The sequence below is a fragment of the Hevea brasiliensis genome, chromosome 4, assembly GCF_030052815.1.
Source record: "Hevea brasiliensis isolate MT/VB/25A 57/8 chromosome 4, ASM3005281v1, whole genome shotgun sequence".
Lineage (NCBI taxonomy): Eukaryota > Viridiplantae > Streptophyta > Magnoliopsida > Malpighiales > Euphorbiaceae > Hevea > Hevea brasiliensis.
Window position 1 is genome coordinate 382,578 of NC_079496.1, and position 135,789 is coordinate 518,366.

Genomic DNA, 135,789 nt, shown 5'->3' on the forward strand with positions numbered 1-135,789 from the left:
CTGCCTTTTACAGGTTTTCAATCTAGCATTTTTTTCTTTTCTTTTCTTTTCTTTTCTTTTTCTTTTTTTTTTCTTTTGTTCTTTTTTCTTTGACCCTTACTTTTGCCTAGACCGCCTTTTGCAGGTTTTCAGCCTAGCGGACCTGTCTCATACAAAGTACCATTTAAGCCTGTTTAAATTGACTGATTCTTGAAATTCATTCCCATCTAGGTCTGATATTCTTACAACACCTCCTGGCAAAATCTTTTTGACTATATATGGACCATCCCAGTTTGGCTTAAACTTTCCTCTTGGATCAAAAGAGATGGGCCGAGCTTATTTCAAAACCATGTCTCCCTCTTTAATCTTTCTTGGCTTCACCTCCTTATTAAAGGCCTTAGCTATCTCCTCTGATAAGCCTACATATGATGCAAGATTCGCATCCTCTTCTCATCAATCAAAACTAGTTCTTCATATATTTTCTGGGCCCATTCATTTTCCTGGATCTTAGCTTCTAGTATCACCCTCAAGGATTTAACCTCTTACTAATGGATAGCATTGCTTTAGTCCCATCTACTAAAGAGAATGGGTTGCCCTTGTAGATGTCCTTGCAGTACTATGATAACCTTAAAGAACATAAGGAATTTTTCAGGCCAATCCTTATATGTTTTGAACATTTTTTTTTTAACTAGAACCTTTCCATTCATATGGGAACCACACATTTTTGCATGTACTTCTTTCATTATTTGCTCAGCCTATTTTTTTATCACACATAAGAGTTTGTAGAATTGCCCCCCAGCTAAAGTAAATTGAGTGGCTAATCTATGAATTATTTCTCTATCCCTTTTGTAGGCTTATTGCGAGTATTCTCTCACTTCCAGTGACCTCCTTATGTCTTCATATCATTTTCCTTCTCCCTCTAGGTCCACATGTGCTACTATTAATCCTTCATAGCATGAAATTTTACTCCTCATTAGGATAACTAGCTAAGTCAATTTTTGATCACTTTTTTCCTATGGGGACACCAGCGTGGCTTGGGAATCAGCCATCTGATTTTAAGCTCGAGGCATGTGCTTCTTGGTACTTTGTTAACAAGGCTATAAATTTATCTCTTTCTTCTTGGGTTAAATCTTCAGCTAACTTAATGTCTTTAGGATTATTTGGTGTACCCAAATTAATAGAGATTTATTTTGATGCATTAATAGAAATAAATTCTAAATGATTATGAATGCCATGCATACAACTATTAGAATAAACATCAAACAAGTAAGTAAAAGGACTGGTTATGTTATTGATCTTTGCCTCAAAATCTTTATCAAGTACATCAGAATTGGAAACATTAGTATCACTACTGTGAGCATTACAAAAGACAAACTCAAACTTAGGAGTGTAACTTTAGGTTCTTGGCTTCCATGCAGTCTTTAGATCAATGGTGCTGATTTTCTGCTCTAATACTTTCACATGTGATAACTCCTAATCATATGTCAAGGTAATTGCCCCCTCTTTCAAGGACTTAGAAGGCTTTGGCTTTTCTTTCTCTTCAGTTGGCTCATAGCCTAAACCATAACTCTTGATCTGCCCCTTCATCTCAAGAAAAGTCACTAGGCCATCTATTCTTTTTCCTAGGCCCATGCTGGAAAAAAACTTCACCCCTTTCTTCACAGTACCTACTTTTGGATCTATCAAGTTTTCATAGATCCTAGCAACTTGAAAATCAGACACTAGTGGAACTGAACCATCTAGTTGTAATGCAATTATCTCCTCATCAAAATCAGTCCAGACATCCAAAGGACCCTCATCATAGCTAGAATTATCACAAATGTCAACAACCATTATAGACTGAGGTTCATTGGGCTTTTGGATGGGTTGGATAGGTTCACTGGGCTTTTAGATGGGTTGGATAAGTTCATTGGGCTTTTGGATGGGTTGGATAAAGTCAATAATTCTGTTAAGGTTATTTGGAGTGATGGAGATCATGTAGAGATCTGATGTAGGTGGAAATTTTGGCTAGGCATGGGGCTTTTGGGTTGATTTTCTGGGTCAATTATCCTTTTGGCATCAATTAGGTCTTAGATATCATGCTTAAGTTGAAAGCATCAGTCGGTGTCATAACTGTGGGCTTGGTAGAACTGGCAACATTGGTTGATATCATAGCTAGGTGGGAGTGGATTTGGTAGTGGTCTGGTGCTAAGAGCTCCAGGAGGTCTTAAACTTTGAGACGCTCCAAAACTTCAGATGAGGGTTGGCTGAATTGGAAAAAAATCTCCTTGGGGTGTGAGACACAATTTGAACCCAATAGCTTTAATGCCACTTAATTGGCCTACCTTGGGGCCTCTTTCTAAAGTTGACTTCAATTGTCTCTTCTAGCTCAAACATCTTAGCGTTCAATATTTCATCAAGCACGGCCATAGTTTCTTCCATCTTAAGTAGTGCAGGTGAAATCCTTACTAGTCTCTTCCCTTCCCTAACCTAAGTGACCTGATTGGAAGTCCTTTGGTGTGTTTTGAGGCTATGTTTGCTCAAAAAAATAGGATTTAAGGGTTAACCTAAGCATGCTATGTACATGAATGCAATGCATGAATGGACCATTTTTTCTTTTTTTCTTTTTTTTCTTTTTTTTTTTTTTGCCTTTACTTTTACAAAATCAAAACCAAACCATACCAATAGAACCAAAATTGAACCAAAACCAGACCATATAAACTGAACTAAAATCGGACCAAAGACTGAATCAAAACCGAAAAAAAAAAAAATCTCCAAAACTGAATCTTCGCCCCCTTATACCTTCAACTCTCATGCGCAGGGTAAGAAAAAAAATTCTATCATAGGCTATGGTACACTGGACATACCAACAGGGGGTGGTCCAGGACGATCCTTCCCTCACAAACAAAGGATTTATATCCTTAAAGTTTAACCATAAGTAAGCATCCTCTTGCTTAACACAGGTTTTGAAATAAACTTAGGCCTATACACACATTGGGTTTATGCATAGGCCTAGGTTCATCTCAACTACCACTAGAACTTATGGTTTAAACAGTAAGGTTATAAATCCAACAAAACAAAAATCTATGGGGTACTTAGGGTTGAAATCTATTGCTCATGGGCTTCATTGGATAGGAAAAGGGTCACCCATGCGAGAGCTTGTCCATTAAGCACAACGGCCGGAGCTGTGGCTCTTTTATATACTCGAAGGTACGGGCATGGGGTGCTAGCATTCACCAATTCGTCATAGCTCGAGTAGAACTATGGTCTCCTTGGCTAGTACTAACGGGGCTAAAAAGGGTAAGGGTGATCCGTGTGATAGTGTAGTGCAATGCAAAAAGTTTAATAGAGGAATAATATTAGACTAATAGAAACATGTTGGAGTAACTATCCATTTAGTCCCCAGCGGAGTCGCCAAACTGTAGGGAGAGGGGGGCGTGAGGCGAAATATCATCCATTGGAATTATATAAAATGTACCAGGTAATGCCCAGGAAAGATGGTGGAGTCACAATGGTCTCACTTAAATACCACCTCCTTAGACAGCATTTCCTAGACATGCACTTCATACAATCCTAATAGAATCAAACCACTGGTAAGTACCGTCTTCCCATAACACTACCACGGTACTAAGGATTTATGCCACGAAGGCATAGATAGACAGGAGTCGCTACCCAGGTAATAACCGGGACATATTCAGTGTTTCTTCCGAGGGTCATGGATGGCAACTTACTCCTTGCAGAGTTTCCACAACCGTCATTACCATAGTCCAATGTCTAGGTTCGGGATAGTGGGTACGTAAGGGGAAGGTGTTAGGCACCCCTTACGCCTGGTCTAACCTCGTTGATTCGAGTGCCAATCCTCTACTAATGTTTCTAGAAGTCTTGTTTATTATTCTTTTATTAAACTTTATCCTAAAAAATGCAATTCTAATCCTACACATGCAAGTAATTCACAAAAGGGTTGTTATTTACACACAATTTTTATGCACAAGTAATTCCTATCTATGGGGTTGCTAATTATTTAAATGATATTTACCAGATGACTAAAATTAATTTATTATTGAGAATTTAATTTACAAACAAATTCAATTTCAAATAACCATATGTTTCTATTTAATCTAATTAATTAATTTTCACCAAGTTACCCTAAGGATAATTGAACTAAGTTAATTATGTACATGTGTAATTTATTCTAATATCACATAAGGCCCAAACAATCACAACATAATAAAGATTTCTAACATGTAAATTTATTTTACAATTACCAAATATTAAATTAAATTTATTTACATGCCAATGTTAGTTTAATTTACAAATAAGATTAATTTTAATTTATAAAGTATTTATTTAAATTAATTACATGCAAAAGTCAGTTAAATTAAAAACAAGGTTAATTTTAATTTACCAAATAAAAGTTCTATTATTACTACAATTTTATGCCAATGGTTATTCGATAAGTTTAGAGTTACTTACTTTTTGGTAAATGCAGTTGCCATTGGGGCAAGCTACCATTAAAAAAGGGTCTTCTCTTCTAGTATGGCAATGATATCCCTAGCTTACTCCCGTTTAGCTCCATATAAGCTCCGCGCAAATGCCCTCTTTGGTACTTACTTTAGGGCTACTTACCAATTTTGTTTGTAATAAAAAATAAAGAAAATAAAGAAAAATAATAAAAGTACGAGAGACAGAAACTAAACATGTGCAGAGTTGTGTATCCCCTCAAATTAAACATGATTACATGATCTATATGAACATATAAAATAAATTGAAGACAAAGAGCATAGAATTAAAATATTGTGTGGCATAGATCTTGAAAAGAAAACAATAAAAACTGACCTTCCAGAAATCTTGTATGAAAATCTTCTTGAAGAAAAAAAAAAAAAGAAAGAACTCAAAGAGTCTTAAATATCTCTAAATTTCTTATAGCTCTGAATTTTCTCTACCTCTTTCCTCCCATCATCTCTTTCTTCCCTTCTCTAGTAGGGTATTTATAGGGTTTTGGGAGAGAAGTGTGATAGGGTTTGGAGTCTTAGGGTGATAAAGTTTAGATGACTTAAATAACTACGATTGCAGAATTCGAATAAGACTGGGATATGGGTGAGGTGTTTCAATCAATAGGAAGACAGGAAAAAATGGAAGGCACCAATAGGGAGTGAGAAAGAGGTGTGGTAGGGTTTGGAGTCCTAGTGTGATAAAGTTCAGATAACTTAAATGACTAGGATTGATGAATTTGGATGAGACTGGAATACGGGTGAGGTGTTCCAACCAATAGCAAGAGAGGGAAAAGGGGTGACACCAATAGGGAGTGAGGAAGAGAGTGGGGCCAAGGAGGAGAGAGATATTTTGTTATTTTAATTTTTAGAAAATAACTAAATGGGTCCCATTTAAAATTCCTAACTAGGCTTTCTTAGGCCCATGGAGCCCAATTAAACTTAATTAGATCCATTTAAGAACTACCCATATTAAATTTAAATAAAATAAAATTTTATTTAAATTTAATTAAATTGATTTCCCCAAAACTTTATTATTATTTTTATTTTTTCAAGATCATGCCACGGAATTAATAATTCAGCTCCATGCCTTCAATTACATCTTATAGTCATATAATTTTTCATCATCGGGTTTCCCACGGCCTCAATGCACATACTCATCACAAAATAAGGGTCTACAGGTATATTCTCAAACCAAAGAAGAACATGCTTGGCATTTAAGGATGGTGTTACAAACCTTAAAGGAGCATCAGCTGTATGCTAAGTTCTCGAAGTGTGAGTTCTGGCTAGAGAGTATTTCATTCTTAGGACATGTGGTCTTTGATGAAGGTATTTAAGTGGATCCTAAGAAAATTAAAGCAGTAACTGACTGGCTTAGGCCTACTACAGTCACCATGGTGCAAAGTTTTCTAGGCCTAGCAGGTTATTACATGCACTTTGTACACTTCCTAGGATAGCAGCTCCTCTGACATAGTTGACTCGAAAAAATGTCCCATTTTTCTAGTCAGATGAGTGTGAGGAAAACTTTCAGAAGCTTAAGAGCTGTTTAACTACAACTCTTGTGTTGACTTTGCCTGTGAATGGATAAGGATATATAGTGTACTGCGATGCTTCTAGAGTTAGGTTGGAGTGAGTTTTGATGTAGTATGGTAAAGTGGTGGCTTATACTTCTAGACAATTAAAGAAGCACAAGTAGAATTATTCCACTCATGATCTAGAAATGGTGGCTGTTGTCTTTACACTGAAAATTTAGAGGCACTACTTGTGTGGTAAAATGTGTGAGATATACATCGACTATAAAAAGCTTAAAGTATATCTTTCAGTAGAAGGATTTAAATTTGAGGTAGATAAGATGGATGGAGCTTCTGAAGGACTATGACTATACTATTCAGTATCACCTTGGTAAAGCAAATGTGGTGGCAGATGCTTTGAGCAGGAAGTCTTTTAGTAGCTTGACTTATATAACAATAGAGAGGAGACCATTGATACAAGAGTTGCATGAGCTGTTGGATCAAGGTTTGATATTGGATATAACTGCTTCGGGTGCATTTTTGGCACATTTCAGAGTACAGCTAAACTTGAGGGACAGAATTAGAGTTTCCCAGCATAAGGACCCATGGTTAATGCAGATTGTGAAAAGGTTGCAATAGGGAGAAGATTGTGAATTTGGGTTCGATGGAGGTGGTACTCTTATGCAAAGCTCTAGGGTATGTGTGCTTAATGTGGACAACCTAAGGAATGAGATTATGTAGGAGGCACACTATACACCATAAAGTATTCACCTAGGATCTACAAAAATGTACCATGATGTGAAGGATAGGTACACCACTATGTGAAGGATAGGTACTAGCGGAATGGTATGAAGAGGGACATAGCAAACTTTGTGTATAAGTGTCTGACTTATCAGAAAGTAAAGTTTGAGTATCAAAGGCCATCAAGGAAGTTGCAAGAGATTCCCATTCCAGAGTGAAAGTAGGAAATGATCACTATAGACTTTGTAACTGGGTTGTCTCGTACCACCTGAGAGTATGATCCATATGGTGATTATGGACTGTTTTACCAAGTTGGCTCTCTTTTTGCCTATATGGACCACCTTCTCTATTGCTCAGTATGCAAGGTTGTATATCCGTGAGATAGTCAGATTGCATGGGGTTCCTGCTTTCATAATATTTGATAGAGGGCCCCAGTTCACTTCTTGGTTCTAGAGGAAGCTACAGAAAGCACTTGGCACACAGCTGAATTTTAGCACAGCTTTCCACTTACAGATAGATGAGCAGTCTGAGAGGACAATGTAGACATTGGAAAATATGCTTCGTATGTGTGTCATGGATTTTGAAGGTCAGTGGGATGATCATCTACCATTGGTAAAATTTGCTTATAATAACAACTATCATTTTAATATTGGAATGGCACCCTATGAGGCCTTGTATGGCAGGAAGTATAGATCTTCTCTGTGTTAGACAGAAGTTAGAGAGGCGAGAGTGCATGAAGTAGATTTAGTGCAGTACACTTCAGAGATGGTTCCTTCTATTAGAAAATGTTTAAAAACAACTTTTAACAGATAGAAAAGTTATGCAGACCCGAGGCAGAAGGATGTAAAATTTGCAGTGAGTGATTATGTATTCTTAAAGATTTCTCCTATGAAGGGGGTTATGAGATTTAGAAAGAAAAGCAAGTTGGCACCCCATTATATAGGACCTTTTGAGATTACAAACAAAGTGGGAGTAGTTGCCTATCTGCTGGAGTTGCCACCAAACATTTCTCATGTCCACTTAGTGTTTTATATTTCCATGCTTAGGAAATATGTTCTTGACCCTTCTTATGTGCTGTAACTAAACATAGTGGAGTTAAATGAGAACTTAAACTTTGAGAAACAACCAATGGCCATAGTGGATTATCAGATGAGACAGCTTTGGTTAAAATAAATCCCTATAGTTAAAGTTCTTTGGAGAAGTCAATCTGTAGAGGAATACACCTGGGAGTCAGAGCAAGATATGTGCAACAAGTATCCATACTTGTTTAGTATGTAAAGCGCATCTCTTGAAGTTATGTAACTCAGTGAATTTATTCTGCCTTGTATAAAAAATTCGATGATGAATTTTCTATAAGGAGAGAAGAATGTAACGTTCTAAATTTTTAAATAATTATTTTATGTGGATTTTGACTGGTTTGACAGGCCCAAGAGGGGCATTGTATTGTTTATGTGTTGTGAGCCTGAGGCCTTTTTGGATTGAGGAGTGTTTATTGAGTTATTTTGTAGGTTGGGTAAATCCTAGGTATAAGAAAAACTCTATCAGATTTCTGACATAAACCTAGGGTGTCTTAGACTCTTTAGTTCTTTGATTGGAGTTAATATTGATAAATTTCTTGAATATGATTATTTAGGTGATCCGAGTCAACCTTCCTCATCCTCTCAGCCACTCCAGTGACATTTGAATAATCCGTGAGTAGATATTGATTTTATTTATAATTTTAATATTATTATATATTTAAGGCATGCCCATGCATTCACTTATAAATATGTGTATGTAGTTAAATAATAGGCACACCTTGTATTGCATTCTTATTTGATGATATTATTGTGAATGTCGCCTTAAGGTAATTTAGAGTCGTGTGCGTGTATTGATATGTGTGTGATGTGATTATGGATATGGATAGGATGGGCAGTCACGGCTAGAGCTTGACTCTCTGGGACCCGATCCTTATATGGGAATAAGTCGAGGTGAATACAACTTTGAGTTGATCTCGCTGACCCCGCATTTGGATTATTAAGAGAAAGTCTGGCTCGAGTTGATCTTGCTGGTAGGTGTTAGAATTAAGAGAGCTGTATAGGGAATCAACTCCTATATGTATATACACTTTGCTGTGACACACGGGTACGTGAGTGCTCCAAATTATCTTTTGTACGAATATTATTTGAATTATTTAGAAATATGTGTGCATATTTTATTTCATACATAGAAATGCATTAGGCTTAGATAGTTATAAAAATTATATTTAAAATTAATATTTTACTCTATGAGTCGAATGCTCACCCATGTTCAACTATTTTTCCTCAAATGATAGATAAATTTTTGTGAATAACCTGCTTTCTTTCTTGTAGGTTTACAACAGTAGCTTATTTGTATTTTATTTTTCTTGATTTATTTTCTAGAATTTCGCATATACTCAACTCAACTAAGCTATTATCCAAAAAATTTATTGGGGTCGGCTATATGAATTCTTTTTCTCTACTCTAAATGATTTTGGATTAAATCTTTGAAAATGTGTAATGTTCTTAGATCATATTGTATTACTCTCCTCCAAGTCAGTTTAGGTCTACCCCTTCTTTTCTTTCTATCCTCTAATCCAATGTGCTCTACTTATCTAACTAGAGCCTTCGTATGTCTACGCTTTACCTGACCAAATCACTTCAATCTCCTTTCTCTCAACTTATCCTCAATTGGCACTATAAGAGGGGGTGGGGGGGGGGGGGGGGGTGGTGGTCGTAGTAAAGCGTGAGGTGAAATATCATTCACTAGAATTATATAAAATACATAAGGTAATGCCCAAAAAAGATAGTGGAGTCATAATGGTCTCATTTAAGTACCACCTCCTTAGACAGCATTTCCTAGACATACACTTCATACAATCCTAATAAAATCAAACCACTGGTAAGTACCGTCTTCCATAACACTACCACGGTACTAAGAATTTATGCCACGAAGGCATAGATAGACAGGAGCCGCCACCCGGGTAATAACCGGGATATATTTAGTATTTCTTTCAAGGGTCATGGATGGTAACTTAATCCTTGCAGAGTTTGCATAACCGTCATTACCATAGCCCAATGTCTAGGTTCAGGATAGTGGGTACGTAAGGGGAAGGTGTTAGGCACCCCTTACGCCTGGTCTAAGCTCGTTAATTCGAGTGCCAGTCCTCTACTAATATTTCTAGAATCCCTATTTATTATTCTTCTATTAAACTTTATTCTAAAAATACAATTATAATCTTACACACGCAAATAATTCATAAAAGAGTTATTGTTTACAATCAATTCTCATGCATAAGTAATTCCTATCTATGGGGTTGCTAATTATTTAAATAATATTTACCATATGACTAAAATTAATTTATTATTGAGAATTTAATTTACAAACAAATTCAATTTCAAATAACCCTAAGTTTCTATTTAACTTAATTAATTAATTTTTCATCAAGTTACCCTAAGAATAATTAAACTAAATTAATTATGTACATATGTAATTTATTCTAATATCACATAAGGCTCAAACAATCACAACCTAATAAAGATTTTTAATATGCAAATTTATTTTATAATTACAAAGTATTAAATTAAATTTATTTTACATGTCAAGATTAGTTTAATTTACAAATAAGATTAATTTTAATTTACTAAGTATTTATTTAAATTATTTACATGCAAAAGTCAGTTAAATTAAAAGCAAAGTTAATTTTAATTTACTAAATAAAAATCCTATTATTACTACATTTTTATGCCAACAATTATTTTAGAAATTTAGGACTCCTTACTTATTAATAATTACAGTTGCCATTGGGGTAAGCTACCCTTAAAAAAAGGCATTCTCCTCTAATATGACAATGATATCTCTGGTTTACTCCCATTTAGTTCCATGTAAATGTCCTCTTTGATACTTACCTTAGGACTATTTACCAATTTTATTTGTAATAAAAAAATAAAGAAAACTTAAAGAAAATAAAAGGAAGTAAAGAAAATAAGAAAATACTAATAACAATTCACATAGGATTCTAACTCTAGTCTCCTAAAGGGTTATGATTCTTAATTAGTTACAACTACCTAAGGGTCCAGGTCTTCTAACATATTTCAAACACTTCATAATACTTCTTGAATTAAAAAAAAAAGGCAGAAAAATATATCAAATATTAATTGAAACCCAAGAAAATATAAGAACATGCATAAACATACAATTTCCAAATTCTGGCAGATTGATAGTAGCAAGAAATTTGATTTTTGAAAAATAGTTAGATATGCCTAAAAATTATGAGAAAATTAAAAAAGACAGTCAAAACACCATATAAGATCATAAAATTTATAGATTAAATAAAACCCTAACCGAATGGTCTACACAAATCGTAACTTTTCTAAGTGAAAGAATCGCACTACCTTTTTGTAAAATTTATAACTCATCAATCTCAATAGATATGAATGTGAAACCAATTGAAAAAGATTCATAAAATTCTGAAATTAATTTTAGATACCAGATTCATACAAAAATATTAATAACCAAAGGAGATATATGCTTCAAAAATCGGGTATACTGCAAATCAGATTTTGCAGGAACCCTAACTTCAAATAGCCATAACTTATAAAATATAAAAGATTTTTTAGTGATTGTTGAGCCTAAAATTAATAGAATTTCGTGAAAAATATGAATATAATTTTATTAAAATTTTTACAGATTCAGAAAATAATAAAAAATAATAAAAACGTGAGAAATAGAAAACTAAATATTTGCAGAGTTGAGCATCCCCTCAAATTAAACATGATTAAATGATCCACATGAATATGCAAGATAAATTAAAAGACAAATAACATAGAATTAAATATTACATGGTATAGATCTTGAAAAGAAGACAACAAAAATTAACCTTCAATAAATCTTGCATAAAAATCTTCTTGAAGAAAAGAAAGAAAAACAAGAAAGAACTAAAAGAGTTTTGAATATCTCTAAACTTCCTATAACTCTAAAATATCTCTAAATAGCTCTGAATTGTCTGAATATTTTTCCCTTTTTTTCCCTTTTTTTTTTCCTTTCTTTTCTTCTCCCCCTCCTTCTGAATTTTTTGAATTTTTCTTTGCACAATAAAAATCTACGTGGTACCTAGGGCTGAAATCTATGGCTCATGGGCTTCATCGGGTAGAAAAAGGGTCACCCATATGAAAGCTTATCCATTAAGCACAACAGCCAGAGATGTGGCTCTTTTATATACTCGAAGGTACGGGCATGGGGTGCTAGCATTCACCAATTCATCATAGCTCCAGTATAACTATAGTCTTCTTAGCTAGTACTAGCGGGGCTAAAAGGGTAAGAGTGATCAGTGTGATAGTGTAGTGCAATGCAAAAAGTTTAACATACGAATAATATTATACTAATAGAAACATGTTGGAGTAACTATTCATTTAATCCCCAGTGGAGTCGCCAAACTGTGAGAGTGGGGGCAAATGGGAGAGAGAGTTTGTATAGGAGAGAGATAGAGAAAAAGATATTTTTTTATTTTAATTTTTAGAAAATAAATTCAATTGATCCTATTTAAAATTCATAACTAGGCTTTTTTAGGCCCATGAGGCCCAATTAAACTTAATTAGGTCCATTTAAGAACTACCCATATTAAATTTAAATAAAACAAAATTTTATTTAAATTTAATTAAATTAATTTCCCAAAAAAAACATATTATTTTTTTTTTCAAGATCATGCTACGGAATTAATAATTTAGCTCTATGCCTCCAATTACATCTTACAGTCATATAATTTTTCATCATCGGGTTTTTCACAGCCTCAATGCACATACTCATCATAAAATAAGGATCTACAGGCACCACTCTTACTTTTTATTTAATACTCTTATTACGGACTTTATCTAGTCTAGTATGGCCGGCCATTCATCTACCTTAACATTCTCTGCATATAATAGTAGTATATTAATCTTGTATTGGATTGTAATAACTTAATCTTTTAAGTGTTACAAACTTATTATGCAGATGTACTTGGATGCATGAGATGAGTTTTTTCTTTGGATTAGAGAGCTGATTTCCCATTTGATTATTTATCTGCTTAAAGATTATGAGAGTGAATTGAGCTTCCCAAATTGAGTTATTTTATGTTTACAAGTGAGATGAGTTAAAACTCTCCGTTAGATAATTCAATTTATGGCCGAATTATATCCATTTGTTTTCTTGAAATTAAATTATAATTATGGGGCCTTATGGTTGAGTTAGGAATAGTTGGACTTACTATCAGCTTTGAAAGCCTTATACTAACCTAAATTTTAGTGCCGATCTAGCCTAGAATTCAGGTCGTGACTGCATTGTTTAACGAAATAAATTGCATGTTCAAAAAAATACATATTCTCTATCATGATAGCAAACTATTTGCATAATTCAAAATGCTATTGATGGTAATGCCAAAACTTCACTTGTATGTATTTTTTTTTTTTTTTTGCCACCCACTTATATGCACTATAGCCCCCAGAAGAGATAGTCCTAGCATAATTCAAGAAGTTACGTCCAAGTTTATATTTTTGGTTGAGAAAGATAAGTTATAGATGAAATAAATAAATAAAAAGAAGAGCTAAATCTAATGTAAATTTTAATGAGTATAATTTTGAAATAAACAATATATAATTTATCAAAATCTTCCCAATATCCCAATTTAATGTATTGAGAAATTAAAGTTTTTAAATGTTTTTAAAACTTTAAAAAAATTCTAAAACTTTTACTTTTTCTAAAAAATTTTCTCTAAATAAGTTTATATGTAATCATTGTTAAAAAAAAAAAATTCCTACTTTACTTTAAAAACTTACTTCCAAACATAATATAATTATTTTCGACTTTCGACTTTCAAACACAAACAAAATAATTAAAAACAACTTGTCAGTTGGGTAGTTCCTTGTGATGCAGAAAACACACCCCAAATGCAAAAGAGCTCGCTTTGCCTTCGCTAGTCCTATTCAAAAGGAATTATTGAGTTCACCCAATATTTATACATCCTCTTCAATAAGAATAAAGAAAGTTTTTTTTGGCAAGGCATTGACACCAAAAGACAAAAGCAACTTTTTCTGCGCTCTTCATCCGGTAACGAGGAGCTTCTTCTGTTTCTCTGAACTGAAATGTACTACATTTGAACAAACAAACAAACAACCTCCTATAAACGATCTTTAACTTCAGGTACAAAACTAATATACTATTTACTATCATCATCGTCATCAAACAAGCACTTTGTCTTACAAAAGTATTAGTCATACCCCCATTTCGAACAAAAATAATACTGCCAAATCCTATGCCACTATGCAAGTATACAAGAACAAAAGAGAACTACCGAGAAAACGAGAGAGAACCTAATTGTTCATGCCCAAGACTACTACTTCAACCAAGTATGACAAACATAATAATGTGTGTTCCCAAAATTATCCTTCATTGAATCTATACAACACTTTACCAATGGTGGATGTCTTGTAAAATTTGTATCATCGGCCAAATTTTCATGTTCTGGCACTCCAAGTAATTTCTTCATTTTGACATCCAGCAAATCAGGAGGAAAACCATTGAAAAATTCCACCTGAGATCATTGCACAAATCAAGTCAACTATACATTTTGATTTAATAACAAACTATTTTATATTATTCGCATGGCCTGTGAGTTTCAAGCAGATGCATAATATATAGTAAATACCAACTCTTTCCCTAATAAATAGGCATGAATTCTTGCTGTTGGGTCCTCTAGCGTCAATCTCATCTCATGTTCACCCCTCTCAGCAGATGAATGCAAGTCTTCAGCTTGAAAGGGATGGATTGCCATCACACGAACAACACAACAAAATATACTGTCATCCTGTAACAGTTAAAATTAGAAACTCGTATTAAAGCAATTTCAACAATCAAGGAAATAGTATATGTTTCAAATCATATAACTGCACTAATAGGAAAATGATTTCAAAATGCCCCTCTTATTTAAACTTAAAATAATATAGTTTTAATTAAAATTTGGAAAGAAATTGACAAGAAAACTCAACAATAGAAATTGCTTAAGAACCTTTTCATATGAAAGAATATCCATCAACGAGCCAAATTGAATGTTGTCCATCTCATTATAATCTGTCACTGAGCCAAATTTTTTTTAAAAAAAAAAAAAAAGTCACAAAAGAATAAACAAGAAATGAAAGTCTACGCATTCCCTTCAAGAATTAGAGAATGATTAAAATAATAACAAAAACATCAACCCAAAGCAAAAGACAAGAAAACTATCCTATTAAGCTACCAGTTAAGTCATCATCAATGCTCCATAAGGGTAACCGTCCAAGTTCCAATCTTCTCTCTTGAAATTTCCTGATGTAACAAATGCACAATCAAGATCCATTATTGTGCCACCAAAATATGCAACTCAAAATATTTATTGCAGCTAAAAATGTGTAAATTACCTTTTACACTCCACAACAATAATGTCATCATCAGCAAGAAGTCTAACTCTGGAAAAAGAATTCAAAGCACCATACCACATCCCTGACAACACTTTAGCACCCACATTGCGGATTCTCACCCATTTGCCAACTCCATGAAACTGTAGACCAAGATTTTCATGAGATTTATCAGCCATCACTCTTAAAATAGTTCCAACACGATAAAACTTGGAAAGGGTGTCTTGATCTAATGCAAATGATTCCACTTGCAATGGAAGCGGATTCTTCTCCTCATCCTTGAGTCTGTGACCCAAAAATAAAATTAAATAAGAAAAAAAAAATAAGATAATAAATGCGTGTGCATGCCAAAATATGTCTGTAAATTGAAGATGGAGGTAAAACTATAATAAGTATATTCCATTTAAAAAAATGATTAAAGAAAAAAGAATGAAATCAAATCATTTATTTAATCCAAAGAATGATCTTGTACAGAAATGCTACATAACAATGAGATAAAAAAAATAAAACCTTCCACAGGAGAGTTGGGAACAAGCTAGGGATAATAAACAAGAGTTAGTCATAAAATGAAAGTAAAAAAAATCTTTCAGAAAAGAAACCCTCCAATAATCCCAACCACAACAACTCAACTAAGCACCAACACCTATCTGGCTCCAATTAGTTACACAAGACATTTCCCCATTATTTCACTAAGTCTCTTTCATATGATGCTCAAGAAGTACATTTTTTTAAGCACCAATGCCCACAGAGTGTTATTTTTTCTTAAATGCACAGAAAAATGATTGCAGCACATAGATCTCTCAAGTTTTCCACCAGGTCTTAATCTAAGCTAATGTGCTTTACAATTATAACTGAAAATTATAAAACATAAAAACATATACTTACTTTCCATCAAGGCTTAATAAAGGGGCATCACTCCCATCCCACACAAAGAGAATCCATAGGCCTCTAGAAACATCAAAGGAGGCATGCAAAACCTTATATCCATTTGAGGGAGTGAGTGAGAGATATTAATTATTGAATGCCTCTTACATAAAAGCTAAAGTATTTATTCAAACTGAATCAACAAAGGGCACCTTTAGTTGTTAAATGTCACAATATACAAATTACCTTGCATACAAGGTCAAAATAGGTATCACTTGAAATGTCTTTCACTGATACCAGGTACTCACTTTTGCCTACAGTACATGGATAATGATAAATTAGTATTAGAGATCGCTTGACCATCAACTCATGTCCGAATAAATGGAATGAACATCAACCCAAGTCCCTCAGCTGAGAAGGGTTCTGATCTCTCATATTACCCACTCATATGTCAACAGATTTGCAAATAATAGGTTTTGGGCCATGTCTGGAAGATGGTTGGATAAAAAGGAAAGAAAGATTAACAAATTTTATGCAGGCTGGTAAATAAGAAAGATGGATAGTAAGCAGGAAAGAAAGACTAAAAACTGAATGCATTTCTTTCCTGGGTGCTGAATGTGAAAAGCCACATCTATTTTAAAAAATCTGCACTAATAAAATGAAGTACTGCTTTCAAGTTCAGGAAGAAAGTGAACAGGAAAAAAGAGTAGAAAATGCCTATCAGAAAAGTAAGGAAAACCATATGACCCATAATTTAGCAAGCCATACAGCTGCGGATTGAACTAGAATTGAGAATGAAATGAAGGAACTCAAACAGCTGTCCCAAGCAGTTAGCATAAGAGTAAACCAAAATAGGAAAAAAAAAAAAAGTGATGCATTAATAAGTTGATAACTCCGCCTAAGTAGTTTGCGCTTAGCCGGTCCCAAGCCCGGATAAAGGAGGAGGGTTGCGGTAGGTGACAACCAACGTAAAAATTTCGTCACACCCTATGATATGGATTCAAATGATATAAACGTTGGGGCGTCCTCTACTAACGACGCGCTACATCGGAGCCCGGGTGTAGTGATAAATATGCAAGGGTGTAGGGCGTTCACCGAAAGCGACGCGCCATGCCGGCGCCCGGGTGTGGTGTTAAGTGAGCAAGGGTTCCCACATCATGGACAGGTGTGGGTAAAGAAGTTAGTCCATAGGACAGATAATAGAACAAATAGTGGAACAGAACACAAGATAGACATAGAAAATAATAGAAGATATCATAGAAGGAGACCAATTAGGAAGGAGCAGGATAGGAGGAGGATCAGGGTTGGTACTTGGAATGTTGGATCACTTACAGGAAAATTAATGGAACTTGTGGATACCTTGGAAAGGAGAAGGGTGAATATTGCTTGCATTCAGGAGACTAAATGGGTAGGAGAGAAAAGTAAGGAAGTGGGTAATTTAGGGTACAAATTGTGGTTTACCGAAAAGGAGAGAAACAAGAACGGAGTGGGTATAATCATAGACAGGACATTGAAAGACGCAGTAGTAGCTGTGAAAAGAGTAGGAGATAGAATTATACTAGTAAAGCTAGTACTAGACAGAGAAACAATAAATATAGTTAGTGCTTATGCCCCACAAATAGGACTAGACAGTGAGAGTAAACAAAGGTTTTGGGAAGATATGGATGATTTAATGCAAAGCATACCGAATGAAGAGAATGTTTTCATTGGTGGAGATTTGAATGGACATGTAGGAAGTAATAGACAAGGTTATGAGAATGTTCCTGGAGGTTTTGGTTTTGGCAGTCGAAATGAGGAGGGAAAAAGCATCCTGGATTTTGCTATGGCATACGACCTAATACTAGCAAATACCTACTTTATAAAAAGAGAGTCACATTTAGTGACTTTCAAAAGTGGGCAACATAGAAGCCAAATCGACTTCCTCTTAACCAGGAAGACAAATAGAGCTCTATGCAAGGATTGCAAGGTCATTCCAGGAGAGGCTTTAACAAGTCAACATAGGTTGGTGGTCTTGGATGTCAAGTTTAGGAACAATTCAAGTAAGATCAGAAGAAATAGTGTAGCTCGAACAAAGTGGTGGGAGTTCAAAGGAGTAAAGCAAGTGAAGTTCAAAAATGAGCTTCTTGAGTCTGAAGTATGGAAGCTAGATGTGGAGGCCAATGATATGTGGATACAGATGGCATCAAAGATTAGAGAAGTAGCTAGAAAAGTACTTGGGGAATCTAAAGGACATGGACCACCCTCAAAAGAGAGATGGTGGTGGAATGAGGAAGTACAAAAGGCAGTGAAGAGAAAAAGGGAATGGTATAAGAAATTACCTAAATGTGATAATAATGAGGCATATGAACAGTACAAGATAGCAAAGAAAGAGGCAAAAGGCGATTAGCCAAGCAAGAGCACAGGCCTTTGAAAAGTTATATGAGAAACTTGGAACTAAAGAAGGGGAGAAAGATATTTATAGATTAGCAAGGAGTAGAGAAAGGAAATGTCAAGATCTCAATCAAGTTAGGTGCATTAAGGATAAAGAAGGAAAAGTGTTGGTGAAAGATGAGGACATTAAAGAAAGATGGAGAAATTATTTTAATGATCTCTTTAATAATAGTCAAAATGGAAATAGCGTGAATATAGATTATAGAACAATAGAAAAGAATGTAAATTATACTAGAAGGATTAGATCTTTAGAAGTAAAGGAAGCACTTAAGAGAATGAAAGTAGGTAAAGCTGGCGGACCCGATGAAATACCAATTGAAGTGTGGAAGTATTTGGGAGATATGGGAGTGGCATGGTTAACTAAATTATTTAATAAGATTCTAAACTCAAAGAAAATGCCTTATGAATGGAGGAAGAGTATTTTAGTACCTATTTTTAAAAATAAGGGAGACATACAGAGTTGCTCAAACTATAGGGGAATTAAACTCATGAGCCATACTATGAAGTTGTGGGAGAGAGTTGTGGAGCATCGACTACGTCATGATACTTCTATCTTTCTCAATCAATTTGGTTTCATGCCTGGTCGTTCAACTATGGAAGCGATCTTTCTCATTAGAAGCTTGATGGAGAAATATAGAGATGGGAAGAAAGATCTACACATGATTTTTATTGATTTGGAGAAGGCTTATGATAGTGTTCCAAGAGAGGTCTTATGGAATGCGTTAGAACAAAAGAGGGTATCTATTAGGTACATACAAGTATTGAAAGATATGTATGAAGGAGCAACTACTATTGTGCGCACAGTGGGAGGGGACACAAGAGATTTTCCGATCTCAATTGGATTACACCAAGGATCAACCATAAGCCCTTACCTTTTTACATTAGTTTTAGATGAACTGACGAAACATATACAAGAGAGTATTCCTTGGTGCATGATGTTTGCGGATGATATTGTTCTGATAGATGAGACACGAGAAGGAGTCAATAGGAAGCTAGAACTTTGGAGAAGTACTCTAGAGTCAAAGGGTTTTAAGTTAAGTAGAACGAAGACAGAATACATGCATTGCAAGTTCAGTGAAGGCCAAACTGGTGATAGGGAAGGAGTTAGTTTGAATGGAGTGGCACTGTCCCAAAGTAATCGCTTTAAATATCTAGGCTCAGTCCTTCAAGTAGATGGGGGATGTGAGGAGGATGTTAGTCATAGGATTAAAGCCGGATGGTTGAAGTGGAGACGTGCTACGGGAGTTTTATGTGATCGTAAGATTCCCAATAAATTAAAAGGAAAATTTTACTGTACAACCATACGACCGGCTATGCTATATGGTAGTGAGTGTTGGGCACTGAAAGAGTCGTATGCATCTAAGATAAGAGTTGCAGAGATGAGAATGTTAAGGTGGATGAGTGGTCATACTAGACTAGATAAAGTCCGTAATGAAAGTATTAGAGAAAAGGTAGGAGTGGTGCCAATTGAAGATAAGTTGAGAGAAGGGAGATTGAGGTGGTTTGGTCATGTGAAGCGTAGACATACGAAGGCTCCAGTTAGACAAGTAGAGCACATTAGACTAGAGGATAGAAAGAAAAAAAGGGGTAGACCTAAATTGACTTGGAGGAGAGTAGTACAGCATGACTTAGAAGCATTACACATTTCTGAGGATTTAACCCAAAATCGTTCAGAGTGGAAAAAGCGAATCCATATAGCCGACCCCAAATTTTTGGGATAAAGGCTTAGTTGAGTTTGAGTTTGAGTTTATTAATAAGTTGATGGATGTGCAAGAAATAAGTTCCATTATACAATACATAATAAAGTATAGAAGAGCCAAATACAATAACATAAACATGGAAATCATATTAAAACAACAATATTTAGCTCAGCAGATTCTTGAGAATCACCTGAATCGATGTGAGCACTAGGCCACCAATTCCTTAGATTTTTTATGCAATTCATTTCGCGCCATGATAGAGAGAAACTTCTCAAAGCTTGATAACAAGATAAGTCATTGCTATTTTTTCCATCAAACAAAGCAAATGATGAGAAGTTTTTGCTGAAAACAGCATTCACCTCCCCATCATGCTTTTTAATCTGCATGATTCACATTGTCATCACCAACTAGCATGATATAAATTTAAGAAAACGATCATACAGCCATCTAGCAATCATATTGTGAAAAGAAGCTGAAGTTCAAACAAAATAGAAGAAACACCTAATATGTGATAGTGACAAATAATTTTACAACAGTTAGAACCAAAGGAGTCCAAATCAGCCCGTCTAAATTTGTTATAAGAAGGCACAAACTTTGCACCAAATATAAATAATTAAGATAAAAAATTCAAAATATAGTAATAATGGAAATTAAAACTAAAAATAATAAAACCCTGCAGAAAGAAAATGATGATTATGAGGAAGTAGTGATTTGAAAAAGTAAGTACCATGACATTATGAAGGACAACCAAGTCGCTGTGAGATTTTACAACCGGAAGATGCTGCACTTTCTCGGTGAAAATATTTACAGAGAATTCAGGGCTCTGTTGTGACTCATCCACAATCTTCAATGTGGACACATAATCTACAGAAGCAACAACAAAACAATCAATCAATTTGAGGGGGAAAGGCAAAACAAAATGGAAAGGGAAAAAAAAAAACACTTTTTTTTTGGAAAAATTACCTGTTCCACAGCTCTTTCTAGGGAGAGAGAACTCTACAACAACGCCTATCATGTTTACCTTCTTGTCCACATGGTGAACTACCTCAATTATAGGAATGATACCTCTGCAGCTTCTGCTTCTACTACTACCACTACCACTCCCACTCCCACTCCCACTCCCGTTCATTTTTTTGAGTACCAAAAGAATGATAAGAAAATGGAAGCCAAAAAGGTCTTTACAGCTCCGAGTAACAAATACGGCTAGAAACCGTCATGGCGAAAATCCCAGTTGACAATACCAATCCCCGTTCAAAAGCAGCCAAATCCCCCTCAATAGGCATCGAACTCCACCACAAACTTCCGTAAACCCCTACAAAGTTATAGTTCTTAGCTGTGTTTGACAAGCAGGTGAAAGTGAAGGAAAGAGAGGGGTGAGAGAAAATCAAGGGAAGGGAATTTTCAAGAGAGAGAAAGAAGCATGTGGAAAAGGAAAATAAGGGACTGAACGACTAGCCGTAGTGATTGCCCAGCCACCTAAAATCCTCAGTCTGATTTGACGACCCGTAGGCCCATGCTCATGTGGACCAAACTTACGATTAGAAAATCAATACGATTCGTTTCGAACTCTTCCTTGCCCGAGTTTCTGGGCTGGGCATCCTCCCATGCCCAGTTCCCCCCAAGACTTTAATACAACAATTCTCGTCTCTCTGGCTCTTTCTCTCTTTCTCTTCCTCCTTTGGCGCTGGTTGGGGACTCAAAAACAAGTCCTTACCTTTGGCTCTACCAGAAGGCTCGCAGCAGGTAAATAAAATTCCTAACTTTGCAATCTTGTTTCTAGCCTCTAGGGTTTTATCTCTTAATCATGCCAATTCAAGTCACACTTATCAATTCTGGGTTAGGTTTCCCCCCAATTTCTACACCTACAGAAATCGGAAATACCTTTTTATTATTATTTTCCTTTGATTGCTTTCCGTTACCTAAGTTTCGACATTCTGTTTGTTCATTCTTATAGTTCTCTCTCTGGGTTGGGATGCTATTTTTGATGAATTCGGGATTCTGGCGAAGTGGCAATTCGTTGAAAATGGGTTGTCTTTCGACAATTATCTCTTTAATGACCGCGTATTGTCTCTTATGTGTTTTCTTGACATGGGATTTATGTTTTTTGGTCGTTATTGCACTATTCGATTATATGAAAGCTTTAGACTTTATGATATTGGAAATTCTCTAGCGCATATTGCATGGATATGTTTTGAGTTCATCTGTCGATGTTGAGTTGCATCCTGGTGCTTTCCTTGTATGTGATGCGTACTTTCTTTCTGATTAATTGGATTCACCAATCTGCTGCTCTCTCTCGTTTACCATTTGGTGTAGGCCATGGCTGCAAAGAAAATAATAGCTATATGCCAGTCGGGCGGTGAGTTTGTGACAAACAAGGATGGAACATTGTCATACAATGGTGGGGACGCTTATGCAATTGACATTGATCAGCAAACACAGTTGAGTGATTTCAAGTCTGAAGTAGCTGAAATGTTCAATTGTGCTGTTGATACCATGTCCATTAAGTACTTCCTTCCAGGAAACAAAAAGACCCTTATCACTATCTCTAAAGATAAGGATTTACAGCGCATGGTTAATTTTCTTGGGGATACGATGACTGTTGATGTATTTATCATGTCAGAGGAAGCTGCTGCTAGGAATGTGTCCAACATGCCTGCTAGTAGGTCAAGCAGGACGACTGTGTCAGAAGCTGTGGTTCCTCTGGTCAATGTTACTCCTGTTGATGTTCACATTGATATTGATCGAGTTGACCTGGATGTCCCTGATGAAAATCCTATATCCTGCATTCCTATTGGAATAGCTGATGAGAAGCATCGTAAAGCTGCTCTACAGTGGGAAAACACCATTACTGGTGTTGATCAAAGGTTTAGTAGTTTTGCTGAATTCAGAGAAGCTTTGCATAAGTATTCAATTGCACATGGATTTGCTTACAGATATAAGAAGAATGACAGTCATCGTGTTACTGTCAAATGCAAATCCCAAGGTTGTCCTTGGCGGATATATGCATCCAGGTTGTCAACCACTCAATTAATTTGTATCAAGAAAATGAATGTAGAACATACATGTGAAGGAGCTGCTGTGAAAGCTGGGTATCGAGCAACAAGGGGTTGGGTGGGAAGTATCATAAAGGAGAAACTGAAAGTTGCCCCGAACTACAGGCCAAAAGACATTGCGGATGATATCAAACGGGAGTATGGGATTCAACTGAATTATTCTCAGGCATGGCGTGCAAAAGAGATTGCAAGAGAGCAGCTTCAAGGCTCATATAAAGAGGCATATAATCAGTTGCCATTTTTTTGTGAAAGAATAAAGGAAACCAATCCAGGCAGTATTGCTACATTCTCCACAAAAGATGACTCGAGTTTCCATCGTTTCTTTGTCTCATTTCATGCATCAATAACTGGCTTTGAACAAGGTTGTCGTCCTCTCATTTTCCTTGACAGTGCTTCTTTAAACTCAAAATATCAAGGAATGTTGTTGGCTGCTATTTCAGTCGATGGGGATGATGGTATTTTTCCTGTAGCTTTTGCTGTAGTGGATATTGATTCAGAGGACAACTGGCATTGGTTTTTATTGGAACTGAAGTCTGCTGTCTCTACATCTCGTCAGATTACATTTGTTGCTGATTTTCAGAATGGTTTAAAGAAATCACTGGCTGCAGTTTTTGATAAATGCTACCACAGCTATTGTTTGCGTCATCTCGCTGAGAAACTAAATAGAGACTTAAAGGGGCAGTTTTCTCATGAAGCAAGACGCTTCATGATAAATGATTTTTATGCTGCAGCATATGCACCCAGACTTGAGGGATTCCAGCGATCTGTAGAGAACATAAAAGGCATCTCCCCCGAAGCTTATAACTGGGTGATACAGAGTGAGCCAGAACACTGGGCAAATGCCTTCTTTGGAGGAGCAAGGTATAACCACATGACATCAAACTTTGGGCAACAGTTCTACAGTTGGGTATCAGAGGCACACGAATTGCCAATAACTCAAATGATTGATGCATTAAGAGGCAAAATTATGGAATCAATTTATACTCGTCGGGTGGAATCCAATCAGTGGATGACAAAGTTAACACCATCAAAAGAGGAAAAATTGCAAAAGGAGACTTCAATAGCAAGGTCACTTCAAGTTTTACTTTCTCATGGTAGCACATTTGAGGTTCGCGGAGAATCTGTTGATATTGTTGATACTGATCATTGGGATTGTAGCTGCAAAGGATGGCAACTAAATGGGTTGCCCTGCTGCCATGCAATTGCTGTCTTTGAATGCATTGGTAGGAATCCATATGATTATTGCTCCAGATACTTCACCATCGAGAGTTACCGCTCAACCTATGCCGAGTCGATTCACCCTGTACCAAATGTTGACAGGCCAATTCAGGGTGAATCAAGTGACGCGGGAGTTATTGTTACTCCTCCACCAACTAAGCGCCCACCTGGCAGGCCGAAGATGAAGCAGGCCGAATCTATCGACATAATTAAGCGTCAACTTCAGTGTAGTAAGTGCAAGGGCCTTGGCCATAATAAGAAGACATGCAAAGGTTCATAGCTTAGATGATTAGGCTTTGTAGGTAGGTATCTAGTCGTCACTGATATCCTGCTTTGTAACTTTAAACAATTTTGATTGGCGGTGTAGGCTTGTGTTTCTGTGCAGGGATGATTTTTAGCAAGCATCACACTCTGCATACCTTGGTTATGTATTTTAGGTGCTAGGCTAAGCATCCAATTAGTTGTTAGTGAAACTAATTGTTCAGCTATGACATTGCAATTTTTATTCGTGCGTTTTTTTTTAATCTGAAGATAGATTTCATATAATTCATTGACGGCCCAGGATGGGCATAACTCAGGCCCCTTACAAAGAAAAACTAACCCAACCCAAAAAATAAATAAATAAAAACAAAGGCTAAGCAAATACAAGCCCAAGCCCCAACACCAGCAAGTCCAAGATCCGCCCAGGAAACTTAGGGTTAGGCAACAGCAGTACTGAACCGCTTGAGCAGGGTGTATGCAAGCTTGCACACCTAAATGTTTTTAAACAAGCGTGTGATGTTTAAAGGTTGTTCTCTTCCATGCGTTGATGTTTCAGCTGGATGTTTGTTTGTTTTTCTCCTTGGAAACGTGTGCCTGGTCCAAATCAAGACTGATTGTTGAATGATTGTTTTTGTCAACATTTTTTTATTTTTCTATGGAGTTCTGAGGACAAATAGTACAGTAACTTGGGGTCGAGGTGTATTTAAGATTGTTTTATGACTTCATTTTATAGAAGTCAAGCTAGTAGAAATGGTTAACTACTTTAAGATTCTAACTTTCCAAGTGAAACCTACGACCGAATTACTTTTATTTGCACCGAATTCCGATGATTTCTCTTAGAAAGAGAGATGATGATTATTCTTTTTACCTTTAGGCCTTGGAAACTTACTCTATCCAATCCTCCTAACGTTAATGGGCTCGCCAACGTTTGCCTACCTGCGTTGATTATTATCATTGTCTAAGATAAAGTTCATTGCATGGAAGAAAAAATCTGAGGCCTATTACACCGTAAGAGTGTCCAGCTAGAAAAGGGCAGACCCAAACATACCCTAACATGCTAAAAAATCATAGAACAAAACCACAACTAAGGACCAAGGCCTGCACATATATAAAGAGCCCTAAGAGATTGCCTCAGCCAGAACGAAAGTAGGCTAAGGCCCAAAAAGCACCCTAGTCTCTGGCTTGACCCAAGAAGAAGGTCTGAATGCCAGGGAGACCAATGCCGCTATCCTCAGCACCGGCAATCCAGCTAAGCCATCCCGGAGCAGTGAAAGACAATCAACGCAACACAAGGGAATCATCCAATGCCAAACTCAGTGATTCCAGACTCATGAACACCCTCAGTAAAGAGCAACCCAAAAGACCCACACACATCACTGAAAAGAACACAAAGCCAAGGTTAAAGTCTGAATCTGAAGCTAATGGACCACATGGGCGCAAGGCAGAGCTCCTTTAAGCATCTTCGGGTTCTGAGGGATTGGATGCCGATGAGAGTGACACCGGTAATGTCTCCAAGAGTACCACGCAACTAAAGGATGACCCATGGATCCACAGCATCTCCTAGCTTTAAATCAGAAAGCAACCGTCGCTGATCAACCCCTACCCATCAACAATGAACACAGCCATAGAAGAAGACAGAAGTACCACTGTGACGAGGAAAAGTAAAGTAAGATTTCTTTAGGTATGATTTCTAGAGTAGAGTTCTTCAAGCTTTTTAAAATTTTATTATTTCTCATTTTTTGGGAAAAAGTTAAAGTAAAGTTAGATTTAATAATTTATTATGTTTGGCTAGAAAATAAAGTAAATGAAGGTTTTTAAATGCTAATGAGAAAATATTTTTATTATTAAATTTAAAATTAATAATGAACAAATTAATTAAATAAATTAATATCTAATAGATAGATTTAATTAATATTTTTGTACCATGGGGTGTGCTAATTTTTATAGACTTTTTTAATAAAAATAAGAACATATTTTACACCTGATTTTGTGAAATTAAACTTTTAAAAAGTCAAAATAAATCAATGGACTTGTACATTTTTATTTTCATAACTATAAGTAAATTATAAGTGTTTAAGTCACCTGAATATAATGATTTAAATAGCTTTTTTGGTCAAAAAATTTTGAAATATAACATAAAATATTTTATGATGTAAAATTTCATAAATAATAATATCATATAAAATTTATTAACTAAAGTAAATGACATTCATAAATAAAAATATTAATATAATGTAAACATATTATCCTAATTATAAAATGTCCACAAAACCCAAAAAAAAAAAAAAAAAAAAAAAAAAAAAAAAACCTAATTCCATTTCATTGCATTTATTCAACTCTCAACTTAACTAATTTTAGGGTGCATTACGACCAATCATGTCCAACAACAAGTCTTCGCGATTTTCCCATGGACATCCAAGCAAAGCTCTCAATATTTCAGACTTCTGAATAAGAAAAAGATAATAAGTAAAAATGCGATTTTGTTCAACTCCCAAATCTACTAAAAGACTCCACACATCACTTTTTAGTATTGGAAGTTGACTAGATTTTATCAATTTAGAAGCTGAATTCATAATAGCTTCTGATATTTTATCAAGTCCGTCATTGATTAACATTGTTGCATCATCAACAGGTTTATTGTTAGCCTTCTTATGTATATGGGAACTTCTAACCTCAAAATGAGCTCGAGATCTCATAGTTGCTTTAAAAGATGTCAAAATTTCAACATCATCATTACAATTTTCTACATTTTCTAAATTTATCTGTTGTTGAGATACCATGAAATCAATGCTATCTATAGTATCCATTGATTGAAATGCACCAGATTGTTCTCCTCTATTGCTTGTTTTTCTTTGCTTTATTTCTGATGCAGTTTTCAGCATGTTCTCTTGTAGTTCTATATTGACCATATAATTGTACTGACTTTTCATAATTTCGAATAGACTTGTAATTCCATTCAACAGCATCAGGTTTAACCTTAAAATAATTGAGATAAATTTTCAACGTGGAACTGCATAAATAAAAATATCACAAAAACAAAATCATTAAGGAAACATAGCTCAATTAACTTTTCCCATACTTCAGGTTCACCATTCTACTTTTCATTAATTGGATTCCAAGCAAAGCCGCTCAACCCATTCTTAAAAATATCATAACATCTTTGTAATGACCTTTTTTATATTTTTCAAGCGATTTTGGATTTTTTCTTTATCTAATGGTTTGTCAGGAAATTTATCTTTCATTTATTTCACGGTATTGTTCAATACATGTGTAGTAAAGGTTCCATTGACTTTATTTCTCAAAATATGTTGATGTAAGTATGCATCAACAACAGTATCATCCATCCGCAATGTCCAATTACATTGACCATCTCCATTATTTTCACCTATAGTCTTTTTACCTTTTGGCATCCTTATAACTACATAAAAATAACTAAAATATCATTAATTAATTTAATAAGCAATTAATTATTAAAATATGTTAACATTGCATAAGAAAAAGACAAAATATTTAAAGAGGCAAAATATCAATTGACATATGTTAATATTGCATAGAAAAAGACAACAAAACCAATAAGCAAACTAATTAAAGTATTAAAAAATGGTCATGTCTAAACATTAAACCATACCAATAGAAATCATAACTAAAATATTTCTCAACATCAAATGCATTTTGCCCACATATTATTTGCTATGGAATCTCTTAGCAATTCTCCTCTAATTGCATTTTCATTATCATCTCTATCGGTGTGACTACAATGCTCTCGTGGGCTATTACTGTTATTAAATTCATCATTAACCTCAGCAAATATATCCATATCTAGATCTACACCAATCAAATAATTATGCAAAATACAATAAGCCAAAACAATTTCTTTTTGTGTATCAACACCATAATATGGCTTTGTTGAACTTGCTATGATGAGGAATCGCTTTTTCAATACACCAAATGCCCATTCTATTGCATTCCTTAAAGATGCATGTCGAAGATTAAATAATTCACGTGCATTGTGGTGGATTTCTTGAATACTCTTTCAAGTGATAATGCTCTCCTCTATAAGGTGTAATAAGTCTACTCCTCAATATGAACCTAGCATCAACAAGATAGTATTTTCCTAATAAAAAACCCATTATCATTAAAATTGACATAGTATATGAAACCTATATTAAATTTGTAACAAATACTACCTTGTGTTATTTTTAAGGGGTACTCTCTAGTTAGTGCTTTTTTCATAATTCTCGAATCAGATGTTGTTCCTTCCCAACTGGGCAACACATAGGTGAATTTCAAATCAAATGGTACATGCTGCTAACACATTTTGTGTTGGATAATCTTTTCTCCCACAATACTTAGGAGCTTCTTTACGAGTAACTTTTACTCAGATATGTGTTCCATCAATTGCTCCTACACAATCCTACATCCAATTTTCTATCAGTATCATGTTAGTAAATTGATAGCTAAATATGATTAATAAATTGTATTCACCTTGAAGAATGGGAAGAACCTATTGCTGTTGAATATTTCTGGTGAAATTTGTGATCCATCAGGTTGTTTGAGAAAATTCTCCTCTAACTCTAATATAGCTTTTATGACATTGTGAAAATGACGGCTAACAATCTCTCCAGATTAACAAAAAAAGAAACCAAGTACACGATATGAAACATTATGTCCCAATAAGTACAATATTTTTGCAACTGGTTCTTCAATAGAAACACGTAATGTTGGCCTAACACCACCATCTCTAACTAAGATGTCACACAAATCCATAAAAGCTTTAGGACCCATTCTTATTATACTATGAGTTTGATCATCTAGGCTAATTTGTGTTATTAGATGTAATCTTCTTTTTTCTCCTTCAAATGTTATAGTATGAGTAAGTTGACTTGCATTTTGTCACCTTTGTATCTCGTACCAGTACACAATGAGCCCAATAGCATGCGCAACTGATTTAGGGTGCAATCGAATCAATTTAATATAAGCATTATCTTCAATGTTTTGACTCCCCATCTATAATAAAAATTTATATAAATTATAAATAATTGAAAATATTAATGCATAAAAAAAATAAAAGTTCATCTACAAAGGATGCAAATTCTAAAAGCAAAAGTAATTATAAAATGTTTGGTATCATTGTTGGTTTTTCGTTTTTTATTTTTTAAAAACTGAAAAATATTTTTAGTTTTTTATTACTTTTTTTAAAAAACTGTTTTATTTTTTTTTCTTTTTGTACATGCAAAAATGTTTTAGTTTGTACAATGTATATCTATTTAAAAAAAATAAATAATACATATATTTTGAAAAACTTAAACTCTAATATTTTAAAATAAAATAAATATTTATTAAAATCTTAAACTCTAAAAACTATATACTGTAATATTAATGTAAAAATATTAAATTGCAGAAGAAAAAAGGAAATATTTGAGAAAAAAATTAAATTATGAATTATGTCCATAATATTCAATAAAATTCTAACTAGAATCCATGTAATATGTGTATTTGGTTTGATTACAAGTGACAAACATGAAGTAGCAGTGTTTTGTTTATTTTGATTTTGTAATGTCCTTTTTAGCGCACCATCGTAAAAAAAAATTATTAACCTTTCTGAGTCGGGTTTTGTGTATGCTTCGAATCATGCATGAGGAGCTTATAGTGCAGCATATTAGTGCAGAAATTGCTATGAATCCTACTGTTCTCATTTGTACCCTCTAGGTTAGTTTGTGTCATCTCTCCCATGGCTATAAACTTTAGGTCTGTTTGCTTTCTAAGATGTGGAAGCCCAACGAGGAAAGTGCCTATATTGAAAGGCTGATTACATGGATTCAATTAAATGTTGTTAAATATTTGGTATATAATATGTCCATAATAGTCAAGACTAATTTGATATATGTATATAAATGTTGCCTAATAATACAAAAGAATGGGATCTTCCTATTGAAAGAGCAGAAGTATGAAAAATATAAGTTTAGATCATTGAATTTAAAATTTTTCTTCTAGGGTCACATGCATCATGCAAGATTCATTTTTATCTATTTGATTTCAATGTTAAACAACATATTAAAACTCTTTTAATATGTTTTTGGATCTACATTTGCCATTTAAGATTTTAGAATTAACAGATTAATTCATTAGAACCCTAGATTAGATCAAGAACAAGTGGACTAACTTTTTGATGCACTGCAATTATGTTTGGCACCTTTGGGATGCGCCTAGGATACCAGATGTTGTCCCTCTAGCTTGGCCACACCAAGATCATCAATGACAGCCGCTTGAACAGCTTCTCAAGCCTTTCCAATTAATTAGAAAATCAAGTTTTGCCTTTAGAGATGTTATAGATGCATACAGGACACTAGAAACGATCTCTAGTAATTTTAATTTAAGAGAATGTTGGCTATTCTCTTTGAATTGATGAGAGATGAAGAAGAAGAGAGGGGAGAGGCTCTTTGGGTGGTGGCACAAAAGAAAAACAGCAGCTGATAATTTTTCTTTTCATCATTTCCCTTATATAGCTAGGTCACCACTTAAAACCCTTGCCACATGTCATCTTCTGATTGGCTCTTAGTTTAATTGACCCAATCACATTGTGCCAAGTGTCAAACCTAGATTTAATCTTGATTTTGATCATCTTACATGATTAAAAGACAAATGGCAAGCTTATGTATAGTGCCATGTGTCACCATCTCATGGTGCCACATGTCACCATGTGAAATGACTAAAATACCCTTGTGTCTTAATTTTGAGTTCTCAACCCAAAATAATTATTTCTCTTTTTCTAATCAATTTATATCAAATCTCTATTAATTAATTTCTCATAGTTAAATTCATATTTAAAAAATTTAAATATAAATTTAACTTATACTATACATCCAATAACCTGAATTTGGTTTCAAACCATGCTAGGGACTTTGCAATCTAATTGCAAACCAAACCTATTTAATTAATCAATTAAACTCTTTAATTAATTAATAAAATCACATTTAACTTGGTGATTACTTGTGTATGTGTGTGACTCACTAAGCTCATCACTATTTGGCAATGAGATATGATATCAACTCTTAATATCATCAGAACTCTTTCTTACCATAAATGATTTCTCTAAATCATTTTATGCACCTCATAAACCATGGTTAACACCTAGCATAGCATGCCATGACCACCCAATCAGTAATAAGGTTTACCTTAAATGAACCTATAATCATATGTTACCATGCACTAGAATCTCTCTGTTACAAAATCCCAATTCTAGCTGGAGTCATGATTTATGTCAAACCCCATTTGCTATGAATATTATGTTCTCTTTTAATTTCAGTTCTTGATTAAAAAGATTTTCTCATCAGAAACTCTTTTCTGATTAAATCTATCTGTCCTGGCCAGGAACTTGAAACATCAAGAACAATTAAATGAATATAGGATTTTATCCCTATTTACTTAATGTAACAGATTCCATCTTGATCAACACCTACCTCCATATATAACTAGTAGGAGCCAACACATGCTCATATACCCATACACAGTACAAGTATGAAAGCAGTATCAAACTCAAACCACTTATATACAAGATAATTGTGCTATCTCAAGTCTAAAGATTATATGCACTGATATGATTTATGACAATACATTGATAAGAGTAAACTCCATGTGCTTGTCATAAATGTCACTGGTTCGACCTACTTATCATGTATAAGTGCCTATCATGTTTGTTATATGGCATGAGACTCACCGTTCAATCTTATTTACATCTCATATAAAAACATTATTACAATCTTTCTGGATAAGTCATGTCCTTATTGTGAAGTATCCTCGATTGTGAACCAATTTATGATACTTTGTGCCAAAAATACTGTCACTTATATTCTTAACAATTTAAGAATAGAATTTCTAACAAAATATCAATGGACCTTTTCTATTACACATAAATATATTATGTAAACGAAAAAGTGAAAATATCTTTTATTAATAAAATATGTACAAGATACATACTAAATGATATGCTCTAGGGCATACTACTAATAATCTCCCACTAGTACTAGAGCCATTCATTACAATATCTTAGACCCATATTCTCAAGATGTCGGTCTAGCTGAGTTTATGACATAGGCTTAGTGAATGGATCAGCTGGATTTTCAGCTGATGCTATTTTCTGCATGGCTACATCGCCTCGCCCAACTATCTCTCTGATAATGTGGTAGCTCCTTTCTATGTGTTTGGATTTCTGGTGAGACCGGGGTTCCTTAGCCTGTATGACTGCTCCATTGTTGTCACAGTGAAGTGGAACTGCTGACTCAATGGAAGAAACTACTGCAAGTTCTATCACGAACTTTTTTATCCAAACAACTTTCTTTGTAGCATCTGATGTAGCAATATACTCAGCCTCGGTAGTGGAGTCTACAGTCGTACTTTGTTTGAAACTCTTCCAACTGACTGCACCTCCATTACAAATGAACACATACCCAGAGGTAGATTTTCTATAATCGATATCTGATTGGAAATCAGAATCAGTATAACCATCCAATTGCAAGTTACCACCTCCATATATCAAGAATAAATCCTTAGTTCTTCTCAAGTACTTAAGGATATTCTTGACAGCTATCCAGTATTCCAAACCTGGATTGGATTGATACCTGCTAGTCAAACTAACAGCATATACGATATCCGGCCTAGTATACAACATTGCATATATCAAACTTCTAATAGCCAAAGCATATGAAATCCTGGCCATTTTATCTCTTTCTTCAGGTGTCTTTGGAGACATCTCTTTAGAAAAGTGGATACCATGTCTCACTGATAACAATCCTCTCTTGGAATCAAGCATGTTAAACCTCTTAAACACCTTTTCCAAGTATAGACTTTGGGATAAACCAATTATTCTTTTCACTCTATCTCTATAGATGCGAATCTTAAGAATATAAGTTGCCTCCCCTAAGTCTTTCATTGAGAATGTATTTGACAACCATACCTTTACAGTTGTCAACATACCTGTGTCATTACCCATCAACAAAATGTCATCCACATATAAGACAAGGAAAGTGACAGCACTATCACTAACCTTCTTATATACACATCGCTCATCCTCATTTTTTATAAAACCAAATGACTTAATGGCTTCATCAAAATGGATGTTCCAACTCCTTGAAGCTTGTTTCAACCCATAAATGGATCGCTTTAGCTTGCATACCTTGGAACCATCTTGGGATTCAAAACCCCTAGGTTGTTCTATGAAAATGTTTTCTTTAATGTATCAATTGAGAAAAGCTGTTTTGACATCCATCTGCCAAATCTTATAATCATAGTATGCAGCTATTGCTAATAGAATCCTAATTGATTTAAGCATGGCAACAGGCTAAAAAGTCTCCTCATAGTCGATTCCTTACCTTTGGGGAAACCCTTTGGCTACTAGATTTGCTTTTTAGGTCTCTACCTTTCCATCAGAACCAATTTTCTTCTTGAAAACCCATTGTTCCCTATAGGTACAATACCTTTAGGTGGGTCAACAAGATCCCAAACTTGATTCTTATACATGGAATCAATCTCGAATTTCATAGCATCAATCCATTTTGAAGAGTCTATATCTGATATAGCTTCTTCATAGGTAAGTAGATCATCTCCATGATCTACTTCTTCATGAGTAGACAACTCTTGTTCTTCTTCATGAAGGAAATCATATCTCACTAGTGGGTGAGATACCCTGGTTGTTCTACGAGGAATAGCTGTAGATGTTTTATCAATAGATGTAGATTGACTAGATAGATCCATATCCATCTGATCTGTTGGTTGGTCAGAATTCTCAAATTCTAACTCTATTTCCCTTCCTTTGCCTCCTTCTTGAACAAACTGTTGTTCAAGAAATGTGCATCTCTACTTACCACAACCTTTTGTGATGTAGGCAAATAAAAATAATATCCAAAACTATCTTTTGGATATCCAACAAATCAACCATTTTCTGATCTGGTTTCCATTTTATCAGTGTTCAGCTTTTTGATATAAGCTGGACAACCCCAAATCTTAACATGCTTAAGACTTGGTTTTCTTCCATGCCATATCTCATAAGGTGTGAAAGATACTGATTTTGATGGAATCCTATTCAGAACATACAAAGCTGATTCTAATGCAAATCCCCAAAATGAGATTGGCATATCAGTATAGCTTATCATACTACGTATCATATCCAATAGGGTATGATTTCTCTTTTCAGATACACCATTCAACTGTGGTGTTCCTGGAGGAGTCAACTGAGAAACAATGCCATGCTCTTTCAAGTATTCATCAAATTCAGTACTTAAGTATTCACCTCCATGATCTGATCGAAGAGCTTTAATACTTTTTTCTGTTTGATTTTCTACTGCAGATTTAAATTCTTTGAACTTTTCAAAAGATTCATGTTTGTATTTCATCAAATACAAATATCGAAACCTTGATTTATCATCAGTAAAGGTAAGAAAATAATGAAAATCGCCTCTAGCCATTTCTTTAAATGGACCATATACGTCACTATGTATTAGCTCCAAAATATTTTCAGCTCTTAGCCATTGTCCAACAAATGGTGATCTAGTCATTTTGCCCTGACGGCAGGATTCACAGGTTGGAGTAGGTTCAGAACCTAATGAGGATAAAATCTCTATTTTCTCCAGTTTTGCAATCCTATCTTCTGCAACATGACCTAATCTTTAGTGCCAAATATATTTTGAACTTGAGTTGATTTTCACCATAGCATTGCATTCATTTAGATCACTATATTCTGTGCAGTTTTTTTTCCAGTGCCCATCCTTCTGGCAGTGGAAACACTTTCCTTTGCCTTTGTCAGCTTTGATCTTCCCTTTCTGTTTAGCTATTTTCTTGGAAGGACCAGGAATCTGAGGTTTCTTTTTCTTATTGTCCTTCTTTTTGTTGGACTTTCCAGCAGAAGAAGATGCAATCAAAGCTACCTATTTTCCTTTATTGCCCGGCATATTCTTTTGGACAATAACCAGCATGTTGAGTAAACCAGCCAAGGTGCATTCCTGCTTAGTCATATGGAAATTTGTCACAAAATTCCCAAATGACTCAGGAAGGGACTGAAAGATCAAATCCGTCTGTAGTTGGAAATCCATGTTAAAGTCAAGATGTTCCAACTGCTCAATCAGCTGAATCATCTTGTGGACATGATCTCCAACATTCTGTCCCTTAGACATCCTCATACGGAACAACTGTCTAGATATCTCATATCTAGCATTCCTGCTGTGCTCACCATACAACTCTTGTAGGTGAAGGAGGATCTCACTCGCACTCTACATGTTCTCATGCTGCTTCTATAACTCATTACTCATAGAAGCAAGCATGTAACACTTGGCTCTCATATCATGCTCCTTCCACTTGTCTAAAGTTTCATGTTCCTCTTAAGTGGCCTCTGGAGGTAAGGGACCAGGAACATTTGAGTCTATAACATATCCTATATGTTCAAGGTTCAGGACAAGTTTCAAATTTCTTAGCCAATCAGATAGATTAGGTCCTGTCAACTTATTACGATCAAGTATGCTTGCAAGGATATTGGATGGTGGTGGTTGTGGTGTGCTCATTATTATTAGAAAATTAACTGCAGAAAATAACCAGATTAATTAGTAAATATATCATGTAATTAACCAAAATGATTATGGTATTTTAATCAAATTGGTCCTCCCTCTAACTTAGCGAATTCTACACTTCTAAAGTAGAAAACGAAAATCTCAGTTGGATGGATTTCTAGTAGGTGATTGAATTCTTATAATCCTATTGATCATCCTCAGGTACATCCATTATTGGAATTACAATAAACTATAAGTGAGCAACTTCTTGCCCATCACATCTCATGTGAGGTTCAATCCTTTACCTAGCCCTTAATGCTCAAAATCTCAGGTACATCCATTATTGACTTATCTTGCATTAGTTAAGTTGATCTCATTGAGCCAATAAACATGTAAATAATTTTAATGTCCTCAGGTACACCAATATTAGCCACCAAACCATTTACATATTTACAATATCTCATGCTTAATAATTATTCTTAAGAAAATCTCTTAAATTAATTGCATCATATGCAAGTATTTAAAATTTCTTAAAATAATTGCCTCAATGGAGGGCCCATGTTATCATTACTTTAATTATACCATTTCCAACTTAATCATTTGTTTGGAAGATTTTGTGGTCGTCCTAATTACTATTAAGGTCTCACTTTGCACATTATCCAATTAGCATGCATATATCATATACTTGCATACATTCCCATACATCTCATGCATTCATAGATAATAAATATGGTATGATCATGGACTTTCTAAGAGATTCAATTTTGAGCCACCAAGAATTGAATCAGGGCATTCCTATGTGCATTTCACTTATTCATATTACAAGAGTTGCTGAAGGAGTATATAATCAGCACTTGATCTTGAATTCCTCCCACTGGTCCCACCAATGCTCTTGACCTTCTTGATCTTCTTGCAATCCAATTACATAGTAATCCTTGGCATACCAAGGCAAATTTACAAGAACTAAATAAATGAAATTACAACCCAAAAAATATTACAACCTTTATAATACATGCCCAAAATAAATTAAAATAAATAAATTAATTTACAACCCAAAGAAACATAAAAGAAATAAATCCAATCACATTGGTCTTTTATTGTCCATGATCATCCATCATGCATATCACTATTTAATAATTAAATAAAATATACATACTTAAATTAAATTGAATATCTCATATTCAACTTAAAAATCCAGATTTGAATATGATTCAAACAAATTTAAAAATTCAGATTTGAATCACATTCAAATAAATTTAAAAAATTCAGATTTGAATCAAAATTTAATTGTGTGATTAAAACTTCTAATTAAAAACTTTAATTAGTCATGGGCCTAATTATGGGCCTTGAAACCAAGCCTACAAACAAGCCCAAACAGCCATGCGCATGGATGAATGCATCAAACCATGTGCACCATGGTGTTCTTCATCAAGTCGCCACCTTTGCTTTGCAACCAGCAATGAATCAATCATCTCATGATCAAATCACACAATTAAATCATATAATCAACAATCTAAATGGCAAATATAGTGGCTTTGATACCAATTGAAGGAGCGGAAGCATGAAAAACATAAGTTTAGATCATTGAATTCAAAATTTTTCTTCTAGAGTCACATGCATCATGCAAGATTCATTTTTATCTATTTGATTTCAATGTTAAACAGTATATTAAAACTCTTTTAATATGTTTTTGGATCTACATTTACCATTTAAGATTTTAGAATTAATAGATTAATTCATTATAACCCTAGATTAGATCAAGAACAAGTGCACTAACCTTTTAAAGCACTGCAGTTGTGTTTGGCACCTTTGGGATGCGCCTAGGACACCAGATGTTGTCCCTCTAGCTTGTCCACACCAAGATCACCAATGGCAGCCCCTTGAACAGCTTCTCAAGCCTTTCCAATTAATTAGAAAATCAGGTTTTGCCTTTAGAGATGTTATAGATGCATACAGGACACTAGAAACGATTTCTAGTAATTTTAATTCAAGAGAATGTTGGCTATTCTCTTTGAATTGGTAAGAGATGAAGAAGAAGAGAGGGGAGAGGCTTTTTGGGTGGCGGCACAAAAGAAAAACAATAGCTGATAATTTTTCTTTTCATCCTTTCCCTTATATAGCTAGGTTACCACTTAAAACCCTTGCCACATGTCACATTCTAATTGGCTCTTAGTTTAATTGACCCAATCACATTGTGTCAAGTGTCAAACCTAGATTTAATCTTGACTTTGATCATCTTACATGATTAAAAGACAAATGGCAAGCTTATGTGTAGTGCCATGTGTCACCATCTCATGGTGCCACATGTCACCCTGTGAAATGACCAAAATACCCCTATGCCTTAATTTTGAGTTCTCAACCCAAAATAATTATTTCTTTTTTTCTAATCAATTTATATCAAATCTCTATTAATTAATTTCTCATAGTTAAATTCATATTTAAACACTTTAAATATAAATTTAACTTATACTATACATCAAATAACCTAAATTTGGTTTCAAGTCATACTAGGGACTTTGCAATCTAATTGCAAACTAAACCTATTTAATTAATCAATTAAACTCTTTAATTAATTAATTAAATCACATTTAACTTGATGATTACTTGTGTATGTGTGTGACTCACTAGGCTCATCACTAATTAGCAATGAGATATGATATCAACTCTTAATATCATCAGAATTCTTTCTTACCATAAATGATTTCTCTAAATTATTTTATGCACCTCATAGAACATGGTTAACACCTAGCATAGCATGCCATGACCACCCAATCAGTAATAATGTTTACCTTAAATGAACATATAATCATATGTTACCATGCACTAGAATCTCTCTGTTACAAAATCCCAATTCTAACTGGAGTCATGGTTTATGTCAAACCCCATTTGCTATGAATATTATGTTCTCTTTTAATTCCAGTTCTTGATTAAAAAGATTTTCTCATCAGAAACTTTTTTCTGATTAAATCTATCTGTCCTGGCCAGAAACTTGAAACATCAAGAACAATTAAATGAATATAGGATTTTATCCCTATTTACTTAGGGTAACAGATTCTATCTTGATCAACACCTACCTCCATATATAACTAGTAGGAGCCAACACATGCCCATATACTCATACACATTACAAGAATGAAAGCAGTATCAAACTCAAACCACCTATATACAAGTTAACTATGCTATCTCAGGTCTAAAGATTATATGCATTGATATGATTTATGACAATACATTGACAAGAGTAAACTCCATGTGCTTGTCATAAATGTCACTGGTTCGGCCTACTTATCATGTATAAGTGCTTATCATGTTTGTTATATGGCATGAGACTCACCATTCCATCTTATTTACATCTCATATAAATAACTTGAAAACAAACATGATTACAATCTTTCTGGATAAGTCATGTCCTTGTTGTGAAGTATCCTCGATTGTGAATCAATTTATGATACTTTGTGCTAGAAATATTGTCATTCATATTCTTAACAACTTAAGAATAGAATTTCTAACAAAATATCAATAGACCTTTTCTATTACACATAAATATATTATGTAAACAGAAAAGTGAAAATGCTTTTTATTAATAAAACATATACAAGATACATACTAAATGATATACTCTAGGGCATACTACTAACACCTATTGGTTCACCTGAAAGTCAAGTTTCCATGAATAAACACAAAGAATCCAATCATATTATGAATTAATAATTGGAAAAAAAAAGCTATTTGCAATCACTTTATGAAAGAAGACAAAAAAAAAAGGGTGGATAAAAAATAGCTATTTGTAAAACCATAATTTATGCTGTAACTTTATCCAAGAAGACAAAGAAAATAATAAGTTAGAGAGAAAGTTAAAAAAAAAAAAAAAAAGGTGAAAAGGAGAGTTATTGTACCTAGTAGAAGAAGATGTCTGTGATGGTGGAAGATTGCGTGACTCAGGAAGAAAAAGACGGCTATGGAAATTATTATTAGGTTACACACTTTTAGATATTTTTGGAATTATAATAAATAAGTAAGAATAAAATAGGAGGGAAAATTAAAATAAAAAAAAAACATCAAATAACTTTACCTTATTAACCTACCAAATTGGTGAGTCAAATAATTGAGGTTTTTAGAGGTTTTTAAAAACCTTCAAAAAATGTACCTTATAAAACCTTCACTCCTCCCAAAAATGAGTAAAGAGCTTTTAAACCTTGTTAAACTTCTTTTAACCTTAAAAAACTCCCTCCCAAACAAAAGGTAAGTTTAAGAAACCCAGCTTGTGCAGGTTACAAACAACCCCTCTCCTTCAACCTCAGACCTATGAGTCTACAAAAATAAACCCAAAAATTTTTACAATCCCATCCGAGAGGGAGAGGGGAAACCCACGTCAGGGAGGGGGGAGAGGGAAAACCAATGTTTTTCTGCAAGGGTGAGACCTAATGTTTTGAGAAACTAGAACTAAAGGAGAGAAAACAATAAAAGTGGAAGTCTTCGTTCTAGTAATTCGTTCTAGTAATTAATACACATTGATTCATTAGATCCGCTAATAAATGGTTTAAAATCAACTAAAACTCGAATCTTATTATCTTTCTTCCCTTGAATAGAGAGAAACTGAGCTGATTAAATCGGTATTTAAATTGATTCGAATTCATACCTTACCCTAATTTGGAAAATCTAATTTTTAATTAAGTTTGCATAATTTCTTTTAATCTTCTCCTCCTCTTCTCCTCTTTTCTTTCTCTTTTTTCTTTTCTCTTTCAAATCTCTTTTTTTGGACAATTATCAGTGAGTTTTTTTACCTATGACTATACCTAGATCAATTTCTTTTTTCTTTTATTTTTTTTGTTGTTTTTTTCTAATAATTTCTTAGATTTATATCCGTTTTAGAATATATCTGAGTTTATCTTCTTAAATTTGTATCCTTTATAAATAGATCTGAGATTTTTCTCTCTAATATTAGGGTTTTGTTTCTTCCCGTTTTGGGATTTTGTGTTTTCCATTTAGTGAGATTTTTTTTCCATATTTGAATGAGTTATTTGACAATTTGAAATACAACGTGGATCATTGATTTCTTTTGGTTGGAGAATTACTCAAGTATGGGCAATGCTATTTTATCGATGGAGCCTGGTAATGCGGCCTATTTTTTCATTGATGATTAGTGGTTTCATATGTTTTGTGGGCCATAAAGGTAACAAATTCCCGAAAGGGCAATATTGTAGAAATTTTCTTTCGTCGCCCAAAATAAAAAAAGGATCAGTTACTATTCAGAAAACTATTCTAACTTTATCCAGATCATTTCTGAATAAAATATTTTAATTATCTTTTTTTTTTTCGTTATGTTATACTTATCTTATTAATGAAATGCTAAAATTTCTCCTCTGAAAAAAAAAGAAAATTGAATTTTTAATTATATTTTTTTATCAATATAAAAAATGTAATTTTAAATTAAAAAAAATAAAAACTATTGTATCAAAATTTAATTATTTTTTTTAATAATTTATCTTAAAAGAAGCTTTAGTAAAAAACTAAAATTACCAATTTTAATATGAAATTTTGTTTATTAGACTTATTATGATTTTAATTAATATATCATTTATTGATGGGTGAGTGTCTTATTCGGCCTAATCCGATGGTCATCCCCACATTAGCGTTTCCAAAATGCAAAACAAACCTAACCAAGCAAAATCTGTAGGCAGAATGAGAGTCGGTGACTTAAGCTGTAAAGCCAGGCACATCACTTAGCCAAATACCTCACCAGCGGCTGGAGGCTATCATGGATATCGTATGTATATGCATCGTTTAATGCGAGAAACGGTTATTGTGCAGCAGCTATTTTTGGTATATTTGGATAATGATGCCTAGAAAGAGCGGAAAAATAGCTTTCCAAAATCGGTGAAAAGTCCCAGAAGTTGACACCTAAATGACACTTGTCTATCTACCAACAATTATGCCTTCTAGGTTCTACACGTTGCGTGGCAGCTGTCATTTGCCAAGCTCCGCAACTTCGGATCTTAAAACTTGACAAAAACTAACATTTTCACCCTCAATCATATCCTGCTCCAATTTAAGTGGGCTTATTAGCAACCCTGTAATCACTTCTACTTCCTACTCCACAATACTTAAATTCGGTTATTCCCAGTGCGATACGTATATCAACTGTGTCATATACGTGATAATGGCTTCAAGGCTTTTGGTTTGGTTGGCGCTTGTGATGCTGTTAACGCTTGTTATCGGTTGTAATAGCTCCAGCGTCGACCATCTGCCGTCGACAAGCGAGGAAAGTGAGGACTTTAAGGCGAAGGGAGAGGCACAAGAAGCAACAGAAGAGGCGGCAGAGAAAGCTGAAGAGGCGAAAGAAACAACGGAGTCCTGGACTGAATGGGCTAAGGAGAAAATCTCTGAGACAATTGGACGAAAGCAAGATGAAGCTAAGAAAGTCTCTGATGCAGTCACCGACTCTGCTAAGAGGGCCAAAGACGAGGCATCTGGTCAGTAACCCATGCCATTTATCATATACATTTGTCTCTCTTCCCCTGCAGTTTTCCAAAATCTCTATGGTGTTAACTTTTTAACTTTTATCGTCGATTATCTGAAGAAAAAAAATTTGAAGTGTTAATGTAACATGCTCGATGCAGAAAGAGCTGGAGATGTGAAGGATGCCGCAACACACAAGGCAGAAGAAATGGCGGATAGGGCAAAAGAGAAGACGAATGCAGCCAAGGAAAAGCTTGGTGCTACAGTTGGTGCAGCTAAAGAGAAGGCTAGTGAAACTGCAGAAGAAGTAAAAGAAAAGGCTTACGAGGCAAAGAAGGGAGCGGCAGAGAAAGCAGAGGCGGCATATGAGGAAGCAAAGGACAAGGCCAGAGTAACTAGTGGTGCGGCCAAGGAAAAAGCATCCCAGAAGGCGGAAGAGGCGAGGGAGCGGTTAGCAAAGAAAGCTGAAGACGCAAAAGAGGCGGCTAAGGAAATGGGGAACAAGGCAAGGGAAAAGCAAGCGGAAACAGAAGACGAGGCTAAAGAGGGTCTTGATATAGCCAAACAAAAAGCTGGGGAGACCTTAGAATCTGCAAAGAAGAAATCACAGGAGCTTAAGGATAATGTAGGTGGTAGGGTGGCAGACGAAGAGCTTTGAGCTCTTCAAAATGACTAGTTTATTTTATTTTATTTTAGTTGATTTTTTTTTTTCAAAGAGTTTAGTTGAATTAGGGGTGTGTTGTTTTTGGGTTTTGATTTGGTGTTGGTATTGGTCTAGTGAGTGGTCGAGTATTTTATTGGATAACACTATCTAAAAGAATCCTGGGCTTAGCAAAAACAAAACTGCTGGCCCATTTCATGCGAGGGGAATTCAAGATTATATAAAAGCCTTAAAGCCTTGATGTGTCTGTTTTTCTCATATTCAACTTCAATTAAAAAATTTTCTTAAAAAAAATAAAAATGGAGCATGACTCATGTGATGTGATGTTGCCTTCCAGCTCTTATTCCTATTTTCTCATATATTGACACCTGTAATTTATGTGGCGCACGATAATTAAAAACTCATATTCGGTGTCGATCTCACGGTCCTACTTAATTACTAATATAGTGTACTTAATTACTAATATAGTGATTTAGGTAAAGGGACATGAATATCCAGGAACCAGGATGAACTTAGTTTGGCCATGTATTCATTAATATATGCGTGTTAAATCTTCAGCCATTGCATTGTCTGGCGGTGGATCGTGAGTTCATCCGTCGGCTCTGTGGTGGATTTTGCGAGTCCTCCCGCATCCAACCAACTCTTCCATTTATTTAATAAACCCAATAAATAAATAAGTTCATCTTAAACAATATTATAATATTATTTTTTATGTACTTTTTTTTGGTATAGAGTAAGTCGATGAAAATAAATTAAAATTTTACTTTAAAGCTTTTGTTTTAAAAAAAAAAAAAACCCCTCAATTTCTATCATCTTATAACCACTTCAAAATATTTCATTAAGCAAATAAAATAGAGTCAATAAAAATCCGAAATTAAAATTTTTATTTCCAAATTAAAAGAAAATGAGAAACCTTCTTGGCCAACAGCATCCCAGATTTTGGCCCCTTTGATGGTGAGTGTTGACAGTAGTGTTGGGCTTGGAATGGAAGCAGAACTCGCTTAGCGAGCCTATATAGCAACTGGGTCTTAACCGCAATCGAGTCACCGAACACCACCACTTTAAACAGAATCTTTTTCCTCTTCTTGATTGTTCAGCTCACAATCGAGTCATTTAGTTTGGATGGCATTGATTATGTTATGAAAGGCATGGCTGGTCCAAATCAGAAGGTTTCGTGTGTGTGTGTGTGTATGTAAGATCATACGAATATTCTTTTTGAGGGAAATGGTAGGATGGTCATCGCACGCAAATGAAAGCTTCTACTCTTCTTCTTAATTAGTTTTTGACTGTTCCCTTGATAAATTCAAACATATGTTTGTCATTTTTCATCTGTTATTGGAACCCTACAGTGCAGGTTTGAGCAGGTAGCTAGAAAAATAAAAAATGGAATCAATCAGGGACTGGTTGGCACAACAGCTGTGATGACATAATTAATATATCATGTGCTTCTCTTCTTCAAGTTTAATGATCTCTTCAACGCTTCCCCAATAATTATCCATAAGCAAGAATTAAACGCAAGCATTAAAATTAACCAAACAGAAAAATTAATGATTGCTTGCGCATAAATGACGTGTCTACCGGTGTTTATCCGAAATAAAGAAATTGCTCCGACCAAGACTAAGGCTTGTTTACAATTAAGAAGAAAAACTTCACCTACCAATTGAAACTGATAATTCAGAATGAAAATGAAAATAATCAATAATATTAGTACGATTTTTAGTCATTTCAATCCATTTTAATTTTATAACTGAATTTAATGATAATCAGGTTCAATTGGATTTAAAATATTAACCGAGAGCTTGTGACGACCAATTTATAAGGATTAATAATAAGTTCCATGTGAGATGGTCGGGCCGTTTTCTTTTTTTAATTTAATTTATATATATATATTTCTTTGCGTTGGCTTAAATTAAACATTATTTTTATATTGCCATTGTGAAATAATATTAGTTATATGTTACAAAAAGAGGTCATGATTTCAACATGACAAAATTACTTCTCTTCTATAGAGCAGAATCTTAGAAAGAGGGGAAGAAAAGAAATATTAAATTGAATTTCAAAATTACATGTGTTTTAATAATGTAAATATTTATCATGTCACCGTCCATTTATTATATACATATATATTTTTTTTTAAGGAAAACCGTCCATTTAGCTTTTAATTTTAAGTTTAATTATATAATCCATTAGGAAGCTTCAACGCGACAGATTGAACATAATAATGAACTTGTAACCACACATATGAAATCAAATAGGCACCCTGCTTGATATCGATATAAAATATGATCCCTCCTTAATAACATATATTTTTATTCAGAAATTGAAATAAAACTAATAAAAAGAAAAGAAAGATGACGTAGAAATGGAGGAGTGCATGGAAATTAAGAGATGATTTATGATAATTGAAGGGTGGCAAAAGGTTAAAGATGCTGGTCAGAAATGGTATAATGTGATCGCCTTACGTGCAGGCAACACCAACTCCTAATTACACTTTTATTTATTTTTTTATTTATAATTTATTATAAACTTAGGGCGAATTAATCTATTTACAGTTTCAACAGTTATACATTCGGAACGCCACGTTTATATCCCGATCCTTCATCCTCCCTACTCGATCTCTACCCATTTTCCAGTTCCGTAAATACATTCATCTTTCTCTCTCTCTCTCTCTCTCTCTCTCTCTCTCTCTCTCCTCTCCTCTCCTGGTGAGAAAGAAAGATACAACCCTCTTCTCTCTTTGCTTTGCTCTGAATCCACTCAAACTCAAAGGGAATGCGACTTGGTAAATACGAGCTCGGCAGGACTCTTGGGGAAGGCAATTTTGGAAAAGTCAAATTAGCGAAGAACATTGAATCCGGCCAACCTTTTGCTGTTAAAATTCTTGAGAAGAACAGAATCATCCATCTCAACATCACTGATCAGGTTTCTTAAATCTTTCCCTTTTTTCTGCTTCCCTTCCTCTGCAATTTCATCTTTTTTTTTTTTTAATTTCATTCTACATTATTTCTCATAAATTAAACGGAATTTGATTACAGATAAAGAGGGAGATCGCCACCTTGAAGCTTCTTAAACATCCGAACGTTGTCAGATTATATGAGGTATTTTCAGCTCCCTCATCTTAATTAAGTAATTTCCTCCATGGACTCCTTCCCCTTTACTTTTCTGCGAGCTTATTTCTTTAATAATCTGCCTTATTTCCATACTCAAAACTATTAGGAACGGAATAATGTCAATTAATGATGCTTCGCTTGAAGCACAAATCACATAATAATGCCGCAATCATTGGATAATATTGTGCCTATTTTTGTGGTTATTTACTTCGTCTACTTTACTTGGAAACTTGCGGATTTTTTTATTAATTTTCTTTTCATTTATTTTTAGGAAAATTCTTCAAATCGTACAAAAAAAAATAAAAATAATTCTTTTAATTTTCCGGTCAAAATTTGCCGCGTGGATTGGAAAGGTTTGTGTCAGGTGCGTGTTAGTTAGGCCCTCTCTCGCGCATCGCATGGCAAGTTGGGGACGGAAATGTCCTCGTCACGCGAACTGGAGCCATCCGGTATTCAATTGGCTACAGAAACCTGAAAACGCCACGGATAATTGAGAGTCCATCAGAAATTGGTGGCAGTAAGCTTCAGAGTGGGTCCCACATTGGCTGGATGCATCGACTATTAAATTTGTCAGAGCATGGACCTCTTGCGGAAGCCATTTGCCATTTTTAAAAAAATAATTGCGTGGTCTGTCCTTAAACATCCTTATGTGTTACGAAAGGGAGCAAAATGTTGCATCTTTTTGTAAAGGAAACAGAACTGGATCTGTATGCATGATGGATCGGGAAAAGCTTAATAAAGGATGGTTCTAATAAGGCCAATTGGTTTGGACGGAAGGGATTTCTTCATGGATTAGTAATTGGTCTAATCACATGAATTATATTTCAGCATCAGTAGTGATATATTTTGGTGCAGTAACTATTATTCACCACAGCTAATAAATGCTTTCTTGCATTAGACTCTTAATTAAATATAATGTTGAAGCTTATACGATAACTGAAGTCAAATGAAAAAAAAAAATTCGATAAATATTGCAAGATTTTTCAGACTAAACCGTGTTTATTTTCCAGTTATGGCGTTATCATGTTTCCTTGGGCTGTATCCCCTAACATTTCATCACAGTCCTCATCACACTCTGGACAAACACTGATGACATAAAGTCTTTTTTTTTTTTAATTTCTCTCTTCGTTTTTTTTCAAATTTCTGTTTAGAATTTCTATTTTGGAGCTATACATTTCAGTTAGGTTCACATATGACTGATGAATCTGTGTAATTTTGTGCTACATTTTTTTATGGCAAATATGCAGGTCTTGGCAAGCAAATCAAAGATTTACATGGTCCTAGAATATGTAAATGGAGGGGAATTGTTTGACAGAATAGTGAGCATCTTTATTCACAAATATGTTCTTAAGATTTTTATGCAATTAAATTTTTTTTGTTCAAACTGATCATTTTCAAGCCTTAGTCATTCTTTACCTGCTTTATTCTCACAGGCATCCAAGGGCAAGCTTTCAGAAGCTCAGGGCAGGAAGCTCTTTCAGCAGTTGATTGATGGTGTCAGTTACTGTCACAGCAAAGGTGTTTTCCATAGGGATCTCAAGGTTGTTTTTGGCACTTCTTGACATTCAATTATATGTAAATGACAGTTTCTTTAAACATTCTTGCTTGTCTTTCTAATAGAAATATTATGTGTTCAATTTGCAGCTAGAGAATGTTCTTGTTGATGCAAAAGGAAACATAAAGATATCTGATTTTGGACTCAGCGCTTTACCACAGCATTTCAGGGTATGCTTCCTTCTAAACCAAACAATGAAAACATTTTCTTTTCAGGTAGCTGATTCCTTTGTTGAATTGTCTGAAATATTAGGATGATGGGTTACTGCATACAACCTGCGGAAGTCCTAACTATGTTGCACCTGAGATTCTCTCAAACAGAGGTTATGATGGTGCCACATCAGATATTTGGTCATGTGGTGTTATTTTATATGTAATTCTCACAGGATATCTCCCTTTTGATGATAGAAACATTGCAGTTCTATATCAAAAGGTATTGAGAACTCCTTGACCTCTTCAACTTTTACATGGTCCTACCACTTTTATTTTGAGAAGTTCTCATTTTCCTTGCTTTCACATATTGCAGATATTCAAGGGTGACGCTCAGATACCTAAATGGCTATCACCAGGTGCTCAAAACATGATAAGGAGGATCCTTGATCCAAATCCAGTTACCAGAATAACAGTGGCAGGTATCAAAGCTGATGAATGGTTCAAGCAGGACTATACTCCTGCTGATCCTGCAGAAGAAGAAGATGATATATATATTGACAATGAAGCTTTCTCGATGCATGAAATGGTATGAGTCGGAAATGTTTATCTTGATAAACCACCCTTTTGGTGTAATTTTTAGTGCTCTGTTGCTGTAACTAGAAGGATTGTTCTTTTTGTATAGCCATTGGAAGGGGAGAGGAGTCCAGGATCGCCTGCACTCATCAATGCCTTTCAGTTGATTGGAATGTCCTCATGTCTAGACCTCTCTGGGTTCTTTGAGAAAGAGGTGACTAAAAAGTAGCCAGAGGCTATTTTTTCTATTGCTGGTTCACAAAATGACTAGAATATCTGATTGCATAGTGTATGTACATTTGGTTTGTATCAATTTAGGATGTTTCAGAGAGGAAGATTAGATTTACATCTAGTCACTCTTTGAAGGATTTGCTTGAGAAAATAGAGGATATTGTGACGGGGATGGGATTTCGAATCCAAAAGAAAAATGGGAAGGTTAGTATTTTTGTAAATTTGAGACATACACAATTTTTCTTGCTTGCTAGAACTATAAAATGTTGATATATCTTGATGATGAGAATTGTGTCCTTTATCAGTTGAAAGTGGTGCAAGAGAACAAGGAGCAGAGAAGTATGGGTAGTCTTGCAGTTGCTGCAGAGGTATCTGAAATTTGTTGAAGTAATTGCAAGTTATAGAAATTTGCACACAGATGTTGAGTTGCTGAAATTTATGTAATTGTATCAGGTATTTGAAATAAGTCCATCGCTGCATGTAGTTGAATTACATAAATCATATGGAGATCCTTCAGTTTATAGACAGGTATATTCTTAATTTCCTTCCTAATAATTGTTGATATTTAATTTGGAGATATGAATGTTTTTAATATAATTATTATTTGAACGCAGTTATGTAAAAAGCTATCAAATGATTTAAGCGTCCCATCGGGTCAAGGACTGTTGACCACACAAGTGTGAATATATAATGAATTGCTAGGTGAGGGAGGCCTTGGAGAGGAGAAACCAGTGTACATCCCTGTTTACCATGTGCAAAAACCTACTCTTTGTAGTTATTATAGTTATTCAGCATGTGAAAGAAAGTAAATTATGCCCTTTGGGCCTTGAAATGAAAGAGTAAATTATGCCCTAACTTCCTTATTTCCTCTGCAAATAGCTTTATATATAATCTATCAATAATATCTATAAAAATAAGTACGCATAGAAGAAATGTAAAATTACTGTATAATCATATATAGGTTCCTTAATTTTTGTATTAATAATTAAATTTTATTATTTTAATATGACAGAGGTAAATGGATTCCTGCAATTAAAAAAGGGCTTTCAACTTTTTTTGAGAGTCACTCCGTGAATAGGTTAAAGATCTGTTGTAGTAATCTATATTCATAATATAAGAGTTATAATTTTATTGGAAAATGAAATTGATTCATGTTGATGATAATCCAAGTCTTCCTTGATAACTCAATTTTCGTGCGTGTATATGCATAGTTTTCAAGTTTTTTAGGGTAAATTATATGATCGGTCCCTCAATCTCGGGGCAGTTTCAAGTTTTTTTTTTGTTTTTTCTTAAAAACTCAATGTTAATACACGATAAGTTTATGTTGATTAGACATTTGTATAAAAATTACAGCTCGAAAAATAACAAATAATCGGGAATTCCAAGTAATACATATATTAATAAATTTCAATATTTCTCAAGAAAAATAATTTTTAGGAATCAAAGATTCTATTTCAGACTTTAATTAAAATTTTATAGTTTTAAATATAATTTTAATATATTTCGAAAAATATATATAATTTTAATACTGTTAAATTAAAATTAATAAATATTATAAATATATTTATTTATTAATGGGATGGATCTGCCAAGATTACGCGAGATCTTTTATTAAATTGCCCTTTTTTTTTCTTGTTTTTGAGAAGGATTTAAATTGCCATATTTGGAATCATAGTAATTTATGAATAGAGAGATATTCCATAATATCTATCTATATATTTTTATGTACATAAGAAGAAGAAAAAAAACCACTAAAGCAAAAGGCCATGGCAAATGAAGGACGACGCCGGAAGATTTAGATGAAGAAAATAACCAAAAAACAATCCCCAGATGTAACCTTTGCAAAGCGGCGCCAAGGTCTTCTCAATAAGGCTGGTGAGCTTTGTGTACTTTGCGGAGCTGAGGTGGCAGTCGTCGGCTTCTCCCCAGCCGGCAAACCATTTGCCTTTGATCACCCCTCCGTTGACAACGTAATAGATCGCTGTCTCTCTGACTCTAACAACAATGGGAACGTAAACGCAGACCAAGTGGAGAAGAGCAGGAAGCAATACATGGAGGCACTTGTCAAGTTGGAGCATCAGAGGAAACTGTTAGACAGGATAAGGAAGGATCGTGAGAAAGAAGCCGCCTCCGGAAGAGACACGTTCTGGTGGGATGATCCTGTAGAGAGGATGGACTCGGAGGAGCTGGAGCAGTATGTGGCCTCCTTGGAAGAACTTAAGAAGAATGTGCTTGTTAGGGTTGATGAGATGGAGAAGGCAAACAATTCTCCATCCAGATTCTTGCTTTTAGAGGATGATCAGTAGCAAGGAAAGGAACTTCTATTAGCTCCATTCCATGCATCTCTCGTTTGTCTGCTTGGATTCCCAACTCTAATAAATAATTACTTGCATTCTTTCAGTTTCCTTGAGAATTCATTTCAAGTTATGCTTACCTCCATCATGAACACAAACACCGTGAATTTCGAATTTCATTTATTTTACAAGTAAATTTCCCCACACGTCTGTTTTAAGTCCATGATGGACGACTCTATACAAGAATTTCCCATTTGGGAATAAACTCTTCTAATTTCCTTGGAAATTTATTTCATGTTATGGCTCTTTAGCCTATTTGGGAATACAGTTGCAACCTATACCCTTTTTTAAAGAAAAATTACTTTTTCAGTGAGAGGGCATTACGTACTGCATTTAACAGCTCCTAGTTTGCAAGCCTGTTGCCAAGCTCTTCGCCATATACCTTAATCAAGCCACTATCTTCTGCCATTTTAAGTTTCTTATTCAGCATGGTCTTGCATTCATCATCTCTGTCCTCTAAAACCCGCATGAATTCAACCTGTACAAACATTATTATACACATACAAGCATTAGAAACAAATACAAATAATATCAAATGGAATATCAGTGGTGGCTAACTACATAATCTGCAACAAGCAACTTCCCATGGTCGTTGGGGATCACTGACATCTAACACATCAACAAATAGAGTATTTTCAAATTCAATAGTCAGATATCAGATTTCTACTCAAATTTCCAACAGAATCACACATAGTCACTGCACTTGGCACAGGACCATATTTTGCAAGCTAAAGAAATTAACTGAAAGGCAATATTCGATAGAATGGTAGAACCAGCCCACAACAGAAGTACAGAACAACTGTATTCTAAACCGAAAATGGTTATAACGGTGCAAGCAAGCATGCCCGTCATCATGACTGTTGTGATGGTAATGCTATTATCACGCAATTTTGATCCTACACAACAATGCCACTTCACCCTTAAACCAAAAGATCTGCCATGGGCCCATGGGAATATGGAATTAAATTTATGAAGGAATTTGTTGATACAAGCACAGAGAAACAATAAGGCCCATTTCAACATGGAACCACTACCTTGTAATGGAAAACGAAACATGGGATATTTTCATTTCATGTTTAATTATCTGCAACACAAATCAATATTTTACCTGTTTCTGAAATGTATCAAATTCGTCAGAGCTCAGAGAACCATCACTATTTGCATCAAGGAGCTGCATCATCTCCCTTGCATCTTCCCCTGGGGCACCAAGCTCTTCCATCACTTCCATAAGTTCCTCAATGCTGATCTGGCCATCACCATTCTTGTCAAAAAGACGAAATACTCTATCTCTCCGGTCAATCTCAATACCTTTAGCGGATGGAAGATCCCTAAGACGCAATGCTGCAAGTTCAGCAGCTGCCATCATTATAGCCTTGAGCCGCTTTGCCTGACATGACCAACAACTCAATCAGCTTCTAAGAAAGATGGTTAATTTAATGTTTAACCATGTCATGTCAAATGATAAGGCTTGTGCACTTTAAATATTTAAAGAAGGTGTGCAATTAAGTCTTTCTGTATCCTTCTATTGAGTCAAAACAATCCTGCGCCTCTCCTGGTGCTTCCTCATTTCCATTCCAACTTGGTGACTAGACTTTGAACTGATGGAGGAAATTTTACATGGATAAATGAGCCCTCATTCTGTGATTATACAACAAAATTAAGGAAAAAAAAAAAAGAAATACTAAAATCTAGGATGCGTTCAAGGCTTATTCACATAATTTTTAGGAGGTTTCAAATTTTAATCATTCACATTCAGATAGTCCATTTGCTTTTTAGATCTCCCACTCTGCTTCTGTGACTAATCTTATGGTGTTGGCCCAAGATTATGGTTTATTGAAACTCATCATAAACAATGAATCTCAACTATACAATCAGAGGACTGACCTCTTCTGGATCAGTAAGTCCACCCTTGTATAATGAATGTGATGCTGTTCCATCAACTGCCAGCAGGTCCATCTCCATAGTCCTTATTTGAATTTCCATCAGTGGTCTAGACTTGCCATTGTCACTCACATCAACTGCCATATGCAGGCTCCTATATCCATTGGCTTTGGGCCTGGCAATATAGTCTTTTGTTCTGTGTGGCATTTCTTTCCACAAAGATCGGATAATTTCACGTGTCCTGTAGCATGCCTTTTCACCTAATTCTGACACATTTTCTGTAGACCTGGGATTGAGTATGACTCGTAAACCTAGAACATCATTTACTTCCTCTGGCTTGCGACCATCTTTCAAGAGCTTCTTCATTGTGCTGAACCGACTTTTATAGCGACCTTTAATGGAGATGTCCTCCACCATGTCTGCTAAGATAGGATCAGCTTTTAGGGATTGATGCAGCTCTTCAATGTATATATCAATTAGAGGCTTACTTTCTGTCTGATGGCTGCGTAACCATGTATCCACATAGAGGTATGAATATGGGAAAAGGTAGCGAAATGAGAGATCCTCCAGCTCCAATGACAAGTAGTTAGTTCCAACAACATGAGCCAAGGGGGCATGTATCTTCATAACTTGAAGAGACAGCATTTGTTGCTGATATCTAGGCAGATAATCTAAATGCCTCATCATATCAAGCTTGAGAGCTAAGTCCAGAATCACAGCCCGAATATCATAGTAGGTAAGGCAAAACTTCCTTAAAGCAGCAGCGCCATCATCATCCAAAACTTCAATTCTTGAGGGAATGTTCTTCACACGCAAACTTTCGTGCAGTAGATGAGCAGTACCAGTACCTATGCGATATCTGACTTCATGTATGGTTATTGCACCGGCCTCAAAAACTTGTGTCAATATACTGGCCGAAATAACTTCTGCGTCCATCTGCAATTTACTATAAAAGCTTTAAATAGCAAAAAAAAAAAAAAAAAAAAAAAAAAAAGAAATAAAGAAAGTAGAAGCTAAAGCTACAAAGAAGTGAACTAGATCAACCCAAAGGAATGAGAACCAAGGAAAGGGCAATTATTAGGAAAACCCACATATCATTTGCCAAGCATGCACTAAACAAGTCCAATTTGACAGTTGGAATCAACTCCTGTTATTTGGGCTGTTATTAGCGTATCCAGCGCCCGGAAACCCGCAAGATAGTGTTAACCCAATTATTTAATTTGCCTAAAAGCAAATATAAGTACAAGTATTTCATCCAGTTTTAGGAGAAAAATCTCAATTTCGAAAAGTTTACAACCTCGAGCAGAAAAGCAACTCTATACCCTCTTACAATACTTTGAATATGAGCAATTTTCAGACGCCAAAAGCCGTACTTTATTGGAAATTTTGCTTGGCGTTATCCCAGCTGATATTGTATAAATTGAGGCTAAATCCTAATAGGTTGCGGACGAGTGACAAACCAAGGCAGAATGTTTATGAATCCTAAAAGTCACTGCATTTCAGACCAACAGAACACGTTCTATGGAGGCGGTACTTCAATTAAGAAGTAGAAGGAGGAGAGCGAGGTACCTGAAGATCGGCTAGAACAAGAGCCACAGACAAAGCCTTGGAGAGAGGAGGCCGGCCATCAGGGGCGAGAGGTAAGTTCTGCAGTATTGGAATGCACAGCTTCAGAGCCTTGAAGAGTATCCGCGAAGAACTCGTTGACAACACATTCATCCTCTCCGTCAGCTCGTTGAACACTCCCACCAGCTCCACCACCATCTTCCCCCCGGCATGTTCCAGTGCACTCGTTGCTCTTGGAACTTCCATCCATCTCTGTCTCCGCCTCCGCCTCCACCTCCTTGGACTCTGATTCAGATTCAGATCCCACAATCTTACTACGTGTTGTGGACTTCTAATCCTAGGAATTAAGAGATTTGGTGGAGGAGAGAGCTCCATCAGCGAGCTACAGCCTACACAACCGAGAGGAGAGAGCAACTTCTTCGGCGATAATAAAGTCCCCTATAACGTGTCATGTTTTGAGTGGTCATTTCCTACTCCATTAATACGATGTCGTTTCAACAGAAACCTAGACGGTGACGTTTAGCAATTCAGTCGTTCTCCTTTCTTACACCACGCCCTAAAACCCTACCACACCTAAATCCCAAACTTCTCTTGGAGTTGCCTCTCTGCTCCTCTTCCTTTGCTTCAAAAAAATGTCATCTTCAACGTCTCCTTCCTTTTCCCATTAACAATCTTTTCATACTGCGCTGTGCAATCTCCACAAAATAAATACAGACTTCATTATCTATCTTTAGCTTAAGCCATGTCCGCCCTATCGAGAGGCCTCATTTCTGGCTTCCACCAGCTTCTTTCACTCAGTACTAAAACGACATCGCCAACAGCAACACCAGCACCATTCTACTTGCTTAGGAGGTTTAGCACCGACTCTTTAATCGATGGATTCGAGATCCAAAACCAAGGGGCTCGGATCATTGAAGCAAAGCCCGGCATCATGACCCCTAATTCTAAGCGAACTGGAGTTATTGCTCTCAAGTGTGGAATGACTGCTCTTTGGGATAAATGGGGCCAGAGGGTTCCCATCACTGTGCTTCGGGTAGACGATAACATCGTTACTCAGGTCAAGACTGTTGAGAAGGAAGGCCATTTTGCCTTACAGGTATCACAAACTACTATACATATCATATCCATTCTATTCTATATGGAACAGACTGTTCTGAATTTCCCACCAGTAATAATTTCTTTTTTTGAGTTAAATATGGGGGTGTGTTTAATGTTGTATTCGTTGCTCTCCTCTGATGGTAGTCAGATTGGTTATGGGTCGAAGAAGGCAAAACATTTGACAAAGCCTGAAGTGGGTCATTTCAGAGCTCATGGTGTTCCATTGAAGAGGAAATTGAGGGAGTTCCCTGTGACAGAAGATGCACTTCTCCCTCTTGGTACTTCCATTGGCGTTCGCCATTTTGTTCCTGGTCAATTCGTTGATGTCACGGGAATTACCAGAGGAAAAGGATTTCAGGTAAGTTTTTTGGTCTTGTAGTTATCATCCACAATGATCGCCTACACAACCCCCCACACCCCCCCAATACCCCCCCGCCCTAAGGGCCAGAAAGTAGTTAAGCCAGTATGCTATCGAGTTTGAAAATCCTTCTGTCGACTAGCAAAGGTTGTCGATCGAAGAAAGCCCCACTTTCTTATTCGGATTTAAATTTCCTTTTAAATGCACGTAGAGCTCTTGGCTGTGCATGTTCAATGTATTAATTTACTCAATTTAGCTTGTGGTTTATAGGGTTCTTCCTATGATAGTATAATTGCATCTGAATCATATATATCAAATCTGACACTATAATGCTTACATGCTTCTATTTATAATAACCATTACTCATCACAAAACAAAAAAAGCAAACAGAGGTTAGCCTTTTATGAAAATTAGCTGATAACTGGCTGTGTGAAGGAGGAATCTGGTGTAATCCATCAGATGGAATTCATTAAGTATCACATTGTAGCAAACACAAATGCAGTTTCCATATTTGGCATCCAATTGAGTGCCAAATGAGGTTCAAAGGAGTCATATCAATTCAGAGTATCTAATCAATACAATTGTAGTTTCCATACTTTTTGCTTGATATCCTTCAAAGGAGACAAATTGAATTCCATTGAACTTTGAATTTTTGAGCTTCTGAGCAGCTGAATTGATGTGCTATTTCATGATGTTTGTTTAATTTTTTCTTATGAAGAGTTGTGGACTTTAGTATGAGAAAATGGAATTCCTTGGATCAAAATCCTTGTTAATCCTATGAGATAAGAGAAAAAGGCTAAGATTTATTTGTCTTATTGCCTTTTATATGTCTTATTCTTTTATTTTTTCTGTCCAGGGTGGAATGAAAAGACATGGTTTTAAAGGAATGCCAGCAAGTCATGGTGCATCATTGTCACATCGAAGTATTGGTTCTACTGGTCAAAGGGATGCTCCTGGTAAGGTGTGTATCTCTTTGATAAATTGTTGAACCTGTAAATTTTCTGTGCTACTTTGTTGTCATGTTGGACTTATGCTATCTGATTTCAATCTGGTTCCAATATATTGCCTGATTACAAGATGTGCAAAGTGATTCTTTTAACATGATGATTAACATCTCAGAATCTTTCTTTTGCCTGCCTTGGCGAGATAAATGGGATGCACTGATTAGTTTTTGCAATTAAGAGATCAAATTTTTCAAGAGTGGATTGAGTATAATATGCTATGTGTATTATCTTTCGTTTCAGTTTCTATTCTCATAAAGCTTCTGTATTTTTGGCGCCCTCTGTGTAATCATGAACATTTTTGCATGTTATGTACAGACTGCAGACCAGTGGTCATTCTGTGGGTGCATAGGTGTCATGATTCACAACTCTTTTGATCTTGTTTTTAGTATTCACAGGCTTGTCTTTCAAATACTGAAATTTCTTGTGGACCATTGGTTTAACAATTGTGATCGAACTATTTGACATTTTCTCAGGCTTAAAGAGGGCATAATAGTTCCTTTAGGAAGCTGTTAGAACTTGAACACTTCCTTTTGAAATTTCAGATGGATGTTTTTCTTTTTGTTCTGCATGTAGCTTTTCTTTTTGCTGCTATTGCTAAATCACAGAATGCTATAGTTTAGGAGTTAGGTACGAACCTTCTTGGTTATTGGCATTATATATTGGATCTTTGGACTATTCCGCCATTTCAATATCACGTTATTTTCTTTTTTTCCTAGAAGGATATGGAGTATGGTTCTATCCGTGTTTACTGAATTAAGTATTAAGCCTGAACTAGTTGTCAGTTGCATCAACTCTCCATGCTTTCCATCCTGCCCAAAGCCATATTCTTGGGATGGATTGGTCAATGCATATCACCAATCATTTGTTGTAAACCATTCTTTTTTGATTTGTTGAAGACATCCTCTGATTATGGTTTCTTTGAGTGCATTTGGCAGAATTTTTGTGTGTCAAACTGCCCTTGGGTTGTAATGGTGAAAATTGATTTTATTTTTTGGCAGGTATTTAAAGGCAAAAAGATGCCTGGGCGCATGGGTGGGAATCAGGTAACAGTTAAAAATGTATGGATCTACAAAATACATCCGGCAAGGAACTTGATGTGGGTGAGAGGCCAGGTGTGGTTTCTGTTCCTGTATACATGCTTAAAATTTGAATGGATCTGAGGAGGCAATCTCTGTAAAATATTGTACCCGTCAATCTTTACAGGTTCCTGGTGCTGAAGGAAACTTTGTGTTTATAAAAGATGCTGTTTACAAGAAGCCTGATATTTCATCACTTCCATTCCCTACCTGCCTTGCAGCAGAAGATAAGGATATATCAGAACCTATAATTGCTGAACTTGGAGATATAGATCCATTTATGGCTGCGGATTAATTGATTAGGCTTAATTGCATTGCAATCGTTACTTTTTACATTGAATACAGGTGGCATGACAGGGGTGTCTTCTGAGCAATATGTTGAGGCTTTCAATCCAGTTAATTTTGTTGGAGGGGCATGTAATTTTTTTTATTTGCATTTAAAAAGGGGAGGTTAAAATGGCCAACCATGATTTGATGTGGGAACAGAGTTTCAAATAAATATGGATCTTGGGTATCTGGGCCATTGGTTAGCTTCTCTTAAAAAATTGTTATCAATTTACTGTCTGGGGCTCTTGCATATGAAGGTGTCAATGCATTGAATTTGCTTCCTGGTGTTGTCATGCATCCAGTGTAATCGTTTCTAGGTTTGATGTTGTTCATTGAAGTAACTTGGCAGTGACCATCCATCCTAACATAGAAGCTCAGTGCATCCCAGTGTCTGATAAACTTGTTTTGGCTTGTGTTCACAGCTCCAGAGGTACGCGAACAAAATGAAAAAAATTTGTATTAATTTTCTTCAGAAAACATTTTTCTTTTTGTCATTCTCATTAAAGTTCAGTTCAACACGTGCAGAACCTGATTTTCGTTGAGAGCGGATAATAAATAAATGACTAAAGAATGAATAATAATTGAGTTGTTGTATTTTAGAAATTATATTAATTAGTTTCTAAAATTTCATTTACTTAAGATTTGTAATTGTCAATTATTGTATTTTACATTAGTTAATCATTGACTAGATAATAATTTTCCTCTCCATACCCATTTTTAGTTTCACCTTTCATTTCGCTCTCCCTCTTTCCTTCTTATTTTAATTTATTTTCATTTTTATTTCTTGTCATATCTTAAGTTCCTCAATTCATCATTTTTCAAAAAAAAAAAATTCCTCAATTCATCCTCACTTCAAAAAAAAAAACAAAAAAGTTATTATTAATTCACTCAGACTAAAATGTTTGGATTTAACACTTTTATTTTTAATATGTAAATTTTCATTATATCTCATCATTAAATCTCGAAATGGATTTCGAGATGCTCTGATAATTTTTTAAATTATAAAAAATTGACTAATAAAAAATAAAATAAAGAAATTCTCCGCGCTTGGCTTCTGCTTCGTTCCTGGGCTTCGCCATTCCAAATTTCGAAATCGATCATTCCTATTTGGCAGAAGCAAGTCCTCTGCACCACAATCCATTTCCAAATACTCGTAACCCTAATCTCTCTCTACTCCTTAGGGTTCCTTCTTACAGATCAATCTCCTCATGCTACTCCCATTCATATTCTCATAGTAATTAATCACAATTTACAAATGAACAGAGATCACCAGTCCCAATGCGGGGGTTGCGGTGGAGACAGGCGCTGGGTCCTCCACAACGTCCGCCACAGAGCCGCCTACCGTCGCCTGTGCACCAATTGCATCTTGAAGACCCACCAGGGTCTCTTCTGCCCCTTCTGCTTCCAAGTGTTCGAGGAGTCTCTTCCCCCCAAGGAGCGCCTCATGTGCCTCAAATGCCCTTCCATCTCCCACCTCTCCTGCGTTCCTTGCTCTCACCCTCATTCCCCTCCTTCCTTTCTCTGCCCCCCTTGCTCCACCCCTAATTTCTCCTTTTTTAACCTCGACTCCTCCTCCACCAATGATAACACAAACAGTGGGAGGCCCATTGATAAGGACTCTGCCAGAGCACTCGTCGCTGCTGCCAAAATTGCCGCTGTCTCCATGACGAAAGCCGCAGCTGTCGCCAGGGTTGAAGCGGAGAGGAGGGTCAAGGAGGCTGCTTTGGCTAAGAAGAGAGCAAGAGAAGCTTTGGAAAGACTCGCCTTCTTAGCCGCCAAAGAGAAAGAAACCAAAGGAGCCGTTAAAGAGTCTGCTCAGCAGCAGCATAAATTTAGTAATAACAACAACAAGCGGATTCTGGTTGATGGAATGATCCGTAAGGAGCAATCCAGAAATGGTGCTGTGCAAACCGAAAAGGGTAGTGATGGGATCTATTCTGTTTCTTCCGTTGTAAATGCTAGTGCTACTGCAGGACAGTTGAAACGCTAATAAGGCAGCTTGGCTATGGACGAGATGTATTGGTAATCCACTAGGGGCTCCCCTCTGTTTTTGTTGTTGTTAAAGCGGATTTTTTTTTTTTTTTGATAGTCTTGTAAAAATGATTCACTTTAGCATAGGACGTTGTAGGTGATGTTCCTTGTTATTGCCTAGTCAGTCTTTATTTTCTCAAGCCCATCTCTTTCTCTGTACTTGTTGTTCTAGATTTCTGTTATCTGAATTTCCCTTGAATCATTAGCTGCTGTGTTGCATTTTATTTTCTCAAGTCTCTTACCTGCTTTATCTGGGTAAACTAGACAATAGGATTCTATGTTAAATTGTAGTTCTTATTCATTTGGATGCAGCAATGTTATTTTATTGTGTCTTCATGTATTTGCCAAAGTTACCTGATGTTGTTGAATTAATTGGAAATTCAATGGGGGTGATTTGTAGCAATTAGTCATATAGTGGTGATCAAATTTAGATAAGCAACCTTTCTATGCACCGATGAGAAATTCACAAATTGTACCGAAAATGATTCCTGGATAACTTGTTTAACCATGCGTCTCCAAAATGAGCTGAAATTCTATTTGTAAAATTCTTCTCGGGCTATCTGTCAACAAGGTGAAGAAAGAAGAAGATCTGCTAGTAGTCACATGTTATCAGGATACTTTTCAAATGTATTGTGATCTAATGTCAAGTAGTTGAGTTCTGATGATGGCACTTTACGAGTATCTCAAGGAGATTTCAGGTACTGATTTTACAGTAAATTAAGTTAATTGATAAGCAAAATCTATGTGGAATTGAAGTTGCTTTTTCTCTGGTTCAGGAAAATAAAAAGGGTAAGATGCGAATAGTAATCATAGCTTCTCATGTTTGCTTCACTGGGGTCCGGATCACACCCAATAGCCCCAAGGCTCAAGCGTACGTTATATTCATGACAGAAATGGAATGAACATTAGTAGTTATCTGTAACCGTGTAATTTGCCTTTTTTGTTTTATTATTATTATTATTCCTGAATGAAATTTATCCATTTTTATTTTCACAACCTGTTTTATTCCTTGGAAAAAAAACTTGTTTTTTTCCAATTTTTTGGGTATTTTAGATTGGTCCAAACAATTTGGTGGTTGTCATGGTTAGACTTAAATAAATTCTGAGTACTTCAGTTGTCACAATGAAGAATAAGGATTCCTTAAAACTTCAGTGGTGCTTACATCAAAATATGGTATTTTTGGGTATTAATTTGTGTTATCTATTTATTTATCTTATTGTTATGTAACATCTCCTATTCCTTATGACAAGGTTATTTGAATTTTGATGCTTTCTTTTTTATGCATTACCATGTAACCTTAGCGTGTATCATAATAATGCATCCATAAGGCAAATGTTAATACCTTTTTGATGCCAAACATGAACGCTGAGCAATCGAAGCATTGGGAGGATTGAAAGAGAAAACACACGTTGCCACAGTTCCTCTCATGAGGCAAATTTGATGAATACCCGTGAAATGGATGGCTAGTTATATCAACGAAACGTTAAAACAACAAAAATAAAATAAATGAACACATGGATGGATGCAAAGATTGTTTTGGGGATGGATAATGGATACCTACATTAAAAAGTTTTTATGTGTAAATGAGTTACTGAGTCAATTCCATCAAATTTTGGGCGCAAACTCAGTGTGCCCTTTTGAGGGACAGGAGTAAGAAAAATCATTTTAATGGATTGATGAAAAAAAAAAATTTAATAAGAAAAGGCACTGCTGAGCCCTGAAGGGGCGTGGTGGTACTCGTAATCGAGGGCATATCCGGACACTTGTTTTAAAAAAAATTAGTTAAAGAAAAAAAATAAGGTTAGGCTAGCGTTGAACAGAAAAATTGGTGGTCGAGTTGAGGCATAACCACTCGCGACTCGCGATTCTAACACAGCCGATCCCTCGTCTCGTTCTTCCCACACTCGTCAATTTCTTTCCTTTCTCCATTTTCCCTCCAATCTTTGCCCTAAGAAAAGCTCCACAATTTCTTTTCTAAATTTTCGATTTTCAAAATCAAATGCCAATCATTTTGTGGCAAATTTATCTATTGGGTCTTCGATTCGATTCTCTGATTCTAAGTTCTTCCCCACGCCTCATCAGGTATGCAAAGAAACTGTATTTCTTTCGCTTTCTCTTAATTATATCAAAATCCAGTCTCTATTGTTCTGCTATTGCAATTGATTGTTAACCATTTTCCCACGATAAAAGTTACCAACTTTTTCTCTTCCTTTTAATGTTAGAAGCTAACTGGTTAGGATACAATCTGCTGCTTTCAATAATTCAATTTTACCTGAGAATCAGAATTCTAAACTAATTGTATTTGCACCAAATGTCTATAAATTTGTGTTGGCCATCAATTTCTTCATGTTTGACGCACATTATGTAACATAACATTTGCCTACCAACTTCAACACAAGGAACTACTTCTCAACAACTTTTGCTGGCCTTTCTCTTGAGTGGTGATGATTATGCTCAAATACTTAATGCAGCAAACTCTCCTGAATGGTTGAACTGATGGCCCCACTCCGCTCCTCTGGAATTGTTGATCCGGGATGGGAGCATGGTGTTGCTCAAGATGAGAGGAAGAAGAAGGTCAAATGCAACTATTGTGGAAAGGTAGTTAGTGGTGGGATATTTAGGTTAAAGCAACATTTAGCTCGAGTGTCTGGAGAAGTCACTTATTGTGATAAAGCTCCAGAGGAAGTGTACCTTAGAATGAAAGAAAATTTGGAAGGAAGCCGTTCCAATAATAAGAAGGGAAAACAATCTCAAGATGATGGACAGGCTTATTTGAATTTCCAATACGATGATGAAGAAGACCATGAACATCATGTTGGCTTTAAAGGCAAAGGGAAACACTTGATTGGTGATACAAACTTGATGTTAAATTTGACCCCCATACGGTCGCTAGGATATGTTGACCCTGGGTGGGATCATGGTGTTGCTCAGGATGAGAGGAAGAAAAAGGTCAAGTGTAATTATTGTGATAAAGTTGTTAGTGGAGGTATCAACCGATTTAAACAGCACCTAGCCAGAATTCCTGGCGAAGTAGCACCTTGTAAAAATGCTCCTGAGGAAGTGTACCTTAAAATAAAAGAAAATATGAAATGGCACCGTACTGGCAGGAGACAAAGACAGATGGATACCAAAGCAATATCTGCTTTCTGTAAGCAATCTGATAATGAAGATGAAGAAGATGAGCAAGAACAAGATGCCCTACTTCGTAAGAGCAAGGAAAGGCTGGTAATTGGTGATAGAATATTGGGGAATGATTTGAGAGTGACTTACAAGGGAATGACTTCTAGTAATGGCTCTGAACCTTTATTTAAAAAATCAAGATTGGACTCTGTTTTTCTGAATACACCAAATAGTATAATGCCACCATCTTGCAAACAGTTAAAGATGAAAACTAGGTCCTGCAGAAAATCTCGCAAAGAAGTTATTTCTGCAATTTGCAAATTTTTTTACCATGCAGGAATTCCAATACAAGCAGCAAATTCCCTGTACTTCCATAAGATGCTTGAGTTGGTTGGTCAATATGGACCGGGTTTGGTTGGCCCTCAGAGCCAGGTGATATCTGGTCGCTTCCTACAGGAGGAAATTGCAACTATTAAAAACTACCTATTTGAGTACAAGGCATCCTGGGCAATCACTGGTTGTTCAATAATGGCTGATAGTTGGATGGATATTGAGGGTAGGACATTGATCAATATTTTAGTTTCTTGCCCCCATGGCGTGTACTTTGTTGCTTCAGTTGATGCCAGTGATATGCTAGAAGATGCTTTAAGTCTGTTTAAGCTATTGGACAAAGTAGTGGAAGACATGGGTGAGGAAAATGTAGTGCAGGTAGCTGCCAACTCTGCTCATTAAAATTCTCAAGTAGCTTGCCATACATAAATATGATACAGTCATCGCTAACTTGCATTTCACCTCCTTTCTTTGCTCTTCTTGTAGGTAATCACTGAGAATACTCCCAGTTTTAAGGCTGCTGGAAAGATGCTTCAAGAGAAGAGAAACAATTTATTCTGGACACCATGTGCCACCTACTGTATTGATCGATTGCTTGAAGATTTTCTGAAGATCAAATGCGTAGGAGAGTGCATGGTGAAAGGCCAAAAGATTACAAAACTCATTTACAACTCCATCTGGTTACTAAATCTTATGAAAGAATTTACCCAGGGGCAGGAACTTCTGAGGCCAGCCACTACTCGATTTGCCTCTAGCTTTTCAACTTTACAAAGCTTGCTGGACAATAGGACTAGTCTAAAAAGAATGTTTCAGTCGAGCAAATGGACTTCCTCTAGATTCTCCAAATCAGATGAAGGGAAAGAGGTAGAAAAGATTGTAGCAACTGCTACATTTTGGAAGAAGGTGCTGTATGTTAGCAAATCGGTAGATCCAGTAATGCAAGTGCTTCAAAAGGTTGATAGTGGTGAAAATCCTTCAATGCCATATATATATAGTGACATGTGCAGGGCTAAGTTTACAATCAAATCCATTCATGGAGATGATGCACGTAAATATGGACCTTTCTGGAGTGTGCTGGAGAATCACTGGAACTCGTGGTTGCACCACCCTTTATACATGGCTGCTTACTTCTTGAATCCATCATACAGATATCGATCTGATTTTCTGGCGGTAGGAGACATAACAAGGTTCATTAATTTTAAATTTACTTCTTCTTATTCTTTGCTAATTAGTCATATGTGACTGTAGCAGTCAGAGGTGATACGTGGACTAAATGAATGCATCCATCGGCTGGAGCCAGATAACATGAGAAAGATTTCTGCATCCAAGCAAGTAAGAGCTTTGAGATTAGATTTGATGTGCTAAATCCCTAGATGTTTTCCCTTTCAATAATGTTGTTGCATAATCTCTCAGATTTCTGATTATAATTCTGCAAAAGGCGATTTTGGAACTGAATTGGCAATTAGCACAAGAACAGAGCTTGACCCAGGTGATTCATTAAATTGACATGATGGAATTTCAGTCTTTGAGGAACTTATACTCATGGACATGTAATACAATTGTCATATGAAAGTGTAAGTTTTGGACTGGTTACTAATTTTATCATATCAGCTGCATGGTGGCAACAACATGGGATAAGCTGCTTAGAGCTGCAACGAATAGCTGTGCGCGTACTAAGTCAGACTTGCTCCTCTTTTGGGTGTGAACATTCCTGGAGCATATATGATCAGATCCATAGCCAGAGGCAAAATCGTTTTGCTCAGAAAAGATTTGAAGACCTTGTGTTTGTTCACTACAACTTGCGACTTAGGGAATGCCAATTAAAGAAAAGGTCCAGCAGTTCGATTTCCCTGGATGGTGTGTTACTAGAACGCTTACTAAATGACTGGATTGTAGAAGCAGAGAAGCAACCCTTTCAAGAAGATGAGGTATTGTCCCTTTTTCTTTATATCCATCATGGGTGTACTGTAATTTCTTTTTCAGAAAAAAGGCTCGCATGATGTGTGCAAACGATAAAAAGAACTCAAATTACTCATTGTTTTTACTTGAAGCTTGAATTCATGTCAATCGAATTATCTTAGTAAACGTTATTGTTTGAATTATTAATATATGAATTTATTTGTTGGCAGACAACCCGAATATACTAAGGTTCATGGGTTTTCAGAGTAATTGGAAACTGTTATTCTCCAAGTGAAAAAATGCTTTTTATTACATGCTAAGCGAAAGTGGTTGATTTTGACGAATTGTGACATGAAGCCCTGTTTGCTCTTTGTCCAGGAAATACTTTGCAATGAAAATGGAGCAACATATGAAGACAGATGTGATGATTTGATTGATTATCATGATGGAATTGTGGAACCTCACAAGGGAACTCTTGAGCTTGTGACTATGGCTGATGTTGAACCCTTGGATGTTAATCCCGCAAATGCTGGTGGCACCAGTGACGACGACAACGATGACGATGAAGATGATGATAACTTTTTTGATGATAATTTGAGTGATTAAGTTTAGGTATGACTCAGCTGACTTGGGAGAACAGAAGTAAAGAATTTAGACAGTTCTTTACTGTAGTCGATGTAAAATTGTAGTTCATCTGTTCTTTTTCCCCCCTACATTGTCAATTTGTTTTGGGGAAATCCTTGGGAGACACATTGAGCCTGAATTATCACTATTTTGAGTGCAACGCATATTTCACTTGAAGCCTCGTGATGTTTGCTATTTTAGTTCATTCTGGATGATATTACAATGTCAACATGAATGCAGCTTGTCAGAGACTTGGAGTTTGTTCCAAGAGATTGTTGCAATTAGCCACAATAAGTCAATAACTGGAGCAAGTTTTTTTTTTTTTTTTTAATATTTAGATTGTGTATAATTAAAATAATAAATCAGAATATATAAATCCCACTGCAAATATCTATAAGTACGAATAAGGGAAACTTATAAAGGGATAAAATTTTGTTATGTATTTAATATAATTTTTATTATAATTTATTTATATTTAATTAATAATATTATTAAAAATAAATTTAATTCCTAATCTTATTATAATTCTTATTTATTTAAAACTAATTTTAATTTTTCTAAAAAAAAAAACTTACTTTAATCTTATCCCACATTTTAAATTACATTTATAAATATTATCTATAATAGAATTGTTATTAGGTATAAGTTTCTAACCCGCGTCAAGAGAGAAACTATGCAATATAAAATAAAATAAAATAAATAAAATTAAACCTAATAATAATTATAGAGAATATATGAAGACATTTTTGTCCATCGGCAAGTTCGCCCTGTTCAACGTGTATCGACTTGTTGCGGCAACAATCTCTTGGAGCAATCATTACTCACCAGACAAGCTGCATCCTTTCAAATAAACCGAAACCCTTCTCCCTTTTTCTCTTATCTCTCAATCTTTTCCTTCAGCCGCCGCCCTGCATTCACGTTCCGCCCACCCCACAAAGCCTTTCATCGCTGCCCAACCCACAGGCTCTCTGTCATCGCCGCTGCTCCTCATTCTCACCGCTGCTCTCTTTGTTATCAGTAAGTCCCTCTTTCATCGCGGAATTTGGGTAGTGATGTACTATGATTTGTGATATATAATCTCTTTCTTTGGGTGAAGTTCAAAATTCTTTATTTTTATCTTCTTGTCGATTAATAACTGATCGATTAAGCTGCCCATAAACACTAATTGAGGTTTTGAAAAGAATTGATTTTTCTCTTCTTTCTTCGTCAATTTGGATTATTGCAATTGTAATGGTGCAGGTCTCATCTTTCCCTTGTAGTTCTTCCTAGATTGTAACGTACTCGGTAGTTTATTTGGTTTATTTGCGTATCTCTTCTTCTTCTTTACTGTTATATAAAATTTCCCTTGTAGTTCTTCCCATATTATACCATAACCTGTAGTAACACGTATCAAAAATGGTTTCTTCCTTCCTTTAAAACATCCAGTGTTTCGTCCTTGGCTTGTGTGCGACTGCAAGAATAACGTTTGTTAGAATGGTTAAAAGAGATTTTGCTTCCTGGACTTCAATGATTTGTGGGTATTATCTTATAGAATAGTTAAAACTATTTTCTATTTCCAATAAGTGAACATGTTTTCTACTTTTCCAAAATGGATTTTTTTTTTTTCTATTTTCACTAAGTAAAAACGTTGTCATTAGAAAATAAATACTCTAATTTTATGGAAAACAGAAAATAGTTTTCCACATGTAAACAAATTTAGTTTTCAACATCTTAATTTTGTTTAGGTTGATTTTAGAATCAGTATGGGAGAAAAGAAGTCGTTGATTGGGCTCTCATGGGAGCCGAAGTTGCCGCCTTTGTCATCTTCGACTAAAATTAGTAATACCAAGTCCCAAGACCAACCTGAGAGGAGTGCACTTTGGAAACCCAATACAGAGCTTATTGACGGGCTATTTGTGCCACCCAACGATCCTAGAAAGGTTAACAGGTTGCTCAGAAGTCAAGCTAAAGATACACTTGGGAAAGATTGGTATGCTTGGCATCTCCATTTCTTTGTTAATTTTTTTTGTTTCAAGTTCCCTTGGCTGAATTTTGTATTTTCTGAATGGTGTGTGTAGGTTTGATATGCCTGCCCCTACTATGACGCCTGAATTGAAAAAAGATCTCCAGTTACTTAAGGTGCCATATCCCCCTCAATTTTTTTTCTTTGTATTTTTCTGTGCGGCTTTGTTCTTGAGTGACACTGCATGATACGAGTCTGTGAGACATTCTTGGTGTCTTCTGCAAAATGTGCATTAGAACCTATAGTTTTGGTAGTTCGGTTCCTTATGTTTTGAGGAGTCACACAGTATTGATTTCAGTTGTTTGCTTGATGATACAGCTGAGGGGTGCTCTTGATCCAAAGAGACACTATAAAAAGGGTGAATCAAAATCAAAAACACTGCCCAAGTATTTCCAGGTATGTCTATGGTGTCCATCAAAAACTGATAGTGTAACAAATAAGAGCTGTGACTGTGATGATAAGTGTATGGAATTTTATTCTATTTGGTGTCCTCTGCAGTCTAACATAATTTTGCTGGGCTAATTAGCAAAGCTTTTGGTTCTTTTGACAATTGATCAGGTTGGTACAGTTGTAGAGTCAGCAATAGATTTCTTCTCCGGTAGGCTAACTAAGAAGGAGAGGAAGGCAACCATTGCAGATGAGGTGCTTTCTGATCTTACTCTCGCAGCTTACAGGTGAGATAGGCAGTCCTCCCCTGCCTTATAGAGAAGAGAACATAATTTCATTTACGCATGTTACTGATATCAAAAATATCAATTAATAACAAGGTAGAAGTAATGCTTAATTATAGGCTTTTTGAAAAAGATTTATCATCTAGAAATAATGATAATCTGAGATACACCAACAAGAAGATCATCATACTAGCAAATAAGGGTAACCAACAACTGTTAGCTTTGTTATTTTTTAGGGAACAGATGAGCATGGCTACTTTATAGATTGTCAACTTGTAAGTTTGCATGTCCAAATTTTTTTAGAATATGTGCTCATTGTGCAAAATACATGAGCTTGATATCCAGTCCATGTGATAAGCAAGCTTAGTAAGTGCTTTTATTTTGCCAATGTTTGATACAGCATTGTTGATCTTGCTTGGATGTTTACTTTTAACATGTTACAGGAAGCGCAAGGTCCAAGAGATAGAAGAACAAAATCGTCCTGCTGGAAATGAGAAGTGGAAGATAAAGGGTCGACAGTCCAGGAAGCGGGCCAAGGAAAGAAGGCACTAGTAGCTCAACGTTTTTCCTCCTTTAGAGTAAAACAGGATGTGTTGGAGATGTTGTAGCAACCAGAGGTTGGGGAGAGGAAGAAATTTGTTGTTTAATTGCTTCAAATTTATTTTATATATACATTCATAGTCGTGGTGTCCACATTAAAATTTTTAGCATTTATTACTATGTTAGTCCTCTTTGGTAGCCATCATGTGAGACTATTGTGATGTCATAACAGATTCATTTGCTACGAGGTTATTCATAACAGTAGTGCTTGTTCTGGAATTTGACGGTGGAAATTGATTTATCTTGGTGAAAGAAATCTGCACTCTTGATTCAAATCGCAGGGGGTGCGGTGCACAGCGCCTCGCCGCCCCGCCCTACCCTTAACACCCGCCCCCCCCCCCCAAAAAAAAAAAAAAAAAAAAAAAACCTGAATTGATTTATCTTTTTGGCATTCAAGAAAGAGGACCATAGCCTATATATATCCTTCTGTGTGCAGGTATAAAAAAGGGAAAAAAATGAATAACGGGAGGTAAATGGATAATATTGCATCTCAAGTATGTACATGAACGACTGCTATTTTGTTAGACTGAACAATTAACAATCCAGTTCATAGAAAAAAAAGCAATTGACGGTCGTTTTTAACACCATTCAATGTTTCCAAGAGTCACTTAAGACAATTTCAGTTTCAGATCAACTTCTAAGTTGAACGCTCAAGGCAGGGGCTCTTGTGAATCTCCCAGCCGTAACAAATGAAGATATGCATCAGTACCTGCATTCACAAGACACAAATTACAAGGGAATTTCTGGTGCGCTATGCAAAATAAAAGACTGAAAACAAAGAATAGAGATGCACAAGAGAGTAAAACTCATAGAAGATGTAAACCATCATGAATAAATAAAACATAATTACTAGCTATTACAGGCTGAAGCTTATATACATATTCTCAACAATCAACCACAAAACACCGCAAATTCTTTAAGCAGCTCCATAAGTTCAACAATCAATATCTTTGCACACAAGGTCCAACTTTAAGTTAATATAATAATTTATAAAATTTTTAGAAATTATTCATGTTTTTCATTTTCAATTTTTTGGATAATAATATAAATATAAAAATAAATATCTGCTTTACAAAGTAACGTAAATATTTGATTACTGTAACAAACACCAGATAGTAAAAGAGCTCATAAGTTTTTTGCTAAATCCTGAAATAATGTGCTTCAATATCAGCTGGCATACAAGTGCCCAACACATTCCAAATGCAATATCTTATAGATTAATCAACTCACCATATCCCTCCATGGAGATAACTTGCAGATCACCTCCAAAATACCTGGCATACAAACGGCTAATTGGAAGCCCACATCCATATCCAGCCATTGTTACTGCATCAGCTGTTCCAAGATTAGCATCCTCATCCAGTGGGTTTCTGGCAGTGCTGTAAAGATAGGTGAATATTTTGGGAAGACCACTTCTTGGTATACCACCCCCCTCATCTGAAACCTATGAAAGCAGCAAGACCAAGTTGTTAGAATTTAATCCATCATAGACTAATAGTTCAGCACTGGTCCTTCATTGTAGCATTTCAAACTGTCAAACAAAGGGAAAAATCGGCAGCACACAGAAACAATGAAATGACGTGTGAAAGCTTTCACTAATGGCAAATTGTAGAAGGAGGTAATAATTTATGGAAAAGTCCAAGGTGACAAAGTAGATCATACATTGTAAACCACAGCCCTTGAATGAATTGATAAAAGCTCATCTAATGGTTAAAAAATAAACTATAAAACGTTTATTAAAGAATAAATTACCCAGGCACCATACCTTTATAGTGACATCCTCAATTCCTTCAGCAACTATTATCCGAACAGGAGGTGCAACTTTGTCCGAGTCCATGTAACGCTCTTGAACAGCTCGCAAGGAATTCTTGACCAACTCAAACACCATATGATGCAAATGCGCTGGAACATACCTGTTTTTACAAACAAAGGAATTTCTATAAAATAAAAAGATTCCATAATAAGTATATATCTCTAATTATGATAAATGAAATAGTTTAGGGAGAAGCATACCCAAATTATAAGAACAAGCATTATGATGAAAACAAAAATTGAGACAAACAGAGAGAGAGAGAGAGAGAGAGAGAGAGAGAGAGAGAGGGAGAGAATAATTGGGTAAATCCATACAGCATTACAATTCACCCCTCCCACCATGTGGGACCCACAAATTGTGTGACACAGAAATTTTGACTAAATCAAAATCAATAACTTACAAAATAAATTTAAAAAAAAGTATACAGACATAATTGAAAAAAGGTGTGAAGTTAAGGAATTTTAAACTATGAGATCAATTAACGAAGTAGCAAGTGATGTTAAGAAAGAACAAACTTAAACCAAGTGAGAAAAATAAACTTACGGGAATGTAAAATTGGGATCCCCATAAATATTGATATCAGGTGAACTGCCATACTCCCTTAAACAAATGGCACGGGCATCCTCACTGGCATTTCGTGCAACCTCAACAGGAGACATTTTTGTATGAATATAACCAATGCAATAAGGTGGGGGATTGGGATTGTGCAACTCGACATGCTGCCCTGAACATAAAAAATGGAAGCAACATACAGAAAGTTTAGACACAGCACTGAACAAAAATAAGAAATCTGACGGGAATAAATGTTGACACTTCACACTTCACAAGACATAGAAGGTCAGAACAAACCAATAAGCATTCTGATTCCAATTCTGGACATGTAAAAACGATCCAAAAACTGATGAATCTCATCAAGATCTTCGTAAACAATTTTTTGATCCATGCCTTTCTTCAATTGTTGAACACCTAAAGCCATCATAGGGACAACATTGTTGTGTCTGACCTTAATTGCCTTAATCATTTGCGTAAATTCCCTCTCTTCATTGGAATCCTTGATCTCGGGAAAGGATCTCAGATCACGGAAAGAATCCAGGTACCAATCCCGCACCTTAGAATGAAAAGTTAAGGTTTAATGAGTGTCCACCCAGAAAAAACTGGAGTTAAATCCAATAATCAATACATTCACAAATTATTCCTAAAGTCACAATTTCATGCCCGAATTATAACAAAAAAAGATCATTGAAAAATGTTAGCTTTACCATTAAACTTTTTATTTCTAAAGCAGCCAAGGTAGGAGTTTCAAAAGGCTAAACAATTAACAAACACCGCCTTGTGAATTGCAAGTGAAATTCTAGGGTCTTACTGGATGATAGTGATACGCCATATGGTTCTATTCCAGAAGTCTTTGCTATAGCAGTTGCAAAAAGCATGTATTTGATTTTGGTCTTTAAAATGGGGAGTCTAAAGAGGAGGGAGTAATTAATTAATCAAACATGGAGAATCTTTTACTATTCTTTTCTACAGACATGCAGAACCACATGATAAAAGAATTATAATATTAATTAAAAAAAAAAAGAAAGATAAGATTGGTACCCTCTCCAAATCCCTTTTTGCTGAGGTCTAACAGAAGCACAAATAAAATAATAATTTTCCTGTGCCGTAGAAAACCCCCAAAGTGCGATCAATTCCCAATCCCATAAAACCCACGTAAAATACATAAAAAAATAATAAGAATAAGAAAGAAAAGAGAGTACCTTCAGGACAGCGGGTTTTTCAGATAAGCCATGAGGGAGAGACTCGAGCTCAATAGCTCTCCTAGCAATCCTAATGGGCAACTCCTTATGAAGGAAGTGAGCAGAAATCAACAAATTCCTATCGGTAGGCCTGGAGCCAAACTCCATCATGTAGCGCAAGCTAACACCAGTCTGCTTCATGCAACCCCATCTGTGGACCTCGTCTATGAGGGTCTTGGAAAAGGAGTGGCAGACCTTCTTAGCCGCCATCGGTAATTAGTATTAAAAGCTGAAAGGCGCCGTTTTCCTCCTGAAATAGAAGTACAGAAACTCCTCCAACGCCACGCCACCCACATGCAATGCTCTGCCCAAATGCCAAACTGACATATACCGAGATCAAAATTAAAATTGAAGATGGAAAAGGGGAAAATAAATGAAATTGGCGAGAGAGGTCTCCTCTAAACCTAGGTTAGAATTTTAACCAAAGGTCTAGAGCAAGGCCGGCGCAGCCGCAATTACTAGCAATCAGCAGATAAGCATGGCACTGAAGAGGAGAGAAGACGCGTGTTTGTAAAAATTATTTAATTAAGAAGAAATTAGAGGCGACGCTTGTGGGGGACGATGTCCTGCTTGCCGATACGTGTAAAACGGAACAAGAATAGGGTTTGGGCTGGGCCGTTTTGCGTAGGAAATTGTGTGATCATAAATGAATCCTGCTGCCGTTGGGCTTTGGACTTTTTCTTTCCAATAAAAGTTGTGGCTATTATCTTTTCTATATTTAATATATATATATATATATATATATATATTTTTTAATAAAAGTCTTAATGTGTACTTTAAGGTAAAGTATGTTATCATCTTATGCTTTCTATTTGGGCCTGTGGCTTCAAAAAATTCAAAACTTTTATTAATTTTTCAAATTTTAAACAATAAGATCAGAAATTTTTAATTTAAAAAAAATTATTTAATTATTAAAATCAGGATTTTAATTTTTAACTTTAACTTATATTTTCTGCCAACACTACATGATAAATATTTTGTATTTTATATTTTTATATTTATAAAATTACTTTTAGGCCTCATTCACACATTTGAATAATATAATTTTTATTTTAAATAAATTGTTACGGATTGAAATTATATAATTAATTTTAATCATACACTTTTTACAATAGCATTTCAAGTGGTAAAAATCAAAATCTCAAATTCTAATCTCAGAGTTGGATAAAATTAATTTAAAATTTTTTATTTAATTATTCAAAATTTAAACAACGATATAAAATAAACAATTCATACAAAGTTTTAGGTTTAGGAATTTTTTTTATTATTATTATCACCTTAATGATAACGTTATTAAAAACATTGACTTACAGCACATTATTTTTTCTTTCCCAATTGGTAAAAAGAACTTTACATAAAAAAAAAATAATAATAATAATAATAAAGAGTGTGTCACGGTTTTAGCTAAAATTATATATATTTTTTTAATTATAAATAATTGTCACAATTATAGTCATAGGGATTAAATTAAAATTGAGAGAGTAATAATAAATTACATTATAGTTTTTAAAGTTTTATTTGATTAATAAAATATTTTATTATTTAAATATTTATTATATAAAATATATTTATTACATAAATTATATTTTATATTTATTTTTAATTGAAATTTTATATTAACAAATTAATTTTACTAATTGAAATATATTTTAATATAATAAATAATTTAAAATTATATAATAATAAAGTAACTACAAAATAATTACACTATAATTTTTTTTCTCAGTTATTAATTATACAAAGAAATCACATTATAATAAAATAACCATTGAAATTAGATGTTGTGCATCGACTATATAATTAATAATTAAAATTATTAATTTTATAAATAAAAATAATAATTAATTAATTTTTTCAAAATTATATAGTTGCCAATCAAATTTAAAAATATTAATATACTCGACAATAAACTATAAGTTGGTAAAAAATTATTTTTTTTTAAATGAAAAGAAATTATTAATAATTAAAAAAATTATAATTTAAATCAATAGACCTTAATACTATGTAAAAAGTTATTATTTTATTATAATGTAATTAGTTTATTAATTTTATAGATTAAATCAATGGATATTAAAGCTCTGAGCGTTGACTCGTTCTGAATCGCCAACGAGTATAGTGCACTGTCATGTTCACTGTTTCATGACGAGTTGAACGATATAAACCACTGTTAACGGCAGCTTTAGTGACGGAGTAGCAAAAAGTTTGCCGTGAAAAGTTTGGTTATAATTAAAATCAATCTCTATTAAAATTCATGAAATTTGAATAAATTATACAATTAAAATACTCTTATCAAAATACTTTCAACCAATTAAAATCCATTAGATGAAAACTATAAACTACTTTTTTTTATTTTTTGATTTATTATTAATATATTTAGACAAATGTATAAAATATTTTATATATTTCATAATATTTTAGTGTGCAAATTTTTTATGTACTTAGTAATGATACTATTTATGTTATTATATAAATCTCTTATATCAATTATTATATATTTATTAGGTATAAAATTTTTTTAAATTTTGTAAAAAAATTATAATTTTTTAATTTTATTATTGACGATAATTTATAAAATGAGAATAAATATATTTTAATTTTAGAATCATATTAAATATAAATTATATAAAATTAAATTAAATTCTATATTTTAAATTATATCATATCAAATAATAAAATTTATTTAAAATAATTTCAAACCTTGTCTTAAAATTTAGCTAAAAATTATGTAATTATACCATCCTTGATCATAGGAAGAAAAAGACGATTTTTTTGGGGAATTTCAAAAAGTCATTGGCCAAGCATGCCTGTTTCTGGGGAAAAATTTAAAATTTTTAACCAACTATGGGAAAGTGGGTGGAAAAGGTTGAAGGTGGGTGGGAAGTACGAGCAAGAATGAGCATGAGAATGAGATGCGAGAAAGCGAGGAATTGGCGACAAACAAAGGCAAGGAACGACCCCGTTCTGTTACTCTTATTTAACTTTTAATATCTATTTAATTATTATTATTATTATTAAATTAAAAATTAAATATAATCAGATGGAAACTGCCTTTTAATTGAAAATTATAATGATTAATAATGTTAATGTTAAGTATTCGTCACCACTTACCAGACAAGACAGCGATAGCTTCCCTTTCTCTCTCTTCTTCATTCCTTCTCAGCTTGTAGCAAAATCTAAAATTTCTCCCTCTCTATTCCCCTGTGCCTAATTGTACCTCTATCTTTATTCAATTTAGATTAGGATTTCTTCTCCAATTTCTCCTCAACTCAAACGCATGACCCTTTGATCATAAACAGACATCCATTTCACTCTTAGAATTCGTCTAGCTGGGGATTTTTAAGATTTCCGGTCACTATCATCCACAAAATGGCTACCGAATTGCAGATGAGCCCCCAGTTGGAGCAGATCCATGGAGAAATTAAGGACAATTTTCGAGCTCTCTCGTAATTTCTCCTCTCTCCAGCTTCTTCTTTTCCAATTTCTGTAATTTATTTTGACAAGTTTTTTACTTGGAGAGATCTGGTACCAAACTGGTTTACTGCATATTATGCTTTCTTTTCGTTGTTTTGACATGTAAGTAAGCTCTGCTCTTTTGAACTTTTTAGTTGGAGCATGTTGCATCTAAGCAAACATGAATCTTAATTGGCATCTAATTGCTGCCAAATGTTCATTCTTTTTATTTTCTTTATTTTATTTTACTTTGCAACTTTTTTACAATTGCTCGCCTGCTTGTAACCAATATTCTGCTTTCTTACCCTGTGGTTTTTAATTGAATATATATCACAGTTTTTTTATCACTTCGTGTGGTTATTAGGGCATTTAGTCGCCGCTTCAGCTAAGCAATATAAAATGGTTAAGGCTTTTCTTGGTTTTAGTGTATGCTAGTGGTGGATGCTAACCGAAGGAAGCTCCAATATTGCAGCATGGAACTTTTTTGAAGTCTTCAAGTGGGTTTTGATGGATTCTATATAAGGTGAATGGCGTGAGCCATGGGGGCATTGTCAGAAATAAGTATTGTCTTATACAGAAGGGTGCATTAATTGCTTAGGAAGTCGTGGTGGACCTACTGGATGCCTTTGTAGATGTTACAGATCACTTGAAGTAGAGCCCCTTAAGAATCTAGTTGAAACTTGAAATAATAGAAGTTTTCAACCTTGCGTATTTCATTTTTATTGTTGAAATGGTGTTACAAAATGCTAAGATTAGGTCATCAGTCTTTCCATACTAGAATGGATTGGCGATGATGACATCTCTTATGTCGAAATATATTCATTTGTTATACTATTTTCTTCCTGACTTTCTTTACATGCAGAACATTCTCAGAGCTTTATTAGTTCCACAATCAAAACATCGACTTGGTTTCTTTAAATAAATAAATCCATCTTTTAGTCTTGAAGTGCTAGGACCTTAAAAGAGATTTGTGATTATTCCCTCTGCCATCTGAAGCAATTGCTTGGGTTTCTCCATAATCAATATGAAGTTCACTTTTCTACTGTTTCCCACTTCTTTGTGCCTTAATTTGTGATTGAGCATTTTAAATACACATTGTGATTAAGTTCTTTCCTCTGATTCTGTGTGCAACTGTCATTTTGATTACTAGAAGTGTTGAATTACCAGTGTCTGATTGGACATATGCATAGATGGGAAATACCTGTGCCATTACTATCCTCATATACTTCTAAAGAAGAAATAGCATTTATGGTATTTTTTACATTTGTATACAGAAATGGGTTCCAGAGGCTGGATAACATCAAAGATTCCAACAGACAAAGTAAACAGCTGGAGGAACTTACTGGGAAGATGAGGGAGTGTAAAAGGTATTGGGTTTCTGCTTTTCAATTTTCACATCCCATTGCAGTTGTATTGTTTAGTACTCCTGAATCTTACTCTTTGCTGATTTTATACTTCGGTTGGAAGCCAAATAAATCATAATCTAAGGAGAGAATATGCATGTGAGTTGTGGCGCTTAATGCCCTTCTATCTTCAAAGCTCCTAATAAGTTTTGCCTGTGGAAAATTTTGATCTATCTCCTTGGTTTCTTGAAAGTTCATTGTAGAAATGAAGATGAACTTGGCTTAAGCACTTGAGAGCTTCAATGTTTTAGTAATCAAGCATAGCAGTTCTTAGTACTTAATGAATAATGTCACTTGGATTTTTAAATACATCATCTTGTTTAATCACTAATTATTGTGGATATAAGGAAAAGTTAGTTATGGACTACATGCTATGCTCCATTTTTTTTTATAAAAAAAAAAAAAAAGAAAATCAGAATAGATAGATTTGTATTATATGTATTGAGCTCTCTTTTTTTTTTTTTTTTTTAATTTATGAATGACAAGGTTTTCATTTGAATGAATTGTGTCAGATTGATTAAAGAATTTGATCGTGAAATTAAAGATGAGGAGAACAAAAATCCTCCTGAACTGAATAAGCAATTCAATGATGAGAAGCAATCCATGGTCAGTTCTTTAAAACCTTTTTTCCCCTGATGGCATGAACATGCGCATCAGATTGTATGTATTTGCACATTCAATTGTAATTCTCTTATTGTGCAGATAAAAGAGCTAAATTCCTATGTGGCACTGAGGAAAACGTAAGTTACCTGTTTTTGTTATTATTAGATTAGAGGTGAGAGTATGGAGTTTGGACTGTAGAATTCAATTGTATTCTATAATGGTGGTGATTTGCTTGAAAGGCAACTCTTGTCTTCAATAAGAACTTGTCCTTTGTATGTAGAGGATGAGCAAATTTAGTTACTGTGATGTGCCAAATTTCTAGCTGTAGAATTCAATCCATAAAATTGAATGAGTGTACCTTTTAGAAAAATAAAACAAATTTTGAATGGGTTTCTTCTTCATTTCATCTTATGGTTACTTTTAAACTTCATACTCCTGACTCTATATGGTGGGGCTGCAGTTTTTTGAATAGCCTTGGTAACAAAAGAGTTGAACTTTTTGACATGGGAGCTGGGGGCAGTGAACCTATAGCTGAAGAAAATGTTCAAATGGCATCAGGTGATATTCCATTTTGCTTCATATCAGCCACTGTATTTATTTTCTGGAATATATTTTAGTTTATATGGATAGGATCCTAAGCTGGTTTCATTTTCCCTTCAATTCTATGTGCAATTACACATGGTCAGTTTATTGTGTTCATATACTAACCCTATCTTTGGCCAAATTTTGCATTCATCACAAATTTATAGCTTAGATTGTTGCTGAAGGGTGTAATCAATGTCAAGCATGATGGCAGCTTGGAGATCATATTTGAAAGTGTTCACTATAAAAAAGGGAAAAAAAATTATCTTAGTTGCGCTTGGTTTATTTTTAAATAAAATTCAATTCAACAGTTGATATACAATAAATCAGTGATGAGTTGCCAAAACTTCTCTTGGATAAATGAGAATCAAACATCGTGAAGAATATATCATTTTTATATTCATTTATATGTGCTTATTTTGTGCTCAATGTCTTTAACAAAAAAAGAAAGTTTGTATTAGCTTCATTGTGTAATATATATTCCTGCTTTATAGCAATGTCAAATCAAGAACTCATTGGTGCGGGTGTGAAGACAATGGATGAAACTGATCAAGTCATTGAACGCTCTAAAAAGGTAAATAGCTTCATGGACATTTTTTCTTTAAATCTTTTCTTTTTCTATTTTATTAACTCAAGGTTTGGCCTTGTAGGTTGTTGAACAAACAATTGAAGTGGGAACTCAAACTGCTGTTACCTTAAAGGGCCAAGTGAGTGTGATCTATCAGTCATCCTAGTTATTTACCTTTTTCATCTTCTCTTCCTCATGAGTGTCATGTTTTGCTTGTTAATCCTAATTGGCCAGACTGAACAAATGGGTCGAATCATGAATGAACTGGATACAATTCAGTTCTCAATTAAGAAGGCTTCGCAGCTGGTGAAGGAGATTGGGAGGCAGGTTAGTTGATTTTTGTTGTTCTCTCAAAACTACTGCCCCTTTTTATTGTTTCATTTTTTTTTTTTATTCTTCACTAACTTTTTTATTTTAAACTTTTTTCCCCAGGTGGCGACAGATAAATGTATAATGCTATTTCTTTTTCTCATTGTCTGCGGTGTGATAGCCATCATTGTTGTGAAGGTATCCTCTTCAGTTCATCTATTAATTGCCCTGGGCTTTATATAATCCTGGAATTGTCATTTTTTGACCTAATTGTAGTGGTTCTTGCTAAGGTACACTTCAGGAACCTTTTTATGGAAAATTTTATGGAAATTATAGAAATATTTGTGCAAACTTGTGCATCCTGGGTGGTGGGGAGTGAACAACTCCTATGCATCAAAAATGAAAGAGAGGGAAGTATAAAGAAATAATAGTTGTATATGGAAGGCAGTATCATTTGTAGAAATTTTATATGCATGGAGTTTTCAAAAAATTGTGAAAGCTTCACAAACAAACTAAGATTATGGAGTTTGAGCTTCATGGTGTTTTTTGAAAAACGTTGATGGAGCTCAAGGGTGGTGGATCACTTTTTATGAGTACCTTAAAGCTTTCAAACAAGTTAAAGGTTTCAAAAGTTTTTGAGTTCAATGGTGTTTTGCTGAAAAGACCTTTGACAAGGGTTGAAAGTGACTTCTGTTCTTTTAGATTTAGATGTCTGACCATTCAATATATGCTATGCGTTTACACCACATTAATATTTGCTTACAAGTCATGCTGAAGTGCTTCATGCATATGTCTTTGCTGAGACTGAACTGGAGAAGTTGCACTATTTTAAATTTTCTGATTGCATTATGTGAATGTAATATCTGCACAAATTCCATTATCTAATTGCAATTTATAAATATTCAGATTGTCAACCCCAACAACAAAGATATCAGGGACATTCCTGGATTGGCACCTCCAGCCCCCTCAAGGAGGCTGTTGTACCTAAGGGATCCAGAACATTTTGCTTAGATTCATCATCACAGACAAGTACTTTTTCCCACTCAATTTTTATGATCCGTTGGAGTAGTGGGATTAAAGCTATTTGCGGACTCGTACCATTGTTTTTCCCTTCTCCCCAATTCATTTCTCATCTGAGTTGTGCATATCACATTTGTGATTATATGTGTAAATCATATTTGAGGGCTTTTTGCATTGTTTTGAATGTTATGCTATGGTTTTTTGTTCAAACCTTTTGTGAGACTAGCTGACTTGCTGTGCTAGGAAGAAAAAGTTACAGAAGTAATAATTTCTCGGCTGTGAAAATGTGTAACCAAAACGTTCTTGAACTATTCGGTGATGTACATTTTTTTAGTATATGCATTCACAGGACTTTTTTCTCTCTACTTTGAGTTGCACATGTTGTGCTAATGGGTTTCGAGTCTTTTGACTTTGAGGTAATACAGAATGCTTGTTAATTTCTGAATGGCAACCTCGTCACATTCTCCACACTATCAAGTATCAGTTGTGCAAAACGGGTCAAAATTTGGGATAAAACGCAACACTAACTGAAATCACGATCTGTACAAATGGAGGTTTATTGTTAGAAACGGAAGGTTACATAAGCAAGCTAAGCACTGGCTTTCTGGTTAATTTTGGGCATCACAGGGCCATCCAAAAAGGGTCGTCAATGAGCAAATTCAATGTAAATTATCACGGAAGCAGATTGTTGAACGCCGTAAAAATTGTCAACTTCATTAAAAATAGTCAACTAGAATGGCCGAAATGCCTATGGACTACCCAAAAAGACGGTGATCATGCTACGGGGAGCTTGTTCACCCAGCGGTGGGTCCTAAGCTACCATCTGCTTTACTATAACCGGAAATTGATGTGTGCAAATGCTACAAGTTTAGATACAATTGCTTGCCCCTTCACCTTGCTGTGTGAGGATGTACCCGATGTCAATGTGGGGAAAAAAAAAAAAGAAAGAAACATATATGTTCTCTTGAAATTAAAGGATGCACGCTCGCAGTTTTGCTTCTTCAGTCTCTTTCAGAATATAGAATCTATGGTTGGGCTTTCAAAAATCACGCAGCATGGTTGCTAAACTGTGTGCGTCCGATGTGTGACAACCTTGATGATGGAATTAAAGGTGCTTCCTCATCAACATTTAGATCAGAAGAATTACTACCTCCACCTCCTCCTCCATTGTTATCACTGTTGTTACTAGGTACGTATATATCAGATGACTTCTTCTCCAACTTCCAATCCTGTGATAACCAATAAGGAAACCAAATCACAACACAGAAAAATAAAAAATGGTCAATGGGCAGCACACAAGCTACTAGTTCTGCATACAAGTAACTGAACTACAGTAATAGCGCAATATTTGATAACCTAGGCTCTACTTGTTTTCGCAAAAAATAACTAGTATGTGAAAAAAGTTTTTCATGCAAAATGTTTTCTTGCGATGTTAAACTAATGGTATGTGTTTATGTTATATATGTATAAATATTTTCACATTTTAATAAGATTATCAAAATCTAAAATATAAAAAATGACTTCCTCTTTTGAAAATAGACAGTCATTTTCATTATATTTAGTTTTACTTTGATCAGAAAAATATTTTTCCTTGAACCATTTTCTTGAGTATCCCAAACATCAGAAAAAAAAAATTTTGAGGAAAATATTTTCCATGGAACAAACAGAGCTTTAAGAGCAAATGTTGGTGTTCATCCATTTGGACCATTGTCAGGTCTATCGAACAACCAACCAGAATTCCTAATGCATTTCTTTTTTTGTAATGAATTATTAAGGACTAAGAAGCAGTTAACAAACAGTTCCCTTCACCTGAGATTCAGTGTTTCGACCAAAAAAAAAAAACTCAGATTCAGTGCTTTCCAACTTATTAATCCAGTGAACAATAATTAATCAAGAAAGTACAGCATCACAATGATTTATGATAATAATAGCTGATGCTGAACTCAAAAAACACTCAAAAGGGGAAAAAGAAATAACCTCTTGAATTCTATTAATTCTCAGTGGTCAATATCAATAATAATAAACTCTACATAAATAATTAGATGACATAGGTATTTATATTAATAACTAGTCCTACTAGTACTAGGATTAGGAATTCCAAAATAGAAAAATACTAAACCAATCTAAATATGAAAATATTAAGCCTAATAGATTTATATATTCCTAAATAATAGAAATCTAAACTTCTTAATTGAACAAAAAATCTGGACTACAGATCTTAATTTTACAATTAAGAATTAAATCAAAATAATTTCTAAATCTAGTGATTTGAAGTTGACAGAGATTTGAAGTATTCAATGCCCACTAAGATTTCATACAAAGTCGCCTAGCAAATTACAATTTCAAAATTCTACTATCCAAACATAAAATCTATCTATGCACATTGTTAAACCCCTAAAGATTGGATTCTACTGGAGCACATGAATAAACGAGACAAGACGAGTTAACGAAATGTATGCAATTCTGCCATGCTTAACTTTGTACCATACAGCCTGTGCCTCCATATACAAAGCAAGACATTTCTCCTATGTTAAACTATCAATTTCCCATGTAGTACTTCAATTTTCCAATGATATCAGCATAGTCATCTAATTACTAAAGTGAAGAATTGTGAGAAGTGTTGACAAAACTCAACTCAACTCAACTCAACTCAACTAAGCCTTTATCCCAAAAATTTATTGGGGTCGGCTATATGGATTCTCTTTCTCCACTCTAAATGATTTTGGGTTAAATCCTAAAAAATGTGTAATGCTTCTGGGTCATGTTGTACTACTCTCCTCCAAGTCAGTTTAGATATACCCCTTCTTTTCTTTCTATCCTCTAGCCTAATGTGCACTACTTGTCTAACTAAAGCCTCAGTATGTCTACGTTTCACATGACGAAACCACCTCAAGGACTAATAGAATAGAACTATGATGACTAGCTTTAAGACATCAAAGATTAATAAGAAGACCAACCTTTGTGATTCTTTCTGGAATAGTTTCAGGGAGCTGAGAAGCACGGACATCCTTAACCTTTAGGTAGTTGTACATGACAACACCACAAAGTGCTGCACAAGAGGGAGGGAAGAACAAAGAAAAAATTAAACCAAATTCCAGAATCTGAAGGAAACCATCCACATTTCAAATGAGGAGAGAAATACCAATTGCATAACCAAGTATATTCAGTCCTGTTATTGTAGACTCAGGAAATATGATAGTCGAAAGGGCTATCAGTATCCAGTCTTTTAAAACGCCAGCAACCCTTATGGTGACTGCTCCAGTTCTACCAATTACTAGGAATATGGAGAAGTTCAAGGCTAATGCAGAAAGTGCATTGGAGAAGAAAATCCAAAAATTGAACTGAATCTGTGAAACTTGCATCCCAGGCTTCTCCAGTAAAAGCCAAGGCACAAACAAAAAGACAAAACTGCAATAAAAACTAAGACAATGTAAGAAGCTCTTATTAACATGCCAGTCAATTCAAATTCCTCCACTGTAAAAGAAAGAGTTATGGAAAGGGTATGTCACTATTAGGGACATTAGGATGGCGAATGGCTGGGGAAAAATATGATGTTAAATAAACACAGCTCAATATCAGAATTTTTAATCACCATGTAAATCAGATTCAAAAGAAAACTAGTGCCAATTGTAAACTAAAGATCTGTCTGAGAGGAAAATAAAATAGAGGGTTTTTGAGGGGAAGAAAAGAAACTATCAATTTTTGCAGACAAGTATCTAACTTGAATAAAAACAAAACTTAAGTCAGCAAAATGCGGTACCTGCATGGAGCTATGTAATACAAGCTGGTGATGGGATTTAAAGTCAAGCCCTTTTTCTGAAGGAGGACCTGAGTTAATACCAGCCTGAGTGCTTCTGCAAAGATGCCTGTGACCTGGTAAACTGTGCCAACTACATTAAAATGAATTTCCCCATATGAAGAGATGACAACTCCAACACTGACCAGCACCATGTTTAAGAACACGTCACACCTTGCTTTGTCAGTGCCACACATAACAGCCATGAGAAATGTTGCCACAGGCACTGTAACATCCAAATCCATTAATTTTAAGGACCTATATAGCAGGTTTAAAGAACTTATCATGTAAATGAAAATTATAGATGTACTTTGTATTCACATACTTAAAGCTTTCAGCATCTGGATGAAGGCCACCGAAATGTACAAATAAGCAGTGTTACCAAACCTGTGAATGCAAGTAATCTAAAATTGTAAAAAGACCTAATGTGATTTAATAATACAGTTTTGACACACACATATATATATATATACATGTGCTTTGTTTGATTCAAGGAATAGTATTAAAAAAAATGATATTCTCAACTTTTGGTTAAAATTTTTAAATGTGATATAAGTGTTCCATACAAAGCTACATTAAAAATTAGAGGAATCTCAATTCCACGTATAAGTGAATATTAATAGCCATTCCGTCATTCCATGGCTCGTGTAAAAGCTGTTGCATTCTTAGTTTATTCCATTCTACAATCCAAATATAGTGATAAGTTACTTAAATTTAAAATAGAAACATGTAAAAAGTTTATCACACAAAATTTTAACTAAAAAAAGAGAGCGGTGGGAGGTGACAGGTGGGGGAGGTTGTCAGCCACACACACACGCACACGCACACGCACACACACACACACACACACACACACACACACACATTCCTAACAGAAGAACATATTTTATAATTTATACACCACTTAATGCCAGCTATAGAAGTATAACAAAACATCATATGATTAACAAGAAAAGTCCAGTTCTACCACATTTAAGTTCTTACCAGAGACTTGCGGCAAAGAAGGCACTTATCGGTATTACACATGTTGCATATCTGTAACATCAAGAAAAAACTTTCAGGAAAAGAAAGAATAAGTAGGCCACATGAAAGTGATAACAAACTAAAACAATTACAAGATTTGTCAAGGAAAAAAAATCCCTTACATTTCAAAAGTCATTTTGACTGGAGATACAACCTGCTCATTAAAAAGAAAGGCAGAAGATCACTTTTAATACATAGAGAAATTAAGAGGAAACAACGAAAAAAATATACAGCATGTACAAAGCTTTCAATACCCTTCTTTGTTTAGGCAAAAAGAAACTCTTTTGCGTTACCATTACTTGTGTGTGCACGTTGGTTTTTTACTTGTTTTGAGGGAGGGAGGAAATATGACTATGCATTTGCAGCACATATTGCAGAACAAGTCAAATGCAACATGTAAATCTCCAAGCACATACTGAATGTGTAATGATGTATAGCCTAATTGGAACAAGCTTACAGCAACAAAAGTACATTGGAAAAGAAAATAAAATATAAGGATAAGGAATTTAACAGGTTTTTTTAGTTTGTGTTTCAACTTTCAAAAGAATTACTAAAGAATAAAAGGGCTGGTAAATGATCTAATAAATGAAGAAATGGACATGAGTAGTTTTCAACAGTTTATTTGGTTAGATTTGAAATAAATAGGTAGTTAGTTAAAAAGAATCAGTTTTACCCATCATATGGTCAGTTTCAGAATTAAAAAAAATATATGCAGTCATTGTATCGAGTAATACCAACAATATTCTCCATATTTTGCAAGAGAAATTCAGCTTATTGCATTTAAGATTTTACAGCATTTAAAAGCAAAAAATCATATCCTTTACAGTGCAAATGAGAAAACCATACATCAATGATCTTCTGTTCAGTCCCAAAAAATGAGGTTCAACAAATTACTACCGTAATTAATAGGTTCGCTTGATTACAAATGAATCTAGTTGATAAATATATCTTAGCCAAAAACTAATCATGGAATAAAAACAAAAAATATGCATGAATAAAAGGAATCAAAATTATGTAGAAAGTCAAACCTTGAATACACGAACAAGGAAAAAGGCTACCATCCCTGAAAACGCCATATGGATCATTGTAAGAGTGATGGGAAATGGAAAGTTGAAGTACTTTGGTGAGAGAACCCACTGCAACAAAATTCATAAGGTCATATATATGTCCACAAATAGTTCAATCCAAAATGTAGCAGAGAACCATAATAACCATCATAGCACATAGAAAGTACATAACTACATAAAAGAGCAAATATACAGCAAATCAAGATGAACTAATATCTTATATAAGCAACGGTCAAATGCAGGTCTGCACATTATTCCAAACATAACCTAGAGTCATAGAGCCACTACATGTCCTTGATTAATACCAGGCACACATAGGTTTTTGCACTAACATGGAAATCACCAGGCATGAGACTTGGTATGATTTCAGAAGAGTTTTACTCCGGCAGTGTATTGAAGACTTGAAATAGTTAATTAATTGGTTTGAGTGCTTTAGTAAATATATGGTCCAGACATGCCCAACTTAATTGGACCCAATAAAAACAGAAATTAAGTAGTAGCTTTAGTCCTAGTACCCAACTACATAACTAGCTTCTAAGACATACTATGATACTATACAGGGAAGAATGCCGTCCCACGAGAAAAAGTACAAGAACCATTAGGTAAAAGAGGATATAAGTTCCACAGACCACAATATCATTCAACCAATATAACAATGAAATAGCTAGTTTCTTAGGTACGACAATTAGACCCTGCCGTTGCCCAACATTCATACAGACCAAACAATAAAATAAGCATATGAGTAGCTGAAATTCATGTCAAGAAGCAGCATCTGGCTAATTATCGAAGTAACTTGTCTAGAAGGTAATATTTACATTAAAGGCTCGATGACGAAGCAGACAGAATTCATACTCATTGGAGTGAAGGTAAATACAATTTCCCAGGAAAAAAAAAAATCACTAGCATTACCTCTTGTGGTTAATAATGCATGAATGCACTAGGATTACAAGCTAGTCATTCTTGAGAGGTGTCATGATATAAGCAAGAGGGCAGCATAAAATCCAAGAAAGAGAAAAAAAAATATACACCAAATGTAAAAGGAGCAAAAGCAATCACCTTGTTATACAAGATTACAGCCGATGAAAGCAAAATGTAGATCAAAAGGTACAAGTAAGTCAAAACTAGCGGCTTGTTGATGATCATTTTTCCTGCTCTAACTCTTTGCATCAACCAAAAGGAAAAAAGAAAAGAAAAAACGCGATACTGTATCAGTGTTTGGTCTCTACAACATCTTGATACAAAATAAACGGAACCACATTCATATGCTTGTCTACTACGGATTCCTCCACGAAATTAGAGAAATGTAATACCTGAAACGAAATCAAAATATCATAAAGACCTAAGTAATTGCAATTAACATGAAAAATAAAAGAAAAAAAAAAGTAGAAAATCAACATTGAAAGCGAAAGTTGAACTGGAAATTGACAAATAGGGTAAATCACCAAGGCAATTAATTAGAGCACCGACAATGCGAGGCAGCAAATCCAATGAAATTTTCCAGTTACTAATCGAGATTTTTCAAGAAAATGGAGTCTCTGATCCAATCTGGATGATTTAGAAGATCACAAATCACAAGTAGAAAAGAACAAATCTGGATGCGAATGCTCCAAATCTTGATAAAAGATCATTTAAAGAAAAATTTAAAAAAAAAAAAAAATAGGAGATTGAAAGAAAACGCACGCCGAGTATTGGAGAGTCCACAAGCGCAAATGCAAATGCAAATGCAAATGCTCACTAATAAGATTTTTGATGAACAAAGGCCCAGAAAATACGGAAATTAATGCTAGGACTAGTATAAAATAAAATACAGAGCACACCGTATGATAAACGACTTGTCGTGGACGGAATGCTTTGAAGGCAATTGGCCCAATAAGACAAAAAGCAATGACATGGGTCTGCTTGTAGCCCAAGGTATATTAAAAGGCCCTTGACCTTGGAGGCTTCTTCGGATGATCATCCTTTTCCTAATTTTTGAAAGGCCCTTGGGCTAATGATCAAACATTGTTTTTCCAGTTAAATCCTTTCTAATTTTATGCATCCATTAACAAATTCAATGAGTTTGCAAATTACAATTTAGCAAATTACAATTTTATGCATCCATTAACAAACTAAAAATAATCTTAATAATAGATGAGGTATTATATGAAAATCACTTAAAAGGGATTTTCAATTTTATTATCAAAGTTGATTTGAGAGAATATGTCAACTATAAATATTAAAAAAATAATAATAAAATTGGGTTAAAATTATGGATATTAGCTGAGACCAAAATCATTGAAAGATTGGATGGATTATAATTATAATAAAAGTGACTAAGTTGATGCAACCTACCTACCAACTGCATATTGACATTTTTGTTACAAAATTAGACATTTTTGTTACAAGAACATTCCTCCTCCATCCCTAGCTAACTACCACAACGCAAAATTTAAAGCATTAGTAGAATACACCAACGACTTCTTGGCCGGAAGGAAGCTACCCTTAACCTAATTTCAATTTTAAATCATATTATTGATAATTATTTGGAACCAAAATCTATCACTATTAGCATACCGTGTCTCTTGTATAAAAAATTAGAATCCCTTGAGCTTAATTTAATCAGGAGAATTTGGTCCAATTATACAGATGAGTAGGACCTTGGAGAGCCCCTTGCAGTGGGTGAGGACACAGATTATATTTAAGTCACGTATGTACAGCGTGCTTCCAAAACTATGCGTGTATTCCTAAATTTGACTGATATATATATATATATTCAGATTTTGCTAATTCTATTAAAATTTGTTCTAACCATCAAATAGGCTGGCTGCCGGTGTCTCTTTCTGGTGGCGGAGATGGCGTGGCCCATTGAACGTGTTGTGTAGTTCTTTAGGGTCGAGTATTCTATTTATATCAAAATTGAGCTAGTTTTGATTCAGAGTTTGGATAGAAACCAGACCTTATAATTCGAACTATCGTTTTCATTGAACAGCTAGAATAGGTAGCTTATGATGACGGTGATAATGATGTGTTGGACAGTGTGCAGGTAGAACAGCTCATAGGATTGGACTTTGGAATAAGAATAATAATAATATTGGCATGTTTTTATAATTTTTGTTGCGAAATTCATGAATTGCAAAAAATACAGCTTGCTTTCCTTCTTTCTTTCCTTTATATGTGTTGTGTTGATCTCCTGACAATAAATTTGTTTTTTTTTTTCGTAATTTCAAAAAGTATAGACCGAGCAGAGCAGGTATCTTATCTTTCCTTGTGAAATTTTGTTTGCATAAAAAGCCCAGTTGGGAGAGAATACACAAGTCAAAACAAATTGCGTGCCGACAACTGAATGCATATTCTGCTTCTTCTTCTTTTTTTTGCCAAGCTTATCCATACACAAAAACTGTGTTTCTTCTATTTTATCAAATTAACTTTTACTCTCAGTTGGAGAGGACTGAATATTTAAAAATGTAAAATTTGCAAAATTGAATATTTGTGAGGACTGAATAAGAGTTGAATTTCATATCATATTTTTATAAAATTAATTGAATCAAAGACAAATTCAATGGGACAATCACTAATACTGTTGCTCGTAGAAATGGATTATGGGACCCTCGTAAGGTTTTGCAATTGCGTGTTGTGGGCGTAACCGAGTCATGTCTTTAGAAAATAAAATGGAGAAAAAAATTTTTTGTTGAGGGAAAAGTGGAAGCGCTTGTGCTTTTCATGATTGAGCAAATAAATCATTTTACAAAATTATTATTATTATTATTATTTATAAGACCACCTCCCAGCTGTCTTATTTTCATTTTTAATGTCTTTATCTACTTTCCTTTCTTTTTTTTTTTCCCCAAATCATAACAAGTAATTATTCTCCTTTGATCTTTAATATTTACTGCGTAACACATTGCTTAATTACGCAATGTATTTTGATTATTACATTTAATTATTCCAAAAATCATCATCGGATTCTACTCCACTTTAAACCCACTTTCTTTAACTTTTAAAAAAAGCATAGGTTAAGACGAAATCAACCGTGACTCTCTCTCAACTCTCGAAATTTAATATCCTACCATAAATACACGACCTCTGATGTCTGCATGTATTTGAAATGTGAAGCAATCTGACAAGGAAGACTTTAGGATCTGGCATGTATGTGGTTGAGGCTGCATCAATGGACCCATCTCAAAAGCTAAACGTTGAAAAATATTGCAGCTTCAATTATTCACTTCATTCATTCTTACTACTCTTTTTGAATTTGTTATTTTAACACGTAATTTAATTACCTCATGTTAAAAACTTTAAATAACTCAAATATTCACATTCCTTGCTTTCCAGTTTCATTTATCTATGATCTACCTTCTTCCAAGTGTCCATTACTGATATGATTATTTCTTTGTTTTTTACGCATATCATGAATTTCATTTCAACCATTGCAGCTTCTCAGATGGGGATTCTTCATTTTCCCACCAAAATAAAACAATGGGAATCTCAACACATGTTTTTGATTTTTTCTAGAGAAACATGGTTTATGGTGTCCAGTCCATTTCTTTGACAGTTTGACTACCTCTATCTAAACCCATTAACATGTAAAAGCTCTCACAACACTAGAAGAAATTTGTATGAATAATACAATAATATTCTTTGGATGTGAAATCTTCATTTGATCTTTTTAAACTTTTCACTGATTTACGCTTATCAAAATCTTCAATCACGCTAATTACTTTTCTCTTTGCAATCATAATCTCAATATTTTCTTTTTTTTTTTTTTTTTTCCTATATTCATATTTAATGTTTGACTGGAAAAAGTTAAATTAGTTTTCAAAACACACCCAAATCAGGTTTTCATTTTTAAAATGGCATTCTGTTCAATTGTCACCTTCCCATTAAAAAATTCCCCCAAAAAATAAAAAATAAAAAAGGAAAACTGAAGAAGCAACAAGGAAGATGATGCTTCTCTTTCACAGGATATATAACTATAAAGTAATAATAAGGAAATATGTTTATGTAATGTAAAGCATGTCCTTCCTCATCACCTACTACTGACAACTCCACATCCTCTTACCAATTCAACCCAATTTTCAAAACCCAGAATGGAAACCCTACATGAATCTCTTCATTTTAGGGAGTTTTTGACAATGTAGCTGTTTTTGCTGGCTGCCACCAAGATTATTTCCATCTGGGTTGTTGATAAGTATCAAACTTTAGGGTTTTTATTTTCTGCATGTGAGAGTGTTGATAAGGAACAAGCTTCACAATCAGGTTCGTGATTTCATAAGCTTCTGGGCATGTTTTCATCTTAGGTGTATTTTTTTTTCCCCTTTATTCAAAAGCCCTTTCTTTTCCTAGGTTTCATTTGAATTATTCATACAAATGATTTAGATGAATTGTTTTGGTTAGTGTGTAGTTATCAAAGTTTCAAAATTTTTCCGCTTTCCAATTATATGATATTTATGCAGATCCTTCAATGGAAAATGGAATATTGCAATGTCCATAGGGTTCTGTTTACTTCCTTTCTATATCCCTGCCAATGAGCCATTTCTTGTGTTTCTGAAGTGGGTTTGTCTGAAATTTGTTGGGCATTGATATTCTATGTGAAAGGAAGGCTTCTATTGTTAAACTGTTGATGTGGAAGTTGGACCGTAACTTGTGCGATATAATTAACTAATATTTAACAACGAAATGGAGAAAAGTGTGAATTTTTTTTTTTAATTAGCGAATTTACTGAGTTTTTATTTTTCAATCTGTCTTCTACCGTGCAGGTTTATCAGCATCAACAGAAAATGGCTACCAATCTTAATGATAGCCTGACCAAGAAGTACATTGGTTTAGAGTTGTGGGTAATAGTTGCCATCTGTTTGGGAGTGGTTTGTATAGTGATCCTGGTAGTTTCACTATGGTTCACTTTTAGAAAGAAAAAAAGGACAAACAGCACGCTTCCTGTAAGTCAAAGATCCAAGGTTTCAGAGGAAATTAAAGAGATTGGTGTTGATCAAAACTCAGCAAATAATGGTGGTTTCCTGAGCCTTAATGATAAGTTCAGTGACAAAGATTCAGAGAAAGTATTGATCCAATTAGAAAATGGAGATGATAGCAGCCAGTCAGGCTCCTTCACTCATGTTGACAAAGATGGTGTTGGATCTCAATTAGGAGAAGAGGGAGCCACAGGAACAGCTTCTGCCTACAGACCTTCTTCACATCCCTTGACTGCCCCTTCGCCTCTTTCTGGTCTACCTGAATTTTCACACTTGGGCTGGGGTCATTGGTTTACCCTCAGAGATCTGCAAGTTGCAACAAACCGGTTTTCCAAGGATAATATAATTGGTGATGGTGGATATGGAGTTGTTTATCAGGGACATCTGACGAATGGTACTCCTGTGGCTGTCAAGAAGCTCCTGAACAATCCGTAAGTTGCATACAAGTTTATCTCCAAGCTATATAACATCACACTCTCATCTCATCACCCTGTATTTAGATTGCAAGTTTATTTGACAGTCTTCTATTGCTTTTCTTGCAGAGGACAAGCTGATAAGGATTTTAGAGTTGAAGTAGAGGCTATTGGTCACGTGAGGCATAAAAACCTAGTTCGACTTCTTGGATATTGCATTGAAGGAACCCAGAGGTATCATGTTCTTTCTTTGATTTGGGAACAAAAGTGGAAATTTTTTGAATTAGGTTTCCTTGTGTAAGAGTTCAAGTCAAGTGCTTGAATGTCGCAGAATCGCCAGTTCACCTTTGACCTTTCACTCACACATGCACACACAAATGCACACATACCATATATTGATTTCCTAAGTGTACAATTTAAAAATAAAAATCTTTATCATATTGTTGAATGCTTATCAACTTATTTAATTTGTGAATTGTGAAAGAGTATTTTCTGATAGAACTGTAGAGAAAATGTAATTACTTCCTCAGCTGCACATCTACTGCATTGAGTGCTTGCAACATCTAACCATTACAACTCCAAAAACTGTTCTTTGTCATTTATAGCTTAAAAAGAACCAACTCAGAATTTTCTGTGAGGGCCTGGTTTTAATGTTCTGCATACACTCATTTGTCAGTCTTATGCTGTAAATTTCAGGTTGCTGGTATATGAGTATGTGAATAATGGCAATTTAGAGCAATGGCTCCATGGGGCCATGCGCCAGCATGGTTATCTTACTTGGGAGGCTCGCATGAAAATTCTACTTGGCACTGCTAAGGCGTAAGTTCATCCACCTTATTCTGAGTTGTTTATGGGTACAGTAGCTTTGAGTCCATTTGCACTCATGAATGTGTGTTTCAGGCTGGCTTATTTGCACGAGGCCATTGAGCCAAAGGTGGTGCACCGTGACATAAAATCAAGCAACATATTAATTGATGACAACTTTGAAGCTAAAATATCTGATTTTGGTCTGGCCAAATTGCTGGGTGCTGGAAAAAGTCATATCACGACTAGAGTAATGGGTACATTTGGGTGAGTACTTTTCTTCCAATCAGTAGATTGCAATTTACTGGTACACTTCTTCTTTCTGCTTTTACATTTACATTTGTATCTAAGGTTGGTTGCGCTATTGAATCAACTTTGCCTTTGTTGGGAATAATGTTTCTTCTTTCGTTTCATTTGTATTTAATTTAGTATTTATATTTATGCTAACTTGTCCTGTATTTAATGATTATTTAGTTACGTGGCTCCAGAATATGCAAATTCTGGTCTTCTGAATGAGAAGAGTGACGTTTATAGCTTTGGAGTTGTGCTCTTGGAAGCAATTACTGGAAGAGATCCAGTGGATTACAGTCGTCCTGAGAATGAGGTATGCATTAAACATTTCCTTTAACCATAAATGATGAGATTCCAATTTCTGGATGCATACTGCATCTTTCTGCTGAGGACGATTCACAAGTTTCCATCACTTGAATTTTGGACTTTTTTGGGCTTTGCTTGATTGAATGTTTTTAAATTTTTTATTGCACTTCCAATGCATTTGTAGACCATAGGATCTTTTGCAGTATCTGGAAACTCCATTTGTTTCATCATGCGTAGTGTGTCCTGCAGCTTATTTCTGTATATGAAACATATAATGAGAGCACAATTAAATGACTATCTTGAGATTATCCTATTGGGTGGATCGTTCAGGTAAATCTGGTGGAGTGGTTGAAGATGATGGTTGCAAGAAGGCGTTCAGAAGAGGTTGTAGACCCAATGATTGAGACAAGGCCTTCAACAAGTGCTCTTAAACGAGCTCTTCTAACTGCTTTAAGATGCGTTGATCCAGATTCTGAAAAAAGACCAAAGATGAGTCAAGTAGTTCGCATGCTTGAATCAGAGGAATATCCTATACCTAGAGAGGTTTGATTCTGAAATCATCTTGAAGTTCAAAACAAGTTCCAACTTGGTTTAATTTTGTTATTTGAATTCTCTTAAAAGAAAAACTTTGTTATTTGCATCCCAGAGAAGCATATAAATCCAGCATTAATTTATTAATTTGTTTTGAGGTCTTGTGAAACATGGATAATTGTTGCATCTGAGGAACAATATGTAAATTGAAAGTTGAATTTTTTTTTTTCTTAGGTGTTAATGCAGTGATCCTTAAAAGGTTTTGTGAATGGAAATTTCAGGATCGAAGACACAGAAGGAGCCAGGCTGGGGTCACTGAGACCGAGTCTCTAAAGGAGAATTCAGATACTGACAGGAAAGACAATCCAGATTCGAAGACAGATGGTCAACAGAGCCATCGAGCATAGGCATGGGAATTGTTTGTAAATCTGAATATATGCACAATGGTAAAGCACACATTCTTTAGACCTTCCAAAATCTTGGCATGCCTTGTCTGACAATTGTGGTTGAGGAGAGGGAGCTAAGCCAAAGCACTGGAGGGTTTGGATATTCTGGATGGTTTCTCTTTTAAAAATTTTAGTATTTACTTACAGACGGTGTAGAGAAGATTAGTTTGTCTGAAAGTTGCATTGTCAAAGGACACCCTTGCCAGGAGTGGTGTGTACAGATCTTGGTGATTTTGGTTTCAATTTTGGTTTTTAAAATATATATATATTTCCCTCTTTTTGTTTTGGGTTATATTGATATAAATGTAGTCCAAAAAAATAATGAATTTGCCTTGGTAGAGAGAGGGATAAGAAAAAAAGAAAAAGCAATCAATTTTTATTTTCTTTTCTTGCAAATGTCATTAAATTAGATGAATAATTATAAGCATCTCTCCTTATATGTGGAAAAAAGATGTGTTGTGCAAGTAGACTCAACCATGGGCAACTTGGCTGTGTACTTTTGGTGGGAATCTTCCACGCTAAGGGGTAACATGTGAAAGCGGGGAAGGGAAACAGAGAGGGCCAAGATAGTGAAGTAAAATAGGCTTCCATTGCACGCCCTTTTTCGTTTTTTTTTTTTTTTTTTTTTTTTTCTGTCAAATGTTTGCATTGCACGAGAAGGCATCTCACTCAATAAATATGGTATTGAGAGGTCCTTTTTCGTTTGTTCATATTTACAAACATGGTGTGACCTTGAGATCGCTTTGTGCCTTGCCCAATACCCTCATCTCTACACATATCATAGCTTATCCCTTTTTCCATACGAAACATTTTGCCAAAAGTTTCTATTCAATATTCCTTCATGTATGTATAGATGAAGCATGATTGTAGTTGGTGAATAGGATTAGATAGTAGTTGGTGAATTATTAATAATAATAATAATTAATAATGATGAAAAAAAAGTCTACGCCACAGATTAAAAACCTTCACACGATTCTCTAATTAAGTGAAATTCATTAAAATAAAGCTTATTAAAGTGACAGAATCATGGGCTTTTTCAAGTACGCAATTCATGCATTGAATAAATGAAATCAAGACAAAATTATGAAAGGAAATGCTCTTAACAACATTGAATAGCAACAAATAAGAAATGGTTTCAACTTGAAAAGGACATAATTAAAAAATATATATATATATATATATATGCGTTTATTTTAATTTATTTTTTGTCGAATATTCACATCACGGATGACGTAGAAACAGTTTAGTTAAGAGTTCACATGGAGATTTTGGAAAAGGAAGGGAAGACAAATTTGGGGTTAGATTAGAGGGATACTTGCAGGCTTCCCATAACGGAACGTGATGACCACCTCTTCCTCTTCATAAGATCTTTCTTTTTGTCTTTTCTTTGGATTATTAGTTTAATAATTAGCAAAACTCCAAATAAACTCTTAAATTGTGGTTTAAATGGTTAATTTGATTTCTCAACTTCACTCTCAATTCTTAAGTAAGAGCGCAACGATTGTAAAATTTGTTAAATGGCCTTCTATCACTCCAACTAAGTTAGATAAAAAAAAATAAAATAAAATATGATTTTAAAATTATATATATATATATATATATATATATATATATATATATATATATATAAATCTCAATGAAATGAAAAAACAAATTCAAGAAAATCTAAACATTGAAGATGATCGGTTGCTGGAAATGACCGTCGCCACATTCTCTAGATTTCCAAGCGCATTGGTTATTGACGCAAAGAGCCTGCGGCTCCATCACTATTGCCATTGCATTCCTATTCTCATCAAACGCCTGCACTACATGCACCATCCCCGGGTCAGGTTGTCTCAGCCTCACCAAACGCCATGCATTAGCCCGAATCACATCCAAAAAAACATGTCCTAGGACATGAGCCTCCTCCGACAACATCCTTTTGTTCAGAAACAAAACACACACAGTGGAATACCGAATACTATTGTGGACTATGTGCAGCCTTAGCAGAGTATAATTTTCCAAGCAAGGCCATGTCTAGCGAAACTGATTTGGTCGGGGAACTCATAGTCCTAGAAGTTGTAATTCAAATCGAGTCATAGTTTAGTCTAGTAAAGTTCTAATACTTAATACTAGAATCAGCCATAGTTTATTCTAAATTCAAATCGAGTAATTTTAATTTAATTTAAAATTAAAAATTAAATTAAAATTGATTAAGTTTGGATTGATTAAAATCAATTTTAAATTGGATTGAAACTTATCTAACTTACAATCTTTTCTTTTTTCATTTAAAACAGATTTTTTTTTTAAATCAACTATTTGATTTAATCAAAATTATAAGTGAAATTGGATCAAATTATGGCTAAGTCTATTTAATACCATACATGTTTCAATAAATATATGGGTTTTGTAACAACCGATTTTTCTTAAATTCTATTTTCTTAAATTAAAAATACTATTTTAATAAGATATTTTAATTGGATGTTATTTTTACATGTATTATGGTTACTATTATTTTTAATTTTATTATTTGTAATATTGCCTTTATCAAAAAAAAAATTAAAGTCAATTTATTAAATTAAAGTAATAACAATAAAATTTCTTTTTCAATTTACTAAATTAAAGTAATAACAATAAAATTTCTTTGGAGTATATTTATTTCTATTATTACTAAAGTTTATTTCTTTGCATTACATATTTTCGAAGACTTAACTCAAAATTGTTTCGAATGAAGAAAGAAAATTCATATAGTCGACCCCAATAAATTTTTGATATAAAAACTTAGTTGAATTGAGTTGAGTTGATTACTAAAGTTTAAATAAATTTAAATATAATAAAAAAAGAGAAATTTCAAAAACTGCACAGCACCTTCCCCTCCCCCCCCTCTCTCCCTTTCTCTCTCCCTGCGTCACTTTCTCCCCCTCGCTTTTTCCCTCTTGTTCTTCCTCAAGCGGGCCAACACCAACGCCGCCGAGCTCCTCCACTTGCAAACAACCCCCAAGCATCGGCCAACAATAGCGACGGACGGCAGGGGCAGTGGAAACGAGGAGAGAGAGAGAGAGAAGTGGATGCATGACAACCAGCTCCCATCAGCAGCCCCTGGAGCCGACGCCGGAGGAGAGAGATTCGACAAGAGAGAGAGAGAGAGGAGAGACAAAATGGGTGGCAACACTTTTTCAGCCACTTTTTTCGGTGATCCGACCATTAGATTGGAAATCCAAGACCACCGATGGACTCAGGGTGATGAAACCTTTAAGATGGGACCGGCTCTGTTCCGATCAGATACCGTTTAAAAAATGCGATCATCGGACGGCCCATACACTTGGTGAGATTTTCGAGCCTTTTTAATTCTCAAAAATTAAAAATGATTTTATGATAATTATAGATAATTTTTTGACTTAATTTAGGTGCGATTGAATAGGTGATAGCTCACCGGCCTCGAGACTGAGTTTTTGACTCAATCTGGTGTCTGGTGGACTGTCTCGAAAAGGAGTTGATCCTAGCATTTTTAGACGTTTCAGACACGTTTTAGGTGTCAGATTTGGCATAGGTAAACTTGAACTCCAAGTTATTCATTTTTGCCTAATACCTGATTTAAAATATTCATAAAATATTCATAGGTGATTAGAAATTTATGATTCTTATTGCAATATATTTATAACCTTGTTAAGGACAGCGGGACAAAATCTTAGAATTTTTAGAGAGAATGTTAGTTTTAGGGATTAAAATGTAATTTTTATTTTATGTTATGAGAATTGCCTGGTTTGAATGGCCCAGGAGGGGTCATGTGATGTTGATAGGATATGGATGTGAGAATTATAATTTAGAAGTGTTATTTGAACTCTTTTGTAAGTTGAATAGGTCTTAGGTATAGGGAAAGTTCTACCAGATTTTTAGCATAAATTATGATGTTTTTTGTCTCTTTGAAATCTTGTTTTGATCTAGTACCAATGAAAATATGATATAATTGTTTAGGTGATTAGGATCAACCATCTTCCTCCACTCAACCATCACAGTAGTAACCAGTTAACCAGTTAGTAAATATTGATTTTATTTATAATTTCAATGTTATTATATATTCAATGCGTGCTTATGCATCACTTATAAATATATATACATAATTAATTATTAGGCATGCCCTGTGTTGCATATGTAATTGATGACTTGCTTTATATGTTGCTTTATGGCAATTTGGTGCTGTGTGCATGAGTTTGATGCGTGTGGTGTGTATATGGATATAGGTAGGACGGGTAGACGCAACTAAAACTTGACTCGCTGAGACTCGATCCTTATTATAGATAAGTCGGGGTAGGCACAACTTAAGTTGATCTCGCTAGCCCCCACATTTGGATAATGAGAGAAAGTCCGGCTTTAAGTTGATCTCGCTGGCAGAGGTTGGAACTAAGAGAGCTGTATAGGGGATCAACTCTCATATACATATGTGTGAGTATGGACTTGACACACGGGTGTGTAAGTGCTCCAGATTGTCTTTTTGTGTGATTATGACTTGATTTGTTTGAATTGTGTGAAGATGTTATATTTTATTCTTAAGGATGTACTAGATTTAGATAGTTATATAAATTATATGTAAAATCAATATTTTACTCTATGAGTCGAATGCTCACTCTTGTTTACTATTTTTTTTTTCAGGTTATAGGAAGAGTTCTTTTTTAGAATAATCTGCTTCATTTCTCGCATGTTATTAACAGTTATTTATTTGTATTATTATTTTCTAAATTTGAAATCTAGAACTCCGCATGTGTTAGCAGTAGTATGGATTTTGTTAGGAACTAAGTTAATTGAAGTCCTTGATATTAATAGAAGAAGATTTTTATGATATTTAAATAGTTTGTAAATGATGGCATCAGGATTGAGTTAGACTCCCCTATTTTTAATTTTATATGATTATCGGGTTAGGTTGGCCCGAATAAATATATAATATTTTATATTATTTTATTTTATTTATATGTTGGGTCTTAGTTTTGGGCCTTGTTTATGTATTTGAGATTAATAAGGCTTGCTACGGGTCTTGAATGCTTTACGTCGGCCCAAGTCCTAATGTTAGTCTGGCCCGTGGGATCGGGTCATGACATGTTTCAATTATAAAAATCAATTAAATAATAAAAATTATATAGGCATGGTCATATACAAAATGAATAAATTTCTGGACATTGAAATGAATGAATGATATTATCGGATAGACATACAGAGTCCTTTTCATGCAATCAGTCTCTATGGGATAGACACACACACTTGGTTCATGTTTTGCAACAAGCACTATCCTCCACTATACAGTATCACACGAGCAGCTGCCCACCATTTGGTCCGGGACATCATAATAGCTATCCTTATTTGGATTCTCACACCATTTGCTTTTCTTATTTCTTTCTTAGTTACACATCTATTTATATATTACATATCAAATGCTACAAAATAATAAGAAAGAAAAGGGAGAGATTGAAATAAAAATAATATTAAATATGTTTCTATCTAGAGATTTAACTTTATAAATTTAATTTAGATTAAATATATTTTTTGAATATTCTCAATGAAAATGATTTTAAATTTGGCTCAAATTTCATATATTCATAATAAATTTAAAATTTTAAATAATTAATTTAGCCTTATTAGCTATACATAATATCAAAATTATTGTCCATTAAAAAACAATTTAATTGGTTTTTTTTTATTTTTAAAATATAAAAAATATGAAATTTCGAGTTTGGAGTCATGTATCTTATTCCAAATAATTTAGCCTTAATTATTGTTGTGTACTACCCTTATTAAGTTAACATCAAATAGGAAGACTAAATGTGAAGAGCCTTAATTAATTATATAAAATTATCATGAGTGGATGTATTAGTTGTTGAGTGAATCAATATATATATATATATTATAGGGTAGGGTCCACGCGGTGGTGCTTTTCTGTTCATCAATATGCAAAATTACAATATGCAAAATTACAATAATCACTTGTTTTTTTCTCCTCCTCCTCTTTTTATTTTGTTCATTTTCTTCCCCTTTTGCAAGCCGTGTTGCTTGTTGAAGACTTGAATGAGTACGCGATGATTGGATTGGAGTTAGACTCTTTCATACAATATAATGTTAATCTAATTCCTCTCTGTTTTGGTCAACTTCAACTTCATGTTTAATTTTTAATCATTACAATCTGAGACCCATTTTAGGGTAAATTATCTCAATTTAAAAATATATAATAGTATATAAAATTTGATCTTTAATTAAGTAATATAACACCTTTTATAATCTTCAATAATAGGTTTTTAAATTATTTATATTGATATAATATTTATTAAATTAAAATTTTATATTTTCATTGATTAATAATTTTAAATAAATAAATTTTTAAATTGCTAAAAAAATCAATAAGCATAATTTTAAGTATCAAATTAATTAAAAAATATATAATTTTTAATATGTTAAATGTCCCATCAATAAAAATAACTTAAAAATAAATTATTTAAAATTTTTCATTACTTAAATTAAAAGTTTAAAATTTTATATTATTAAAGCTTAAATATCTTATTATTATATATATATATTTAAATTGAGGCATAAATTATTATTTATGTAATTTATCAACTCAATTTATAATTTTACTCAACAATCCAAACCCATATATGGTCCCATCATCTAACACAAAATAATGAACAGTAGTGGGAAAATGGAAAAGGGTCCAGTGCGCTAATTGAATGGTCTCAATCAATTTGTCCATATTCCCATCTAAAAAGAATGAAATTGCATAGTTGCATGTTATGTTATTTTTCTTGATTGTTCTCATTTGCACCTTAATTTTAAAATTTTAACAACTAAAATTTACTAATTATTTTTTAATATTTTTAACAAATAGCATATTTTAGAAAAACTTTTCCTATTTCCGAGAGTGAAAATTCCCAAGGGCGGAAGAGAGCGAAAAGATTTTTAACGAATAGATTCTCGACACGTAATGAGCAAAAGACCAAACGTGGTGGGTTATTGCAGTGAGAGCGAAAGATTCCCAAACTCCAACTTGGCAAAATAAGTGTACTGAAAACCCTAATTTACTCTCTCTTTCATAATTTCCTCTCCCTATATGGTTCTCCCTCCCTCTCTCACAATTCACATACGCAATCTCTCACCAATCCTCCTCTGCCCAACGTCCCATCTGCTCCTTTCTTTCGTTTGTTCGCTCATTCGTTAAAAGTCGTTGTCTTGGTTTCAAGTTTCATGATGTTTTGTTATCGACTGATGGAATCGGAAGATGTGTTTCTCTTATTTTGACGTGATAAATGGGTAATTCAGGCCAACTCTTGTTTGGATACATGGATGTCTTGCTTTACTATCTTTTCATTTCTGGGGGCATACGGAGGATGCCTAGGACTAGGAGTGTCTTTTTGGGGTTTAATTTCAGTGGCCATTTATGTTCAACTTCGTGATCTCTACGACAAAATTCGTATTGGAATTCTGTTTGTTAAATTTTGTATCTTTATTTAGTTGAGTTTTTTTTTTTTTCCCTCTCAAGTTTCTGTGCTTTTGGTAAAAATGGAGGCTAAGATAAGAGGAAAGTCTCATAATTTCTATGGTCCAGTGGTGTCGGATTTGAAGGCTGTTGGGAAAAAGAGTTTGGAATGGGACTTAAATGACTGGAAATGGGACGGCGATCTTTTTTCAGCTACTCCATTGAATTCCGTACCATCAGATTGTAGGAGTAGGCAGTTGTTCCCTGTTGGACCTGAAATTCCAGCTAATGGAGGGTTATTCAACGGTTCAGCTTCTTGTTCTGATAATAATGACTTGGGATTAGAGAAAGAAAAGAGAGAATTGGAGAAGAGAAGGAGGGTCGTTCTTGTTGAAGATGAAGATTTTACTGACGAGGCTGCTGGGTCCCTTAATTTGAAGCTTGGTGGTCAAGCCTATCCAATCCTGGATGAAGATGCCAAAAGTGGAAAGAAGACAAAATTTACTGGGACTGCTTCAAATCGTGCGGTCTGTCAGGTGGAGGATTGTAGGGCTGACCTCACCAATGCCAAGGATTATCACCGACGGCATAAGGTTTGCGATATGCATTCCAAGGCCAGTAAAGCACTGGTGGGAAATGTTATGCAGAGGTTTTGCCAGCAATGTAGCAGGTCAGTTTTCTTTGTTCCAATTAGCATTTTAGAATCTTGTTGATCTCGGATCAGATCAGTATAGCGGCTGCTTTAGTTACCTGCATTTTAACTAGAACATAAAAAGAACTAGAAAGAATTAAGAAAAGGAAATTGTACCTTACAATTCCTTTAGTTAATCTATTTGCTGTTTTTTTTTTTTTTTTCCCGGTTTCAACCTTGTTACTGGTTGCCATTTGGGGTATAAGAATATTATATAAAGAATAAAGATGTATTTTTTTTTGTCCCAGTTAGATCTGAAGGAGCGGGAGCATGAAAAGCATAAGTTTAGATCATTGAATTCAAAATTTTTCTTCTATGCATCATGCAAGATTCATTGTTTATCTATTTGAATTCAATGTTAAATAGCATATTAAAACTCTTTAAATATGTTTTTGAATCTACATTTGCCATTTAAGATTTTAAAATTAACAGATTAATTCATTAGAACCCTATATTAGATCAAGAACAAGTGCACTAACCTTTTGATGCACTGCAGTTGTGTTTGGCGCCTTTGGGATGCGCCTAGGACACCAGATGTTGTCCCTCTAACTTGTCCACACCAAGATCACAAATGGCAGCCCCTTGAACAGCTTCTCAAGCCTTTTGAATTAATTAGAAATTTAGGTTTTGCCTTTAGAGATGTTACAGATGCATACAGGATACTATAAACGATTTTTAGTATTTTTAATTCAAGAGAATGTTGGCAATTCTCTTTGAATTGATGAGGGATGAAAAGAAGAGAGGGAGAACAAGGCAAGGGTGGCGGCACCTTTGGAAGAAATAGCATATTGTATTTTTTCTTTTTCATCAAATCCCTTATATAGCTATGTCACCACTTAAAACCCTTGCCACATGTCAACTTCTGATTGACTCTTAGTTTAATTGACCCAATCACATTGTGACACGTGTCAAACTTAGATTTAATCTTGACTTTAATCATCTTACATGATTAAAAGACAAATGGCAAGCTTATGTGTAGTGTCATGTGTCACCATCTCATGGTGTCACCATCTCATGGTGTCACATGTTACCCCGTGAAATGACTAAAATACACTTGTGTCTTAATTTTGAGTTCTCAACCCAAAATAATTATTTCTCTTCTTCTAATCAATTTATATCAAATATAAATTAATTAATTAATCTCTATTAATTAATTTCTCATAATTAAATTCATATTTAAATACTTTAAATATAAATTTAACTTATACTATACATCTAATAACCTAGATTTGGTTTCAAGCCATGCTAGGGACTTTGCAATCTAATTGCAAACCAAACATATTTAATTAATCAATTAAACTCTTTAATTAATTAATTAATTAAATCACATTTAACTTGGTGATTACTTTTGTGTATGTGTGTGACTTACTAGGCTCATCACTAATTGGCAATGATATATGATATCAACTCTTAATATCATCAGAACTCTTTCTTACCATAAATGATTTCTCTAAATCATTTTAGGCAGCTCATAGGCTATGGTTAACACCTAGCATAGCATGCCATAGCCACCCAACTAGTAATAAGGTTTACCTTAAATGAACCTATAATCATATGTTACCATGCACTAGAATCTCTCTGTTACAAAATCCCAATTCGAGTTGGAGTTATGGTTTATGGAAAACCCCATTTGCTATGAATATTATGTTCTCTTTTAATTCCAATTCTTGACTAAAAAGATTTTCTCATCAGAAACTCTTTTCTGATTAAATCTATCTGTCTTAGTCAGGAACTTGAAATATCAAGAACAACTAAATGAACATAGGATTTTATCCCTATTTACTTTGGGTAATAGATTCTATATTGATCAACATCTATCTCCATATATAACTAGTAGGAGCCAACACATGCCCATATACCCATACACAGTACAAGTATGAAAGCAGTATCAAACTCAAACCACCTATATACAAGATAACTGTGCTATCTCAGGTCTAAAGATTATATGCACTTATATGATTTATGACAATACATTGACAAGAGTAAACTCTATGCGCTGGTCATAAATGTCACTGGTTCGGCCTACTTATCATGCACAAGTGCCTAGCATGTTTGTTATATGGTATGAGACTCACCATTCCATCTTATTTATATCTCATATAAATATATTGGGAACAAACATGAATACAATCTTTCTGGATAAGTCATGTCCTGTGTGAAGTATCATCGATTGTGAACCAATTTATGATAGTTTGTGCTAGAAATACTGTCACTCATATTCTTAACAACTTAAGAATAAAATTTCTAACAAAATATCAATGAACCTTTTCTATCACACATAAATATATTATGTAAACGGAAAAGTGAAAATGCCTTTTATTAATAAAATATGTACAAGATACATACTAAATGATATGCTCTAGGGCATACTATTAACAAGATGCAACTTGGTTATACTTATGGGCAGGTTTCATGTTCTTCAAGAGTTTGATGAAGGGAAAAGAAGCTGTCGTCGGCGTTTGGCTGGCCATAACAAGCGGAGGAGGAAGACACATCCTGAAAATGTAGTCAGTGGAGGTTCCTTGAATGATGAAAACGGTAGTGGCTACCTATTGATAAGTCTACTTAGAATTCTTTCCAATTTGCATTGTAAGTACACCTCTTCTCAAGTTTTTTTAGTTGGCTGCTTTATTAATATACTAAAGTGGCAGTTGGTTCCCTACTTGATTTTTTGTAAGCAATTTTTTTTTTAATTTCTTTTTTAGGTATTATGCTTTTCTTCTTGTGATAAAATTTTATTTGGTAAACAGTTGTTGTGGCATGATATTTTTGGTTTACTCTGATGTTGGACATATTAACATTTACTTATCTTCGTGTGGCATCACACTGAGTTCACATGTGATATGTCTGGGACCAGTTAACTGCTCCTCTTGCTTTGCGAATGATGAAATGTGAAAATTTGTGAGAATCAACTTTTTAGTCTCAGTTGGATGCACCTGATTCTTCCTATAGCATTCTTGTATCAAGTTGAGATCCCTTTTGAATGCTGTTGATAATTATGGCATTATAGAATCTCACAATTAGTGGGTTTTTAGTTTGGCACAGTTTACATGCATGTTGTGTCATGGGATCGAAACCTTACTGGATTTGAAGGACATGCATTTACTTTCAAAATCATATTTTAATATAATCAGTTGATTTCTGTGCAATTTTTTGCTCTCCCTTTTATTTGGTGTCATAATTGTCAATCATATTTGACTCCACAGATTCTGATTTCTATGAATTGCAGCAAATAGCTCTGATCAAACAAAGGATCAGGATCTTCTTTCTCATCTATTAAGGAACCTGGCCAATATTGCTGGTACAACTAGTGGAAGGAGCATATCTGGATTGTTGCAAGAATCTCAAGGTCGGGTAAATGCTGGAACTACTTTTGGGGCTCTTGAAAAAGTGCCAGATATGATTACAAATGGTTCTGAATCTGCCAGGCCTTCTACTTCAGCTTCTAAGAAAGATGATTGCACTAATTCTCAGGACATTATGAGGCCTTTGGGCCAATGTGGGACTGTACCTGTTTCTGATTTGGCGCAGAAAAGAATATTCAACAATGATTTCCAGGGTGAAACTCCACAAGCCATATCATGTTTGCAGTCCACAGCATTGTTCCCGTTAAGATGCAACCTTCCAACCAAAGTAAATGAACCAGCAGATGTAGTTGGGAGAATCAAGTACAATAACATTGACTTGAATAATGTTTATGATGGTTCGCAAGACTGTACAGGGAACCTAGATATGTCTGTTGCCCCTGTAAATCCAGTGACAGGGTCTGTCAATTGCCCTTTATGGGTACAGTCAGACTTCCATAAAAAAAGTCCACCACAGATGAGTGGAAACTCAGATTCAACGTCTTCCCAGTCACCATCGAGTTCCAATGGAGAGGCACAGGTTATATATTCTTTTCCTTTTCCCTGTGATTGCACATCTTTGCCATTTAAGCTTCTGCATCCTTTAATTGTCTGGATTGCACCTTGCAGTTGTTACAGGTTCCATGGTCAAACACATATGCCTCTTTTGGTTGTTGTCTAATTGCATTGAACATGCTCAACTTTCTGCTGTGTGTTTTGTGCTTTATCTCTTCTTGTATGAATCCAAGTTTCTCTTGAAAACAACTATTGGATATTTGGATGAGTACTGAAGTGAACAGGATATAATGTAATAGCTTTAATCAACAATCTTTTGGTTCTAGATCTCATGTATTAGTTGCTGCCAGTGTTGAATGTACTACCACAAATTGGGGGGTCAATTGACCCCTCTCTCTCTTTTTTTTAAAATATTTTAAATTATTCTTATGTATGTGTGTGTATTTATCCAAATTGACCCCTCGTAGATTTAATTATTGGATCTTCTTTTTTAGTGACAGATGCATTTCTGCAAATGGGAAGTCAATTTACCCTCCTTTTATTAAAAAAATCTTGATCTTTTTTTTTTTTTTTTAATATTGGCCCCTGAATTTTTTTTTTCTAGATCCACCATTGTGTGTTACCAACCTGACTGTTACATATTTGACAATTGTTAAGGCATTCTACAGTTCATGATTAGTGAATTATTTTAGAAGCATCTACTTCATGTTACTATTGTATTCAAAAGAGGGTATGGTGACAGCTTTTTTCAAATTCTTTATAACAATCTTAGTGGATTCTTTTGAATTATAAGGGAAAATGTACATAAGTGTTGCATATGGAAATAGCTATGAGGGGTGAGGAATGCTTCTTGTGATTTAAATATTACATATGCATTAAAGAATTAAATCTCTTGATTGCTTTTTCTTACATATTGTCAGAGTCGCACGGATCGAATTGTTTTTAAACTCTTTGGAAAAGACCCAAATGATTTTCCTGTTGCTCTGCGTACACAGGTATTTTCTGCACTACTGAGTGAAAATTTTCTATTTGGTCTTCCTCATGTATGGTTTAATTCTGTAACTTGGCATATCTTCAGATCCTTGATTGGTTATCTCACAGTCCCACTGACATTGAGAGCTATATAAGGCCTGGCTGTATCATATTAACAATATATCTTCGCCTGGGAAAGCCTCAATGGGAGGAGGTATGATTCCATTCTACTACTGGAAATGACAATTGCTAATCCATATTTCAGATGTTTCCTGCTAATGCCAGATTGCTAACTGCTAAATCCTCACCATAAAAGGAATTATTAATTTTCTTATTAATGACATACAGATCTGCCTTAATTTGGGCACCAGTTTGAGTAAGCTTCTTAATGCATCTACTGACTCTTTTTGGAGATCGGGATGGGTTTATGCTAGGGTGCGGCATTGTCTATCCTTTGTTTACAATGGTTTGTTCCTTCTCTCTCTCTCCGTCTTTCCCACGGCCCGCCCCCCCTCCCTCTTCAAAAAAAAAAAAAAAAAAAACTCTTTCTTCTTCTTCTCTCTTGTTTTTTCTGTGTTTGTGTATCTCTCTCTCTATCTCTGTGCATTTTTCTATGCATTCTTATGTTATTCTGAGAAAGAAAGAAAGAAAGGGTGGGTAAGAGCATTGGGGTGGGTGGTTGGCATAAAAATAAGATATAAAGAAAAGGTAAAAAAGCGCCCCAAGAATCATGAGTTCTGCAGTGACATTGTGATGGAAGAGAAGCATTTTGATTTGCTATATCTGTGATGCAGGTCAAGTTGTTTTAGACACGCCCTTACCTCTAAAGAGCCATAAAAATTGCAGGATCTTAAGCATCAAACCTGTTGCAGTGTCTTTATCTGAGGGAACTCATTTTGTAGTCAAGGGTGTCAACATTTCTCGACCTACCACTAGGTGATTTAATCTTCTCTGTCTTTCTCTGAAAATTGAGGACTTGATTTATCTAGTTTGTCTTCATAGCATCTTTCATTCTGCAATTTTGAAAATGGGAGAAAAATAGACTAGGTTTCTTGATAGAAATTTTTTGAATTATGAAGGTAGCTATGCAATTAAGTCAATCTCCCTTTGATTCCAGGTTGCTGTGTGCTCTAGAAGGAAAATATCTGGTCCAGGAAAATTCTTGTGACTTAATGGATGGTGCAGATGCAAACAATGATTATGAGAAGATTCAATGCTTTAGCTTTCCTTGCTCTATACCAAACATAACTGGAAGAGGCTTCATTGAGGTGCTAGCATTGTTCTCTTCTATTTCATGATGTTCTATTCTCTTGTTTTCCTTCAGTGAGTAACGTGGATGGTTCTTTTTTAAAGTTCATCCATCTGGTGATTTAACCTTCTGTTGTTATTCACATGTGCTATACTGTAACCTTTTTCTGGTTAGTTCTTTCAGTCTGAATGTTTTTGGGGTCCCAACGCCTACCATCTTGTTGTCTATTAGAGGATAAAAGACGTCAATCAGGATGTAAATTGAGTTTTTTTGGTTAAAACTTTCTAGCTTCAAAGGAAGATCTAGTTTGCGGATGATTATGTGAGTGACGGTCATTTGTGTTCTTCCCTTGGCATATGCCTTTAAACCCATGGTTTGAATAGCCTTAAATTTCCCATGATGAAGAAAGGAGTTTGCTTGCTTAACTAATTTGCCTCTCTCTCTCTCTCTCTCTCTCTCTCTCTCTCTGTGTGGGTGTGTGAATATTACCATTTAGAAGTACAGGTGAAAACTTGTTCAGTAGTAGACCCTATGTGTTCTAAATAAAATGGCAAATCTGTTGCTTAGTTTTCAATTACTGAACAGAACCATCACTTGCCATCTTTTATGCAGTCACATATGTTTTTGTGTTTTGTTTTGAGAATTTGGTTTTAATTCCTGTCAGGTGGAGGATCACGGCCTTAGCAGCAGCTTCTTTCCATTTATAGTTGCTGAGCAAGAAGTGTGTTCGGAGATCCGTGTGCTGGAGGAAGCAATTGAGGTCATTGAGACTGTTGATGACGTTCGTAAAAATGCTGAGAGCATAGAAGCCAAGAATCAAGCACTAGACTTTATACATGAAATGGGTTGGCTTCTACATAGAAGTCAGTTGAAGTTTAGGCTAGGTCACTTGGATCCCAACTCAGATCTCTTCCCTTTGAAACGGTGCAAGTGGCTTATAGAATTCTCAATCAATCATGATTGGTGTGCTGTGGTGAAGAAACTCCTGGTCATTCTGTTTGATGGAACAGTAGATACGGGGGAACATTCATCAATTGAGCTTGCATTGTTAGATATGAATCTGCTTCATCAAGCTGTGCGGAGAAATTGCAGACCTATGGTGGAATTACTACTAAAATTTGTCCCAGATAAACAATTTGGTAGACGAGGACCAGAGCAAAAGCATGGTGTGGATGGGGAAAATAACAACTTCATATTTAAGCCTGATGTTGTTGGGCCAGCTGGGTTGACTCCTCTCCATGTTGCAGCTAGTAAAGATGGCTCTGAGAATGTCTTGGATGCCTTGACAGATGATCCTGGATCGGTATCTACTTGTCTATGTGTCATGAGGATTTTGTTTTTCTGTGCATCCTTTTCCATTAAATTTTCTTCCTCTCTTTTTGTTTTGCGCTGCTAATATTGATGTGTTTTGTCCAGGTGGGAATTGAGGCATGGAGAACAGCTCGTGACAGTACAGGTTTGACACCTAACGATTATGCATGCCTGCGAGGCTACTACTCTTACATCCATCTAGTCCAGAGGAAAATCAATAAGAAATCAGAAAATGGGCATGTAGTGCTTGATATCCCTAAAGCCCTCTTAGATTGCAACACCAAGCAGAAAGATGAGCTCAAATCATCGAAAATTGCTGGCTTGGAAATTGGGAAGATCAAGATGAACACGATGCAGCAGCATTGCAAGTTATGCGAACTGAAGCTGGCTTGTGGCCAAACAAGAACTTCATTGGTGTACAGGCCGGCAATGCTGTCAATGGTTGCCATTGCAGCTGTTTGTGTGTGTGTGGCTCTGCTCTTCAAGAGCTCTCCTGAAGTTCTATATGTGTTCCAGCCCTTCAGGTGGGAGTTGCTCAAGTATGGGTCAAGCTGAGATGGATCTGTGTACTAAATTTCCCAGCACTAGGCTAGGTTGGACCTTTTTTTATTTTATTCTTCTTTCATTTTTCCCAGGAAAATAACGTAGAAGTCCTGATGATGTGTATATGCATTAAAAATAGTTAATTTATATTAGTAGTATGGTAGGAAATATTATACTGCTAAGTTGTGTAATAAATTTCTTTTAACTTTTTGGTCTCTCAAGCGAGCGTAGTTCATCAGATGATACCTATGTGACCACAAAATATGAAACATATTCTCAAAAACAAAAATATATAGTCAGAGCAAAATAAATCTAATATTTAGATTAATTTAATTTGTATTTTATTAGAAAAACAAGTGTTGTCATCCATAATTTATAGAAGAATAAGGAAAAAACAAAGAGTTAAGGGCACAACAGCCAACTCATCTTCAGGCCAGGGATGAACAGGTAATTTTACAGATTCTGTTGTGGTCACATGATAAAATATCGGGTTCGTCTGTCTGAGACAAAGTGAGCGCTGAGTCCCAGCAATGAAATGGCATCATCAGTTTCTCTCTCGTTCTCATCTTCGCTGCTTCCCTCTCCTCTCCCTCATAGCAACAACAGTAAGACTAAACTCAAAACCCATCAACCAAAATTGAGACTTGTTCGATGTGCATATTCTGCTTCCGCTGCTACACCGTCTACTTCCGTTTCCTCTCCTAAAAAGCACTGGAAGCAGGGCGAATTCCCTGGAACTACTGAAACTTTCGTTCCCAGGAGGACCCCTATCAAGAATATCAAAAAGAAATTGGACCGCAAGAACAAGGCCAAGGCCTGGGTCAACACTGTCACTGAAGCATTGTCTGATCGCATCCTCAAGAAGCAGTGGTTCCAAGCCCTCCAGGTTACCCATCTCTTTTACAAATTTCTTTACCATTTTGTTAGTGGCTGTTTACTTTAGCAGCTCCTGGCGATGGATCACTTTTTTTTTCTTTTTTTTTTTTTATAATATAAACTTGCTCTTCATATTTGCTTCAAATTGACGACTGGTTGTTTCTCTGCTTTTATGTGTGACGGCGCCAATTTGGATATATAGGTCTTTGAGATGCTAAGAGGACAACCATTCTATTACCCGAAAGAAGGGACCTACATGAAGCTGCTAGTTCTGTTGGGGAAATCTGGCCAGGCCAATCGTGCCCGCCAACTCTTCGATGAAATGATTGAAGAAGGATTGGAACCCACAGCGGAACTCTATACTGCATTGCTGGCTGCTTATTGTCGCAATGATCTCATCAATGAGGCGTTTTCCGTTCTTGATCAAATGAAGACTCTCCCTCGTTGCCAGCCTGACGTTTTCACCTATAGCACCTTACTCAAGGCTTGTGTTGATGCTTCAAGATTTGAACTGGTTGAGGATTTATATCGAGAAATGGATGAAAGATTGATCACTCCAAACACAGTCACACAAAATATAGTTTTAAGTGGATATGGGAAGGCAGGGATGTATGACCAGATGGAGAAAGTGCTATCTGGGATGCTAGAGAGCACAGGGTGTAAACCTGATGTTTGGACAATGAACATCATCCTCAATGTGTTTGGTAACAAGGGTCAGATTGATTCGATGGAGAGATGGTATGAGAAGTTCCGCAATTTTGGAATTGAACCAGAAACTCGCACTTTCAATATTTTGATTGGTGCTTATGGAAAGAAACGGATGTATGATAAGATGTCATTGGTAATGGAGTACATGCGCAAGCTTCAGTTTCCTTGGACGACCTCAACTTACAACAATGTGATTGAAGTTTTTGCAGAGGTGGGGGATGTGAAACACATGGAGTATACATTTGATCAGATGCGAGCAGAGGGCATGAAAGCAGACACCAAGACATTTTGTTCCCTTATTAATGGATATGCCAATGCAGGTCTCTTCCACAAGGTAATTAGCACTGTTCAGTTGGCTGCAAAGTTTGAAATATCTGAGAATACCATGTTCTATAATGCGGTTATTTCTGCATGCGCGAAGGCAGAGGATTTGATGGAGATGGAGAGAGTTTTTAATCAGATGAAAGATAATCAATGCCAACCGGATTCAAGAACCTACTCTATCATGGTGGAGGCATACAAGAAGGAAGGTATGAACGACAAGATCTACTATTTGGAGCAGGAGAAACAGAGGATGATTCCCAATGGTTCTTTAAGTGAATAGGTCATTAGTGGCCTGTTTGATTTCTGATTGAGAGCTTCTAGCACTACTAGTTTGTGCTAGTTTCACCTTCAGCAAGTATCAAGCACACTTTTGTGCGGGAAGTAGCTCGAATGCTGTGTTCAACGAATGGATACTGGATGGAATATGACACTTGGTGCCTCTCAGGTTGCTTTTTGCTTGTGAATTGCTTCAAACAATGTTTTATGCATATGTAGGATGTACAAGGTTGATGTGAAAGTGATTAGTGCCTCTGCAAACTTGAGGACATTGTTGGGTTCAACGCGGAATATGACATTCTCCTCTTATAACAACTTCAGAATATTTGAATCAATCAACCAGTATTGAGAACAAATGAACAATATAACTTGGAAACCGAATCCAGACATTCCAATTTCGGCCCGAGCCTTGTGTTGTAATCGGCTTAGTCCAATGGATTAGGCTGTAGCCTGTAGGCTGCACTAGCATTGACTGGAAAGAGCCGGTCCTCGTGAATCAGACTGAGGCAGTCTGATTAAAGTGTGCAATTTAGCCTGATCCTTGTTTAAGTCGTATATCAACTTTCAACACACATAGTCAACCATGAATTCCTATCTGTTGCATATCCCATTACTGCTGACATATACACTCCTATTTGTTGCATAAACCATGGCAGCTTACAAAAGGCCATAAATGTCCTAGTTGGTCGCACAACTGCATATTACTATTTGTAAATGCACAAAACAAACATACACGCATGCATCATTTAGTAACATGAAAAATTGGCCCTTTCTAAAGCGTAATTTGATGGTAAAAATAGCATATAGAACGAAAGGAAAACATAAACCTCAAAGGAGGTAGGCTTTATATCGTCCCTTCCAAGTACATCTTTTTCATCATGATTTTGTAATGGTGGGTCATGATCCTTGTAATTTGCCATTTCAGTGGTTACAGAATTTACAGATAGCATCTACGTGTTTTCCATCTTGCTTTTCTACCAACTCCTGGTTGAAGTTTTTTTCTCGCCATTTCAGCACTTACAGTCTCAGCAACATGTAAAGCACTGGGGAGAGGGTCATCCTGATCCACCAGTGCTCGCAACTCCATAGAACTGGATTTAACTGTTGCTTGTATTTGCTTCACTTCAGAAGTAGGAAGAGTATTGTATCAGCTAGAAACGATGTCCATGCCCGGTTCATCAGGATCAGTAACCCAAGCAGGTAAATCGAAGGGCCTGCGGTCAGCAATGTCGTACACGATCTTCCTCTGAATTTCTGGATACTATAGAAAATCATATACATTCTTGTACTTTAAACATCAGATGCTGACATAATGACAGAAAGTCAATGCAACTGAATTTTGGTATATAACTGAATTGATCTTGCCGCCTTAAATTTAATAATGTCCTACTCTTTTCAGATAATCCAAATTCACAACGAACGATTAAACATGGACGTATGTGACAAATTTCCTTGCCTCATCAACTTCCACCTTGTTAGGAAATAAATTGGGTAAAAAGTCCCACATTGAAAATATAAATAATGAACGAACAAAAAATAAATGATTGAATTATATCATCAAAATTGACTAATTCATTTTGATGTGTAATCAGCTTATATATAAGCTCATATTAAAAATGAATTAGTGTATTTTATTCAACACTCCAAATTTTATACACCTCACTTCAGATGTGTATGTACTTCAGGTGTGTATGTGATTTAAGTCCTACTAGTGAGCTCGCACAGCAATGGCTGCTCAGGTGCTAGGCCCTGACGAGATATGATCACTGCGGACTGAGTCAGAGGAGTTGGGAAGAAGCATAAGATCATCATTCAGAAGTCATGTGTTAAGTTGTTGCAGCATTTCATCTGCACTTTCTGACCAACAAAGCTATGGAGGAGAAGAAAGAGTGCTGCTGAAAAATGAGACAAAAGTGAAAAGAGTTACTGCCAGCAATGTTCTTTCACCAGAAGAATGAAAATGAACCTCACAAGTCACAAACGAAATAGAAATTAAAACAGGAAAATGAGAGAGAAGAGAAGGTTTCTCATCATCTCATTCAATCTGAAATGGAATTTCAAAATTCAAACTCACTTAAAAGATAAATTTCTACTTTCAGTAGACATATCTCCTGAAAATAAGGATTACCATTCCTTCATCAACTACTACAGTTACATTCTAAATAAACCAAAAGTTATATCAAGAAAATTCCATAATTCTTGCCCAAAATGCTGAAAGTATCTGCAGAAAAATCTCATCTCCTCCTTGAGATTTTTCTTGGAGACTAACAGCTGGTTTCTCAAGTCCTCAAATCTACACTTAGAATTTCAGCAAGTTGCTGCTCTTACTTGCAAAACCATCAAGCTAACTTCATGACTTGTTGATAAAAAATAAAAAATAAATAAATAAATCTTCATGATTCTTCTCAGCATACCTTGGTCAATGATACTTCACATTTATATGTTTGGTTCTACCATGCTGCACAGGGTTTTGTGCAATTGCAATGGCAGACTTGTTGTCAATTTTGGTAACAATAGCATCCATTTGCTTCTCACCCAGGTCTGACATCAGTTTTCTAAGCCAAATGGCTTGGTTTGCTGCTCCAGTAGCCGCAATATACTCTGCTTCAGAAGTTGACTGAGCCACACAATCTTGCTTCTAGAATTCCAAGAAAATGAACCTGAGCCAAATGAAAATAGAAACTCTAAAGTGCTCCTTCCATCATCAACACTTCTTGACCTGTCACTTATCAACATGTCCTTGCAATTTCCCATTCTTGCCTTTTCAAACCATATACCAAGAGCAATAGTACCTCTTCAAATACGAGAAGACCGATTTCACAGCAGCAAGGTCGTTCAAGGTTGGTGAATGTACGAACCTTGACAGCAAACTAGCAGGAAACATTAAATCTGGCCTAGTTGCTGTCAAATACAGTAGGCTGCCTATCATACTCCTGTAAACTGATGCATCCACTTTAGCTTGACCATCATCACCAATGAATTTTACATTTTGAACTAATGGAGTAGCTATAGGCTTACATTGCTCCATTTTAAATTTATTCAATACATCCCAAGAGTATTTTTGTTGTGACAGTAAAATTCCGAACATTCAGATGATAAACTTCCATGCCAAGAAAATAATTCATCATGCCCAAATCTAACATCTCATACTCCTTTTTTATTTGAACCTTGAATTCATCAAACAAGCTCGCGGCAACTGCTTCTTACTAGCATGTCCTCACCATATAGGGAAAACAATTAGCCTATTTCCATCATCAAGCAACTTTACATACAAAGTTGGTTCATTTTCACTGCTAGTGGATAGGTGAGTGTCAATTATTGAGTACCAGGCTCTTGGAGCCTGTTTCAAGACATACAAGGCTTTATGCAACCTGTAAACTATCTTTCCCTACAACTTCAAACCCTAGTGGTTGATGAACATAGATCTCCTCCTCCAGCAGACCATTCAAAAAAGCAAATTTACATCAAGATGAAACACTTTCCAACCTTGACAAGCTGCAAAAGCCAACAAAAACCTTATGGTTTCATGCCTGGCCTAGTGCAAAGGTATCCCCATAATCAACTCCTGCTAACTGTGCATAGCCCTTTACAACCAACCTGACCTTGTGTTAAAAAACAGAACCATCAGGATTCAGCTTGGTCCTGAACGCCTACTTTACACCAATTACATCCTTTCCTCTTTCATAGCCTTAACCCATTCTTCACTCCTGAAAGCTTCTTCATAGTCTGCTGGTTCTGAAATGGCAATGCTGCATTCTCATACGCATCAGAAACTTTGGCGTTGGTGAGTCAATCTTAGAATCAGATTCTTCTAGGTCTTTAGGAACAACATTTTCAACACTTTGTTCTTCATTGATGGAGCTCAACTGATCACTCGTAGGCTTTCTGACCACCTGACCCTTATTCCAATCTCAATAGGCACTTTCATCAATCTCTACATCTCTGCAAATCAAAATCTTCTTAGACTTGATGCTGTAAGCCCTACAAGCTTTTGATTGAGAGGCACTAGGGAGCTTGAACATTTTTGGATATTTTCCTGAGAGAAGTTTTAAGGCTATTGCAGATCTATGAGCACTAAACTAATCAACAATGTTGTCTTGATCGCTTTGTCAATGGAAGGAATGTTTTGCATCAAAAAGGTTTAGATCAAAATTCTAGGATAAAACTTCTTTAGATTTGGTTCACATTTATACCACTTTTATTAGTTTCAATAACTTCGTATTTAGTTTTGTAGGTGATAGTAGAGGTACCATACTTGTTCACTGTAGCAATCATTTATGTTGCCATTTTATATCCTATGGTTGGTTACTCCATGTCTGCCTACTACATATTCTGGGCATTCTATGCCATGTTCTGTTCATTGCAATGTTTCAATTACATAGGAATGCTGTTAGTATCATTGACACCAAATATTCACATGTCTGGATTCTAGCATCGTCTGCATACAAATTACTAATTTTGTTCTCTGGGTTCATTGTGCCAAAACCAGTAAGTTTTAAGACCATCAAGCTTTAGTAACAAATTCATTTATTTATATTATTTCCAAGGGGAATTCCCTCTGCTTCAAGTATGTCAAAATTGATCCTCAAAGACTTGTGTGCAGAGAATTAAGATGTGGATTAAATCTTTAATATTGCAAAGGCTGTTTTGGTAAAGATAATCAGATTCTACAATTGCCCTATCAGGTTTCAATATTCAAAAAAATGGGATAAATATGTAGAAGGATGGGATAGCAGATTCTGTCTAAAAATTTTGGTTCAATTCTTCTAAGGGGACTATAATGTATTATAATGAATTAAGCAGGATATAATTGAACAAAACTTAGTTTAAGACAGAAAATTGACTGAATAATGATGCATTTTACTTGTTGCAGCGTCTTCCCAAGTGGTGGCTTTGGCTCTATTACCTTTGCCCCACTTCTTGGATACTAAATGGTATGCTCACCTCACAATTTAGAGATGTAAATAAAGAAATATCAGCATTCGGTGAGAATAAAACTGTTGCTGCTTTTTTAGAAGATTACTTTGGCTTTCACCAGCGTTGGTGCTTTACTTATCATCTTTCCAATTGTCTTTGCTTCTCTGTTCGCATATTTTATAGGAAAGCTTAACTTCCAGAGAACGTAACTATTATATTGATGTATCAATATATCTTGATAGTTCAATTAGCTTATCCAGAATTTATAGATAAGCACTAAGTTAAAAATAGTTATTTATTGATAAAATCTTTAGAGTTGGGTCTGATCATTCCTGATGAAAAAAACATGCCATGCATTTCTTTGATTCTTATGTATCCCCAAAAAATTTTGCATAACAAAGGAAAAAGAAAATGAAAATTCTTGAAAAACTGACCTGCATGTGTCATTTCCATGAATTTTGTCGTTGGCTTCTTTCGTCAAAAGCTCTTTGACCACACTTGTGCATCTGTCCTAAATTATATGGTACAATGATCATGAGTTTGTTGGCCTGGCGATAGTGGTGGCTAGGCCATTCAAACATATACTCAGATGCACTTATATAATTCAAGACAGGGATAAAACAGCTGCCAACATTGCCTTTGTTTCCTGCTTTTCTTCGAACAATGCTCTCCATCTAGTATCTGCAAAGAAGCACACTAAATGATTACGGATAATAACAAACTAAACTTGGAAGCTTCATCAGGCTGCTGATATCAGAACAAGACTCCTCTTCAATCATCTGCATCCAAAACTCCAAACCGTTCTTAGGAAGCAGGTATGCAGATTCATGGTAAAAACCAATCAATAAGGAAGACAAGGTTGGTTTTATAGACATTCCACACAAAGTAAGGCCCAAAACACCTACAATTGCTGAAGCATCTATGAATGGCAAGCATGGCCTTGCAAGGCTCTATTTGGATGGGTGAGGAAAAGGTAAAAAATGGAAGGATAAGGAAGAGTTGTAATAAAAAAATTTTCATATTTGGACATGAGTAAACTAATGGAAAGGTGATTATATTATTTATCTTTGAAAAGAGGTTAAGAAATGATAAATTTAAAGGGTGTAAAAATAAAAATAGTCATAACTCTCATCTAAGGCGAGGATAAGGATAAGGCTTACTCCTACTTCCCTTTATCATTCATAATTCACCCCCTTTTCAAAACATAACTCACTTACCCTTTCCAAACAGAGGAATACAACTCATTTACCCTCCCTTTACCCTTCATAATTCACCCCCTTTTCAAAACATAACTCACTTACCCTTTCCAAACAGAGGAATACAACTCATTTACCTTGCTTACCTATAGTTAGCCTCTTCACCCTCATCCAAACAAACCCTAAGATTTTGCATTTCCCTAGGAGGAATTTAAGACAGTTTATTTTGTTGGATAGGTGTGCATTTGAATCATTGAGGATTTCAACATGATACTTATCCGAATGGCGCCTTAAAGAAAAATGGACATACATAATTCATGAGCTGCCACAGCATAATCCATTTTAAAAGGTTACAGTGACTATGCATTGAACAAAACAAGCGCGCAGGAAATGAGTTTTAACAAAACCATGCATTCCCATCCATCCACTCTTACAAAGGATCTTAAGTTTAATGTAGTAGAAAGAGTGGAATTGGTAAACAAAGAGGCACAGGCACGAACATTGAAAAGAAAGCAATTTCTTTCTTCACCGCCAAATATATAACAAATGATTTAACATGTATTTTGCAGCTGTTCTGCCAACCCACTGTCTTTTACATGCCCTTATTACCACAAGCTAAGCTTAAGGAATCGATAACGCTTCTTTTTCGTTTAATCCAGTAACAACTTTCGAAAAGCACAAAAACAAATAAATAAAGAGAGAGATACAGAGAGAGAGGGAAAATAAATTAAAACATACTACAATCAATGAGGAAACTCTCATAATCGCGAGGGAGCAGCGGCAAATAAACAAGTATTATTTATCTGGAACTGGAGAAAAGACCTCAATTAAGCTTAGGCCTTTTCCCACTTGAGGGGCTTTACCACCTCCCAAGTGAAATCAGCGTCATCCCTGCCAAAATGCCCGTATGCAGCTGTCTTTAAAAACCTGCCATTGCCACCCCTCTTGAGATCAAGGTTGATGGCAATCATACCAGGCCTGAAATCAAAGTTCTCCTTCACGATCTTGAGGATCTCTTTGTCAGGAATCTTTCCGGTGCCATATGTATCTACAAACACCGACAAAGGTTCAGGCACACCAATCGCATAAGAAACCTGAACAATACACCTTCTAGCAAGCCCATTGGCTACAATGGTCTTAGCAGCCTGCCTGACAATGTAGGCTCCGCTCCTATCCACCTTGGTTGGGTCCTTACCAGAGAAAGCACCACCACCGTGAGCACCCCATCCACCATAAGTGTCAATGATGATCTTACGCCCAGTAAGACCAGCATCACCATGAGGGCCACCGATGACAAAACGCCCAGATGGGTTGAGATGGAAGATGGTCTTCTCGTCCAAATACTTTTCAGGAATAACAGGCTTGATTACATGCTCCTTAAGATCAGCTGCAATCTCATCGTTTGTGACAGTCTCATCATGCTGGGTTGAGATGAGAACAGTGTGGACACGGACAGGAACCATGGCACCATTTTCATTGTAGTACTCAACGGTAACTTGGGTTTTGCCATCAGGCCTCAGCCATGGGCAAGTTCCATTCTTGCGGACCTGGGTGAGGCGAGCGCCGAGCTGGGTAGCGAGAACATGGCTCAAAGGCATCAATTCGGGGGTCTCATCAGTGGCATAACCAAACATATGTCCTTGATCACCGGCACCAATATCCTCAGGGCGCTTAGTGAGATGGCCGTGGACTCCCTGGGCAATATCAGGACTCTGCTGCTCAATATTGACGAGCACTTTACAATTGTCAGCATCAAGACCCACATCATCGGAGGTGAATCCAATAGAACGGCAAGTATCGCGCACTACCTTCTCATAGTCTACATTAGCCTTGGTGGTGATCTCTCCAAAAACCATGACCATGTTGGTCTTGGTGCAAGTTTCGCAAGCGACCTTACTATCGGGGTCCTGAGCCAAACAAGCATCGAGCACTGCATCAGAGATCTGGTCGCAGAGCTTGTCTGGATGTCCCTCGTTCACCGATTCGGAAGTGAATAGGAAGGTCTCCATATCTGTGGCAAAAAGAAGTGAATCTTAGATCTGAATACTTTATAAATGCGCAGGAAGATCTATGAATTAGAAGGTTTGATTTGGTTTGCCTCTAGTCTGTGAAGATAAGAAGCTCTGCGAGTTCAAATGGAGGGGAAACGTTCGTATTTAAAAAGAAATGGGAAATTGCCCCCAAACGCATAATCTGGGCTAGATTCATTCTTTAATTTTTTTTTCTTCTTATTTAATTTAATTTTATGAGAACGGGGTTGGTGACTTGGTGCAGCCATTAGCCATCAGCCATTAGCCATTAGCCATTAGCCAAGCCAAGTGAGGGTTTAGTTTCGCCGATCGAAATATGACATGTCCATCTCATGTGTTTTTCTCACTATCTTGGTTAATAAAATCATTTTGTAAGATTTGAAAATAAATTTATTTATTTATTAATAATATTTTTTTACTTATAAATTAAAGAAAATAATTTGAGAGATATTAAATTTTTATTTTGATATTTACAAATTAATTTAATTAATTATTTTATTAAATTATCTTATTTAATTTTTAAAATTTTATTATAAATTTTATTTAATAATTTTTTAATTATTTTAATAATAAATATTATTAAATTTTGAAATGCTTATAAATTTAAATTAGTTTATAAAGAATTGATTTTGATAAGCGGCACCCTTTAAATATAGTCAAAAGAATTTTGAATGATTTTAAATTAAAATTGAACTATTTTTATGATATAAGTTTAAATTGAGGGACAATATTAAAATAATTTATTTGAATATAAAATCGACAAAACTCTTTGAAGGAATTAATATGTGACATGCTAAATAAATATTTTACTAGTAATAAGGCTAAACTCTTTCAACAACCTGCCACACAATATTCTAAAAATAAAAAATTAATATATGACATTACAAGTGATAGATTATTTATTAAATATAATTAATTTAATAATAAATATACTTAAAATTTTAAATATTTATAACTTTAAATTAACTTATAAGCAGATAATTTTCATAAGCCATATCCTTTAAATACAGCCAAAAGAATTTTAAATTATTTTAAATTAAAATTTAAATATTTTTTTGATATAAATTTAAATTGAGGGATAATGTTAAAATAATTTATTTATATCTATTTGTATATAAAACAAGCTAAACTCTTTTCAAGTAATTGCTATGTGACTTGCTAAGTAGATATTTTGCTAGTAGCAAGATTGAACTCTTTAAAGAGCCTGCCATGTAGCATTCTAAAAAATAAAATTATCATATGGCTTTACAAGTGGTAAATTATTTATCAAATATAATTAATTTAATTTTATTGCATATACATAAAATTTTGTTTTTATTTTTTATATTTTTGCACTACTTTAATGCTTTTTTGATTATTGGTATTATTTTTTAGAACAATATTAATATTACTAAATAAAGATAGCATTTGAATATATTATATATTTTTTAAATATATTAAGAGGACATAAAAAGTTTTATATTTTAAAATGATAAAAATAAATGTAAAATTTAATAATTTTAAATTATTAATATCTTTAATAGTATTACTATATTTTTCATTATTTTTATTATGAAGTCTTTATTAAAAAATTTGAGAGACAAAAAATGTAATTTATATAAAAAGTTATAAAAATAAAATATAGATATTTAACTTATTTATAATTAGTATGTATTTTTTTATGTTAGTAATTTAATTTTTTTATTTCACCTTATTAAAATTAATTAATGCATATTATTATTGTCTTAAGTTATAAATTATGGCTAATGAATTAGAATGGCTAAGTAAATGAGAATGTTTTGCTATTACAAAAATAAAACTTAATACCTTTTTATTATTTTTCAATTAAATAATATTTAATGGTGAAATTAAATTTTTATTTAAATGACTTACATTTGTTTGCATATATATATATGTAAGTCATATGAGACATTTGATATATATCGAGTGTTCTTATTTTATCAATTTTTTTTATTTTTTATTTTTATTTTTTATTACTTCTTTCAAAATTTATTAGTTTTTATTCTCAAAATTTATTTATAATTTTGCTGATTATCCATTCTTATATAATTTTATTTTTCAAATAACTTTCTATTTAATTAATAATAGATAATCAATATAGATATATATATTCGTTAATCATAGTTAATTTATGATATAATTAATAAAAAACTATTTTATTCTTACATTAATTATAATCAATTATCTTAATTGTAATTATGTAGAAGGCCAATAACCATTTTTTTTGTCATAATTGTATTATTCTACTAAAAAAAAAATTATTTTTATCAATTTTAATTACTGCACGTATTTGTTGATGGGGTTATATTAATTGATTATGTGAATATTACAACAACATTAATGAAATATGACTGATACACATAATGAATGTCTGCATATGCATTGTGTCCATAATTTATATGTAGAGACTTTCGTTTATTTTTATTCAATATTTACAAATTATTGATCATGGAAAGTGCAAATTCATGATGTCATGTATAAAATTAAAACATAACTTATATAAAATTTATATATTTATAATTTATGTTTATTAGTAAATTATATTATATTATGGCACTTTTTCCACAAAATAATTTAAATTATTAAAAAATGATAACTTAAAAAAAAATTGTTCAGATAATTTTTGTTTAAATTTTTTTCACAACTTTTTTAATTTTTTTTTAAAGAAAATTGTTCTCAAAAAAATTCTAAGAAAACTCTTCTGAAAAATATTTTAAACAAACAAATTTTCAAAAAGACTTATGAAAAATAATATTTTAAAAAATCTTCCAAAAATAATTAAAAAAAGAGGAAATTTTAAAAAAAATATTTAAGTAATAACTCTAAATATGTGACTCAAATGATTTGACCAATTATATCAATTAAATTTAAATTATTTTTATAAATAAAATAATTTTACTTTATTTCAAAAGAAAGTAAAATTTACATATAAAAAGAAATTAAATAAGTTAATTTTAATTAATTACATTATAAAATAATTAAAAAATATCTTATTCAAATTGATAAAAATTTATTTAAATTAAATTAATTAAGAAAAAAATTCGAATGAAAATTAATTTAATAGTAATAATAATTATTTATTATTATTTAGAAGATTTTAATTAAGAAATAAAATTTAAATTATAATTGACATATTAAATTAAAAAATATATATATTACCATAATGTAAATACGAATATTCCATTAATTTTTAAAGTTGAGTGGCAATCAGGAAAATCAAATTGCCAATTGAATTAAAACTTTTGATTTAGACTAGAGGAAGAGAAAAGAGAGTGAGGATTTAGGGAATGTAAATAAGAATTCACAGGCCCTCTAGCATTCCTAAGTCCAGCCTGAAATAAGACAACTTATTTCAACTTAAAATCGTAATTAAATTAAATTAAAATTGATTAGAATCGAGTCTGATTAAAACTGATTTTAAATTAAATTAAAATCATTTGATTTGACTTGATTTTAGATGGAGATTGACTTATTTATTAAAAAAAAAATTAATTTATTAAAATTAAAATTAAATCGAAATTAAATATTTTATTTTATTAGGTTACTCGGCTCGGCTTGCTTTTCCTTTCTCTCCAGCCCATCATCATTCAGCCACCTTCCTCGAATCTGTTCTACCGGGTTTGGTAAGCTTTCAGGGGCTGGTTATTACGGTAGTCTCTTCTGAGAACTCTTTGTGGCTTGCAAGAGGTTCTTTTTATTTGTTTGGTGAGCTTTTTCTAATTTTTGTTAGATTATTAAATTTTTTTTTAATATTATTTTTAATTAATTTAATAATTAAAATTACATCATTTATTTTATTGATTTAAATTTAAGTTTTTAATCTTTTAAATAAAAAATAAATTTTATTTTAATTTATTATTTTACTCCATTAATTCTTTAATTAAAAAGATTGTATGAGAAAGTCTTTTAATTTTGAAGAGCCTGTGCGTAGAAAGAAGACCTTTTTCTTAAAATTTTCATTATTTTCAATATTCATATAAAATTTCCAAACCCTATTTTATTTGACTATATTATTATTATTATTATCTTAATGGCAAGCTACCAAACCAAACCAAAGCCCAGTCAAACTACCACCAACCCCGGCTGAGTGGCTCGGGTTGTTCCGGACCGCGATATTTATTCAAGGAAACCGTGCTCTCAACTCCATCAATAAAAATGCTTTTACTGATTTGACCTCCGCTTCAGTTACACCTAATTTTTAACTATTAATATATTTAATTTATACTTATCTACTGCTATAAATATTATTTTTTAGTATCATATTTTTAATAATTATTATTTGCTAATTGCATATTATTTGTTCATGTGTTAAACGTGACAATTACATGCGGTGAGAAGGCACATGAAAACTGCCACATTCCCTCATCAGTAATTAAAATTCTTCAGTCTCTGCTACAAGATAAATCTCTGCTTCCACAAAACAAGTGTCCCGGGCCACAAGCCGTTGTTTCAATCGATCGAATTCACCAACTGAAATGAACGTTCGCCATCCATGATTTGGGCTTGAGGGACTGAACCAGAAATTATCTAGAGACAAAGGAAGAAGAAAACAAAAACTGAGCATTTTCCATAAGGCAGCCATTGTTGAGTACTATAATTGTTAAATTGGCAACAGAGATCATTAATTTTCACCTTTATGACTGATGTGTTTATGCTTGGATTGATCCAGAATGCGCAATGTGACTGCTGCATATGTTTTAGAGCTAGGAACAGGGGTTGTGGGATCTTCCAAAGCCAAATATAGAGAAACATGGGTGTCATTTTCAAGGCCTTCTCCCCTAGGATAGAGCTGTATCTTCCTGAAACAACCAACGCAGATAATATCATAAGTATCCCTTCCCTAAACCCTAATCTCCACCCCACTTAAATCATAAGTAAAGGAAAATACCAGCGATGTTTCCCAGCATTGAATACTGGGGAATCAACGCATTCTTCTTCTCGCTTGGTAGAGAATTCCTCAATCTTCCATTTGTAGGTAATAGGAAGGTCTTTCTTTATCATTGACAAGGACTCTCCTCTGCCTGTTGTCCGAACTTCGCTGACAGAGACCACCTTTGCTCCAAAAGTACAAGCTTCTTGTTCCTTGAGGAAACCACTGCTGGGATCACTAAATACCTTATGATCAACGAATTTATCCAAACCACATTCACGATTCAATAGGTGAAAGCATCCTTTCTTCTCCTCAGCATCTGTTCCTGCAACAATCAATAAAATATTAACAAGTACGTACCACAATTTTGGCTTTGTTCACGACTTTGGAAATTGCTGAAATCGTTAAACCGAAATCTTTTTGAAGCTTGGTTTTAAGATATGCCTGGTGGTTTCAAGAACTCCTTTTTAAGATGATCATACAAATACAAGTGAAAAACTGCTCGAACTTCGAAACCAAGCTTAACAGGGTCTGCCAATGCCAAGTAGAGAGAGATGTGGTCTGTCACATTCTTGCTTTTGTTTCCATTTGGGTGGAGAACCAATTTCCTGTGCCCAGAGAATTTATAATTATGCAGAACTTAAAACCAAAAAAGAACTGCATCCCACGAATAAGGAGGCAAGAAGAGTGACATGCAAGCAAGAAATAGTACCATTTGTAGCCTTTAGCTTCAAAAACTGCTGAATTGTATTTTCCCATGTCCTTAATTAATGAAAAGTTGCGTATATCGACTTTATAATCGAGTGGTGATAGCCTATCTGATATTGATCATGAATAATAATAAATGATACTGGCACTTATTTATATCAAAAAGAAAGAAAGTTTGCCTGACTAAGATCGAAAAAGAAAGTTCATTTCTGGCGAGAGAAAAGAAAAAGAAAGCATTTTTTTTTTAAATGAATGAGAAAGAGAGAGAGCATGCATACCAGCTCGGGCAACATCAGCCATATCAACAAAATCTGCAAAGAGAAGTTGAAGATGTGATAAATATCGAACGCATGTTAATAACAAGTGGCAGGGAGTTTTTATAACTCTTGTGATGCTTTGTTATCTGTTGATCTTTCCTGTTCAGCAGTGACGTTTATTCCAAACTTGAACGTTCTAAATGGTGAATCTATTAAAGAGGATTGCTTTCTATATGATCCTTCAAATTTTGGAATATAATACCTGTTCCATGCTCTCCTTGCAAGCAAAGGTGAAGCTAATCCCATTTGTATATTCGCAAGTGACATTTGTTATGGGGAAGAGTAATGCTATGCTACATGTGCCTACACTTTTTTCATATAAATATACAATATTGGTAAATATAAATTAGTTACTCATGCCCATCTCATTATCATTGCGTCCATAGTACCTGAATTCTTTTAATTTTATATATTTTAATTAATAATTTATATAAATATACTTTTCATTAATATTTAAAAATAATAACTCATTTACACATATATTCTCATAAAAAAAATATATTTTATATTTAATTATTTATATAAAATAAACTCAGATAATAATTATTCAATATATAAAATTTAAATTTAAATTTAAATCTAAATTCATCACAATTATTAAATCTAAAATTTATAATAAATTGGATTACATATTATTTAAATCTATTCTATTAAATATAAAATCGATTCAGATATCTAAATTACCATATGTTTTAAGACATCTTTTTTGTTAGTTATAGTCCAATTTGTATACCGGCTTCATGAGCTATATTCTTGAACAATTAGGTCCAATTAAAATAATAATTAATTATTTATAATTGGTCAAATTCTCAATTAGTCTTTCAATTAAGAGGCTAAAGTCAATTCTTCAAATTTTGATCAATTAGTCCATTGCCAATTTCATTAATTGAACTCATGTTGTTAACCATAGTTAAATAATTAAAATAGACATCTATATTAAGCATAAACTTGTGATTTCTCATAGAGATTCAATCGTTTTTCATTTACTAAATCAATCATAACAGTTTATTTCTTTATCTGAATTCTAAAATACAAATATTTTATATATAATAAAAATGATAAATTTTTACGTTTTTTATATTTTATTATTTTATTCTTAATATATTTTTATTCATTTTCTTATCTTTGTCTAATAATATAACATTATCAGATTTTCTAAAAGAAAAACACCACCTTAATTGTTTTCTTAAATTCTCAGACCTTGTTCGAAGTTGAATTTTGATTGATTAATGGGTGAATTTTCTTATTCCGTTTCAAGTAATTGCTTCTCTGAAATCGGTATCCGAGGGTAACCGAGCTGAAAGAATGAAAAATAAATGTATGCTAAAAGTAATCTTGCTTTTGAACTCGGTGTACATAGTGATGTAATATTCTTTACAGTGATTTTAGAAAATAAAACAACTTTAGTGTTTATTAGCAACTCCAAGCACTCTGATCTCTGCTTCCACAATGCAAATATCATTAACCAGAAGGGACTTCTTGAATCGAGATAAATAATGGAGTGGAGTGAATCTTGACCATCCATGTTTTGGGCTTGACTCACTGAAGCAGAAATTTCCTGTTCTTTTACATATTACAAAATCATAAAGGCTCCAATAATAAATTAAGCTTAAACATGGAACTGTAGCTAGCAAATGGGCAAAGAGCTCACAGTGTTTTTACCTTTACCAACAATGTGCCTGTCCTTGGCTTGATCCAGGAGGCGCAGTGTGACATGTGTGTATATTATAGAGCTAGGAGGAATGGGTTCTGCCAAAGCTAAATATAGTGAAAGATAGGACCCTTCTCCAAGTCCTGTTCCCTCAGGATAGAGCTCTATCATCCTGATACAATAAATAAAGTAAAAATCACAAGTATTACTTTCAAGTCAAAGGGAAGAAAGCGATTTGTCAGGTTCGATTAGAACCAGATGCAACTGAAATAAAATGTCAAATTTGGATTCAGAATTGCATAGCCTAGTTTTTAATGACACTTATTAGCTTCTTTTCGCTTGCACCAACACATCCTTCGAAAATAAAAGACATACCACTGTCGATCTCCAGCACTGAAAATCATCTTAAGAGGATCTATTTTTAACTTGGAAAACTTTTCGATCTTCCATGATTTCTTGGCATCAGGGAGTTCCCTTGTCATCGTAAAGGACTCTCGTTTGCCAGTTATCGTTTCCTTACGCACAGAGACCACTTCTGCTCCCATAACACAAGTGTCATTCACAAGGTATCCATTACTAGCATCAAAAAATTCAGTAATACCAATGAATTTATCAAAACCCCATTCAAGTTTCGATTTGTGAAAGCATCTGTCCTTTCCCCGAGTATCTAAGCATGGAAAAACAGCCAAATTATTAGTTTCTTTGGAGTAAACTATTTTAAGAAAAGCACGTTTTAAGAAAATGCCAAAATCACCAGACACATAAGAGTTTGAAGAAATATATTAGTAAAACGTAAAATTGATCTCTTTGCAAAGTAATGACTGGGAAAATATGCCTGGGCCTGGGGCTATCAAGTCGTTGTGGTTTTGCTGATCAAGCAAGTACAGGCAGAAAACTGCATAGACCTCTTCATCTTCATGCTCAACAGAGTCTGCCAGTGCTAAGTAGAAAGAAATATGACGATTCACATGCTTTGTCTTGTTTCCGCTTGGATAGAGAACCAATTTCCTGTCACCAAGGAATATATATAGAATGATGCAGATCCAAAAGATCCAATGATTTCTCCACATGGAGTCAAAGGAAGCAAAGAGAGTGTACCATTTGCAGCCTTCAGCTTCAAAAACTGCTGATTCATATTTCTTCATTGCATTTTTAAGTTCTCCAAAATTGTGTATTTGGACAACATAATAGCCAGGTGATTCATCTAATTACAGATCATGAATAATAAAAGATATTATCACTTTATAATAACAACTTGTCTATATTCATATAAAGAAAGTTTGGCCATAAGGAAAGAAAGTTTGATTTAAATGTCAGGGCAATAAAAACAATGGAAACCTTAAGAGAGAGATAGAGAGAGAAAGAGAGCCAAAGCATACCCATGGTTGGAGATCTACAAAAAGAATGCGTGGATCCGTGTAAATCTGAAAATTCTTGTCCTATTTGTAGTAAGAAGTGGTAGAAAATTATTATTCCAAACTTGAAAGTTGTTCAGGATACATAAAAAAATTTATTGGAAGATTGTTTTGTGATACTGATAATTTGGAATAGAATTGAATTCCCTCCTTGCAGGTGCGGGTACATTGCTAAACTGAAAAGAAAAAGATAACTTGAAAGATGTTTGCAACTTTAGCTGGACTCAAACTGAAAGTTTCAAGCAAGAAATATGCTTTACACCTTGTAAAACCCAATGCATAATCAGAATAGGTTGAGAGGCAGAAGTAACAGCTAATGACGAACAGGGGAGAAGTTGAAGAAAGAGCACTAGCATTGAATAGGTAAACCATTCCCTAGTCTAATAATCCAGCCTAATCCCTGATATAAACCCATTGGGAATATCCAGTGGCATATGAGCACATCTCTCATCACTCTCAAACTGAAAGCCATGGAAAACAAGCATACACAACATAAATACCACTTCAATTGTAAGCATTGCTAGCCCCAAGCTTCATTAAAATGGATGAGAACAATCTCAAACCTTTAATTTTTGGTTTAGAAAAGGAAAAATTGCCCCAGCAGCCAGTATTAGCTCCAAAGTTCGGTTTTAATTGCATGGTCTAGATAGCAACATTTTTATCAAGTCAATAATGCACAGCAGCCAAAAATAGAAAAGCAACAAGCGGAAACCACAACAAACTGCACTACTCCAGTCAATAGTATTCATACTGCATCTACAAGAAAGAACAAAGTACAGGACAGTTTGCACCAGCAAAACTCATAATGAAAGCTGAAAAGGCTAAAATCGAAAAGCACAGACAAACATAAACTTCACCCAACTGTGCTAATTAATTCACAACCCTAGAAGAATTGTATTTCTTATCCTATGATCTACTGTAGAACTATTCAAGCCAGCAGCAAAAACACTGAAGCAGCAACAAGCTTTATCCATCAAATCTCCCTTAATTGATCTATATGTTTGACTATGCTGTCATACTGTGCAATCTTAACCACTCTAAGTAGGGATATGTGTTTCATCACATGGCAGGATCCTTCCAGCTCTCTGCTATGAAGATAATCCTTTCGATTTTGGTTTTGTATAGCCCAAATAGATTAGCTTCTCCACTAATTTTTTCTCAGCATTTACCTAATAACACAAAGAAAGAGGAAAAGAAAAATCAACAAACAGAATTTAAGATACGTTGAATGATAGATATACAGCTATTAGTTTCTTTTTGAAATCCAGGGGTTGATTAACTTGATTTCTTCATAGCTCTTACATACGCAGAGCTGTTTTCACATGCGCTGTGTATGTGCCTTTTGAGAGAGAGAGAGCGAGAGAGAGAGAGAGAGAGAACCTCAAGCATGGGAGCGTTCTTAGGAATATTACATGCCAGAATTATATTAAGACCAGTCTTTAACACTGTAAACAAACACGAAATTATCTCATCAGAAGCACAAAAGCAGTAATCCCATGGTCATAAACTAGTAAAAAATTCACAATGTTACCTAATCGTCGAGCAATGCTAGATCCCGTATTATCAGAAGCTCCTCCGAGTAAACAAGCAACACTCGCCGTATTACTCTGCCACAAATCATCAAACACAGAGACGACAACAATGGAAAACGAAAAGAAAAGAAACAGTAACCAGAAGATTAATAACTTACAGGCCGCGTCGGCGCAGCCGCGTACAAGTGGCCAAATTTAGCAGAGTTACAGCTAATCCATGCATAGATCTACATCCACAGCCAACCACTTTTTTTTTTTAAGAAAAAAAGAAAAAAATTTATGGAGACCGTATGGCAAAGTAAATAAGAATACCTGTTTGTGAAGGCGGATGATCTGTAAATGAAGGGTAACATCATCGACGATTTCGGTGAAGCAATTGACCTGCAAGCCGCCGGCAGCAGCATCGTCCTGTTGGGCGGAAGACGAAGATGATTCTTCTAGTTTGAGATTTCCAAGAGAGCCATTAAACCCATCGAATTCAAAATTTTGACCACTCATTGTTAATCACAATCACACAAGCTCAATTTGTAGATTTGAAACTCAAAGAGTGAGAGAGAGCAGGGAGAGGGTTATTACTTGAGCCAAGAGTCAAATAGGATAGGAATAGCACGCTACGTTTGCTGGAAATTAAACTACGAGTCGTTTAACATATCCATCAGGAGACCTCCAAGATACAATAAAACTTAGATGAAATATTGATGAAACAGCAGGACATAACCAGAGAGAACCATTTCCAGTGTCAACTACAAGCATTTCAACAGATTCTAAGTACTGCATACATGTGAACAAGCTCCCATCAATAATCCACTTGATATTGTATTTGGATGATCAAATATTAATCTTTGATCCAGAGAATGAAGGGCTTGAGAGATATGTAGAATACACTGATTGTTCATCAAAAAGCGACAGACTTCCCTTTTCTGCTATTCCGAGCATGAATAGTTCCGTCACAAGATGCTAGCCTTCCGCTGGATGACCAAACACAATTGTCATTCGCAAATTAAAAGAGTTTGCATATCTGTCCATATCAATATCATTTATTTCGGAGATGAAGTACATGGTAGGGGCATCCACACTCTAAAAGAACAACAAATTTAAGTTGAAGAGAATGTGCAAGAAAAAGCCTGGAAGATTAACAGAACAGAGTAGAAGTTTGGACCACCTGAAGCTTTGAAATTTCCAATTTCGTCTGCATAACAACAGAAATACAAATGAACAAAGACTAACTCCTTGGCAAAAATGTAACTAGACCATCTAATGTGCTCAGAAAATCAATAAGCTGGGCTAAAGCATTCCAGCTCTGAACTCTGCACAGGCTCAGGCTTATTCGCATATGAAACAATGGCGCAAGAACGAACAACTTGATTAAGCAATGGCATTGGTACCATTTGTTTGACAATGAAGGACCCGCCCAAAAGAACACCTTATAGATCAGCAAATAACAGAGTTAGCTTAATAAACTGAATATGCTAATTCCACAAAGGACATTGGTTTTGCCAACCAATAGAATGAAAATACCAATTCTAACCAGCAAATCAATTCCATCAGGACATAGTCCTTTCCCAAAGCAGTGAATCAAAGGCAAGATTGTCCTTTTTCTTCTGTGATTATCCGAAAAAAATTAATAATCATACTGATGTGGACGTGATTCAGATAATGTCTGTTTCTCTAACTTGCAAGGGACATGAATTGATCATGCAAGCTGATTCCTTATTGCTTTTTTTCTTTGGTCAAGTGATAAAGAGCAGTTCCTCATTGCTGTTGAGTTTCCATATGATAGGCCTTCAAAATTATTGTAGTGACACATTCCGTTGACCTGAACAAAAGTGTTTACATTTCATTTGTGATATAATGCCAGTTCCAATTAAAGGATTTACTATGGAGCTGGTAATTTATTTTATTCATCTCATGTGATAAATTGTTGTTACTGGATATTCTGTCATCCCCACATTTAGTTTCTGTTTGGGCTTTTTTTCTCCGGTTTAAGAAACACTGTTTCAAACAACTCATGTGTCATCCACTTCAGGTGCTGGATCATCCAAGTCTGGGAAGGGAGGAAAAAACAGAGATTGTCGTAGTTTTATCATGGCAAATGCATCAGAGCATAATGCGTTTTGGCAGCATTACATAGGATCCCTTGTTGCAGGCTTAAACTTTCCGTGATGTCAAAATCCCCAGATATATACTTGTCTTCAGATTATGCCATGTGTAATCTAGCTCATTCCTTCTTGTTGTGCCCTGTTGAAAATTTTTTGCCAGTCTATTAGGGAAACATAATCTGCATTTGCCTATAAATTCAAAAGACAGAAGTATTTTGCGGTTTTACTCATCAACAGACGATTGATTGTTTTCGAGTGCCTGAGATCAGTCGATTGGTACTTCGTAGAAATACAAACACTAACTTTGGGAGGACTAATACGCACAGCAGTAGCTCTGATGGTAGCTGGTTCATTGAATGCCTAAGAGAGCAGCTCCTATCAATTAACCTATGATTACTCGATACGAACTTTAGTCCTCTCAAGTCCAGTCCATACAGACCGCTAGGTAAAGATACCTTTCATGGAATTATTCAAGCAAGTTCTGATACAATTTTTGTTTTCCTCGATTCTTGTGGTTCAAGGGAGGCAGAGTGGTAGCAGAAACTTCAATCCTAATGCCTATGCCCTATGCTATTAGACAGGTAGCTTCAGGGTCCTTAAGTGGTTAGTACACTTTTTATACAACTTTTGTTCTTTTTAATCTAGGAGCAGAAGCCTAAGAATGGGATCAAAAAGATGAAAATAGAGCAAAAAGCAATAGATAACTAATCTGAACTTGTCGACTAACTAACATGAATTTACAAATCATAAATCAATAGGTGGTCTAACATGATTCTATCAT

The 135,789-nt window shown here is 34.7% G+C and overlaps 21 protein-coding genes across 43 annotated transcripts in view; 12 read left to right on the top strand and 9 right to left on the bottom strand.

Moving 5' to 3' along the window:
* Positions 1-13,871: 13,871 nt before the first annotated feature.
* Positions 13,872-21,540, bottom strand: LOC110635275 (protection of telomeres protein 1a). Of its 4 annotated transcripts, none has more exons than XM_021784554.2 (10): positions 21,081-21,533; positions 20,845-20,981; positions 20,308-20,497; positions 16,234-16,301; positions 16,009-16,100; positions 15,127-15,408; positions 14,967-15,034; positions 14,742-14,809; positions 14,382-14,540; positions 13,872-14,267 (listed from the first exon to the last, which is right to left on the bottom strand). In XM_021784554.2, exons 1-10 carry the CDS (start codon positions 21,244-21,246, stop codon positions 14,070-14,072), a joined length of 1,428 nt encoding a protein of 475 aa, XP_021640246.2. In that variant the 5' UTR covers positions 21,247-21,533; the 3' UTR covers positions 13,872-14,069. The 4 variants fall into 4 exon arrangements, with proteins under 4 accessions (XP_021640246.2, XP_021640247.2, XP_058000816.1 ...); XM_058144833.1 differs by having other exon boundaries at positions 14,025-14,267; positions 14,386-14,540; positions 21,081-21,540; XM_021784555.2 differs by lacking the exon at positions 16,009-16,100 and having other exon boundaries at positions 15,127-15,266; positions 21,081-21,534.
* Positions 21,541-21,655: 115 nt separating this feature from the next.
* Positions 21,656-24,912, top strand: LOC110635274 (uncharacterized). The gene is made up of 2 exons (XM_021784553.2): positions 21,656-21,860; positions 22,431-24,912. Exon 2 carries the CDS (start codon positions 22,434-22,436, stop codon positions 24,666-24,668), a length of 2,235 nt encoding a protein of 744 aa, XP_021640245.2. The 5' UTR covers positions 21,656-21,860; positions 22,431-22,433; the 3' UTR covers positions 24,669-24,912.
* A 17,283-nt stretch (positions 24,913-42,195) lies between these two features.
* LOC110635263 (late embryogenesis abundant protein D-29) lies at positions 42,196-43,547 on the top strand. Its single transcript, XM_021784529.2, has 2 exons — positions 42,196-42,653; positions 42,801-43,547. Exons 1-2 carry the CDS (start codon positions 42,341-42,343, stop codon positions 43,295-43,297), a joined length of 810 nt encoding a protein of 269 aa, XP_021640221.2. The 5' UTR covers positions 42,196-42,340; the 3' UTR covers positions 43,298-43,547.
* Positions 43,548-45,846: 2,299 nt separating this feature from the next.
* Positions 45,847-49,776, top strand: LOC110635260 (CBL-interacting serine/threonine-protein kinase 1). Of its 3 annotated transcripts, none has more exons than XM_021784522.2 (12): positions 45,850-46,222; positions 46,336-46,398; positions 47,658-47,729; positions 47,844-47,951; positions 48,055-48,135; positions 48,218-48,397; positions 48,491-48,703; positions 48,800-48,904; positions 49,009-49,125; positions 49,227-49,289; positions 49,375-49,449; positions 49,536-49,776. In XM_021784522.2, exons 1-12 carry the CDS (start codon positions 46,073-46,075, stop codon positions 49,602-49,604), a joined length of 1,296 nt encoding a protein of 431 aa, XP_021640214.2. In that variant the 5' UTR covers positions 45,850-46,072; the 3' UTR covers positions 49,605-49,776. The 3 variants fall into 3 exon arrangements, with proteins under 3 accessions (XP_021640216.2, XP_021640214.2, XP_021640218.2); XM_021784526.2 differs by lacking the exon at positions 45,850-46,222 and adding an exon at positions 46,764-47,509 and having other exon boundaries at positions 46,381-46,398; XM_021784524.2 differs by lacking the exon at positions 48,218-48,397 and having other exon boundaries at positions 45,847-46,222.
* A 443-nt stretch (positions 49,777-50,219) lies between these two features.
* On the top strand, positions 50,220-51,562 carry LOC110635265 (agamous-like MADS-box protein AGL62). Its single transcript, XM_021784531.2, has one exon. It carries the CDS (start codon positions 50,721-50,723, stop codon positions 51,225-51,227), a length of 507 nt encoding a protein of 168 aa, XP_021640223.2. The 5' UTR covers positions 50,220-50,720; the 3' UTR covers positions 51,228-51,562.
* On the bottom strand, positions 51,364-55,097 carry LOC110635259 (probable GTP diphosphokinase CRSH, chloroplastic). The gene is made up of 4 exons (XM_021784521.2): positions 54,726-55,097; positions 53,160-54,092; positions 52,384-52,662; positions 51,364-51,753 (listed from the first exon to the last, which is right to left on the bottom strand). Exons 1-4 carry the CDS (start codon positions 55,095-55,097, stop codon positions 51,619-51,621), a joined length of 1,719 nt encoding a protein of 572 aa, XP_021640213.2. The 3' UTR covers positions 51,364-51,618.
* Positions 55,098-55,299: 202 nt separating this feature from the next.
* On the top strand, positions 55,300-58,866 carry LOC110635262 (50S ribosomal protein L3-2, mitochondrial). The gene is made up of 5 exons (XM_021784528.2): positions 55,300-55,818; positions 55,969-56,178; positions 57,035-57,139; positions 58,181-58,294; positions 58,386-58,866. Exons 1-5 carry the CDS (start codon positions 55,465-55,467, stop codon positions 58,551-58,553), a joined length of 951 nt encoding a protein of 316 aa, XP_021640220.2. The 5' UTR covers positions 55,300-55,464; the 3' UTR covers positions 58,554-58,866.
* Positions 58,867-59,563: 697 nt separating this feature from the next.
* On the top strand, positions 59,564-60,840 carry LOC110635264 (uncharacterized). The gene has a single exon (XM_021784530.2). It carries the CDS (start codon positions 59,841-59,843, stop codon positions 60,573-60,575), a length of 735 nt encoding a protein of 244 aa, XP_021640222.1. The 5' UTR covers positions 59,564-59,840; the 3' UTR covers positions 60,576-60,840.
* A 1,566-nt stretch (positions 60,841-62,406) lies between these two features.
* Positions 62,407-66,766, top strand: LOC110635266 (uncharacterized). 4 transcript variants are annotated; one of them, XM_021784533.2, is made up of 7 exons: positions 62,412-62,698; positions 63,016-64,444; positions 64,553-65,236; positions 65,315-65,398; positions 65,480-65,555; positions 65,678-65,994; positions 66,344-66,766. In XM_021784533.2, the coding sequence occupies exons 2-7, from the start codon at positions 63,101-63,103 to the stop codon at positions 66,569-66,571; spliced, it is 2,733 nt and encodes a 910-aa protein (XP_021640225.2). In that variant the 5' UTR covers positions 62,412-62,698; positions 63,016-63,100; the 3' UTR covers positions 66,572-66,766. The 4 variants fall into 4 exon arrangements, with proteins under 4 accessions (XP_058000819.1, XP_058000818.1, XP_021640225.2 ...); XM_021784532.2 differs by having other exon boundaries at positions 63,088-64,444; XM_058144836.1 differs by lacking the exon at positions 66,344-66,766 and adding an exon at positions 66,196-66,337 and having other exon boundaries at positions 62,407-64,444.
* A 557-nt stretch (positions 66,767-67,323) lies between these two features.
* Positions 67,324-70,081, top strand: LOC110635277 (rRNA-processing protein fcf2). 2 transcript variants are annotated; one of them, XM_021784561.2, is made up of 6 exons: positions 67,324-67,606; positions 68,314-68,558; positions 68,647-68,707; positions 68,910-68,987; positions 69,150-69,265; positions 69,706-70,081. In XM_021784561.2, exons 2-6 carry the CDS (start codon positions 68,332-68,334, stop codon positions 69,812-69,814), a joined length of 591 nt encoding a protein of 196 aa, XP_021640253.2. In that variant the 5' UTR covers positions 67,324-67,606; positions 68,314-68,331; the 3' UTR covers positions 69,815-70,081. The 2 variants fall into 2 exon arrangements, with proteins under 2 accessions (XP_021640253.2, XP_021640252.2); XM_021784560.2 differs by having other exon boundaries at positions 67,326-67,606; positions 68,325-68,558.
* A 237-nt stretch (positions 70,082-70,318) lies between these two features.
* Positions 70,319-74,023, bottom strand: LOC110635268 (pyruvate dehydrogenase (acetyl-transferring) kinase, mitochondrial). The gene is made up of 6 exons (XM_021784536.2): positions 73,430-74,023; positions 72,525-72,783; positions 72,219-72,399; positions 71,628-71,775; positions 71,093-71,306; positions 70,319-70,571 (listed from the first exon to the last, which is right to left on the bottom strand). Exons 1-6 carry the CDS (start codon positions 73,676-73,678, stop codon positions 70,513-70,515), a joined length of 1,110 nt encoding a protein of 369 aa, XP_021640228.2. The 5' UTR covers positions 73,679-74,023; the 3' UTR covers positions 70,319-70,512.
* Positions 74,024-76,559: 2,536 nt separating this feature from the next.
* LOC110635249 (novel plant SNARE 13) lies at positions 76,560-81,768 on the top strand. The gene is made up of 10 exons (XM_021784503.2): positions 76,560-76,911; positions 78,193-78,285; positions 78,834-78,927; positions 79,024-79,061; positions 79,385-79,482; positions 80,001-80,080; positions 80,157-80,213; positions 80,309-80,401; positions 80,507-80,581; positions 81,290-81,768. The coding sequence occupies exons 1-10, from the start codon at positions 76,835-76,837 to the stop codon at positions 81,392-81,394; spliced, it is 810 nt and encodes a 269-aa protein (XP_021640195.1). The 5' UTR covers positions 76,560-76,834; the 3' UTR covers positions 81,395-81,768.
* Positions 81,769-82,088: 320 nt separating this feature from the next.
* LOC110635247 (probable sugar phosphate/phosphate translocator At1g48230) lies at positions 82,089-89,099 on the bottom strand. 4 transcript variants are annotated; one of them, XM_021784501.2, is made up of 11 exons: positions 88,970-89,099; positions 88,732-88,834; positions 88,346-88,448; positions 87,251-87,358; positions 86,345-86,376; positions 86,184-86,234; positions 85,525-85,586; positions 85,164-85,425; positions 84,546-84,811; positions 84,361-84,452; positions 82,089-82,632 (listed from the first exon to the last, which is right to left on the bottom strand). In XM_021784501.2, the coding sequence occupies exons 3-11, from the start codon at positions 88,430-88,432 to the stop codon at positions 82,450-82,452; spliced, it is 1,143 nt and encodes a 380-aa protein (XP_021640193.1). In that variant the 5' UTR covers positions 88,433-88,448; positions 88,732-88,834; positions 88,970-89,099; the 3' UTR covers positions 82,089-82,449. The 4 variants fall into 4 exon arrangements, with proteins under 4 accessions (XP_021640193.1, XP_021640190.1, XP_021640191.1 ...); XM_021784498.2 differs by having other exon boundaries at positions 88,346-88,599; XM_021784499.2 differs by lacking the exon at positions 88,732-88,834 and having other exon boundaries at positions 88,346-88,599; positions 88,970-89,093.
* Positions 89,100-92,145: 3,046 nt separating this feature from the next.
* LOC110635273 (probable receptor-like protein kinase At5g18500) lies at positions 92,146-96,320 on the top strand. Its single transcript, XM_021784552.2, has 8 exons — positions 92,146-92,524; positions 93,025-93,668; positions 93,780-93,884; positions 94,347-94,469; positions 94,551-94,721; positions 94,929-95,058; positions 95,382-95,594; positions 95,864-96,320. Exons 2-8 carry the CDS (start codon positions 93,046-93,048, stop codon positions 95,987-95,989), a joined length of 1,491 nt encoding a protein of 496 aa, XP_021640244.2. The 5' UTR covers positions 92,146-92,524; positions 93,025-93,045; the 3' UTR covers positions 95,990-96,320.
* A 6,696-nt stretch (positions 96,321-103,016) lies between these two features.
* Positions 103,017-112,310, top strand: LOC110635250 (squamosa promoter-binding-like protein 1). The gene is made up of 10 exons (XM_021784505.2): positions 103,017-104,133; positions 106,562-106,743; positions 107,384-108,039; positions 108,935-109,009; positions 109,093-109,200; positions 109,335-109,452; positions 109,781-109,922; positions 110,104-110,254; positions 110,900-111,538; positions 111,652-112,310. The coding sequence occupies exons 1-10, from the start codon at positions 103,547-103,549 to the stop codon at positions 112,099-112,101; spliced, it is 3,108 nt and encodes a 1,035-aa protein (XP_021640197.2). The 5' UTR covers positions 103,017-103,546; the 3' UTR covers positions 112,102-112,310.
* A 210-nt stretch (positions 112,311-112,520) lies between these two features.
* Positions 112,521-114,869, top strand: LOC110635251 (pentatricopeptide repeat-containing protein At3g06430, chloroplastic). Of its 2 annotated transcripts, XM_021784508.2 has the most exons (3): positions 112,521-112,975; positions 113,168-114,007; positions 114,095-114,869. In XM_021784508.2, the coding sequence occupies exons 1-3, from the start codon at positions 112,625-112,627 to the stop codon at positions 114,275-114,277; spliced, it is 1,374 nt and encodes a 457-aa protein (XP_021640200.2). In that variant the 5' UTR covers positions 112,521-112,624; the 3' UTR covers positions 114,278-114,869. The 2 variants fall into 2 exon arrangements, with proteins under 2 accessions (XP_021640200.2, XP_021640198.2); XM_021784506.2 differs by having other exon boundaries at positions 112,525-112,975; positions 113,168-114,869.
* Positions 114,870-120,887: 6,018 nt separating this feature from the next.
* Positions 120,888-122,577, bottom strand: LOC110635252 (S-adenosylmethionine synthase 5). The gene has a single exon (XM_058144837.1). The coding sequence runs from the start codon at positions 122,393-122,395 to the stop codon at positions 121,220-121,222; it is 1,176 nt and encodes a 391-aa protein (XP_058000820.1). The 5' UTR covers positions 122,396-122,577; the 3' UTR covers positions 120,888-121,219.
* A 4,101-nt stretch (positions 122,578-126,678) lies between these two features.
* Positions 126,679-128,392, bottom strand: LOC110635253 (uncharacterized). The gene is made up of 6 exons (XM_058144798.1): positions 128,273-128,392; positions 127,999-128,104; positions 127,726-127,894; positions 127,305-127,657; positions 127,049-127,215; positions 126,679-126,943 (listed from the first exon to the last, which is right to left on the bottom strand). The coding sequence occupies exons 1-6, from the start codon at positions 128,292-128,294 to the stop codon at positions 126,789-126,791; spliced, it is 972 nt and encodes a 323-aa protein (XP_058000781.1). The 5' UTR covers positions 128,295-128,392; the 3' UTR covers positions 126,679-126,788.
* A 1,128-nt stretch (positions 128,393-129,520) lies between these two features.
* Positions 129,521-131,946, bottom strand: LOC110635255 (uncharacterized). Of its 4 annotated transcripts, XM_058144845.1 has the most exons (5): positions 131,640-131,946; positions 131,342-131,401; positions 131,061-131,166; positions 130,338-130,970; positions 129,618-130,134 (listed from the first exon to the last, which is right to left on the bottom strand). In XM_058144845.1, the coding sequence occupies exons 1-4, from the start codon at positions 131,731-131,733 to the stop codon at positions 130,745-130,747; spliced, it is 486 nt and encodes a 161-aa protein (XP_058000828.1). In that variant the 5' UTR covers positions 131,734-131,946; the 3' UTR covers positions 129,618-130,134; positions 130,338-130,744. The 4 variants fall into 4 exon arrangements, with proteins under 4 accessions (XP_058000827.1, XP_058000826.1, XP_058000828.1 ...); XM_058144844.1 differs by lacking the exons at positions 131,061-131,166; positions 131,342-131,401; positions 131,640-131,946 and having other exon boundaries at positions 129,521-129,853; positions 129,974-130,134; positions 130,338-130,747; XM_058144843.1 differs by lacking the exons at positions 131,061-131,166; positions 131,342-131,401; positions 131,640-131,946 and having other exon boundaries at positions 129,521-129,874; positions 129,974-130,134; positions 130,338-130,747.
* Positions 131,947-132,084: 138 nt separating this feature from the next.
* LOC110635256 (uncharacterized) lies at positions 132,085-134,709 on the bottom strand. Of its 2 annotated transcripts, XM_021784512.2 has the most exons (5): positions 133,222-134,369; positions 133,068-133,136; positions 132,909-132,984; positions 132,758-132,822; positions 132,085-132,546 (listed from the first exon to the last, which is right to left on the bottom strand). In XM_021784512.2, the coding sequence occupies exons 1-5, from the start codon at positions 133,405-133,407 to the stop codon at positions 132,466-132,468; spliced, it is 477 nt and encodes a 158-aa protein (XP_021640204.2). In that variant the 5' UTR covers positions 133,408-134,369; the 3' UTR covers positions 132,085-132,465. The 2 variants fall into 2 exon arrangements, with proteins under 2 accessions (XP_021640204.2, XP_058000829.1); XM_058144846.1 differs by having other exon boundaries at positions 132,085-132,822; positions 133,222-134,709.
* A 245-nt stretch (positions 134,710-134,954) lies between these two features.
* The window catches only part of LOC110635257 (mediator of RNA polymerase II transcription subunit 21), a 3,654-nt gene continuing 2,819 nt past the window's right edge, over positions 134,955-135,789 (bottom strand). For 5 of the 6 annotated variants that reach the window (XM_021784514.2, XM_021784515.2, XM_021784517.2 and 2 more), the window contains one exon: positions 135,691-135,789. This exon is cut by the window's right edge and continues 264 nt beyond it. Coding sequence is in view for 1 of the 6 variants with exons in the window: in XM_058144849.1 (XP_058000832.1) it covers positions 135,128-135,147 (20 nt within the window). In the remaining 5 variants the exon portion in view is untranslated. Of the gene's footprint in view, positions 135,148-135,690 lie in introns of those variants that run through there. The other variant, XM_058144849.1, reaches the window with a different exon arrangement.

What these genes read in the sequence shown, in the direction of transcription:
- LOC110635275 (XM_021784554.2), bottom strand. Translation starts at nt 21,246, where the DNA reads ATGAACGGGAGTGGGAGTGGGAGTGGGAGTGGTAGTGGTAGTAGTAGA. An exon ending in TTATTAAGCCTTGATGGAAA is followed by an intron (nt 15,409 to 16,008) that starts GTAAGTATATGT and finishes TTTGGGTCACAG; the next exon opens with ACTCAAGGATGAGGAGAAGA. An exon ending in ATTTATTAGGGAAAGAGTTG is followed by an intron (nt 14,268 to 14,381) that starts GTATTTACTATA and finishes CAATGATCTCAG; the next exon opens with GTGGAATTTTTCAATGGTTT.
- LOC110635274 (XM_021784553.2), top strand. Translation starts at nt 22,434, where the DNA reads ATGGCTGCAAAGAAAATAATAGCTATATGCCAGTCGGGCGGTGAGTTT.
- LOC110635263 (XM_021784529.2), top strand. Translation starts at nt 42,341, where the DNA reads ATGGCTTCAAGGCTTTTGGTTTGGTTGGCGCTTGTGATGCTGTTAACG. An exon ending in GGCCAAAGACGAGGCATCTG is followed by an intron (nt 42,654 to 42,800) that starts GTCAGTAACCCA and finishes TGCTCGATGCAG; the next exon opens with AAAGAGCTGGAGATGTGAAG.
- LOC110635260 (XM_021784522.2), top strand. Translation starts at nt 46,073, where the DNA reads ATGCGACTTGGTAAATACGAGCTCGGCAGGACTCTTGGGGAAGGCAAT. An exon ending in ATCTCAACATCACTGATCAG is followed by an intron (nt 46,223 to 46,335) that starts GTTTCTTAAATC and finishes ATTTGATTACAG; the next exon opens with ATAAAGAGGGAGATCGCCAC. An exon ending in GGGAATTGTTTGACAGAATA is followed by an intron (nt 47,730 to 47,843) that starts GTGAGCATCTTT and finishes TTATTCTCACAG; the next exon opens with GCATCCAAGGGCAAGCTTTC.
- LOC110635265 (XM_021784531.2), top strand. Translation starts at nt 50,721, where the DNA reads ATGAAGAAAATAACCAAAAAACAATCCCCAGATGTAACCTTTGCAAAG.
- LOC110635259 (XM_021784521.2), bottom strand. Translation starts at nt 55,097, where the DNA reads ATGGAGCTCTCTCCTCCACCAAATCTCTTAATTCCTAGGATTAGAAGT. An exon ending in TTGTTCTAGCCGATCTTCAG is followed by an intron (nt 54,093 to 54,725) that starts GTACCTCGCTCT and finishes AGTAAATTGCAG; the next exon opens with ATGGACGCAGAAGTTATTTC. An exon ending in TTGATACATTTCAGAAACAG is followed by an intron (nt 51,754 to 52,383) that starts GTAAAATATTGA and finishes ATGTTTGTACAG; the next exon opens with GTTGAATTCATGCGGGTTTT.
- LOC110635262 (XM_021784528.2), top strand. Translation starts at nt 55,465, where the DNA reads ATGTCCGCCCTATCGAGAGGCCTCATTTCTGGCTTCCACCAGCTTCTT. An exon ending in AAGGCCATTTTGCCTTACAG is followed by an intron (nt 55,819 to 55,968) that starts GTATCACAAACT and finishes GATGGTAGTCAG; the next exon opens with ATTGGTTATGGGTCGAAGAA. An exon ending in AAAGGGATGCTCCTGGTAAG is followed by an intron (nt 57,140 to 58,180) that starts GTGTGTATCTCT and finishes ATTTTTTGGCAG; the next exon opens with GTATTTAAAGGCAAAAAGAT.
- LOC110635264 (XM_021784530.2), top strand. Translation starts at nt 59,841, where the DNA reads ATGAACAGAGATCACCAGTCCCAATGCGGGGGTTGCGGTGGAGACAGG.
- LOC110635266 (XM_021784533.2), top strand. Translation starts at nt 63,101, where the DNA reads ATGGTTGAACTGATGGCCCCACTCCGCTCCTCTGGAATTGTTGATCCG. An exon ending in GTGAGGAAAATGTAGTGCAG is followed by an intron (nt 64,445 to 64,552) that starts GTAGCTGCCAAC and finishes CTCTTCTTGTAG; the next exon opens with GTAATCACTGAGAATACTCC. An exon ending in AAGAACAGAGCTTGACCCAG is followed by an intron (nt 65,556 to 65,677) that starts GTGATTCATTAA and finishes TTATCATATCAG; the next exon opens with CTGCATGGTGGCAACAACAT.
- LOC110635277 (XM_021784561.2), top strand. Translation starts at nt 68,332, where the DNA reads ATGGGAGAAAAGAAGTCGTTGATTGGGCTCTCATGGGAGCCGAAGTTG. An exon ending in GATACACTTGGGAAAGATTG is followed by an intron (nt 68,559 to 68,646) that starts GTATGCTTGGCA and finishes TGGTGTGTGTAG; the next exon opens with GTTTGATATGCCTGCCCCTA. An exon ending in CACTGCCCAAGTATTTCCAG is followed by an intron (nt 68,988 to 69,149) that starts GTATGTCTATGG and finishes ACAATTGATCAG; the next exon opens with GTTGGTACAGTTGTAGAGTC.
- LOC110635268 (XM_021784536.2), bottom strand. Translation starts at nt 73,678, where the DNA reads ATGGCGGCTAAGAAGGTCTGCCACTCCTTTTCCAAGACCCTCATAGAC. An exon ending in AAAAACCCGCTGTCCTGAAG is followed by an intron (nt 72,784 to 73,429) that starts GTACTCTCTTTT and finishes TTTCATTCTAAG; the next exon opens with GTGCGGGATTGGTACCTGGA. An exon ending in GATCCCAATTTTACATTCCC is followed by an intron (nt 71,776 to 72,218) that starts GTAAGTTTATTT and finishes TTGTAAAAACAG; the next exon opens with GTATGTTCCAGCGCATTTGC.
- LOC110635249 (XM_021784503.2), top strand. Translation starts at nt 76,835, where the DNA reads ATGGCTACCGAATTGCAGATGAGCCCCCAGTTGGAGCAGATCCATGGA. An exon ending in AAATGTTCAAATGGCATCAG is followed by an intron (nt 79,483 to 80,000) that starts GTGATATTCCAT and finishes CCTGCTTTATAG; the next exon opens with CAATGTCAAATCAAGAACTC. An exon ending in TCATTGAACGCTCTAAAAAG is followed by an intron (nt 80,081 to 80,156) that starts GTAAATAGCTTC and finishes TTGGCCTTGTAG; the next exon opens with GTTGTTGAACAAACAATTGA.
- LOC110635247 (XM_021784498.2), bottom strand. Translation starts at nt 88,456, where the DNA reads ATGCAAAGAGTTAGAGCAGGAAAAATGATCATCAACAAGCCGCTAGTT. An exon ending in CTGTAATCTTGTATAACAAG is followed by an intron (nt 87,359 to 88,345) that starts GTGATTGCTTTT and finishes ATTTTGTTGCAG; the next exon opens with TGGGTTCTCTCACCAAAGTA. An exon ending in CCAGATGCTGAAAGCTTTAA is followed by an intron (nt 85,426 to 85,524) that starts GTATGTGAATAC and finishes TGGATGTTACAG; the next exon opens with TGCCTGTGGCAACATTTCTC.
- LOC110635273 (XM_021784552.2), top strand. Translation starts at nt 93,046, where the DNA reads ATGGCTACCAATCTTAATGATAGCCTGACCAAGAAGTACATTGGTTTA. An exon ending in AAGAAGCTCCTGAACAATCC is followed by an intron (nt 93,669 to 93,779) that starts GTAAGTTGCATA and finishes CTTTTCTTGCAG; the next exon opens with AGGACAAGCTGATAAGGATT. An exon ending in TGCATTGAAGGAACCCAGAG is followed by an intron (nt 93,885 to 94,346) that starts GTATCATGTTCT and finishes TGTAAATTTCAG; the next exon opens with GTTGCTGGTATATGAGTATG.
- LOC110635250 (XM_021784505.2), top strand. Translation starts at nt 103,547, where the DNA reads ATGGAGGCTAAGATAAGAGGAAAGTCTCATAATTTCTATGGTCCAGTG. An exon ending in ATTTCTCGACCTACCACTAG is followed by an intron (nt 109,923 to 110,103) that starts GTGATTTAATCT and finishes CTTTGATTCCAG; the next exon opens with GTTGCTGTGTGCTCTAGAAG. An exon ending in CTGGAAGAGGCTTCATTGAG is followed by an intron (nt 110,255 to 110,899) that starts GTGCTAGCATTG and finishes AATTCCTGTCAG; the next exon opens with GTGGAGGATCACGGCCTTAG.
- LOC110635251 (XM_021784506.2), top strand. Translation starts at nt 112,625, where the DNA reads ATGGCATCATCAGTTTCTCTCTCGTTCTCATCTTCGCTGCTTCCCTCT. An exon ending in AGTGGTTCCAAGCCCTCCAG is followed by an intron (nt 112,976 to 113,167) that starts GTTACCCATCTC and finishes TTGGATATATAG; the next exon opens with GTCTTTGAGATGCTAAGAGG.
- LOC110635252 (XM_058144837.1), bottom strand. Translation starts at nt 122,395, where the DNA reads ATGGAGACCTTCCTATTCACTTCCGAATCGGTGAACGAGGGACATCCA.
- LOC110635253 (XM_058144798.1), bottom strand. Translation starts at nt 128,294, where the DNA reads ATGGCTGATGTTGCCCGAGCTG. An exon ending in AATGCTGGGAAACATCGCTG is followed by an intron (nt 127,216 to 127,304) that starts GTATTTTCCTTT and finishes TGGTTGTTTCAG; the next exon opens with GAAGATACAGCTCTATCCTA. An exon ending in TAAACACATCAGTCATAAAG is followed by an intron (nt 126,944 to 127,048) that starts GTGAAAATTAAT and finishes CTTTGTCTCTAG; the next exon opens with ATAATTTCTGGTTCAGTCCC.
- LOC110635255 (XM_058144843.1), bottom strand. Translation starts at nt 130,507, where the DNA reads ATGGGAGCAGAAGTGGTCTCTGTGCGTAAGGAAACGATAACTGGCAAA. An exon ending in AGTGCTGGAGATCGACAGTG is followed by an intron (nt 130,135 to 130,337) that starts GTATGTCTTTTA and finishes TTATTGTATCAG; the next exon opens with GATGATAGAGCTCTATCCTG. An exon ending in CAGGCACATTGTTGGTAAAG is followed by an intron (nt 129,875 to 129,973) that starts GTAAAAACACTG and finishes AATATGTAAAAG; the next exon opens with AACAGGAAATTTCTGCTTCA.
- LOC110635256 (XM_058144846.1), bottom strand. Translation starts at nt 133,407, where the DNA reads ATGAGTGGTCAAAATTTTGAATTCGATGGGTTTAATGGCTCTCTTGGA. An exon ending in TCATCCGCCTTCACAAACAG is followed by an intron (nt 133,137 to 133,221) that starts GTATTCTTATTT and finishes CTGTGGATGTAG; the next exon opens with ATCTATGCATGGATTAGCTG. An exon ending in TAGCATTGCTCGACGATTAG is followed by an intron (nt 132,823 to 132,908) that starts GTAACATTGTGA and finishes GTTTGTTTACAG; the next exon opens with TGTTAAAGACTGGTCTTAAT.